At 40.9% G+C, this 110,000-nt stretch overlaps 1 protein-coding gene and 1 long non-coding RNA gene across 3 annotated transcripts; one reads left to right on the top strand and one right to left on the bottom strand.

Annotated features, from left to right (window-relative positions):
- Positions 1–24,138: 24,138 nt before the first annotated feature.
- tob1a (transducer of ERBB2, 1a) lies at positions 24,139–27,861 on the bottom strand. Its single transcript, XM_076266528.1, has 2 exons — positions 27,626–27,861; positions 24,139–26,313 (listed from the first exon to the last, which is right to left on the bottom strand). The coding sequence occupies exon 2, from the start codon at positions 26,083–26,085 to the stop codon at positions 25,057–25,059; it is 1,029 nt and encodes a 342-aa protein (XP_076122643.1). The 5' UTR covers positions 26,086–26,313; positions 27,626–27,861; the 3' UTR covers positions 24,139–25,056.
- Positions 27,862–28,156: 295 nt separating this feature from the next.
- LOC143101628 (uncharacterized) lies at positions 28,157–70,927 on the top strand. 2 transcript variants are annotated; one of them, XR_012982496.1, is made up of 3 exons: positions 28,157–28,259; positions 70,210–70,269; positions 70,489–70,927. It is a non-coding gene; the product is annotated as an uncharacterized LOC143101628 (long non-coding RNA). The 2 variants fall into 2 exon arrangements; XR_012982495.1 differs by having other exon boundaries at positions 70,207–70,269.
- Positions 70,928–110,000: the final 39,073 nt, after the last annotated feature.

Here is a 110,000-nt window from a genome sequence, read left to right as displayed (position 1 = left end):
TTGCCAATACACAGCCCTAGTGTCTTCTCTAGCTCTCTATTCTTCACATGTGCGTGTGTGTCTTCACTTCTCTCTCTCTGTCTCTCTCTCTTTGCCATGTTCATTCATGTTTTTGTCTTTTTCCTTCCTGGGAGGTGACCCCTGGGATGTCTCCTCAGCACAAACAAAATAAATAAAACACACACACACACCCAGGGGCCGTGGCCCTGTGGTGCGGCTCTGCGCCGCGCGGCAAGGCGTGTGTGTGTGTGTGTGTGTGTGTGGCGCAGCATAATCAGAGTGCCGAGCTAAGCAGAGTGAAAGCTCAGGAAACACAGACGCGCCGGGCCAGTCCATTCAGCGGGCGGAGTGGGGGGGCGGGTGGGGGCGTCCCGGGGCCCGTGGGCCCAAAAGCTCAGATTACAGGTCACATAAAGGGAGGCCTGTATCAGCAAGGGGTGCCGCCGTGCGCGCCTGCCCATTATTCCACAGGCCCCCCAGGTTTTGTGCACAGGAGCCAGCGGGGACAAATGCTAGCACAGCTGCTTTCCAGTCACCAGCTACAGAGAGACAGAGAGGGAGAAAGAGAGGGGGATGGGGTAGATAGGGAGAGAGATAGATTGGGTGAGAGAAGGAGAGAGAGAGAGGGTGAACAAGAGAGAGAGATGGTGAGCAATAGAGAGAGAGAAAGAGAGAGACAGGGTGTAGCAGGACAATATGTCCCAGTGGGTGTTGCTACTGATGTATGTATGAAAAGGAGGTGGTAGAAATGTGTGACTGAATCTATGTGTGTGTGTAATGTGTGATCATGTGTGTGTGTGTGTGTGTGTGTGTGAAGGCGAGTGTGGTTATGCATGTATTTGTATGTGTCTTTGTGTGTGTTGACGTGTGTTGGATACGGTATGTGTGTGTGCATGTATGTGTGTGTGTGTCTGTCCATACATGTCAGTGTGTTTGTGCTTATGTATGTGGGTGTGTGGGTGTGTGTATCTCTCTCCCTCTCTTTCTTGTATGTTTATGTTTGTGTGTGTGTTTGCGTGTGTGTGTATGAGCGTGTGTGTGCGTGTGTGTGTGTGTAGATGCTGAGGAGCAGTCAGGAGTGAGGGGGAGCAGTTTTTGGCTTGGACGGGAGCTTGTGAGTCAGCTGAATTACGCACACTATGCAGAGGGGAGAGAGAAATTGATGGAAGGAGAGAAGGAGGGAGGGAGGGGTAGAGAGAGAGACAGAAATTAGATATATCCATTTGTTTATGCAGTTGTTTTATAACATTTCATTCAATGCATAGGAAGTATTGAGAGAAAGAAAGAGAGAGAAAGAATGAGTAAGAGAAGCACAGAGAGTGAGAGAGAGAGAGAGAGGGAGGGAGAGAGAGACGGCGGGATAGGCGGGAAGAGGAGTAAAAATGAAGGCAAACAGGTATGGATGATATAACCAGGCACCAGAGCAGGTGGCTGCCTCTAGCCTGTGCCAACGCATTTGCAGGGCATTATGGTATGGATGTAATCTATGAACAAGCACTAAAGCCATCAGCCCTTGGGCTGAGAGTGCCTTTAGGAGTCTTGCTCTCCGAGCCACTGCGTCTCTTTATGACCCACTCTCTGTTTAGCTCCACCAGTTTAACTGTATTAATCATAATACCACTCTGTTCTACTCGTTCCACTGCTGGGCTGGGCTAGCAGACGGGTTTATTCCACAGACGAGGCCTGAACTCAGGCGTCTGGAGTTTGACATGCAGCCTGGGTTTGAACTGTGCTCTTAGCTGTCCCGAAATGACAAGTGGGTGCCTGTCCAAAGTCTCTCCAAAGATTGTGGGCTGCTCAATGCTTTCTGTGCTGCAATACATCTACCTGTCACAGGTAAAGGATGGATTTTCAATGTCCTGCCCTAGGACAGCTAATCGTCTTCCATCATATTCACCATGTTTACAAGACTGCTTCCTTTCCAATTCCCCTCTAATTCACCATATTACCAAATTCATCCAACTATTAACATGAACTCCTAACAGCATCTGGACTGGTGTTCTATGAGGTAATGCCTCCTCTTGCCATGTCTACAGCCCTTCCTGTAACTGAGCCCCCATGCCAACTGATGGCGAGGGAGGCTAGAGTAGGGTGGGGTGGGGCAGGGTGAGATGGGATGGGAGGAAGAGCAACAAATTCAGCGTTTGTGTGCAGCATGAAGCGGACGCCTGTAATCCGCTTTCTGTTTCTAAGACCTGTAAATATAGGCTTAGCATTAAACAGCTGGCGTGTTTCCGCTCCGTCCTGCACCATGGCCACAAGCTCAGGGGCAACAGGGACAACAGCATACAGATGCAGATCTCTGTTCTGCCCACTCACCGGCAGGCCAGGGGGCAGGAGGATCCTATTCTGACCATTGTAACAAATTGCTTCAGATGCCACAAGCTCTAGTCTTGTTGTTTTTCAGACAAGTGGACTTCTGAGAGACTGCTATAGTCTGAGCGAATTAGCCTAGAAAAGGGTCAAAGGTGGAAGTAAATACAGCAAAAGCATATTTGGTATCATTTGAATCATAATTTTCTGTAGATTAAGAATTTGTGGTGCCTACAGCGCAGATTTGTACCGAAAAAAATATATAGGGCTTTGAATGGAGCATGGCACAATGATTTTTGGGCCAAAAACGTATGTTAGTACATCTTGATAATAGCTGATATCTCTTAAGCCAATTGAAAGATATTCATCAAACTTGGTCTACTTTCCCACTATAAGTTGTCAAAGAACTGGCAAGACAATTTAGGTCTTGAGGTCAAAGGTCAAGGTTACAAGGGGTCACACAAATAACTCACATGCAGTATTTGGTTCATATCTCCAAAGCAGACTGTTGGATCTTCATTAACTCTAGTACATTTATTGTCTATACAAGTTAGATGAACTTAGGGACTCAGGGCCATGGGGTCAAAGGTTAAGGTCAGTTTTATCCCCTGACATACAAGGTTATAGACGGTGGAGACATGCTAATCAACATGCCATGTTCAATTCAATTACTGTAAATATAGTGATTTCTTTTTTTTATGTTGCACAGCATAGACTTGGTTGTTTTTGACATGGGGAGTCCCTATCTACAGCACAATGAGTTTAATACCCCTTCTTTGTATATAAGAATCAAGAATCTGATTGCAATTACTAGGCAAATGTGCTTAGCAGTTACATACAGTAACAGTTAAATACGTCCACTAGCATAGTCATGACCTGACCAATATCTCTTTCAATATTGCCCTTGCAGTCCTTTCCACAGTACAAGCAGTGCTACTTCCAGCTGTAAATTATAGCTTTCTGTGCTGTTGTGACTTTCCATACGTTAGTATGACTGTTAACTGTGGCCCTTGCTATTTTTCCCTTCGTGGACAAGGTGTTGTCCACTTTCTCCTGGTAATTTCTGTGACCCTGAAGACAGCATTGTCTTCCAGTTTTGATGTTAGTAATGTGGCATGTCTGTTATTTGCAATGGATGATGAGACAGCACTTGAAGAGGAACCTGGCATATGCGCAGATCTTTGTGCCAGATCTGCCAATGTGGAGGTGAGCTGTCATCTTGTAGCACTGGCTTGCAAAAGCTGATTTACTAAAGCATTGCTATAGGCAACAACACATTTTTAAAGGGGTGGTTCAGGATTTTGGACATAGGACCTCATTTCCAAGTTAGCATGTGTGATATTTATCAGTGGAGACCGTTTTCAACACGTTTGATCCAGTCCTTATAGTTGCAGAGTTCATCAGTATGTGTCAGCCTGCCACTAAAAACAGTCTTACCCACTCCACAGTACACCCAGGCAAATACATTATAACGGCAGACAAATAAATTATAACGGCAGACTCAATGTAAATGTCTGTATTGATCATTTTATTTCTAACATTATTCTATGCATTTCAATGATCGCATAACATTTTAAGGGACTAGTTTTTTAGCAGCGGTTAGTAGTACTGCGTCGAAAAGTAAACAGACAAGCGCACTCCAATCAGGATACTGTCGTGGAAAATGTCTACCCTGGAAATCCAGAGTTCTCGCGAGAGCACAATGGAATGAGCAATGATGCACGTTACTTCTACCCCTTGCATCCCGGGGAGCCAATCAAATCGGCGTATCTGATATATGCGGGCCAGAGGCGAGCTAAATTGATGACGACAACGCTGCAACGTTGGAGGTCAGTAAACATTGGTCATAGTGTTATCCAATTGTGTCGAAGTCCGGAATCATTCAGAGTAAACATTGGTCTAGTGTTATCCAATTGCTTGCAGTGAGATTTTCAAATGCATGCTTGGTGCCGCCGCTCGAGTTGGGCCATTACATTGTTCGTGGCCAGACCCTTAATCTTTTGAGATTACCAGGGTCTGGATTTTCCAGGCTAGAAAATGTCCACTTCCAAACCAATTGTCCAATTAACAATTACCACATGACTATTTAGTAATTTAGCACTCTGGAACAAGGCGTCCGAAGGAGACAATGTAGATAGAAGATTTTCCGAAGACTGTTGATCTTTATTCACCGTATTGCAATGATAGTACAGCCCAACCAAAGTCCAGACCAACCATCAAAGCAATAGGGAGGAGATGTCATCAGCTGGGGCCCCCGACAAGATCTCCCCTACGGATGGCTATACACTATATTTTATACTCCTCAGCCCTTGAGAAGTGCCACCCTCTCACGCCATCTCCATCAACACCCTTCACCCATTAGTATCAAGCAGGGTCGCTTACATTGGTGGAAACCATCTTCCAATCATGCATCCTATGTAATGCATAGATAACATATGTAAAATAGTGTAACCCTAAGTTTTTCTGGTTCCTTCCAGTTTGGTGAAATAAGGCTTTCTTATCTTATTCTCTTCCTAGCTGGACAGGCCCTAACTCATAAGGCACAGTGGCCTCCTCATCCCTGTCCTGCCCAGTCCTCACCAGCTTGATAACACCCCCTCTCCCTCAACACCCTTCACCAATCAGTACCAAGCAGGGTCGCTTACATTGGTGGAAACCATCTTCCCATCATGCATAAAACTATATGCAAACCTATGTAATGCATAGGTAACATATGTAAAATAGTGTAACCGTAAGTTTTTCTGTTTCCTTCCAGTTTGGTGAAATAAGGCCTTCTTATCTTATTCTTTTCCTAGCTAGACAGGCACAGTGGCCTCCTCATCCCTGTCCTGTCCAGTCCTCACCAGCTTGATAACACCCCCTCTCCCTTAACCATATAAGGAGGAGATCCTCTCATCCTGGTACCCCCAGTACTTTTCCACTCACCCCACTCCGCTGACAGTCGGTCTGGCCTACACAAGATACAATGACCTCACACTGCTCACAGCAAATGCAGTGGCATTAAGACTTATGACACTCATGACTACATTCTTCTAAAACATGAAAACCCATGCAATAGTATAAACCCTTATGAAACCCATGATTACATCCCTTCACATCCTGAAAACCCACCATAATAGTACAATCCTAGGTAATATCAGTCCACTGCTGCCGTTGCTTATATGCCTACTACCAACTTCAGGGAACAAAGTATAACTATTGCAATGCGATGCAAGGGTAGTTTTTATTTCTAACACTATTCTATCAAGATAGACATTTACATCGATTGTCTGGCGTTTTGACTCTGAAGAACACGCATGGGCGTCGAAACGTTAGTCAGTTTGCACAAATAAAAACACGTTAAAGCATTGAGTGCTCCGTTCCTGCTCCTTGGCTCCTGTTAGACCTTGGATCTCCCTTTTTGACTTCTGCGTCCTGTTCCGTGAGCACCAACCAGGCTGAAGCGCAAGTGACCCCCTTCTACTGTCTGGCGTTATAATTTAAGTTGAAGGAAATAGCTCTAGATGACAATGTTTATCAGAAGTTTGACAGAAATGGTTTGGATTTAATCTACAACTTCTGCTATTCAGCTTGTCTAAATGAACTACAATGTTGTTATTGATGTACTGAATGTTATGTAATAGTACTTTGTTTTTACTCCAATATCATTTATGAACTAAAACAGTTATTTTAAAACAGGTATTCACACAGATGTTTGCATTTTTAAAACAGCAAATTATTTAGATTTCCCCTGATTTCAGAGAGGCTATTACTACAATACTAAAATAAGATGTGGAGGTTGAAACAACTGTTTTTATACAGAAAATATAGTTTGTTTTGCTTTAATGAATGTCTTAATCTTTTTTAATGTCAATTCAGATAGTTGATTCTATGCCTCAGCCAGCTATAGCCTCATGACCTTTAACCTCTACCTGTGACCCCATGATCTTTAATGCCTTATCAGTTAATTTAGGCTTAATTAACTGTGTTGGGTTTAATGAGGATCCTTCAATCTGCTTGAGAGGTATAAAACAAACATTGCATGTCAAGTATGACCTCACGTGACCTTGACCTTTGACCCCAAGACATTAAACACCTACTAATTTTAATAAAGAACTTATGGTGAGTAAGTACACCAAGTTTGGTAAAGATCCTTTTACCAGTATGGGAGATATCAGCTAATATCTATATGTTATAATATATACGCTTTTGGCCCAATAATCATTATACCATGGTCCATTCAAAGCTGTATATCTTTTTTCTGGTACAAATCTGCGCTGTAGGCACCTGAAATTCTTAATCTACATGAAATTACGGTTCGATTGATACCAAATATCCTTTTGCTGTATTTACTTCCACCTTCAACCCTATTTCGCTCAGACTACTAGGGTTATTAAAAAAAACAGTGCATGATAGGGTGATCTGATCACAACATTCATTTTTTACACCTCTCTTTTTGAGGCAAACACTTATGCATCTAGTCTCTCTTACTGATATCTCATATTCACATACGCAGGGCAAATATTGTGGTTACCATATTTGGTCCTTAGTTTAAAATAAATTCCAGAGATTTGGTTGCCTCTGTTTTAGGTATGAGGGTTGTGTTCTGCTTTGGTCGACCAGTAAGAGCTAAAAGCCAGAAACCCTCCCTATGTTGGGTTAGCTATTCTTGCTAACTTCCACCAAACCTGCCACATTGGGAGTGCACCCTGGAAATGCACACACATTATGATTGGGAGGCACATATATATGCCTCATTACCCATTATAAGACTCTTGATTGTTTGGTACCACCAGAATGGGTGGAAATGTACCTGCAGATGACAAGGCCCAAGAGAGTTCAGGAGACATTTTTTAGAGACATCTATTTTAGTGTTAGCAATCAGAACGTAAAGACAGCTAGCTTACATTCTAAAAAAAGTATAGCCTACAGCAGCCTTGAGGGTATAGTCTCTCTTAGACACTCTAGCCTCCCAGCCAAGTTTGAATTAGGGCAGAGAGAAAGTGAACACTGCATCCTTGGCTTCCAGAGTAGTGGCAGTTTTAGCACTTTTCCTTATATTCTACCAACGGTGAGAGCATTTTTAGAAAGTAACAGCGAAGCCTCTGAGAGATTTGTCTCTTACCCTATCCCAGAAATAATGTGATACTGAAATAGCATATTAATGGCAACATAGCTTCATCCAAGTCCTGTTCCTGAATAGCCAATGTCTATTTTAAACTGACTGTACACCTACTCCTAATTAATGAGTAACTTTTAATTAAATAAAGTAATAAGTGGCCAATGGCTCACTTTTTTAATACCAGAAAGTGGTACTTCAACCACTTTGCCTGCATGAGCAGTTTGGAAGCTATTTCTTCATTACAAGGCTTCTGTATAACACTGAGTAGTTGTCTGATAAAGATAAATTCTGTAGCATAATGCTTGGTAAGGGGTCGGTAATATAGCCTATCATATCATTATATTATCATATAATTAGTATATTATATTTCACCTTTATATTGTAATTCACATCAGAGATCAGTTCAGAGCTCAATATATTCTTTGATATATCATTCTTTGATATGGCCCATTAAATCGGTCCTAGATGACTAAGCTCTGTAAATAAGCTTCTAGATAGATAGATAGATAGATAGATACTTTATTGATCCCCAGGGGAAATTCAAGTACTTCTGAACCAGGTGTGGCATGAGTAGCAGTGGCTGTCCAGAAAGGGTGTGTTGACTAATGTAATACATGTAAGCTAATCGAAACACTCTCTCTGCACTGTGTGGGTGAGCCGTGGCATGTGAAATAGTATAACAGACGGCACTAGACACTAGCAAGCTAGATACACAGCTATGCTAGTCACTTGTCCTTCAGAACTGTCCTTCCGTTAAAGAGTGCTACACACTGTTGTTTTTAGTGTTTTTAGCAAGTTAAATAATGAAACCATCAAAGATCTGATCAATCTGATTGGCCGATGCGGACAACATTAACTCGTTCGATTCACTCATCTACATCTCTGTGGCCTACCTCCAATACAAAATGAATGGAACGCAAAACTTCACTTGCATGTAATTTAGTAATAAAGAGTGTAGTGTAAGTAGTAAAGAGGATCATTCCATGTCCAAATGAGAGAGACAGCAACATCCGTATGGGGGGGGGGGGCTCCTATTTATAGGGGACCTGGCATGGCCAGCCTCCAAGCACCAGAACCGGACACTGCCACTGATGGAGGCCGTCCAGAGCAGCTCTAGCAGGACACAGCAGGTGGGTGGGGGTGATGGTGGTGGTATTGATAGTAATGGGGGGGGGGGGGGTGGCCTTGTTAAAAGCAGCAGCAGCAGTAGCACCTTTTCTGCCAGGAAGAGAAGGGGGGGGTTAGAAACCAAGCTAACCGGAACCTTTCAAAACCCAGCATGCAGAACACGGTTAAGTTCAACCTCATCCACATAAATGCATGGCTGCCTCGCCACCTTATCATATCAGAGATCCAGTAAATGAGGCTAGATAGCTACTCTCTTGCCTTGCTATCTACCTCATGCCTTCTGTAATCTCCTTCAAGAGTAAATATGGCATTAGAATTCTTATTCCCGGCAGATATAAAATATGGTGGATGGATATTCTCTCGCTGGCTAAAAATAGCAGGAGGCTGCGGGGCAGCAATATCTGGTGTCATTATGTTCTCTTTCCCTCCCTCTCTTTCTCTCTCTCACTCTCTCTCTCCAGGGAAGGTGTCACTGTACCAGAGCATATGGAATGCATTACTCAGGTCCCTGCGTTACACACACCAAATGGCCCTGGTGTCAGTGGACGGGCCTTGGCGCTGTTTGACTTGTAATTCTGTTCCCAAAAGTGTCGTTGTGAAGTCAGCTCATTCAGGTGTCCCGAGGCTGTGTTTGGTTCTGTCCTGGGCGAATCAGGTGCCAGCGTGTCATCCCCTCAAGGGTGTGTGAGGGGTGACTGGACCCTGACACACTAGTTTCAGTACCACATCTGAAATATTTACTATGCAGGGCAGGCTGCTAAATACTGAAGTCAATGTTTATTTGTTTGTTTACTATAGATCTGAACACCACCGTACAAACAAAACGGACAGACCAACCTTGGGATGCTCTCTACCTCACCTGACTCCACTCTAAGAATGGCTTCAGTCGTGCCTGCGGTGATTGGAGTTATCAGTGCAAAGGACAGTTTGTTTACTCCGCAAAATGACAATTGAAATATACAATGTCTCCAGCGTCTCTGAACTGTGTGGAAAAAATCAATTAAAGGAAACAGTTCTGAGCTTGTTAAGCCTGACAGAAAAAAAAACACTGCAGCTGGTTTTTAATGTTCAAAATAGAAACACAATGCGAGAGAATCAGTCCTGTTTAGAATATAGAATATAGACTATATCTTTATTGTCATTGTACAAGTACAACGGAATTTGAAAGTGCATGTCTTTCATCTGTGCAAAAGAGAGTTCAATAAAATAACTATTGAAATAAAATAATAACCCTTTAAAATGAATATACATTATAAACTAAAAACTAAAATCAACTAAAAGGGAAAAAAGGAAAACGTGCAACCACACACACACACACACACACACACACACACATATACACACACACACACACACACAGACAGTACATTCCAAATTTTGCGGCATTCTCATTTCATATGTAAAATCAACTTTTAGCAGCATTTAGTGCTGTACTGCACAGGGGTACTGGTTCTGGGAAACAATTTTTTTTTGTTTGTTTGTCCGTGTTTTTATTGCTCTGTAATGTCCGCCTGAGGGCATTAGTTCAAACAGGTAGTGACCAGGGTATGCAAGAACCCAAGCAGGAGTGAGATGAGTGTCCAGGAGCCTGGAAGGTGCATTACAAATACAGTAGTGTTTTGGGGTCCAAAATGGACACGAACAAGCAAAAAACAAAAGAGTTAACTTTTTGTGTAGCTCCGTAAAGAAAAACAGTAATATGATCACTCCGGGCGGCAGTGATGCAGCACATCTAATGGGTGTTTTTAAGTGTCTCTTTCACCTCTCAAGTCAAAGCACTTGGGAGCCACAACACACTGTATGTGACACAAGAGCACAAGTATTCTTCTCCATGCTTGTGCGTTGCCTGGAAACTAAGTGTCTGTGTGTGTCTGTGTGTGTGTGTGTGTGTGTGTGTGTGTGTGTGTGTGTGAGAGAGAGAAAGAGAGAGAGAGAGAGCGTGCATACTTTTCTGTATATGTCTGTGTGTGTATGTGTGCATATAACAGACCTCTGTATAAAGAATGGAAACTGTATACAGTCCCTTTCTCAGGCAGCTGTTATATCAGCCGGGGAGAGAAAGTCACCTGACTCTGCTTTCTCTGTGGGGATCTGGGCTGCTAACCAAAGGACAAGGCTGTGTCTGACCAGCACCGTTTCCCTCTTATTTACACTGCCCACACCTCACCATTACAGCTGGCCTGGAGACAGACTCCATACTAAAGACGAGAACCTTTTATTCATCATTACTTGTGTTTGTCTACTGCTTTATATTAGATTCGCTTTGGTTCCGTATCTTCTTTCAGTACAGTTAAGGCGTGTTTTTGTTCCGTTCAGCACGATTAGAAGAGATCACTTTTCACCAGTACTTGGGTAAATTTGATTGTTCACCAAGTAAAGCTTCAAGGGGAAAAACAAAATAGCTAGAGGTCTTCTCAGAGGTCCTCTCAAAAGAGCAGGCGTTTGAATACAGCTGCACAGAGTCAGAATCTCCAAATTTCACAGTGTAGTGTCACCACAGGGAGGATCTCCAGTGGAACTGTGTGAATAACCTTGCAGTGATGGCAGACATGTTTGGGGCTCTGAAGAATAGTGGCCTCCTAGTCCACTATGGGGTTCGGGCAGTTTGTATTACACTCCAATGGAAAATAGAAAATAGACGTTTGTGAGAGAAAGAGATGGCCAAACGAAGAAGAGAAAAGTGAGTGAGTGAGTAAGAGAGCGAGTGAGAGAGAGAGAGAGTGAGAGTCCTCTCTGAGCAAGCGTGCATGTGATGTGAATAAATCACAGTGGTCGCTATGTGCTGATTATGTGTGTTGCACAGTGCAGGCCACTCTCTCTCTCTCTCCCTCCTTCTCTCACTCCCTCTCCCTCTGTCTCATTCCCTTCCTCTCTCTCTCTCCCTCTCTTCCTCCACCTCCCTGCTCAAAAAAGCTGTAATCAGTGTCACTGGTTTCCTGCGCCTGGGGAGAAAATGGTGATTTCCACCATGTTGGCTCTCCACAACCCCGGGCTTTTGTCTGTGAACCCGGCTATTAGCGTGCCTACTGTGGCCGGCCGCCCCGCTCGCCAGCAGCCAGGGGCTGGGAACGGCCGCCGCGCATGCAGAGGGAACAAACCAAGACTGTACTCATGCAGATGAGATGGGGAGACAGCGACAAAGACAAAGGTGGAGAGAGAGAAGAGGGGAGGCCAAGAGGAGAGAAGGGGGGATGGAAAACAACTAAAAAGAGTGAGAGAGAGACGGTTAAGACGGTTAAAGCAAGAGAGAGAGAGAGAATAAGCCAGATGAGGAGAATCAACAAAACATATAATAATATATTATATATATATATAATATATAATAATAAACAAGGAGAATCAACAAAACTGAGACAGCAGGATGCAAAGAGAAGACATAAGGGAAGCGACAGCAGGAGAAAAAGATAGATATAGAGAGAATGAAAGAGGAAGAGAGAGAAAGATAGAAGGGAAACAGGAGGAGGGTAATAATGGAGCAGGCTGAAATTGCGCACGTCTCTTGTGCAGGCCACAGTTGTGGGCGAGCAGCCAGGTGTTGGGGACAATGAGAGTTGTGTCCCAGTCAAAGCCACTCTCCAACTCGCCTCTCCGCTCTGCTGTTCCACTGCCCAGTCAGAGCACTCACACACACTCACACTTGCACACACACACACACACACACTCTCTAACATGCTGTTTCTCAAAGTCGAGCATGCTTCCTTGATAGAATGATTCCATGCGAGTCTACTTTGGAACAGACTAGCTAGTGTGGACGTGCACGTCACCACGGTTACACCAGAGTGCTTCCGCTTTAAACTGCACACTTCTGTTTCAGTAGGTGCGCTGCACCAATGCATGTCAACGCAGAGGATTGTGGGTATTTTTGTTCACCTGAGGATCCACAGATGCATCCTTGAAAATTCTCAGAATGAACGGAGTATTCTTGACATTGGAACCGTGCTCGGCGGAGTTCCATGACGTGGCGTCCTTGAAAAGGCGGCCGTTGAGTATGCTTCCTTGCCTATGGGAAACGGCTACACACACACGCACACTGACACAGACTCTCACACAGTGCAGAAAGTCCATCTCTACACACATTCCCTCTGCAGCACAGGCTTGGTGCTCTCCTTCCTTCCTGTTTGGAGGAGCTAGCTGGCTCCAGATGTCCAGAGCTGCTCTGAAATCTTCTGGCCTACTTCTGCCCTCCCCCATGAGCTCTGCTCGTACTCCTGTTCCACAGTTTGGTATTCTACCGGCCTCGACCTGTTGCTGAGATATTTTTCTCTTCTGCTGGAGGGTGATTTTTTCCCCCCTTGAGAATTTCTATTTGGTATAATTCTTTTTTTTCTTTATAAATCACATACCTTCTGTGGCACAGGTGGAGAAGTGGAGAGGGAGGTTGTTGAGATTCTGTATCTAACGCACATACTGTGAGACAGTTTCCACACTAAAAATATTTACTGATAGAGTGAGAAACAGTCCCGTGGTGGTGGTGTGTGTGTTTGTGTGTGTGTGTGTGTGTGTGGGGGGGCAGCTCCTTTTCTCTCCTCCTGGGAGAGTGTGAAAGTGGTTTAGGGTCAGAAAGTAGTTCAGAATTGTGGTTTGGTGTTCCTCCGCCTCCTCCTTCTCCTCCTCCTCTGGTTCTTTTCTCTCGTGCTCAAGCTGTGTAGGTTGTGTTTACTCCCTCCCTCCCTCTCTCTCTATCGCTCCCTCTCTCCCTCCTGGTCGGAGCTGGCGGGCACTGGTGCTGACGTCGGCAGCGGCGGCCGTGCAGCGGGACCCTAAATCACACGAGCTCTTAATGAAAAACCCACCAGCACCCAAGATGGACATGTCGTGCAATCCCCCCCCCCCCCCCCCCCCCCCACACACACACACTCACTCACTCGCTCAAAGCCTCTCACACGGATACACAGAGAGATGCACACACACACACACACATATGCACACACAGGGTAGACACGTGCACCTTTATACCCACACACATTCACACGTACACACGCTCTCTCACACACACGCATATGCAGTAGCCTATTAGCACACACTCACCCACCAACTGACAAATAATTTCCCCCTGAACCATCTAAAATAATCTCTACCTCGAGCATGTAAACATTCAAACCGACACAGACACAAACACATGCACATCTAGAGCTGTGACACAGTCAGTCACGAAAGTACACACACACACGCGCACAGCCGCACACCCGTAAACACAAACAAACAGCCAGATGTAAACACACGCAGGCAGCCAACAGTAGCACTTCTCTGTCATGGCAGATGAATCCCAGGCTTGCACCTCCGTTTGGGTCGATTGAGAGGCAGGGCAGAAAAGTCACATCGTTTATTTGTCGAGTGCTGTGTGTGGCAGCAGGAGGAGAACTACAGTAGTCACAAAGACACACAATCACTCACAAAAACACTCACAAACCCAAACACACGCAAACAAACTCATATCCTCGCAAACCACCACCACCACCTCAATGATGAGCTGTTCCATATACACTCAAACACATTAAACAACAAAAGGTAACAGTCTAGGACTGTGGAAGCACTGCCCAGTGTTTTTATGCTATCTCTTTACAGGGTTTATTGAGCTAAGAGGGATCACAGCCTCTGTGCTCTTCCTTAGCCGTAACAGAAGACCTGACGCACACTTCCCCACTCTCACACCACTCTGGAGGCCGCCCTGGGAAATAAAAACCTTCTAATGAATAACCCCCCTGCAGTGGATGGGGGAGGCTGTCTTTCCACCAGAAGCTGTAGGTTGGTGTGTGTGCGTGAGACAGCTTAGATTGGCCTGACCGCAAGGAAGTACTGAGAGTCCTTGGAGAGTTGACCCTCGTCCTGAGACTGGTCAGCCATAATGAGAGTCCCACTGGGGAGCACACAGGGAAGATGGTGGGGCGCCTGAGAGTGCTGACTAGCCTCTGGTGAATATACATTTACATTTATTAATTCGCTTCTATCCAAAGCGACTCATGTCAATTCTATTACAAGGGCCATTGTCCCTGGAGCAACTTGGGGTTAAGTGCCTTGCTCAAGGGCACAACAGTGGAATTGAACCCAAAACTTTTTAGGCTGTTACATGCTAACCCCGTACCTTAACTACACTACCACCACCCCCATATACACAAAGAATAAAAGCATCTTGTAAGTGTAACAGGTTAAATCTTATATTTATTTAATAATAATATAATTGCACAAGAGATCTAGTTAATGTAGTTAATGTCATATATGTGTACTCTTATTCTTTTATTTCAATGGTACACTGGTGAGAGTCTCTGGTAGCCACTCCTCTCCCCCCTTGTCTTAGCCCCCTGCCCCCCTCCTCTTTCCTGTTTAATATCTGTATGGAGAGGTAGCTTGTGCTTGCAGCCTCATAAGCAATCTAATAAATATTCATATTAAATATTGTCATCGATAAGATTGCTTTACCTTATATGGTCTGTATTCAGTTTATGCACATTATTTTTGGGTTATTCCGTTTAGCCACATGCCAGAATTAGCCTTGCACTACACAGTAGCTTAATGTTATTTACATAGCTGAATTAGCATAACTAGCACTAACAGTAGCCTATAGTTTGCTATGTGAACTGTTTCAGGAGTTGGCAGGAGGCTACTAGTAAACTCACCCTGTTTGTACTGGTGAGCTTGTGTGCAGGTGTGTTATGTTTTTATTCTTTACTTTAAATGCATTTTTGCATTCTTCACCTGTTTAATATCTGAATGGAGAGAGGAACTGACAGAAGGCTATAGTGAACTCACCCTGGCTGTACTGGTCAGCTGCACTGATGGTGAGTTCAGAGTCATTGAGAGCAGAGAGAATTCACTGGCAGACATTATGCGTAGCCAGAGACAGACCTAAGGAACTGCATGAAGACTTTAGGAGCCTTTTTTTAATGAGCTTTTTGCGACTGTCGTTCAATTTAACTGCACATTTTTATCTGCTTCACTCCCACTAATTGTTTTTGGATAGCTTTGTCTCCATTCCTCTCTCTCTCTCTCTCTTACTATGTGAATAGTTTGTGAATAGCTTCTCGGTACAAAACAGCCCCTCCACCCTTCTGTGAGGGGGGGGGGGGCATCTTTTAACCCTCCTCAAAACCACACACTTAGCTGTGAGACACGAGTGCAATCCCTTCTGATGGAGTTATGCAACGCCACACACCCACATTTACGCGGCTACTTCTCTGGCCTTCCTCTCCCACTCAAATCTGCCTCGGGAGTAGCCAGTGGCTCCCTCCCTCTCTGTCTCTCTCCCTCCTCTCACACACACTTGACACGGCCCAGCAGTCAAGCCCGACCGGGCCCCAAACACATGGAACACCTCCAGACATGGAGCGTCAGCGGGGTGGTGAAACCACACCTGAGACCACACAGGAAACTTTTTTTTTTATTACCATGAGCTATATGCTAAGTGAAGACGTCTGGCTAGCTATATATTAGCATACATGGATAGCACTGGTTTGTTTGAAGAGTGTAGGTATATTTGCTGTGATCAATCTAGCTCTAATTTTTGATTGATTTAACAGGAGTGCCAACGTTCCTGGTTGGCTTGGCAGCAGTATGACTGTAGGGTAGAACAGAGTGGAGCAGCAAGCACCAAATCACCTAAAAAAAAATCATTATTGTCGCTACATGGCTGGTCTTGTTTTATTGCTTTATTGTGTTGTCAGCTCTGGCAACATCTACACATTTCACCAGTGATTTGGTGTCGTTTCTTAAACGCAACCTGTCAGTTGACATGCTACTCTGTTGTCCACTGGAATAAGGTAACATTAAGCAGAAATTTGGTTAAATCTGGCAGAAAACTCACCCACTAACTGAACTTGGTGGTTAGTTTTAGTTACAAATAAAAAAGCTCCCAAATACACATTTCAATTTTTCCATTATTGTCTGAACAAATCTTTCACAATATAACTTTTAAACTCAACAAGGTGATATTTTGAGTCCTTGTCCCTGAACCCCTGAACAACCTATGTAACATGTCTGATTTTGGTACTTAAACCAAGATTTTACAGACACTAACTAACAGCACTGTAAGTCTCAAAACAGATGTTTATGTTATCATCTGTCACATTGTTTCATAATGACGGCCATGTTAGCAAGATCCTCCAGTGGTACCTTCATTAAAATTCTTTCCAGTTCCAGGTCGCGAGTCAACAAGTACACCATCATCGCCCAGCATGCCTCTTTCACAGGCAAACTTGAAATTCTGCAGAGCCATGTGGTCGTGGGTTGGGCTCCGGATCCAGGCCAAACAGAGCAATATTGGCCTAATATGGCAGAGTGCTTGACCCCTTTCTTCTCACCAAAGTTACTGGTTAGTTATATGAACAGGGTAAGTAAATCTTCCAAAAACTCCTGAAGACCCAGCTCTTTAGAGAGTACCTCCTCTCCTAGTACTACAAACAACTGGACATGCTTAACCTAGCACTTAGCACTAGACTATCCCCCTTTAGAACTGTCACTTGGTTCTATGTGCGTATACTTATTACTGCACTAACATGTCATTCTCACCAGGCCCGTATTAAGACAATGTGGTGCCCCTGGGCACTATACCACATATCATTATTTATCTAGCTTTTATGATTAGCTTTGTTGAGAATTTATGGAATTTATGGATATTGGCTTTATGGTCTTGTGGGGTGCATACGGCACCCTACTGCCAGTGGTTGGTTGTGTGAGAGTTTGCGCTCCTCTTCTTCCACTTCATCCTTATTGGATACCTTTGTGGTTGGCTGTCCTGTAATTGGTGACTCTCTGTCTAGTCTTTGAAAGTAGTGTACTCTTTGCCTTTGGAAGTACTATTTGGTTGCTGCTTGGATTTGGTGAAATTCAGGGGAGGGGTGTAATAGAGTTAGAAATGTAGTTTAGTGTTTGTATGTGATTTTCGCTGAGCAGCTTTATTGATATTGGTGTTTTGGAGCCCCCTTTGGAGAAACGCTATACTGCAGTTCTGCTGCGTTTTGTCCTTGTATTGTTGCCATAGCCGATCAGAAGCGGTATGCTTTGCATTGGGTAGGTTGACTGTATAAAGCACTCCCCACTTTTGTAACTTTGAAATTTTGTTTAAGTTGAAAACTTTGATATACCACCTGTATTATGTTACTTTACATGTATTTTTAAGATTTGGGTGCAATTCTAGCGACTTAGAGAACGTTTATTAATGTTTTCATTATGACCACGAGTTCATACACTGAGTCTAACGTGACTAGCTAGCTGTAAACTCCGCTAGCAACTTTCCATGCATTCAGTGTAGTTAAGCAGTTTAGCTTAGTGTGCATGGAAAGTGCAATTCAGTCTAGCAGGAAATTAATGTACATTTAGTTTAGCATTATGTTTATGCATTACCTCCGTATGGTCTACGTCTGTGAGTGTTTAGTGAGTCTCAGAATATTAATAAACTGTCGTTCTGTGCACCTGAACATTCCATGTCTCCCTTGCTAGTAGGGCTGACAGTGATGGTATAGGAATGATGCATGTAATATAGCCCATTCAACTACTTGTTGTTTTGTTTTAACTTTTCCTAAAAGAATAAATGTGATAAGCCAGTTTTGGTCTCAGTCCCTTCACCGTCTGACTATAGGTATATATTACTAATATATTAATAAAGCTTAACCAACTTTATTATAAGGGTCCCCCATACTGATAGTTATATATTACTAATATATTAATTAAGCTTAACCAACTTTATTATAAGGGGCTCCACACTGATAGCTATATACTACTAATATATTAATTAAGCTTAACCAACTTTATTATAAGGGTCCCCCATACTGATAGTAATATATTACTAATATATTAATTAAGCTTAGCCAACTTTATTGCAAGCGGTTCCGGCGCTGACAACAGTGGCAACATGTCAAGGTAGCTCCATGTTTTTTTCTTGAATTTCCCCTTGGGGATCAATAAAGTATCTATCTATCTATTGTAAGGGTCTTATGGGGAGTGGTTCATATTGGGATAGGCAGAAGCACAGTTTAATAACAATTAGTTAAATAATAATATGTCATTAACTTTTCTACAGTAGTTTGCAATTAAACATTTAAATGATGTAAGATATAACTGTTCATTAGTAATCACATATTAATGCAATATTAGTTAATAGATTTGCTAAAGCATTAACATACAGTTTTTATGCAAACAACTAATATTTAATTAATGATGAAAAAACTATTAACTTGTACCAAATAAGATATGTTAGTAACAATTAACAAAGGGTTAGGTAATTACTATGCTATTTATTATGGAGTGTTACCCAGCACTCAATACAAAATGTCAAAATCAATAGGCCTACACATCAGTACATCAGCCCAGCATTTTCATTATGCAAACTTATCCAACTACATACATGTAGGCTAGGCATAGCAGTGAGCACTATATCAAAATGTCTCAATTTAAAATGTCTGTCAATTCAAAAAGCCCAAATCAATACACATCAGTGTAGGCCTACACATCAGGCCAGCAGCCCAAAAAAAAAAAAAAAACACAAGACATTCCCATTATGCAGAATAGGGGAACTTCATCAGCACAGCTGATCAGCCATCTCCCCCGCTAGCGTTACCGTCTCCAAGGTTAGCTTCAGCTTCAGCTTCATCAGCACAGAAGCGCTGCTAGTGACCGCAATTCCTTCTGATGTTCTCACAAAAAAACTTTCTATCCCTGCAACATTTTGAATCGTGGCTAAACGTCTAGAATCCTTGTTTTTCTTCAACTTTCTTTTAGCACATCCACTCAATTGATGTCGGTTAATTTTGGATGAATTTTCTGTAGCAGTTAAAAGACGACACATTTGCACGTAGGCCTACTTGTGGACCAGCTCAACCATGACAGATTGGGGAGGGGGAGTGATAGTGTAGCCTAATCATGTAGCCTAATCTTGATTTATTTATCATTTATCATCATTGTGACATCAGTGTTCACAAAACGAATAATGTATGGTCTTTCAACAATTTCAAGTGAATAATATAACAATTTATGAAAAATATTTTTAAAGCATGTGTCATGTGGTGCCCCCCCCCATGGTTGGGGCCCCTGGGCACAGGCCCACTGGCCCTTATGGATAATCCGGCCCTGATTCTCACACAGTACCTTGATTGTTTTTTACTTTTTTTTTTGTAAATGATTTTGGATAAAAACGTCAGCTAATGTAAATGTGTAAATAGAGACTTCACCAGGGGGCCTAACATTGGACAGGGGCTCTGGAACATACTACGGAGTATTGAGATGTGGTGTATAGACCTTTACACTTGAAATGTGGTGTATAATATCCAATGTTTAACACTCTGTAAAGCGCCATGAGACATGTGCAATGTTTTGGCGCTCTATAAGTGATATTAAATTGAAATTGAAATTCAATGTCTATTTCTAGCATCCTCAATTTCTAGCATCTACACACAAGTGTAGCAATTAAGATATATTGTATTGTGCTGCCTGGACCAAAACATGTGTTTATTTTTCACATCATCACCACCAGAGTAAACACATCAGCGCTGGGCGGACAGGCTCTTCATGAGAGTAAAGTGGAGGCTTGAAATGCTGTTTTGTGCTTTATGCAAATGTTAAACAGTGAGTCATCCTGCAATCTGGACCCAAGCCTGACTTGCGTGGGATTCTGGGTACTCGAGCCACCTTCGTTCACTTGCTGCCTTATTACAGTGAAGGCCCTGGGGGAGGCGAAGCGGACACTTCTGTCCAATGCGTGTGCACACACACACACACACACAAACACACACACACACACACACACACACACACACTCTTTTAAATTATTGAAATGGTCTGCATCTTAAAGGATTCACAGTTTTTTCTTTCTTATTGCTCAGGTTTTTGATGTAATATATCCAGTGCACTGAGGCGCGACCCACAATATGAATCCTCTCGGGTTTGTAATAGAGAGGATCAGGGGTAAGAGGAGGTGAGACGTGTGGAGTGAGGTGGAGAAGTGTGGGGTGGGGAGTGTTTTCACAGCCAGCCTTCCAGGAATGAAGCCGCAATGGAGGCTGGTGTTTAGCCAGCAAGGCTTTAAAGGTTCTGAAAACTACAGTGCTACATTTTGGGGGCTTGATTTTAAAGACGGTGAGATGTGTGGCTCAAGATGGGGAGATGGGGGGGGGGGGAGTGTCTTCACAACCTGCCTTGCAGGAATGAAGTAGTGATGTAGTGAGAGAGGCTGTTTTTTAGCCAGCAAGTGGTTTAGCCACCGAAGTGGTGGGTCTGAGAAGAAGCCTGGTTGTCTTCCCATTCCCAGACCTGACCGGTTTTTCAAGAGTTTGTTGGAGAAGGTCTCTTACAACCAGAGGGCATCTCTCCACAGCCTTGTCTAATCATGTTCTAAGCTGAAAAGTTAGTGCATGAAAAGCACCTCCAAGAGCCTCCAAGAGCCTCTAAATCTAAAAACAAAATGATAAATCACAGGGAACAGGCTGTTTAAAGGGCCACCAGGCAATGTTTTTGTGTTAATTAGTCATCTTCGTAAGTCGGTATATGGTTAAATGACTCATTACCGGGAGAAGACTCTCTCGCCCGCCCCTACTGCCTGTAGGAAGAATATCCCGCTTGCAAGTTCGGTGTATCCTACATCTCTCGAGGTCTGGCCATCTCTATTTTCTGCACTAGCTTATGTGGCATTAGAAGGATATAAGCAGAACAGGACTCTTTTGAAATAGATCAAGGCCTATGTTTATGAAGCATCAGGCTGGTTATAATGATTTAGGATCAGGCCCCTCAGTGATAACACCCAAATAATTTACACAGGGCTGTTACCAGTTCAGCTCTCCTGGTCTAAGGACAATAACTCAACGCTCATGACAAACGATTTCATCCCGTACACTGACTTCCTTGCACAACATCATAACAGCCTGAAATGTCAGAGTAGCTCTTGAAAGGCATGCAGATATTTCCTTGAGGTGGAAAAATAATACAGCAGGCCAATTCAAACAGTCCAACCCCCTCAACACTTCCCTGCCTCTCCGAAGCACCAATAGCGGTTACTATGGCGCTGGCAGGGGAACTTGCCGTGAGAAACAAGTAAGTGTCACCCTCCTCCTGTTCCGTGGTCCCTCCGTTGCAGATCGGCCATTGTGCTGGGGGCTGACAGGCGAGTGAGCGTGGCATGGCGTGACGTGACGTGACATTTGCTTATTCACTTCAGTGAGATGCAGGAGCAGCGATGATGATGATGATGAGACTGTCTTGCTGGCCCACTGCCTACTCGCCTAGCGAGGGTGGATGGCTGTGAGGAGCCGGGGGGTTAGTTGGGATTCCAGGGGTGTCCAGCTCTGTAGAGAATCTCTGGAGAATGGCTCTGATAGAGTTCACTATAGAGAGCCTACAATTCTACATGCCTACCCTGCTGTCGTATCATGAGCCAGCGTGCTACTGTATATCTATGGAGGGGGGGGGGGGGGGGGGGTGTTGGTTGGTGAGAGAGTGCATGCTTCAGACGGCTTCTGATATGGCTGACCACCCACTTCAACAACCCCCCCCCCCAAACATAAAGCTCCATAAAGTCATTAATCAAATCATAGTGAGAGAGAGAGAATTTGCCATCTTGGGTGGTACCTCTTAGTGGATTAGCTAGAGAGGCATGTGTACTGTGGGTTGATCCCATTGGTGAGGAGTGGAGGAGGGGATGAGAGCCTGGAGCCAGGCTAGCGTAACAACACTGCAGCTCACACTGCTGTCTTCCTGTTTTTGGCACGCTTTCAGCTCTTCTCTAGGTGCACGTGAGAATGTGTGTGTGTGTGTGCGTGTGTGTGTTAAGGAGAGAGAGAGAGAGAGAGAGATAAGAGGAGCAAAAATACAAAGCAACCATGAATAATGGTAGTAGGTTGAACAGTACACCCCCTCGCTGTTTCCAAAACACAGTCTATCCTCCTATCCTCCTGACAAGCACAGAGAGAGAGTCCTTCCTAAAACATGTTTCTGTTGTCTGCTGGTTTGACCTCAGTGTTGAATGCCTCAGGCCAAGCGTTGAATTACAGTGGACAGGACATTCTACATGCACAGCTTTGCCCTTAAAAAGGCTCCACTGAGGTTACCAAGGTGTGACACCTTCACCACTAACCCACTCGCACTTGAATATGAAAAAGAACATCAACAGATGGAAACACTCAGACGAAGCAGAGCTTATATATTTCAGCTGCTTGTGGGCAAAACAAGTGTCTCTGTGCATTGCACTGACACTTCATGTCATATGGCTCACTGCAGACATATAGGGCTTAAATCTGGTTGTGGCATGAGATATTGGATTCTAGTTAAGTACCCTTTTAAGGACATCTCACTGGATCAGTCCTCTCATTTCCTTTGGCCCCAGCAGCCAAAATCATCAGCTAGTTAATAAAACATGCACAGACCCCAGTGATTTTGACCATGATGAAGACTGATGAAATAAAGACGTATTGTAGGCACAGAAATTAGCCGTTTAAAAATAGAGGCTGTTGCACAGAACTGACATCATCGCACGACTTGTCCTGTGAAGGACACTGCGAACAGACGCCAACAGTCTATCAAAAAACACAAATATTACTCTGACTGTCTAGCACTGGACGAGTGTTCCTTGTTTGGTGCTAAAACACATTGTTTTCCCTCTCAAAGCAGACAGAAGCTTTTAGCCATGTCTAATTAAGACACCCCAAGGGGCGGTGGGCCACTCTGCTTGGCACAAACACAACGTGGATGCAAAAGGAAGTGTGTTGGCGAGTTAACTCATCTGTGAAGTCACTTCTCCCCCAGATGTCATTGCTCAATCAACTTAATCAGAGGCTAAAAATATCCTGCTTGAATGCTGCCATTAAATGCTTTTTGCCAAGATGCTTGACATTTACCAAACACCTTGTCTGCTCATTTACACAGCCAACTCCACCTGTTTTAGCAGCCAAGAGAAAAGGGGGAAAAGAGCCCAGAAGGCTGTATCACTCACTAAGGGCCATGACCAGTGCACAGCGACACTCACTCACTCACCTCACCCCTCACCCCTCCCCCCCCCCCCCCAGCCCACTCATCAAATCCCAGGCCTCGTCGTGACATCCCAACTGAAACCAGAACCGCTCGAGTGAATCCAAAACAGATTAGGCAGCAGAGAACGGCGTTAATCCCTGAAAGACATCCCCATGACCATTTGCTCCCACATCCTCACTGCTGAGCCCTGCACAAGGACACCTCCACCATTAGCCAGAGACAAATGAGCCCTAGCAGGCAGTCACAATGTGCCACTCCAGATCAGCCACTTGCTTTTACTCCTGCATTATGAGGAGTGCATGAGTGCTTTACTATAGCGAGGGGAAAAAACACTCAATCAAATAAAGTAAACATATAGACATTACTTATGTTTCCCCTTTAGACAAAAACAAAAAAACAAATGAATGAGAGGCCAGTGTGTTCACTGTGTCATTTGTAAACACTAATGGGAGCTTCATGAACAAGTACCCATTACTGGGCTTTAGCTCTTCCCACGATTTTGCATTTTGTATCATTTTTCCTAGAAGTTTGGTTTAAAAAGGTAATTTTTGAGAAAAATGGCACATCACTGCAGAGAGGTGAAGAGCAGCTGCTATGCTGCTCATACCACTCAAGTAGCAATGTAAAAAAATGAGAAGATTAAGACAACATATTTTCAAGCATTTTAATACAAACTTAATAAACTATCAGTCCCTCTCAACATGTAAGACACCGACTCCAAATACTTTGTTATACTGTTTGTTTTTATCAAGTATTGCACAATGTAGGTACAAAATTAATATACGATTACATTTTGTCCATAATATAGCAAAAATCTTTAAACTCTTAAACAGAAAATACAACTCTTATGTTTTCTTCTTTTTTTCAAAAAAAGCAAATATTCTTAAATTTTTCACCACTACGGAATATTCTGTACACAATCTTCGATGTTTTTAAAGATGGATTCATTTTACAATTTCAATAAAAAAAGAGAGAACGTAAAGCTGAGGCAGCCGTCACAGATCACTGGAGTAGTAAAAAGATATAAATGCAATACCATGTCGTAGAAACAATATATATACTCTGATATTTTACAAACTCTGTACTAAATTAAATTATACAATTAGAAAAAAGACCAGGAAATCCCACTTATTGATGCCAATCCTTTGACAAAAAAAATTGGCTGTCCAGCTATGTCTTAAATACTGTAAGAGGCCATGACAAGTGTTTTTTTTTTCTTCTTTATAGATACCGTAAAACAGTCCATAAAAATAATTTTGTGCTTGGTTGGCAAAAGAAAGAAATAAAAATGTATTGAGTTTAGGTAACCAAGCTTGAACATGTTGTACTACAAGCTTTTTCCATCGTAAAAAAATAAAAATAAAAATAACAAAAACAGAAAATAAACTCAAGGGGGCAAATAGTACATCACCCTTGGGCTCATGCGCTTGGACTGGTACACTGGGACTTTACAGTTGACATGTAGCTTTATCCATTTTCCCACATTTTTGTTTCTCTTTTTCTTCCCCAAATGTGCGTTTTCCAACTCACATTTCTGGTCGTTCACAATTTTTCCCATTTTTATTTTCCTAGTTGGCCATAACTGGCTGGAATTGCTGGTTAGAATACTGCATGTTGTTCAAGCTGAAATTCAAGCCATCCATGAGGGACTTCTCGTTGAGGCCCCCATAGGCCGCGAAAACGTCAAAGGCATTGCTGTACGGGAGAGGACCCAGGCCGAGTGGGCCGTCCCCGGGGAACACGGCGCCCGGGCTGCCCTGGCCCTGCAGGCTGGGGAACACAAACTCCTTGGCGTTGGGGGAGAGGGCGGAGGGCTTGGGGTGCTGCTGCTGTGGAGGCTGCGGCGCGCCCAGGCCGAGGCCGTAGAGCGAGTGCATGGACGTGGAGATGGCTTTCTGCTTCAGGAGGCTGTTCACATTCAGGCCCAGGTTGGTGGGGGAGGTACGGGCCACCTTCCCGCTACCGCCGGCACCACCGCCACTGCCATTGTTGTTGTTGCGGCCACTGCTCTTCATTTTGGTGGAGCCGAACTTGGTGGCGGCAAAGGTGGCAGTGGTGAAGGTTAAAGGCTGCGTGGAGCGTGGCATGAAGGTGGGGCTGACCGAGGCCGACTGGCCGAAGGGAGGGGAGGGGGAGCTGGATGTGGGGGAAGCCCCAGATGGAGGCTCGCTAATGGGCATGAACACCTGGGCCTCAGGGTTGAAACTGTTCTTGATCTCCTTGTCCAACTCGAGCCCGTTGTCATTGCTATCGTCCACGTAGAGCACCTTGACGGGCCCCTTCTCCCCGATCTGATAGGATACCTCGAAGGGGTCGATCCACACACTGAGGTCCTGAGGCAGGTTGTTGCGGACGTCCTCAATGTCCAACCCGCTCTCTTTGGCAGCTTGCTCCACCACAGGGTCCACCTTCTCCCCGACGTGTATGCATCGGAAGCCGGACCCTTTGTATGGCTTGTCTGGATACCAGTGTCCCTCGTACTTCTGCTTCAACTGACGTTCAAGCTCCTCGCCGAAGATATTCACACGTCGTCTTGGCAGCTTGTTGTATAGATAAGAAATTATAAAATTGAGTGCTACTTGGATTTCAAGCTGCATAGCTGCTGAATTGCCCAAGTGTAAATTATTCTTTTCCTTGGAAAAAAAAAGTACTTCCGTTGATTTTGAGGTTGGCAGGTCAGCAGTATTGTCAAAGTCTCCCAAGGTTGCACGGTCTCCTGAAAGCTGGCAGCGTAACAAAAAGGGAAACAAAAACTTTGCAAAATTTCAAAACAAAGTGCTGATTGCAGAGGAAATGTCTTCGTTCACAGATGAGTGATTCTGGCCCTTTAAGAGAGAGAGAGAGAGGAAAAGTAAATTAGTGAGATGCCATAAAGTGTGAATTATGGGTCCTAGAGGTAGCGACAAGAACAAACGTGGTTTTATGCAATTGCCATAAACACAACCGTGGTTTTATGCAAGTAGGCTAAGTCTACTCTTGCTATACAACGTCACCATTTGGTCACACACCAGTCCTTACTCTGACGCTTGAAATGGCTGAAGAGTTCGAGTGAACTGACATTTTAAATTGTAGATCAATGGAGAAAAAAACAGAATAAAAGTACAAAAATCTGATTGCATTCTGTCATACAACGGATAAAGGACGTCCACCTGCTGACACCACTTGCTCTGAATAACGTTAGATAGCTCAACCTCCTTGCAAGACAAAAAGGCTACAGAAAACAATCAACGCATCCTAAACGTTAAAGTTACCAATGTGTTTTTCACAGGGCAAACAGATGCAAAACGTGTATTTTGTTTTTAGATATATGTAAAAAGCCCTACGAGTCTGTGTGCGGTTCATCGTCTGAGGTAGGCAGCAGAGGGACTCGCAGAGCTGATCTCGTGTTACATAATAACTAGCCTTCCTCGCTCTAAACCCTTACAATGCAATGCATAACCTATTCGAAGTGGTGGCACCACACGGACTTGGTTGTTCCGATCGAATGAAGTTATCTGTTCACAAAGTAGAACCCGCTTTATGCTACATGGAGACGTATGAATTCACAGTAAACAACTAATGTAATTGGGCAAAGAAATTCTTCTCGGCAAGTAACACATTGTTTGTATGCATGCAACGATTTGGGTGTAACTACAAGACAAAACAGGGTTTATTCCTACAGAGCTCCAACACAAATCCAGTTAATTCACACAAGAAAAAACACTGACAGAAGCAAACATGCTGAGTTAGATAACCTTCCTTCGACAGATGATTTAAACGCGTTATTTAAAGAACATCTAACTCCTGCGATTTTAAATGGGATAGCCTATTGCAACGATAAGGACATGTCATGTCATAATATCAAACAAGAACTTAAAAGCCTCAACAATCAACATTATAGGGCTCAAATGACCAGGCTGCAAACCAGCCTTCATATAGATTGCCTTCATATAGATATATATTGTCACGCTTACCCCTCCCTATTATAATACAGTCTAACAATGACTGACGCAGTAACTTGGCTGGGATTTAATATGGCAAGATGATTAACGACTGGAACTATTGCGTTTCTAATCAAAATGGTGATCAATTATCAAATGCAAGAACTCAGCATTTCACTTAGCTATTAAAGACGAAGAAATAGAAGGACATACTTACTTTCACGATAAAAAAAAGATGCTCAGTAGTTCTAAAGTACCGTTAGTGCAAATAGGAGAGTGGATATAAATATTTTCTTCACATGTATCATAAAAAATGTTCCAGTAGCCTATGTGTAGCTGTTTATAGCTAGATTATCTTGCTTAAGTTTCTTTTTTAAGCAATTTTTCGTTTTCACCTTTCGACAGGCAAGGTCTTGCTTCTCTACACCTGGCTGTTTTTACAACTTCAGTCTGTACCATGAAGCTTACCCTGTATTTATAGGTTTCCTCCGCCACGGACACGAGGTAGGCGGTGATGCGGTTTCAGAGGTCAAAACAATACGAAGACAGCGTCTAGGTTTTTTATTGGTGATTTAAACTAACTAAACCCGCCCATGTGGCAAAGACGTCCACGTCCGATTGGTCTCTTGGCACTATCTGTCAATGGCATACGATTATGTGAGACGAAGTCACGCCTATACAGAACATTTGCGTCACACATTACCTAGTTCCATCACCATATCTCCCAAAACAGAATCCACTACAGGAGACCTAGCTTTTAATGTAATTATTTCAGCCATCTCTGGTCATAAAAACCTAATTTGTTTGCTCTCTGTTCCGAACAGACTGTTCATGCGTAAAAGCGATTCAAGGTATTTAAACCCATCAACTCTTTCCATACAGTCAGTGATCTATTCATAGATCTGGCAAAGTTAGACTTTGCATTCAACCTAGGGGTTTGCTTATGAATAGGACCGAGACATGCTGTTTTATTTTATTTGACTATCTATAGCCTTAAGCAGCCTAATTGCAATAGGGCAGTTTATAACGCTTCTAATCGAGCGTCGATCTCTTAAATACAGTCAGCGATCCACAGTTCTGCTCAAAGCAACCAAACATATTTGCATTCAGAAAAGACCAGAACGCTTAGAAAAGCCAGGCAAGTAAACATTTCGGTGCTTAACGAAGCAGTTTGGTAGGTGTGTCAGAGCAACCAACGGGAACTCGGGATTCGTTTCCTTGAGAAGCAGGGTAGGCAGAGGGAACCTAGGTGGAGTTACATCTTGTCAGTGGTCGTGTGAGGAAAAAACCCGAATGCTGATTGGCTCGGAACAGGGCAGGAGCTCTCCCTGAATGGTTTGTCCGTATCCAGGGTGCTGATGTCATATTATATGTCATATTTCAGTTGAATGGGTTTTGAATTTTAAAGAGATACATTAGGTCACATAGGCCTACCCTCAAGCCAGAAACGTCCAAGTCTGACATATTTTCCATATGCTTTGTTAAGCAGGTTTGTGGACCACTTATCATGCGGCCATCATGTAGACTGGTTAAACAGATTTATAATTTTACATCAGGGGTCTTCAACCAAATGAGAGAAGAAAAAAAACTTGACTAGCTTTGGAGCAGTGTTGAGTTGAACATCATTCACAAGCCATTTGAATCACATGTTACAGTGAATTGTGAACGCACAAAGGAATCCACTGAGTGGGATGTTTTCTAGTCAGGGCCTAAAACAGTGTGGAGGACACAATTGGACTTGCATGGAGTTCAAGCATGACTCACAATAGCACTGATCTAAACAGTGCTGGCCAGGCATTCTGAGTTATTTAGACAGCAAACAACCCAAAAGAATCTGTCCATGCACATTCCTGGACAGTGTTCTGTCTATGGAATTGGTCCATTACATCTTGGGTGTCTGCTCTTTCAGGTGGATCAAGGGGCGGGGGTGTGTGTACAGCACGACCCTGCACATTTTGTCTGTGAAAGTATTTAATTCCCACTATAGGCAGCTGATGAACACTGATTAGCTGATCAGTGGTGATGATCAAAAAAAGCCAAATGTCTCTCTGGGTCTTACACCATTTTTTTTTTTTTATCGTGAATCCTCACCTTGTTTTGATGGTGCTGTGAATGTTGCAGGTGACCGTAATGACATTAAAAGAGGTATATTGTTTTACCTTTAATCTTAATATCTTTCACTCTTTGCTATGGCCTCTTCTCGTGATGGGATGCAATTTAAGACGTTTAATCCTTATTAGCTCTCAAGGCAATTGTGCTTTCATGTTATATGATTGCGAGAGGTTAAGACGGCCTTCTACGTGAGTGTTTATGCCTCCTCTGTATCCCATAATACCTCACACTGTCTTTGCCACTCGCTGTGTAGCAACAATGGCCCTACCTCAGCATGGTACGCAATGAAAATGTAGGTTTCGTATTCTTATTGCCAAGGTATACCTCTGTACTCTTGCTGACTGGTGAAGGATTCTTGTCTGCTTACTGCAGTTCTTATCAGGGGACAAGGATAAATGTGCTTATACATGTCCTTGCCTATAATGATCTGTGATATTTCTGTTTCTGCCAGTAGCAAGAGAAAGAAGGGAAAAGCAAAGGGTGGAGAAAGGTCAGCTAATTTATTGGAAAACATTACCGAGCACCAGGCTTTTCTCTGATTGAGGTGTCTCCTTATAGTGCCACTCACACACAAACCTTACAGGGCAGGAGTTAGTAAACCCCGTAGTTTATCTCTGCCCTGCTGCCAAGTCTCCTCTCTCTCTCTCTCTCTCTCTCTCTCTCTCTCCCTCTCTCTTTCTCTCTCTCTCTCTCCCTCTCTCTCTCTCTCTGTCCCTCTCCCTTTGGCTCCCTCCCTCTCATCGAGATCAGACCGGAGGCTTTTGACGTCACTGATTGTTATTACTTAACATGGAGGCTGGAGTCGAGTTTGCACAATAAACAAATGCTCTGTTCCTCTGATGTTCTGCAGAGAGGAACGTGTGAAGGGGATGAGACCAAAGCTGGGATAGTGGGGTGGTGGATGAGAATATAGATAGAGAGAAAGTGATTTCAAATGAGACAATGCCTGAAAGCTCTGCTTGTAATTTCATTTTGATTTTATTTATATGAACTTTACATCACAACCTATACTTTTGACTGTTACTGTCAAAGTGATGTACATTGTCTTAGCCTATATGTTGTCTATACAAAGTGATGTACATTGTCTTACATATGTTGTCTATACAAAGTGATGTACATTGTCTTACATATTGCCTATACAAAGTGATGTACCGTAAAACTCCAAATAATAGCCCAGGCTTTTATTTTCCCAAATCGCCAAACTGCACAGGCGTCTATATGAGACAGGCCTTTAATTCCCTTTACACAAAACTTTTCCTCTGCAAAGATGGAAAATATTATCAAATTAATTGTTTCATCTTATGTCTACCTATATGACTAGGCTATCTGATGACAATTACGGATCATCATTCATTTAGTGTTGAGATTTTGTTCATTTTGAGATACAGTAAGATCCAAATAGCGGGATAGCCAGAACAGATGAAACACGTTTTAATTAAATGTAATCTACAAAGAGATCTTATCACACTGAAAGCTCATATTTTGTCACTAGCAAATAGCCTATATCGTTGCTTTGTCAAATACAGTTGCATTATCAGCCCTGACCAAAACTGTTCAGGAATTATTTATGCAAAAGTGGAACGTGCTTAATGTTTCATTCTCCCTCCTTTTCAGAACGAATGAAACAGCATGAGAGAGCATGAACCATATTGTTTGTCCCGTTTTGTATTTGCCAAATTTGACAACAGTCTACATTCAAATCATAGCCTAGCCTACTTCCAGGCTCGCAGGAACATATTTTTGACCAGGGGTGCTGAATAACAAAATAATCATGGATGTCATGGATGTCCGACGATTTCTCCCCCAGATTCGAATGTAGACAGCTAAATACGCCATTTCACCGCCGTATATGAGTAGGTCTAAGAGTGAGAATTTTTATAATGCCCTGGGCAGCCACATTCCACTGCAACTATGCGCAGCACTTGCCACTCCGACTTAATAAAAACTGCGCGCACACTTAACCTATTTCAGTAGGTTATATAGCCAGAGAATGTCAGTAGACGGGCTCTGGTATAGCCTAGTCTAAGGTAAATTCCTTTTCTGACTTCTTTCTCTTTATCGCCATGGCATTTAGAATAAAGAATAACGTTCGCGAACCGTTCTGGTTTTGTTGCCAGCATAAAAACAAGCTTACCATCGGCCTATCCGCAAATTTTAAACACAAGGGATGAATTGAACGATGACGAAGTCGGACATATAGGCATAGTTCATATTGGAAAAAAAGTTATACAATTTGGAACTCTAGCTTTTCCCCACCGCAGTCTTTTAATGCCATCTAATCATAACGTGCGCAGTCTGCGCCATACTTGAGCCCAAATCACACCCAAGATTCGCAACGAGATGAGCAGCAACTTCATGCAACATTCTAAAACCTTGCAACTGTGACCAGACATGTGAATGCTTTGCGACGGCTTGTAACGACGTGCAACATCTAATTCACACTGCTGTAACCTCCTTTCTGTAACGGTTTCGTGTCATTGCGAATCTTTAAACAGACGATCTGACGGGAAGAATATTTAGAAGATTAAATACAACCCGAAACTAAAAAACAGACCAGGCCTCTACTGGAGACCGGCCTTTAACCCAAACCTGTAGCCATGCCAGGCGTTTAAAAGAGACAGGCGTCTCTTAGGGACTCAGCGATTATTTGTAAGTTTTACGGTACATTGTCTTATACAGTATATGTTATTTATACAAAGTCTGTATACTGGCTTGAGGGTTACCACTGACTCGAGACTAATTTTTTTGTATGTGTCAGCATACTTGTCCAATAAAACTAATTCTGACTGTGAACAAAACACTTTGCTTGATGACATGCCATGTAAATTAAATGTAAGAGGGGGTCACTAGCTTATAAGATCATGACCACTGAAATACTTCATGTGTATATCTTAGCTGGCTGGCTGACTGACTGACCCAGGGAGACCTTTAAATTAGCTTTAATCCAAGTCAGTGCAACCTGCTCTTCAGCAGGGCAAGTTTACATGTAAATACTTCCAAAGCCCAGTTTGCATCACATGGTCAGTCCATACCAGACCTTTGTAATAACTTCACAAATTGTTAACTCTTTAACTTTCTGTGAGTGATTTTTATGAGATATTTGTGCATGTGTGTTTGTTGTGTTATGGTTGTCTACGCTGGATGCCTAAAATTTCCCTCGGGATGAAAAAAGTATCTATCTATCTATCTGTATATCTGTCTATCTGTCTATCTATCTATCTATCTATCTATTTATCTATCTATCTATCTATCTTTGTACAGGAGCCTAGCTTACATAGTGTGCTAACATTTCTGCCAAGCAACACAAACATGCTTATTTGCTACAGTGACCACACCATATCTATTTACGTAAAGTTTACTGTAAGATTATGAGTTGGCTCCCTTTTGAGTTGTTATCTGCTTGTGTTAGTCTCCATCCATGCAGCCTGATGTGAAATTAAGCAATATTTCCAGAGGACACACATCAGACACTGTTAAAGTCTGGTAAATATAACTGCAGTAACACGAGTCTTGGTCTGGATCATGGGTACTTTCGATGCTGGTTGCATTCTTAACCCAGTGTGTTACATAATTCATGCAGAGTACAGTCAGGCGAGGTCAATACTTCAGTGTTCATATTTTGACCACCTCCAAAACATAGAGGTTCGCATTGTCCTTGGATTAATTAACAGAATTTTAGCATTATTATTAATTTAACTAGAAAATGTAATTTTGAGGAAATTACCAGTGCATGAAAATATAAACATACTGTATATTAACATAAAATGCCAAACAAACTTTTATTTGGAAACAGTTGGCAGGAGTCATAGTTGATAACAACTGACAGTTGAAATGGCTGAACAGTTAAATAGTTGAGTAGTTTAAATAGTTAAATTATTTAATAGTGAATTATTGTAGTGAGGACATTTATTTTGAAACAGTTGGGCAGAGGAAATAGTAGTCTTAAGAGAGCCAGATTGTATGCTTAAAGCCTGAGACAGAGTATATAGTTTAAAAGTTGAATGTAGATAGTGTAATGGATGTTGATAGACAGAAAGTAGAATGGATGTTGCTAGGCAGATTGTTTAATGGATGTTGATGGATAGTTTAATGGGTGGATGAGTGAATGGTTTGAAGAGGATGAATGGATAGAAAGTTGGATGGAATGTGCCTTATATCCTTGTAGAATGGAGAGACACAGAGAGTTGGCCTAGTTAAGCAGAAAGCAGTTGATACAGGTGCAATCAGTTTAACTGGCCCTTTGATGGGTCCTAGTTGAGCAGCTGGAAGTTTATACAGGTGCAAATCAAGTTAATTAGTCCATTGTGATGTCATAGTGCTAATATAAAGTCTATGGGGAAAAATAAGCTTGTTTTTTGTTAATATCTCAAGTTTACAAAAGTGAAAAATACATTCCCCACATGTCCTTTTCAAGACCTACGTTACAAAGTTTGAACGGAGTTTCTACGTTAAATGGTTAAAGTTGAATTAGACGCAGAAATTTGGTGGGAATAATAATAATAACTAGAAAAGCATTTCCTGAAGGAAATACAGTGCATGAAAATGCAAAAAATATGATGTAAAATATCATAGAGTAAAAACAAACTATATTGGTTGCTAGGTAGATGAGGTTTAATATAGTTGGAGTGACCGAACAGTTAAATAGGTGGATAGTTTATATGGTTAAATGATTTGCTTGGTAGATAAGGTTTAATATAGTTGGAATGATTGAACGGTTAAATAGGTGGATAATGCTTAACTTAGTTAACTTAGCTAATTTTTTCATTTTTAGTAGTTATGCTAACTAGCATGTTAGCAATGTGAACTATGTTAACCATGTGACTTAGCTAACCTAGCTAATCATTTTTAGCAGTTTTGCTAACTATGCTAACTAGCATGCTAACATGCTAGCATATTAACTATGCTAACCATTTTACTTAGCTAACTTAGCTAATCATTTTTAGCAGTTTTGCTAAAATGCTAATTAGCATGCTAACATGCTAGCATGCTAACTATGCTAACCATGTGACTTAGCTAACTTAGCTAATCATTTTTAGCAGTTTTGCTAAAAATGGTAACTAGCATGCTTACATGCTAACTATGCTAACCATGTGACTTAGCTAACTTAGCTAATCATTTTAGCAGTTTTGCTAAAATGCTAACTAGCATACTAACATGCTAGCATGCTAATTATGCTAACCATGTGACTTAGCTAACTTAGCTAATCGTTTTTAGTAGTTTTGCAAAAAATGCTAACTAGCATGATAACATGCTAGCATGCTAACTATGCTAACCATGTGACTTAGCTAACTTAGCTAATCATTTTTAGCAGTTTTGCTAAAAATGCTAACTAGCATGCTAACATGCTAGCATGCTAACTATGCTAACCATGTGACTTAGCTAACTTAGCTAATCATTTTTAGCAGTTTTGCAAAAAATGCTAACTAGCATGCTAACATGCTAGCATGCTAACTATGCTAACCATGTTACTTAGCTAACTTAGCTAATCATTTTTAACAGTTTTGCTAAAAATGCTAACTAGCATGCTAACATGCTAACATGTTAGCATGCTAACTATGTTAACCATGCTAACTAGCTACAGTGGGTAGGAGTCATAGTTGATGACAAGTAACAGTTACAATGGCTGAACAGTTAAAAAGTTCAGTCGTTTAAAGGGTTAAATTGTTTAACAGTGAAATATTGTAGTGAGGACTTTTATTTTGAAACAGTTTTTGGTAGAGGAAGCAGTTGAACAGGATGTGTAGTCTTAATAGGGCCAGTTTGTATGCTTAAAGCCTGAGACTGGCAGTTGATGCAGGTGGCCTGGCCACCTGGCCTAGGATTCTAATTGCTTAACGGCAGTCTTAATAGAGCCATATTGTATGCTTAAAGCCTGAGACAGAGTATATAGTTTAAAAGTTAAATGTAGATAGTGTAATGGATGTTGATAGACAGAAAGTTGAATGGATGTTGATAGGCAGATTGTTTAATGGATGTTGATGGATAGTTTAATGGGTGGATGAGTGAATGGTTTGAAGAGGATGAATGGATAGAAAGTTGGATGAAATGTGTCTGATATCCTTGTAGAATGGAGAGACAGAGAGAGTTGGTCTAGTTCAGTAGAATGCAGTTGATACAGGTGCAATCAGTTGAACTGATTCTTTGATGGGGCCTAGATGAGCAGCTGGAAGATGATACCAGGTGCAAATCAAGTTAATTAGTCCATTGTGATGTCATCAGCCCATGTTAAGTCTATGGGGAAATTTTGAGTAGTTTTTAATTAATAGTTTAAAAAGTATAAAAGTTACAAAGATGAAAAATACATAGCCCACATGTCATAAGTAAGACCTACACAACGCAGTTTGAATGAAGTTTCTATGTTAAACGGTTGAAGCTGCATTAACTGCGTTAGAAGAAGAAAAATAATAAGAACTAGAAAAGCATTTCCTGAAGGAAATACAGTGCATGAAAATGCAAAAAATATGATGTAAAATATCATAGAGTAAAAATAAACTATATTGGTTGCTAGGTAGATGAGGTTTAATATAGTTGGAGTGACTGAACAGTTAAATAGGTGGATAGTTTATATGGTTAAATGATTTGCTTGGTAGATAAGGTTTAATATAGTTGGAATGATTGAACGGTTAAATAGGTGGATAATACTTAACTTAGTTAACTTAGCTAATGTTTTCATTTTTAGTAGTTATGCTAACTAGCATGTTAGCAATGCTAACATGCTAACTATGTTAACCATGTTACTTAGCTAATCATTTTTACTTAACTTAGTTAACTTACTTAACTTAGCTAATAATTTTTAATAGTTTTGCTAAAAATGCTAACTAGCATGTTAACGTGTTAGCATGCTAACTATGCTAACCATGTGACTTAGCTAACTTAGCTAATCATTTTTAGCAGTTTTGCTTAAAATACTAACTAGCATGCTAACATGCTAGCATGCTAACCATGTGACTTAGTGAACTTAGCTGATCATTTTTAGCAGTTTTGCTAAAAATGCTAACTAGCATGCTAACATGTTAGCATGCTAACTATGCTAACCATGTGACTTAGCTAACTTAGCTAATCATTTTTAGCAGTTTTGCTAAAAATGCTAATTAGCATGCTAACTAGCATGCTAACATGCTAGCATGCTAACTATGCTAACCATGTGACTTAGCTAACTTAGCTAATCATTTTTAGCAGTTTTGCTAAAAATGCTAACTAGCATGTAAACATGCTAGCATGCTAACTATGCTAACCAAGTTACTTAGCTAACTTAGCTAACTAGCTACAGTGGGTAGGAGTCATAGTTGATGACAAGTAACAGTTACAATGGCTGAACAGTTAAAAAGTTCAGTAGTTTAAAGGGTTAAATTGTTTAACAGTGAAATATTGTAGTGAGGACTTTTATTTTAAAAACAGTTTTTGGCAGAGGAAGCAGTTGAACAGGATGTGTAGTCTTAATAGGGCCAGTTTGTATGCTTAAAGCCTGAGACTGGCAGTTGATGCTGGTGGCCTGGCCACCTGGCCTAGGATTCTAATTGCTTAACGGCAGTCTTAATAGAGCCATATTGTATGCTTAAAGCCTGAGACAGAGTATATAGTTTAAAAGTTAAATGTAGATAGTGTAATGGATGTTGATAGACAGAAAGTTGAATGGATGTTGATAGGCAGATTGTTTAATGGATGTTGATGGATAGTTTAACCCTTAGAACCCTAAGCTGTTTTTAGGGCATTTTCACTACCTTTATTCATAAGGATTTATTCTGGTCATTGTAAGTGCCACACACATATATTATATATTGTTTTTTTCAGGAGAGTCTAGGCTATTCAGATCTGCCATCATTTCATGTATTAATACTAGCATTGATTTTATTTTGATTTTTAAAGAATTAAAATATAAAAAGTGTATTATAAAAATTCTTATATTTTGACATGTATCTCACCACAGCAAGCTCACAGCTCTACATGCATTTCATGTGGTTGTAGGGCAGACTGTCCTGAATCGGGCAATATAATTGCCATGTTGGAGGGATACTCTGGGGCTGCGCAATTTACAGAAATATTTGCTGTGTGATTTACGGAAATAAATGCCATTTTTTATAGTGACCTTTCTGAGCTCCATATCTGTGACACGAACTGATCTGACCTGACTTGACCCGAGGTTATGTGTTAGCCTGCGTGCCTGTGTGTATGCTGTCATAATAATTCTCAACTTTTTACTGCATTGCCTTGAACAAAGTAAAGGCAAAAAAGGTGTTTATTTGTTGAACAAATTGGGATGCAATGTGAGCCTTGAATTGGATGCCATGCAGGAATTTGCTAGGATCTCAAAACCGGAATATGAACATGCTTTGCCATAGAGAAACACATGATAGCATTGGATTATAAACATGCTTTGCCAAAAGAACAGACAAAAACGTGGGGTAAGTCCAGCTATATGAAGTTATTATTTTGCTGTCACTTCGTCTGTTTTATAACCCAGAAGGATGTACTTGGTATCAAATGATAGATCTGAGTCTCCTCTTTCATCTGACATGCGTGGCATATCTATGCGATCACAGGTCCGCGAGTAATTCAAACGAGAGTAATGAGTGTGCAGCGTTGGTTTGTGTACATGACGTTATTATTTTGCAGTCACTTCGTCTGGTTTTATAAGCCCGAAGGATCGATAAACATGGTACCAATGGATAGCCCTGTGCCTCCTCTTTCATCTGATATGCTTGCCATATCGATGCGATCACGGGTTCGCGAGTAATTTAAACTAGAGTAATGTGTGTGCAGGTGAACGCAGAGAAGTATAGACTGTAAATATGATGCAATTTGATTTAATTTCATGATTTTTTTAAATTTTCATACTTGATCGTACAGACAAGTGTGTAGTCTCGTTGGAAAGCCCCACTTCTGCTCTGTCGTGCAATAAAGGTTTCATCTCGCTGCGATGAACCGTTCCGGAGCAATGTAACAGAGAAGAAGGGGTGTGTTTTTTGACGCACTTTGCGTCAATCGGGTTCTAAGGGTTAATGGGTGGATGAGTGAATGGTTTGAAGAGGATGAATGGATAGAAAGTTGGAGGAAATGTGTCTTATATCCTTGTAGAATGGAGAGACAGAGAGAGTTGGTCTAGTTCAGTAGAAAGCAGTTGATACAGGTGCAATCAGTTGAACTGATTCTTTGATGGGGCCTAGATGAGCAGCTGGAAGATGATACCAGGTGCAAATCAAGTTAATTAGTCCATTGTGATGTCATCAGCCCATGTTAAGTCTATGGGGAAATTTTGAGCAGTTTTTAATTAATAGTTTAAAAAGTATAAAAGTTACAAAGATGAAAAATACAAAGCCCACATGTCATAAGTAAGACCTACGCAACACAGTTTGAATGAAGTTTCTACGTTAAACGGTTGAAGCTGCATTAACTGCGTTAGAAGAAGACGAATAATAAGAATAAGAAGAAGAAGAAGAAGCCTAGGAAGAACAGTACAGTGCATTTTCATGCACTGTAACTAGAAAAGCATTTCCTGAAGGAAATATAGTGCATGAAAATGCAAAAATATGATGAGTTCATATGGTTAAATTATTTGCTTGGTAGATAAGGTTTACTATAGTTGGAATGACTGAACAGTTAAATAGGTTGATAATTGAAATGGTTAAATTTTTAGGCAGATAGTTGACGATAACTAACAGTTGGAATGGCTCCAATGTTTGCTAGTAGTTATGCTAACTATGTTAATAAAGATAATAATGTTAACCAAGTAACTATGCTAACTAGCATGATAACAATGTTAAAATGTTAACTATGCTAACCATATGACTTAGCTAACCTAGCTAATCATTTTTATTAGTTATGCTAACCATGCTAATGAACATGTTAACATGCTAATTATGTGAACCACGTGACTTAGCTAACTTAGCTAATCATTATTAGCAGTTATGCTAACTATGCTAACTAGCATGTTAACATGCTAGCATGCTAACTATATTAACCATGTGACTTAGCTAACTTAGCTAACTTAGCTAATCATTTTTAGCAGTTTTGTTAAAAATGCTAACTAGTATGCTAACATGCTAGCATGCTAACTATGCTAACCATGTGACTTAGCTAACTTAGCTAATCATTTTTAGCAATTTTGCTAAAAATGCTAACTAGCATGCTAACATGCTAGCATGCTAACTATGTTAACCATGCTAACTAGCTACAGTGGGTAGGAGTCATAGTTGATGACAAGTAACAGTTACAATGGCTGAACAGTTAAAAAGTTCAGTAGTTTAAAGGGTTAAATTGTTTAACAGTGAAATATTGTAGTGAGGACTTTTATTTTGAAACAGTTTTTGGCAGAGGAAGCAGTTGGACAGGATGTGTAGTCTTAATAGGGCCAGTTTGTATGCTTAAAGCCTGAGACTGGCAGTTGATCCAGGTGGCCCGAACACCTGCCATAGGATTCTAATTGCTTAACGGCTCTATTGTGATGTCATAATCATAATGTTAAGTCAATGGGGAAATTTTGATAGTTTTTAATTAATAGTTTAAAAAGTATAAAAGTTACAAAGTTGAAAAATACATAGCCCAATTGTCCTAACTAAGACCTACGTAACAAAGTTTGAATGAAGTTTCTACGTTTAACGGTTGAAGCTGCATTAAACGCGTTAGAAGAAGAAAAATAAGAATAAGAAATTTTGGAAGAACAGTATAGTGCATTTTCATGCACTATAATAATAATAAAATGCCTTGGAATAACAGTACAGTGCATTTTCATGCACTGTAATAATATTAACCAAGTTACTATGCTAACTAGCATGCTAACATGCTAGCATGCTAACTATGTTAACCATGTTACTTAGCTAACTTAGCTAATCATTTTTAACAGTTTTGCAAAAAATGCTAACTAACATGCTAACGTGTTAGCATGCTAACTATGCTAACCATGTGACTTAGCTAACTTAGCTAATCATTTTTAGCAGTTTTGCTAAAAAATGCTAACTAGCATGCTAACATGCTAGCATGCTAACTATGCTAACCACGTGACTTAGCTAACTTAGCTAATCATTTTTAGCAGTTTTGCTAAAAATGCTAACTAGCATGCTAACATGCTAGCATGCTAACTATGCTAACCATGTGACTTAGCTAACTTAGCTAATCATTTTTAGTAGTTTTGCTAAAAATGCTAACTAGCATGCTAACATGCTAGCATGCTAACTATGCTAACCATGTGACTTAGCTAACTTAGCTAATCATTTTTAGCAGTTTTACCAAAAATGCTAACTAGCATGTTAACATGCTAGCATGCTAACTATGTTAACCATGTGACTTAGCTAACTTAGCTAATCATTTTTAGCAGTTTTGCTAAAAATGCTAACTAGCATGCTAACTAGCATGCTAACATGCTAGCATGCTAACTATGCTAACCAAGTTACTTAGCTAACTTAGCTAACTAGCTACAGTGGGTAGGAGTCATAGTTGATGACAAGTAACAGTTACAATGGCTGAACAGTTAAAAAGTTCAGTAGTTTAAAGGGTTAAATTGTTTAACAGTGAAATATTGTAGTGAGGACTTTTATTTTGAAACAGTTTTTGGCAGAGGAAGCAGTTGAACAGGATGTGTAGTCTTAATAGGGCCAGTTTGTATGCTTAAAGCCTGAGAATGGCAGTTGGGCCAGCTGGCCTGAACACCTGCCATAGGATTCTAATTGCTGTGATGTCATAAAGGGCAATGTTAAGTCAATGGGAAAATTTTGATAGTTTTTAATTAATAGTTTAAAAAGTATAAAAGTTACAAAGTTGAAAAATACAAAGCCCACATGTCCTAATTAAGACCTACGCGTCAATGTTTGAATGAAGTTTCTACGTTAAACGGTTGAAGCTGCATTAACTGCGTTAGAAGAAGAGGAATAATAAGAACTAGAAAAGCATTTCCTGAAGGAAATACAGTGCATGAAAATGCAAAAAATATGATGTAAAATATCATACAGAGTAAAAACAAACTATATTGGTTGCTAGGTAGATGAGGTTTAATATAGTTGGAGTGACTGAACAGTTAAATAGGTGGATAGTTTATATGGTTAAATGATTTGCTTGGAAGATAAGGTTTAATATAGTTGGAATGATTGAACGGTTAAATAGGTGGACAATACTTAACTTAGTTAACTTAGCTAATGTATTTTTAGTAGTTAGCAATGCTAACTATGTTAACCATGTGACTTAGCTAATCTAGCTAATCATTTTTAGCAGTTTTGCTAACTATGCTAACTAGCATGCTAACATGCTAGCATGCTAACTATGCTAACCATATGACTTAGCTAACTTAGCTAATCATTTTTAGCAGTTTTGTAAAAAATGCTAACTAGCATGCTAACATGCTAGCATGCTAACTATGCTAACCATATGACTTAGCTAACTTAGCTAATCATTTTTAGCAGTTTTGTAAAAAATGCTAACTAGCATGCTAACATGTTAGCATGCTAACTATGCTAACCATGTGACTTAGCTAACTTAGCTAATCATTTTTAGCAGTTTTGTAAAAAATGCTAACTAGCATGCTAACATGTTAGCATGCTAACTATGCTAACCATGTGACTTAGCTAACTTAGCTAATCATTTTTAGCAGTTTTGTAAAAAATGCTAACTAGCATGCTAACATGCTAACATGCTAGCATGCTAACTATGCTAACCATGCTAACCATGCTAACTAGCTACAGTGGGTAGGAGTCATAGTTGATGACAAGTAACAGTTACAATGGCTGAACAGTTAAAAAGTTCAGTAGTTTAAAGGGTTAAATTGTTTAACAGTGAAATATTGTAGTGAGGACTTTTATTTTGAAACAGTTTTTGGCAGAGGAAGCAGTTGGACAGGATGTGTAGTCTTAATAGGGCCAGTTTGTATGCTTAAAGCCTGAGACTGGCAGTTGAAACAGGTGGCCCGAACACCTGCCGTAGGATTCTAATTGCTTAACGGCCGTATTGTGATGTCATAATCATAATGTTAAGTCAATGGGGAAATTTTGATTCGTTTTTAATTAATAGTTTAAAAAGTATAAAAGTTACAAAGTTGAAAAATACAAAGCTCACATGTCCTAAGTAAGACCTACGTAACATAGTTTGAATGAAGTTTCTACGTTAAACGGTTGAAGCTGCATTAAGTGCGTTAGAAGAAGAATAATAATAATAATAATAACTAGAAAAGCATTTCCTGAAGGAAATACAGTGCATGAAAATGCAAAAATATGATGCGTTCATATGGTTAAATTATTTGCTTGGTAGATAAGGTTTAATATAGTTAGAATGACTGAACAGTTAAATAGGTTGATAATTGAAATGGTTAAATTATTTAGGCAGATAGTTGACGATAACTAACAGTTGGAATGGCTCTAATGTTTGCTAGTAGTTATGCTAACTATGTTAATAAAGATAATAATGTTAACCAAGTTACTATGCTAACTAGCATGCTAACAATGTTAAAATGTTAACTATGCTAACCATATGACTTAGCTAACCTAGCTAATCATTTTTATTAGTTATGATAACGATGCTAATTAACATGCTAACATGCTAACTATGCTAACCATGTGACTTAGCTAACTTAGCTAATCATTTTTTGCAGTTTTACTAAAAATGCTAACTAGCATGCTAACATGCTAGCATGTTAACTATGCTAACCATGTGACTTAGCTAACTTATCTAATCATTTTTAGCAGTTTTGCAAAAAATGCTAACTAGCATGCTAACATGCTAGCATGCTAACTATGCTAACCATGTGACTTAGCTAACTTAGCTAATCATTTTTAGCAGTTTTGTAAAAAATGCTAACTAGCATGCTAACATGCTAGCATGCTAACTATGCTAACCATGTGACTTAGCTAACTTAGCTAATCATTTTTAGCAGTTTTATAAAAAATGCTAACTAGCATGCTAACATGCTAGCATGCTAACTATGCTAACCATGTGACTTAGCTAACTTAGCTAATCATTTTTAGCAATTTTGTAAAAAATGCTAACTAGCATGCTAACATGCTAGCATGCTAACTATGCTAACCATGTGACTTAGCTAACTTAGCTAATCATTTTTAGCAGTTTTGCAAAAAATGCTAACTAGCATGCTAACATGCTAACATGCTAACTATGTTAACCATGCTAACTAGCTACAGTGGGTAGGAGTCATAGTTGATGACAAGTAACAGTTACAATGGCTGAACAGTTAAAAAGTTCAGTAGTTTAAAGGGTTAAATTGTTTAACAGTGAAATATTGTAGTGAGGACTTTTATTTTGAAACAGTTTTTGGCAGAGGAAGCAGTTGAACAGGATGTGTAGTCTTAATAGGGCCAGTTTGTATGCTTAAAGCCTGAGACTGGCAGTTGAAACAGGTGGCCCGAACACCTGCCATAGGATTCTAATTGCTTAACGGCCGTATTGTGATGTCATAATCATAATGTTAAGTCAATGGGGAAATTTTGATTAGTTTTTAATTAATAGTTTAAAAAGTATAAAAGTTACAAAGTTGAAAAATACAAAGCTCACATGTCCTAAGTAAGACCTACGTAACATAGTTTGAATGAAGTTTCTACGTTAAACGGTTGAAGCTGCATTAAGTGCGTTAGAAGAAGAATAATAATAACTAGAAAAGCATTTCCTGAAGGAAATACAGTGCATGAAAATGCAAAAATATGATGAGTTCATATGGTTAAATTATTTGCTTGGTAGATAAGGTTTACTATAGTTGGAATGACTGAACAGTTAAATAGGTTGATAATTTAAATGGTTAAATTATTTAGGCAGATAGTTGATGATAACTAACAGTTGGAATGGCTCCAATGTTTGCTAGTAGTTATGCTAACTATGTTAAAGATAATAATGCTAACCAAGTAACTACGCTAACTAGCATGCTAACAATATTAAAATGTTAACTATGCTAACCATATGACTTAGCTAACCTAGCTAATAATTTGTATTAGTTATGATAACTATGCTAATTAACATGCTAACATGCTAATTATGTTAACCATGTGACTTAGCTAATCATTTTTAACAGTTTTGCAAAAAATGCTAACTAGCATGCTAACATGTTAGCATGCTAACATGCTAACATGCTAACTATGCTAACCATGCTAACTAGCTACAGTGGGTAAGAGTCATAGTTGATGACAAGTAACAGTTACAATGGCTGAACAGTTAAAAAGTTCAGTAGTTTAAAGGGTTAAATTGTTTAACAGTGAAATATTGTAGTGAGGACTTTTATTTTGAAACAGTTTTCGGCAGAGGAAGCAGTTGAACAGGATGTGTAGTCTTAATAGGGCCAGTTTGTATGCTTAAAGCCTGAGAATGGCAGTTGATGCAGGTGGCCCGAACACCTGCCATAGGATTCTAATTGCTTAACGGCCGTATTGTGATGTCATAATCTAATGTTAAGTCAATGGGGAAATTTTGATAGTTTTTAATTAATAGTTTAAAAAGTATAAAAGTTACAAAGATGAAAAATACAAAGCCCACATGTCCTAATTAAGACCTACGCGGCAATGTTTGAATGAAGTTTCTACGTTAAACGGTTGAAGCTGCATTAACTGCGTTAGAAGAAGAAGAATAATCAGAAGAATAAGAAGAAAAAGCCTTGGAATAACAGTACAGTGCATTTTCATGCACTGTAATAATAATAAAATGCCTTGGAATAACAGTACAGTGCATTTTCATGCACTGTAACTAGAAAAGCATTTCCTGAAGGAAATACAGTGCATGAAAATGCAAAAAATATGATGTAAAATATCATACAGAGTAAAAACAAACTATATTGGTTGCTAGGTAGATGAGGTTTAATATAGTTGGAGTGACTGAACAGTTAAATAGGTGGATAGTTTATATGGTTAAATGATTTGCTTGGAAGATAAGGTTTAATATAGTTGGAATGATTGAACGGTTAAATAGGTGGACAATACTTAACTTAGTTAACTTAGCTAATGCATTTTTAGTAGTTAGCAATGCTAACATGCTAACTATGTTAACCATGTGACTTAGCTAATCTAGCTAATCATTTTTAGCAGTTTTGCTAACTATGCTAATTAGCATGCTAACATGTTAGCATGCTAACTATGCTAACCATGTGACTTAGCTAACTTAGCTAATCATTTTTAGCAGTTTTGTAAAAAATTTTAACTAGCATGCTAACATGCTAGCATGCTAACTATGCTAACCATGTGACTTAGCTAACTTAGCTAATCATTTTTAGCAGTTTTGTAAAAAATGCTAACTAGCATGCTAACATGTTAGCATGCTAACTATGCTAACCATGTGACTTAGCTAACTTAGCTAATCATTTTTAGCAGTTTTGTAAAAATGCTAACTAGCATGCTAACATGCTAGCATGCTAACTATGCTAACCATGTGACTTAGCTAACTTAGCTAATCATTTTTAGCAGTTTTGTAAAAAATGCTAACTAGCATGCTAACATGTTAGCATGCTAACTATGCTAACCATGTGACTTAGCTAACTTAGCTAATCATTTTTAGCAGTTTTGTAAAAAATGCTAACTAGCATGCTAACATGCTAGCATGCTAACATGTTAGCATGCTAACTATGCTAACCATGCTAACTAGCTACAGTGGGTAGGAGTCATAGTTGATGACAAGTAACAGTTACAATGGCTGAACAGTTAAAAAGTTCAGTAGTTTAAAGGGTTAAATTGTTTAACAGTGAAATATTGTAGTGAGGACTTTTATTTTGAAACCGTTTTTGGCAGAGGAAGCAGTTGAACAGGATGTGTAGTCTTAATAGGGCCAGTTTGTATGCTTAAAGCCTGAGACTGGCAGTTGATGCAGCTGGCCCGAACACCTGCCATAGGATTCTAATTGCTTAACGGCCGTATTGTGATGTCATAATCATAATGTTAAGTCAATGGGGAAATTTTGATTAGTTTTTAATTAATAGTTTAAAAAGTATAAAAGTTACAAAGTTGAAAAATACAAAGCTCACATGTCCTAAGTAAGACCTACGTAACATAGTTTGAATGAAGTTTCTACGTTAAACGGTTGAAGCTGCATTAGCTGCGTTAGAAGAAGAATAATAATAACTAGAAAAGCATTTCCTGAAGGAAATACAGTGCATGAAAATGCAAAAAATATGATGTAAAATATCATACAGAGTAAAAACAAACTATATTGGTTGCTAGGTAGATGAGGTTTAATATAGTTGGAGTGACTGAACAGTTAAATAGGTGGATAGTTTATATGGTTAAATGATTTGCTTGGTAGATAAGGTTTAATATAGTTGGAATGATTGAACGGTTAAATAGGTGGATAATACTTAACTTAGTTAACTTAGCTAATGCATTTTTAGTAGTTAGCAATACTAACATGCTAACTATGTTAACCATGTGACTTAGCTAATCTAGCTAATCATTTTTAGCAGTTTTGCTAACTATGCTAACTAGCATGTTAACATGCTAGCATGCTAACTATGCTAACCATTTTACTTAGCTAACTTAGCTAATCATTTTTAATAGTTTTGCTAAAAATGCTAACTAGCATGCTAACATGTTAGCATGCTAACTATGCTAACCATGTGACTTAGCTAACTTAGCTAATCATTTTTAGCAGTTTTGTAAAAAATGCTAACTAGCATGCTAACATGTTAGCATGCTAACTATGCTAACCATGTGACTTAGCTAACTTAGCTAATCATTTTTAGCAGTTTTACAAAAAAATGCTAACTAGCATGCTAACATGCTAGCATGCTAACTATGCTAACCATGTGACTTAGCTAACTTAGCTAATCATTTTTAGCAGTTTTGTAAAAAATGCTAATTAGCATGCTAACATGTTAGCATGCTAACTATGCTAACCATGTGACTTAGCTAACTTAGCTAATCATTTTTAGCAGTTTTGTAAAAAATGCTAACTAGCATGCTAACATGCTAGCATGCTAACTATGCTAACCATGCTAACTAGCTACAGTGGGTAGGAGTCATAGTTGATGACAAGTAACAGTTACAATGGCTGAACAGTTAAAAAGTTCAGTAGTTTAAAGGGTTAAATTGTTTAACAGTCAAATATTGTAGTGAGGACTTTTATTTTGAAACAGTTTCTGGCAGAGGAAGCAGTTGAACAGGATGTGTAGTCTTAATAGGGCCAGTTTGTATGCTTAAAGCCTGAGACTGGCAGTTGAAACAGGTGGCCCGAACACCTGCCATAGGATTCTAATTGCTTAACGGCCGTATTGTGATGTCATAATCATAATGTTAAGTCAATGGGGAAATTTTGATTAGTTTTTAATTAATAGTTTAAAAAGTATAAAAGTTACAAAGTTGAAAAATACAAAGCTCACATGTCCTAAGTAAGACCTACGTAACATAGTTTGAATGAAGTTTCTACGTTAAACGGTTGAAGCTGCATTAAGTGCGTTAGAAGAAGAATAATAATAATAATAATAAAATGCCTTGGAATAACAGTACAGTGCATTTTCATGCACTGTAACTAGAAAAGCATTTCCTGAAGGAAATACAGTGCATGAAAATGCAAAAAATATGATGTAAAATATCATACAGAGTAAAAACAAACTATATTGGTTGCTAGGTAGATGAGGTTTAATATAGTTGGAGTGACTGAACAGTTAAATAGGTGGATAGTTTATATGGTTAAATGATTTGCTTGGAAGATAAGGTTTAATATAGTTGGAATGATTGAACGGTTAAATAGGTGGACAATACTTAACTTAGTTAACTTAGCTAATGCATTTTTAGTAGTTAGCAATGCTAACATGCTAACTATGTTAACCATGTGACTTAGCTAATCTAGCTAATCATTTTTAGCAGTTTTGCTAACTATGCTAATTAGCATGCTAACATGTTAGCATGCTAACTATGCTAACCATGTGACTTAGCTAACTTAGCTAATCATTTTTAGCAGTTTTGTAAAAAAATTTAACTAGCATGCTAACATGCTAGCATGCTAACTATGCTAACCATGTGACTTAGCTAACTTAGCTAATCATTTTTAGCAGTTTTGTAAAAATGCTAACTAGCATGCTAACATGCTAGCATGCTAACTATGCTAACCATGTGACTTAGCTAACTTAGCTAATCATTTTTAGCAGTTTTGTAAAAAATGCTAACTAGCATGCTAACATGTTAGCATGCTAACTATGCTAACCATGTGACTTAGCTAACTTAGCTAATCATTTTTAGCAGTTTTGTAAAAAATGCTAACTAGCATGCTAACATGCTAGCATGCTAACATGTTAGCATGCTAACTATGCTAACCATGCTAACTAGCTACAGTGGGTAGGAGTCATAGTTGATGACAAGTAACAGTTACAATGGCTGAACAGTTAAAAAGTTCAGTAGTTTAAAGGGTTAAATTGTTTAACAGTGAAATATTGTAGTGAGGACTTTTATTTTGAAACAGTTTTTGGCAGAGGAAGCAGTTGAACAGGATGTGTAGTCTTAATAGGGCCAGTTTGTATGCTTAAAGCCTGAGACTGGCAGTTGATGCAGCTGGCCCGAACACCTGCCATAGGATTCTAATTGCTTAACGGCCGTATTGTGATGTCATAATCATAATGTTAAGTCAATGGGGAAATTTTGATTAGTTTTTAATTAATAGTTTAAAAAGTATAAAAGTTACAAAGTTGAAAAATACAAAGCTCACATGTCCTAAGTAAGACCTACGTAACATAGTTTGAATGAAGTTTCTACGTTAAACGGTTGAAGCTGCATTAGCTGCGTTAGAAGAAGAATAATAATAACTAGAAAAGCATTTCCTGAAGGAAATACAGTGCATGAAAATGCAAAAAATATGATGTAAAATATCATACAGAGTAAAAACAAACTATATTGGTTGCTAGGTAGATGAGGTTTAATATAGTTGGAGTGACTGAACAGTTAAATAGGTGGATAGTTTATATGGTTAAATGATTTGCTTGGTAGATAAGGTTTAATATAGTTGGAATGATTGAACGGTTAAATAGGTGGATAATACTTAACTTAGTTAACTTAGCTAATGCATTTTTAGTAGTTAGCAATACTAACATGCTAACTATGTTAACCATGTGACTTAGCTAATCTAGCTAATCATTTTTAGCAGTTTTGCTAACTATGCTAACTAGCATGTTAACATGCTAGCATGCTAACTATGCTAACCATTTTACTTAGCTAACTTAGCTAATCATTTTTAATAGTTTTGCTAAAAATGCTAACTAGCATGCTAACATGTTAGCATGCTAACTATGCTAACCATGTGACTTAGCTAACTTAGCTAATCATTTTTAGCAGTTTTGTAAAAAATGCTAACTAGCATGCTAACATGTTAGCATGCTAACTATGCTAACCATGTGACTTAGCTAACTTAGCTAATCATTTTTAGCAGTTTTACAAAAAAATGCTAACTAGCATGCTAACATGCTAGCATGCTAACTATGCTAACCATGTGACTTAGCTAACTTAGCTAATCATTTTTAGCAGTTTTGTAAAAAATGCTAATTAGCATGCTAACATGTTAGCATGCTAACTATGCTAACCATGTGACTTAGCTAACTTAGCTAATCATTTTTAGCAGTTTTGTAAAAAATGCTAACTAGCATGCTAACATGCTAGCATGCTAACTATGCTAACCATGCTAACTAGCTACAGTGGGTAGGAGTCATAGTTGATGACAAGTAACAGTTACAATGGCTGAACAGTTAAAAAGTTCAGTAGTTTAAAGGGTTAAATTGTTTAACAGTGAAATATTGTAGTGAGGACTTTTATTTTGAAACAGTTTCTGGCAGAGGAAGCAGTTGAACAGGATGTGTAGTCTTAATAGGGCCAGTTTGTATGCTTAAAGCCTGAGACTGGCAGTTGAAACAGGTGGCCCGAACACCTGCCATAGGATTCTAATTGCTTAACGGCCGTATTGTGATGTCATAATCATAATGTTAAGTCAATGGGGAAATTTTGATTAGTTTTTAATTAATAGTTTAAAAAGTATAAAAGTTACAAAGTTGAAAAATACAAAGCTCACATGTCCTAAGTAAGACCTACGTAACATAGTTTGAATGAAGTTTCTACGTTAAACGGTTGAAGCTGCATTAAGTGCGTTAGAAGAAGAATAATAATAAAATGCCTTGGAATAACAGTACAGTGCATTTTCATGCACTGTAATAATAATAATAATAAAATGCCTTGGAATAACAGTACAGTGCATTTTCATGCACTGTAACTAGAAAAGCATTTCCTGAAGGAAATACAGTGCATGAAAATGCAAAAAATATGATGTAAAATATCATACAGAGTAAAAACAAACTATATTGGTTGCTAGGTAGATGAGGTTTAATATAGTTGGAGTGACTGAACAGTTAAATAGGTGGATAGTTTATATGGTTAAATGATTTGCTTGGAAGATAAGGTTTAATAAAGTTGGAATGATTGAACGGTTAAATAGGTGGACAATACTTAACTTAGTTAACTTAGCTAATGCATTTTTAGTAGTTAGCAATGCTAACATGCTAACTATGTTAACCATGTGACTTAGCTAATCTAGCTAATCATTTTTAGCAGTTTTGCTAACTAGCATGCTAACATGTTAGCATGCTAACTATGCTAACCATGTGACTTAGCTAACTTAGCTAATCATTTTTAGCAGTTTTGTAAAAAAATGCTAACTAGCATGCTAACATGCTAGCATGCTAACTATGCTAACCATGTGACTTAGCTAACTTAGCTAATCATGTTTAGCAGTTTTGTAAAAAATGCTAACTAGCATGCTAACATGTTAGCATGCTAACTATGCTAACCATGTGACTTAGCTAACTTAGCTAATCATTTTTAGCAGTTTTGTAAAAAATGCTAACTAGCATGCTAACATGCTAGCATGCTAACTATGCTAACCATATGACTTAGCTAACTTAGCTAATCATTTTTAGCAGTTTTGTAAAAAATGCTAACTAGCATGCTAACATGTTAGCATGCTAACTATGCTAACCATGTGACTTAGCTAACTTAGCTAATCATTTTTAGCAGTTTTGTAAAAAATGCTAACTAGCATGCTAACATGCTAGCATGCTAACATGCTAGCATGCTAACTATGCTAACCATGCTAACTAGCTACAGTGGGTAGGAGTCATAGTTGATGACAAGTAACAGTTACAATGGCTGAACAGTTAAAAAGTTCAGTAGTTTAAAGGGTTAAATTGTTTAACAGTGAAATATTGTAGTGAGGACTTTTATTTTGAAACAGTTTTTGGCAGAGGAAGCAGTTGGACAGGATGTGTAGTCTTAATAGGGCCAGTTTGTATGCTTAAAGCCTGAGACTGGCAGTTGATGCAGCTGGCCCGAACACCTGCCATAGGATTCTAATTGCTTAACGGCCGTATTGTGATGTCATAATCATAATGTTAAGTCAATGGGGAAATTTTGATTAGTTTTTAATTAATAGTTTAAAAAGTATAAAAGTTACAAAGTTGAAAAATACAAAGCTCACATGTCCTAAGTAAGACCTACGTAACATAGTTTGAATGAAGTTTCTACGTTAAACGGTTGAAGCTGCATTAAGTGCGTTAGAAGAAGAATAATAATAAAATGCCTTGGAATAACAGTACAGTGCATTTTCATGCACTGTAATAATAATAATAATAAAATGCCTTGGAATAACAGTACAGTGCATTTTCATGCACTGTAACTAGAAAAGCATTTCCTGAAGGAAATACAGTGCATGAAAATGCAAAAAATATGATGTAAAATATCATACAGAGTAAAAACAAACTATATTGGTTGCTAGGTAGATGAGGTTTAATATAGTTGGAGTGACTGAACAGTTAAATAGGTGGATAGTTTATATGGTTAAATGATTTGCTTGGAAGATAAGGTTTAATAAAGTTGGAATGATTGAACGGTTAAATAGGTGGACAATACTTAACTTAGTTAACTTAGCTAATGCATTTTTAGTAGTTAGCAATGCTAACATGCTAACTATGTTAACCATGTGACTTAGCTAATCTAGCTAATCATTTTTAGCAGTTTTGCTAACTAGCATGCTAACATGTTAGCATGCTAACTATGCTAACCATGTGACTTAGCTAACTTAGCTAATCATTTTTAGCAGTTTTGTAAAAAAATGCTAACTAGCATGCTAACATGCTAGCATGCTAACTATGCTAACCATGTGACTTAGCTAACTTAGCTAATCATGTTTAGCAGTTTTGTAAAAAATGCTAACTAGCATGCTAACATGTTAGCATGCTAACTATGCTAACCATGTGACTTAGCTAACTTAGCTAATCATTTTTAGCAGTTTTGTAAAAAATGCTAACTAGCATGCTAACATGCTAGCATGCTAACTATGCTAACCATATGACTTAGCTAACTTAGCTAATCATTTTTAGCAGTTTTGTAAAAAATGCTAACTAGCATGCTAACATGTTAGCATGCTAACTATGCTAACCATGTGACTTAGCTAACTTAGCTAATCATTTTTAGCAGTTTTGTAAAAAATGCTAACTAGCATGCTAACATGCTAGCATGCTAACATGCTAGCATGCTAACTATGCTAACCATGCTAACTAGCTACAGTGGGTAGGAGTCATAGTTGATGACAAGTAACAGTTACAATGGCTGAACAGTTAAAAAGTTCAGTAGTTTAAAGGGTTAAATTGTTTAACAGTGAAATATTGTAGTGAGGACTTTTATTTTGAAACAGTTTTTGGCAGAGGAAGCAGTTGGACAGGATGTGTAGTCTTAATAGGGCCAGTTTGTATGCTTAAAGCCTGAGACTGGCAGTTGATGCAGCTGGCCCGAACACCTGCCATAGGATTCTAATTGCTTAACGGCCGTATTGTGATGTCATAATCATAATGTTAAGTCAATGGGGAAATTTTGATTAGTTTTTAATTAATAGTTTAAAAAGTATAAAAGTTACAAAGTTGAAAAATACAAAGCTCACATGTCCTAAGTAAGACCTACGTAACATAGTTTGAATGAAGTTTCTACGTTAAACGGTTGAAGCTGCATTAGCTGCGTTAGAAGAATAATAATAATAATAATAATAACTAGAAAAGCATTTCCTGAAGGAAATATAGTGCATGAAAATGCAAAAAATATGATGTAAAATATCATACAGAGTAAAAACAAACTATATTGGTTGCTAGGTAGATGAGGTTTAATATAGTTGGAGTGACTGAACAGTTAAATAGGTGGATAGTTTATATGGTTAAATGATTTGCTTGGAAGATGAGGTTTAATATAGTTGGAATGATTGAACGGTTAAATAGGTGGACAATACTTAACTTAGTTAACTTAGCTAATGCATTTTTAGTAGTTAGCAATGCTAACATGCTAACTATGTTAACCATGTGACTTAGCTAATCTAGCTAATCATTTTTAGCAGTTTTGCTAACTAGCATGCTAACATGTTAGCATGCTAACTATGCTAACCATGTGACTTAGCTAACTTAGCTAATCATTTTTAGCAGTTTTGTAAAAAAATGCTAACTAGCATGCTAACATGCTAGCATGCTAACTATGCTAACCATGTGACTTAGCTAACTTAGCTAATCATTTTTAGCAGTTTTGTAAAAAATGCTAACTAGCATGCTAACATGCTAGCATGCTAACTATGCTAACCATGTGACTTAGCTAACTTAGCTAATCATTTTTAGCAGTTTTGTAAAAAATGCTAACTAGCATGCTAACATGCTAGCATGCTAACTATGCTAACCATGTGACTTAGCTAACTTAGCTAATCATTTTTAGCAGTTTTGTAAAAAATGCTAACTAGCATGCTAACATGCTAGCATGCTAACTATGCTAACCATGTGACTTAGCTAACTTAGCTAATCATTTTTAGCAGTTTTGTAAAAAATGCTAACTAGCATGCTAACATGCTAACTATGCTAACCATGTGACTTAGCTAACTTAGCTAATCATTTTTAGCAGTTTTGTAAAAAATGCTAACTAGCATGCTAACATGCTAGCATGCTAACTATGCTAACCATGTGACTTAGCTAACTTAGCTAATCATTTTTAGCAGTTTTGCAAAAAATGCTAACTAGCATGCTAACAAGCTAGCATGCTAACATGCTAACTATGTTAACCATGCTAACTAGCTACAGTGGGTAAGAGTCATAGTTGATGACAAGTAACAGTTACAATGGCTGAACAGTTAAAAAGTTCAGTAGTTTAAAGGCTTAAATTGTTTAACAGTGAAATATTGTAGTGAGGACTTTTATTTTGAAACAGTTTTTGGCAGAGGAAGCAGTTGAACAGGATGTGTAGTCTTAATAGGGCCAGTTTGTATGCTTAAAGCCTGAAAGTGGCAGTTGATCCAGGTGGCCCGAACACCTGCCACAGGATTCTAATTGCTGTGATGTCATAAAGGGCAATGTTAAGTCAATGGGGAAATTTTGATAGTTTTTAATTAATAGTTTAAAAAGTATAAAAGTTACAAAGATGAAAAATACATAGCACTCTTATCCCAAGTAAGACCTACGTAACAAAGTTTGAATGAAGTTTCTACGTTAAACGGTTGAAGCTGCATTAAATGCGTTAGAAGAAGAAGAAGAATAAGAAGAAGCCTAGGAAGAACAGTACAGTGCATTTTCATGCACTGTAATAATAAAATGCCTTGGAATAACAGTACAGTGCATTTTCATGCACTGTAACTAGAAAAGCATTTCCTGAAGGAAATACAGTGCATGAAAATGCAAAAAATATGATGTAAAATATCATACAGAGTAAAAACAAACTATATTGGTTGCTAGGTAGATGAGGTTTAATATAGTTGGAGTGACTGAACAGTTAAATAGGTGGATAGTTTATATGGTTAAATGATTTGCTTGGAAGATAAGGTTTAATAAAGTTGGAATGATTGAACGGTTAAATAGGTGGACAATACTTAACTTAGTTAACTTAGCTAATGCATTTTTAGTAGTTAGCAATGCTAACATGCTAACTATGTTAACCATGTGACTTAGCTAATCTAGCTAATCATTTTTAGCAGTTTTGCTAACTATGCTAACTAGCATGCTAACATGTTAGCATGCTAACTATGCTAGCATGCTAACTATGCTAACCATGTGACTTAGCTAACTTAGCTAATCATTTTTAGCAGTTTTGTAAAAAATGCTAACTAGCATGCTAACATGTTAGCATGCTAACTATGCTAACCATGTGACTTAGCTAACTTAGCTAATCATTTTTAGCAGTTTTGTAAAAAATGCTAACTAGCATGCTAACATGCTAGCATGCTAACTATGCTAACCATGCTAACTAGCTACAGTGGGTAGGAGTCATAGTTGATGACAAGTAACAGTTACAATAGCTGAACAGTTAAAAAGTTCAGTAGTTTAAAGGGTTAAATTGTTTAACAGTGAAATATTGTAGTGAGGACTTTTATTTTGAAACAGTTTTTGGCAGAGGAAGCAGTTGAACAGGATGTGTAGTCTTAATAGGGCCAGTTTGTATGCTTAAAGCCTGAGACTGGCAGTTGAAACAGGTGGCCCGAACACCTGCCATAGGATTCTAATTGCTTAACGGCCGTATTGTGATGTCATAATCATAATGTTAAGTCAATGGGGAAATTTTGATTAGTTTTTAATTAATAGTTTAAAAAGTATAAAAGTTACAAAGTTGAAAAATACAAAGCTCACATGTCCTAATTAAGACCTACGTAACATAGTTTGAATGAAGTTTCTACGTTAAACGGTTGAAGCTGCATTAAGTGCGTTAGAAGAAGAATAATAATAATAATAATAATAATAATAAAATGCCTTGGAATAACAGTACAGTGCATTTTCATGCACTGTAACTAGAAAAGCATTTCCTGAAGGAAATACAGTGCATGAAAATGCAAAAAATATGATGTAAAATATCATACAGAATAAAAACAAACTATATTGGTTGCTAGGTAGATGAGGTTTAATATAGTTGGAGTGACTGAACAGTTAAATAGGTGGATAGTTTATATGGTTAAATGATTTGCTTGGTAGATAAGGTTTAATATAGTTGGAATGATTGAACGGTTAAATAGGTGGATAATACTTAACTTAGTTAACTTAGCTAATGCATTTTTAGTAGTTAGCAATACTAACATTCTAACTATGTTAACCATGTGACTTAGCTAATCTAGCTAATCATTTTTAGCAGTTTTGCTAACTATGCTAACTAGCATGTTAACATGCTAGCATGCTAACTATGCTAACCATTTTACTTAGCTAACTTAGCTAATCATTTTTAACAGTTTTGCTAAAAATGCTAACTAGCATGCTAACATGTTAGCATGCTAACTATGCTAACCATGTGACTTAGCTAACTTAGCTAATCATTTGTAGCAGTTTTGTAAAAAATGCTAACTAGCATGCTAACATGCTAGCATGCTAACTATGCTAACCATGTGACTTAGCTAACTTAGCTAATCATTTTTAGCAGTTTTGCAAAAAATGCTAACTAGCATGCTAACATGTTAGCATGCTAACTATGCTAACCATGTTACTTAGCTAACTTAGCTAATCATTTTTAGCAGTTTTGTAAAAAATGCTAACTAGCATGCTAACATGTTAGCATGCTAACTATGCTAACCATGTGACTTAGCTAACTTAACTAATCATTTTTAGCAGTTTTGATAAAAATGCTAACTAGCATGCTAACATACTAGCATGCTAACTATGCTAACCATGTGACTTAGCTAACTTAGCTAATCATTTTTAGCAGTTTTGTAAAAAATGCTAACTAGCATGCTAACATGCTAGCATGCTAACTATGCTAACATGCTAACATGCTAGCATGCTAACTATGCTAACCATGCTAACTAGCTACAGTGGGTAGGAGTCATAGTTGATGACAAGTAACAGTTACAATGGCTGAACAGTTAAAAAGTTCAGTAGTTTAAAGGGTTAAATTGTTTAACAGTGAAATATTGTAGTGAGGACTTTTATTTTGAAACAGTTTTTGGCAGAGGAAGCAGTTGAACAGGATGTGTAGTCTTAATAGGGCCAGTTTGTATGCTTAAAGCCTGAGAATGGCAGTTGGGCCAGCTGGCCTGAACACCTGCCATAAGATTCTAATTGCTGTGATGTCATAAAGGGCAATGTTAAGTCAATGGGAAAATTTTGATAGTTTTTAATTAATAGTTTAAAAAGTATAAAAGTTACAAAGTTGAAAAATACAAAGCCCACATGTCCTAATTAAGACCTACGCGTCAATGTTTGAATGAAGTTTCTACGTTAAACGGTTGAAGCTGCATTAACTGCGTTAGAAGAAGAGGAATAATAAGAATAAGAAGCCTAGGAAGAACAGTACAGTGCATTTTCATGCACTGTAATAAAATGCCTTGGAATAACAGTACAGTGCATTTTCATGCACTGTAACTAGAAAAGCATTTCCTGAAGGAAATACAGTGCATGAAAATGCAAAAAATATATACTATATAAACTATATTGGTTGCTAGGTAGATGAGGTTTAATATAGTTGGAATGACTGAACAGTTAAATAGGTGGATAGTTTATACAGTTAAATGATTTGCTTGGTAGATAAGGTTTAATATAGTTGGAATGATTGAACGGTTAAATAGGTGGATAATACTTAACTTAGTTAACTTAGCTAATGTTTTCATTTTTAGTAGTTATGCTAACTAGCATGTTAGCAATGCTAACATGCTAACTATGTTAACCATGTTACTTAGCTAACTTAGCTAATCATTTTTAGCAGTTTTGCTAAAAATGCTAACTAGCATGCTAACATGCTAGCATGCTAACTATGCTAACCATGTGACTTAGCTAACTTAGCTAATCATTTTTAGCAGTTTTGAAAAAAATGCTAACTAGCATGCTAACATGCTAGCATGCTAACTATGCTAACCATGTGACTTAGCTAACTGAGCTAATCATTTTTAGCAGTTTTGTAAAAAATGCTAACTAGCATGCTAACATGCTAGCATGCTAACTATGCTAACCATATTACTTAGCTAACATAGCTAATCATTTTTAGCAGTTTTGCTAAAAATGCTAACTAGCATGCTAACATGTTAGCATGCTAACTATGCTAACCATGTGACTAAGCTAACTTAGCTAATCATTTTTAGCAGTTTTGTTAAAAATGCTAACTAGCATGCTAACATGCTAGCATGCTAACTATGCTAACCATGTGACTTAGCTAACTTAGCTAATCATTTTTAGCAGTTTTGCTAAAAATGCTAACTAGCATGCTAACATGCTAGCATGCTAACTATGCTAACCAAGTTACTTAGCTAACTTAGCTAACTAGCTACAGTGGGTAGGAGTCATAGTTGATGACAAGTAACAGTTACAATGGCTGAACAGTTAAAAAGTTCAGTAGTTTAAAGGGTTAAATTGTTTAACAGTGAAATATTGTAGTGAGGACTTTTATTTTGAAACAGTTTTTGGCAGAGGAAGCAGTTGAACAGGATGTGTAGTCTTAATAGGGCCAGTTTGTATGCTTAAAGCCTGAGAATGGCAGTTGGGCCAGCTGGCCTGAACACCTGCCATAAGATTCTAATTGCTGTGATGTCATAAAGGGAAATGTTAAGTCAATGGGAAAATTTTGATAGTTTTTAATTAATAGTTTAAAAAGTATAAAAGTTACAAAGTTGAAAAATACAAAGCCCACATGTCCTAATTAAGACCTACGCGTCAATGTTTGAATGAAGTTTCTACGTTAAACGGTTGAAGCTGCATTAACTGCGTTAGAAGAAGAGGAATAATAAGAACTAGAAAAGCATTTCCTGAAGGAAATACAGTGCATGAAAATGCAAAAAATATGATGTAAAATATCATACAGAGTAAAAACAAACTATATTGGTTGCTAGGTATATGAGGTTTAATATAGTTGGAGGGACTGAACAGTTAAATAGGTGGATAGTTTATATGGTTAAATGATTTGCTTGGTAGATAAGGTTTAATATAGTTGGAATGATTGAACGGTTAAATAGGTGGATAATACTTAACCTAGTTAACTTAGCTAATGTTTTCATTTTTAGTATGTTAACCATGTGACTTAGCTAACCTAGCTAATCATTTTTAGCAGTTTTGCTAACTATGCTAACTAGCATGGTAACATGCTAGCATGCTAACTATGTTAACCATGTGACTTAGCTAACTTAGCTAATCATTTTTAGCAGTTTTGCTAAAATGCTAACTAGCATGCTAATTATGCTAACCATGTGACTTAGCTAACTTAGCTAATCATTTTTAGCAGTTTTGCTAAAAATGCTAACTAGCATGTTAACATGCTAGCATGCTAACTATGCTAACCATATGACTTAGCTAACTTAGCTAATCATTTTTAGCAGTTTTGCTAAAAATGCTAACTAGCATGCTAACATGCTACCTATGCTAACCATGTGACTTAGCTAACTTAGCTAATCGTTTTTAACAGTTTTGCTAAAAATGCTAACTAACATGCTAACATGCTAACTATGCTAACAATGTTACTTAGCTAACTTAGCTAACTAACTACAGTGGGTAGGAGTCATAGTTGATGACAAGTAACAGTTACAATGGCTGAACAGTTGAAAAGTTCAGTAGTTTAAAGGGTTAAATTGTTTAACAGTGAAATATTGTAGTGAGGACTTTTATTTTAAAACAGGTTTTGGCAGAGGAAGCAGTTGAACAGGATGTGTAGTCTTAATAGGGCCAGTTTGTATGCTTAAAGCCTGAGACTGGCAGTTGATGCAGCTGGCCCGAACACCTGCCATAGGATTCTAATTGCTTAACGGCAGTCTTAATAGAGCCATATTGTATGCTTAAAGCATGAGACAGAGTATATAGTTTAAAAGTTAAATGTAGATAGTGTAATGGATGTTGATAGACAGAAAGTTGAATGGATGTTGATAGGCAGATTGTTTAATGGATGTTGATGGATAGTTTAATGGGTGGATGAGTGAATGGTTTGAAGAGGATGAATGGATAGAAAGTTGGAGGAAATGTGTCTTATATCCTTGTAGAATGGAGAGACAGAGAGAGTTGGTCTAGTTCAGTAGAAAGCAGTTGATACAGGTGCAATCAGTTGAACTGATTCTTTGATGGGGCCTAGATGAGCAGCTGGAAGATAATACCAGGTGCAAATCAAGTTAATTAGTCCATTGTGATGTCATCAGCCCATGTTAAGTCTATGGGGAAATTTTGAGCAGTTTTTAATTAATAGTTTAAAAAGTATAAAAGTTACAAAGATGAAAAATACAAAGCCCACATGTCATAAGTAAGACCTACGCAACGCAGTTTGAATGAAGTTTCTACGTTAAACGGTTGAAGCTGCATTAACTGCGTTAGAAGAAGAAGAATAATAAGAAAAGCATTTCCTGAAGGAAATACAGTGCATGAAAATGCAAAAAATATGATGTAAAATATCATACAGAGTAATAACAAACTATATTGGTTGCTAGGTAGATGAGGTTTAATATAGTTGGAATGACTGAACAGTTAAATAGGTGGATAGTTTATATAGTTAAATGATTTGCTTGGTAGATAAGGTTTAATATACTTGGAATGATTGAACGGTTAAATAGATGGATAATTTAAATGGTTAAATTATTTAGGTAGATAATTGACGATAACTGACAGTTGGAATGGCTCTAATGTTTGCTAGCAGTTATGCTAACTATGTTATCAAAGATAATAATGTTAACCAAGTTACTTAACTTAGTTTTTAACTTAGCTAATGTTTTCATATTTAGTAGTTATGTTAACTAGCATGCTAACATGCTAGCATGCTAACTAAGTAACATTGTTAGCATAGTTAACTTAGCTAATCATTTTTAGCAGTTTTGCTAAAAATGCTAACTAGCATGTTCTACATGCTAGCATGCTAACTATGTTAACCATGTTACTTAGCTAACTTAGCTAATCATTTTTAATAGTTATGCTAACTATGCTAACTAGCATGCTAACATGCTAGCATGCTAATTATGCTAACCATATTACTTAGCTAACTCAGCTAATCGTTTTTAGCAGTTTTGTTAAAAATGCTAACTAACATGCTAACATGCTAACTATGCTAACCATGTTACTTAGCTAACTTAGCTAACTAGCTACAGTGGGTAGGAGTCATAGTTGATGACAAGTAACAGTTACAATGGCTGAACAGTTGAAAAGTTCAGTAGTTTAAAGGGTTAAATTGTTTAACAGTGAAATATTGTAGTGAGGACTTTTATTTTGAAACAGTTTTTGGCAGAGGAAGCAGTTGAACAGGATGTGTAGTCTTAATAGGGCCAGTTTGTATGCTTAAAGCCTGAGACTGGCAGTTGATGCAGCTGGCCCAAACACCTGCCATAGGATTCTAATTGCTTAACGGCAGTCTTAATAGAGCCATATTGTATGCTTAAAGCCTGAGACAGAGTATATAGTTTAAAAGTTAAATGTAGATAGTGTAATGGATGTTGATAGACAAAAAGTTGAATGGATGTTGATAGGCAGATTGTTTAATGGATGTTGATGGATAGTTTAATGGGTGGATGAGTGAATGGTTTGAACAGGATGAATGGATAGAAAGTTGGAGGAAATGTGTCTTATATCCTTGTAGAATGGAGAGACAGAGAGAGTTGGTCTAGTTCAGTAGAAAGCAGTTGATACAGGTGCAATCAGTTGAACTGATTCTTTGATGGGGCCTAGATGAGCAGCTGGAAGATGATACCAGGTGCAAATCAAGTTAATTAGTCCATTGTGATGTCATCAGCCCATGTTAAGTCTATGGGGAAATTTTGAGCAGTTTTTAATTAATAGTTTAAAAAGTATAAAAGTTACAAAGATGAAAAATACAAAGCCCACATGTCATAAGTAAGACCTACGCAACGCAGTTTGAATGAAGTTTCTACGTTAAACGGTTGAAGCTGCATTAACTGCGTTAGAAGAAGAAGAATAATAACTAGAAAAGCATTTCCTGAAGGAAATACAGTGCATGAAAATGCAAAAATATGATGAGTTCATATGGTTAAATGATCTGCTTGGTAGATAAGGTTTACTATAGTTGGAATGACTGAACAGTTAAATAGGTTGATAACTGAAATGGTTAAATTATTTAGGCAGATAGTTGAAGATAACTAACAGTTGGAATGGCTCCAATGTTTGCTAGTAGTTATGCTAACTATGTTAAAGATAATAATGGTAACCAAGTAACTATGCTAACTAGCATGCTAACAATATTAAAATGTTAACTATGCTAACCATATGATTAGCTAACCTAGCTAATAATTTTTATTAGTTATGATAACTATGCTAATTATGTTAACCATGTGACTTAGCTAACTTCGCTAATCATTTTTAACAGTAATGCTAACTAGCATGCTAACATGCTAGCATGCTAACTATGCTAACCATGTGACTTAGCTAACTTAGCTAATCATTTTTAACAGTTTTGCTAAAAAATGCTAGCTAACATGCTAGCATGCTAACTATGCTAACCATATGACTTAGCTAACTTAGCTAATCATTTTTAGCAGTTTTGCAAAAAATGCTAACTAGCATGCTAACATGCTAGCATGCTAACTATGCTAACCATATGACTTAGCTAACTTAGCTAATCATTTTTAGCAGTTTTGTAAAAAATGCTAACTAGCATGCTAACATGCTAGCATGCTAACTATGATAACCATGTGACTTAGCTAACTTAGCTAATCATTTTTAGCAGTTTTGCAAAAAATGCTAACTAGCATGCTAACATGCTAACATGCTAACTAAGCTAACCATGTGACTTAGCTAACTTAGCTAATCATTTTTAGCAGTTTTGCAAAAAATGCTAACTAGCATGCTAACATGCTAGCATGCTAACATGCTAACTATGTTAACCATGCTAACTAGCTACAGTGGGTAGGAGTCATAGTTGATGACAAGTAACAGTTACAATGGCTGAACAGTTAAAAAGTTCAGTAGTTTAAAGGGTTAAATTGTTTAACAGTGAAATATTGTAGTGAGGACTTTTATTTTGAAACAGTTTTTGGCAGAGGAAGCAGTTGAACAGGATGTGTAGTCTTAATAGGGCCAGTTTGTATGCTTAAAGCCTGAGACTGGCAGTTGATGCAGCTGGCCCGAACACCTGCCATAGGATTCTAATTGCTTAACGGCCGTATTGTGATGTCATAATCATAATGTTAAGTCAATGGGGAAATTTTGATTAGTTTTTAATTAATAGTTTAAAAAGTATAAAAGTTACAAAGTTGAAAAATACAAAGCTCACATGTCCTAAGTAAGACCTACGTAACATAGTTTGAATGAAGTTTCTACGTTAAACGGTTGAAGCTGCATTAGCTGCGTTAGAAGAAGAATAATAACTAGAAAAGCATTTCCTGAAGGAAATACAGTGCATGAAAATGCAAAAAATATGATGTAAAATATCATACAGAGTAAAAACAAACTATATTGGTTGCTAGGTAGATGAGGTTTAATATAGTTGGAGTGACTGAACAGTTAAATAGGTGGATAGTTTATATGGTTAAATGATTTGCTTGGAAGATAAGGTTTAATAAAGTTGGAATGATTGAACGGTTAAATAGGTGGACAATACTTAACTTAGTTAACTTAGCTAATGCATTTTTAGTAGTTAGCAATGCTAACATGCTAACTATGTTAACCATGTGACTTAGCTAATCTAGCTAATCATTTTTAGCAGTTTTGCTAACTATGCTAACTATGCTAGCATGCTAACTATGCTAACCATGTGACTTAGCTAACTTAGCTAATCATTTTTAGCAGTTTTGTAAAAAATGCTAACTAGCATGCTAACATGCTAGCATGCTAACTATGCTAACCATATGACTTAGCTAACTTAGCTAATCATTTTTAGCAGTTTTGTAAAAAATGCTAACTAGCATGCTAACATGTTAGCATGCTAACTATGCTAACCATGTGACTTAGCTAACTTAGCTAATCATTTTTAGCAGTTTTGTAAAAAATGCTAACTAGCATGCTAACATGCTAGCATGCTAACATGCTAGCATGCTAACTATGCTAACCATGCTAACTAGCTACAGTGGGTAGGAGTCATAGTTGATGACAAGTAACAGTTACAATGGCTGAACAGTTAAAAAGTTCAGTAGTTTAAAGGGTTAAATTGTTTAACAGTGAAATATTGTAGTGAGGACTTTTATTTTGAAACAGTTTTTGGCAGAGGAAGCAGTTGAACAGGATGTGTAGTCTTAATAGGGCCAGTTTGTATGCTTAAAGCCTGAGACTGGCAGTTGAAACAGGTGGCCCGAACACCTGCCATAGGATTCTAATTGCTTAACGGCCGTATTGTGATGTCATAATCATAATGTTAAGTCAATGGGGAAATTTTGATTAGTTTTTAATTAATAGTTTAAAAAGTATAAAAGTTACAAAGTTGAAAAATACAAAGCTCACATGTCCTAATTAAGACCTACGTAACATAGTTTGAATGAAGTTTCTACGTTAAACGGTTGAAGCTGCATTAAGTGCGTTAGAAGAAGAATAATAATAATAATAATAACTAGAAAAGCATTTCCTGAAGGAAATACAGTGCATGAAAATGCAAAAATATGATGAGTTCATATGGTTAAATTATTTGCTTGGTAGATAAGGTTTAATATAGTTGGAATGACTGAACAGTTAAATAGGTTAATAATTGAAATGGTTAAATTATTTAGGCAGATAGTTGACGATAACTAACAGTTAGAATGGCTCCAATGTTTGCTAGTAGTTATGCTAACTATGTTAATAAAGATAATAATGTTAACCAAGTTACTATGCTAACTAGCATGTTAACAATGTTAAAATGTTAACTATGCTAACCATATGACTTAGCTAACCTAGCTAATAATTTTTATTAGTTATGATAACTATGCTAATTAGCATGCTAACATGTTAATTATATTAACCATGTGACTTAGCTAACTTCGCTAATCATTTTTAGCAGTTTTGCAAAAAATGCTAACTAGCATGTTAACATGCTAGCATGCTAACTATGCTAACCATGTGACTTAGCTAACTTAGCTAATCATTTTTAGCAGTTTTATAAAAAATGCTAACTAGCATGCTAACATGTTAGCATGCTAACATGTTAGCATGCTAACTATGCTAACCATGTGACTTAGCTAACTTAGCTAATCATTTTTAGCAGTTTTATAAAAAATGCTAACTAGCATGCTAACATGCTAGCATGCTAACTATGCTAACCATGTGACTTAGCTAACTTAGCTAATCATTTTTAGCAGTTTTGCTAAAAATGCTAACTAGCATGCTAACATGCTAGCATGCTAACATGCTAACTATACTAACCATGCTAACTAGCTACAGTGGGTAGGAGTCATAGTTGATGACAAGTAACAGTTACAATGGCTGAACAGTTAAAAAGTTCTGTAGTTTAAAGGGTTAAATTGTTTAACAGTGAAATATTGTAGTGAGGACTTTTATTTTGAAACAGTTTTTGGCAGAGGAAGCAGTTGAACAGGATGTGTAGTCTTAATAGGGCCAGTTTGTATGCTTAAAGCCTGAAACTGGCAGTTGATCCAGGTGGCCCGAACACCTGCCATAGGATTCTAATTGCTTAACGGCTGTATTGTGATGTCATAATCATAATGTTAAGTCAATGGGGAAATTTTGATTAGTTTTTAATTAATAGTTTAAAAAGTATAAAAGTTACAAAGATGAAAAATACATAGCACCCATGTCATAAGTAAGACCTACGCAACGCAGTTTGAATGAAGTTTCTACGTTAAACGGTTGAAGCTGTATTAAGCGCGTTAGAAGAAGAAGAAGAATAAGAACTAGAAAAGCATTTCCTGAAGGAAATACAGTGCATGAAAATGCAAAAATATGATGCGTTCATATGGTTAAATTATTTGCTTGGTAGATAAGGTTTAATATAGTTAGAATGACTGAACAGTTAAATAGGTTGATAATTGAAATGGTTAAATTATTTAGGCAGATAGTTGACGATAACTAACAGTTGGAATGGCTCCAATGTTTGCTAGTAGTTATGCTAACTATGTTAATAAAGATAATAATATTAACCAAGTTACTATGCTAACTAGCATGCTAACAATGTTAAAATGTTAACTATGCTAACCATATGACTTAGCTAACCTAGCTAATCATTTTTATTAGTAATGATAACTATGCTAATTAACATGTTAACTATGCTAACCATGTGACTTAGCTAACTTAGTTAATCATTTTTTGCAGTTTTAATCAAAATGCTAACTAGCATGGTAACATGCTAGCACACTAACTATGCTAACCATGTGACTTAGCTAACTTAGCTAATCATTTTTAGCAGTTTTGCAAAAAATGCTAACTAGCATGCTAACATGCTAGCATGCTAACTATGCTAACCATGAGACTTAGCTAATCATTTTTAGCAGTTTTGCAAAAAATGCTAACTAGCATGCTAACATGCTAGCATGCTAACTATGCTAACCCTGTGACTTAGCTAACTTAGCTAATCATTTTTAGTAGTTTTGTAAAAAATGCTAACTAGCATGCTAACATGTTAGCATGCTAACTATGCTAACCATGTGACTTAGCTAACTTAGCTAATCATTTTTAGCAGTTTTGTAAAAAATGCTAACTAGCATGCTAACATGCTAGCATGCTAACATGCTAACTATGCTAACCATGCTAACTAGCTACAGTGGGTAGGAGTAGTCATAGTTGATGACAAGTAACAGTTACAATGGCTGAACAGTTAAAAAGTTCAGTAGTTTAAAGGCTTAAATTGTTTAACAGTGAAATATTGTAGTGAGGACTTTTATTTTGAAACAGTTTTTGGCAGAGGAAGCAGTTGAACAGGATGTGTAGTCTTAATAGGGCCAGTTTGTATGCTTAAAGCCTGAAAGTGGCAGTTGATCCAGGTGGCCCGAACACCTGCCACAGGATTCTAATTGCTGTGATGTCATAAAGGGCAATGTTAAGTCAATGGGGAAATTTTGATAGTTTTTAATTAATAGTTTAAAAAGTATAAAAGTTACAAAGATGAAAAATACATAGCACTCTTATCCCAAGTAAGACCTACGTAACAAAGTTTGAATGAAGTTTCTACGTTAAATGGTTGAAGCTGCATTAAATGCGTTAGAAGAAGAAGAAGAATAAGAAGAAGCCTAGGAAGAACAGTACAGTGCATTTTCATGCACTGTAATAAGAAGAAGCCTAGGAAGAACAGTACAGTGCATTTTCATGCACTGTAATAATAATAAAATGCCTTGGAATAACAGTACAGTGCATTTTCATGCACTGTAATAATAAAATGCCTTGGAATAACAGTACAGTGCATTTTCATGCACTGTAATAATAATAATAAAATGCCTTGGAATAACAGTACAGTGCATTTTCATGCACTGTAATAAGAAGAAGAAGAAGCCTAGGAAGAACAGTAGAGTGCATTTTCATGCACTCTAATAAGAAGCCTAGGAAGAACAGTACAGTGCATTTTCATGCACTGTAATAAGAAGAAGAAGAAGAAGAAGACTTCGGATAACAGAACAGTGCATTTTCATGCACTGTAAATATATGCGCCGCTAAGTTAGGAAGAGACAAAACTCTAGATAGATAGATAGATAGATAGATAGATATATAGATAGATAAATAGATACTTTATTCATCCCGAGGGAAATTGTAGGATTTATTACACTCACACACACTCACTCATTTGTAAGGCTTATGTAGAACACAAAAAAAAAACATTCTATGATGAAGGCATAACATCTTTAGCCTCGAGAAACTTTTTTGATTTCTTTGAATGCAGCAGTTTTCTACCCAGACCCTTGTGAATCAGGCATGCTGTTTCGCTTTCTCCATGGCAAAGACATGCTCTTGGGCTACTGAATGAATTAGAAGGGTGTGGGTGGGGGAAGGGAGGGGGGCGGGAGTCAAAAGGTCAGGTGGCCCTGCTCTCAGCTGACTCCAAGAGTGCACTCTCAGGACATCTGAGGCGTAAAATGAACCTTGCTGAAATGATGGGGAAAAAATGCCCCTCTCAGCGAGTAGGAGCGACTCTATTTGCTAATGAGAAAGCATGAGGATGGTGGGGAAGTGCTGTGGGGCTTTACAGTTACCCGGAATCACGCATTAAGACATCATTTTTTTAGATCCCACTGATGAAATGCCATTCGGCTGCTTTTTAAAATGGATGGAGATGAAATGAATTCAGCCTCGGTGCACCTACCCAGCAATATTTTCCCGGCAACTGTCCTTGTGTTCTCTTTGGGACATTCACCACAAATATGGAGGCACAGTTTCTACCATGACACCTTTTTGTCTGAAATATTGGTGCTTTTTACGTAATCCTCCCCCCCCCCACATTTAAATGTAAAACGGTACATCTGTAGAGACAGTTGCATTTAGAAGTGTGAATGCACCGTTTCTGTGCGTAGTGCATTAACAGTGATTCATCCCTTCATATTTGTGATTAAATGGAATCCCTGCCATAAAGTTCTGAAATGAATCGCGGCTATTTTTCACTCCCTCTCTCTGACAGGCCTAATGTACTCCCCTTTATTTATGTCACACACTGGAGCTGTTGAATTTTAATGCCAAAGATTCATGAGGCAGTTTTTTTTTTATCATCAAATCAAGCGATTACTTATATTTTGTTCCCACCAAAGCCTACTGTGCTTTTCGTCAGATGAGAGATGCAACCAAGCCTACTTGAAAAGAGTTTTTAGAAAACCAACACTCATTAGTTAGACAATATTGAGTAGACCAGTATATTACATTTAGTCCTCAGCTCTGATTACATTTTCCCAGTGGAAACCGATGCTGAACTGAACTTAGGGAGGGTGTGTGGGGGGGGGGGGGGGGGGGGGCATGGTACTGACAGACGAGGATCAAACAGGACCATGTTCAACGAGTGCCAGGGGGGCAACTGGAAGCTCAAAGCCTCGGAGGTGTTTCAAGTTTTAGGAGTGCCTGTGTTAATGAGGGGCTCAGAGAATAGGGGGGTGGGGGGGGGGCAGATGAAGGAAGCCAGGGGTGCGAGGTGAGGGGAAGTGGCTGAGGAGGTGTCCCACTTGGCGAGGAGGTGTCCTACCCTTCGAGTCAAAAGGGGCAGGCGTTTTATAGACCTGCAGCCTCAGGCAGTGGACTGGCTCGTAAAAGCATAAAGGAGGTGGCTCGCCCCGGAGCTCAGATCAATGCAGAGCATCGACACTGAATATTTATGGGCAACACAATATTTGTCATTCATTTCCATTTCTCTTTGTCATGGCAGTATTGAATGAAGGCAGATTAGTTTCTGAAGGACATATAGGAGAGAGCAGCTGTTGGGAAGGTGGAAACACACAGACTAGCATAGGTGAGGGAGAAACAGAGGAGACTGAGCATGTGTGTATGTCTCTCTCTCTCTCTCTCTCTTGTCAGTTTTCTAAAGGAAACAACAAAGCATGACAAAAGGGTGAAAAATAAAGCAACAAGGAGGTTGTTAGCAATTATAAACGCAAGAGGAATTAGAAGTACCAAAGAATCTGGAGCGCCTAGTGAGGGCTATGGAGGGTGTGTGTGTGTATGTCTGTGTGTGTGTGTGTATGTGTGTGTGTGTGTGTGTGTAGGGGGGGATGGTGCCTGATAAATGAGGGTTGGAATCATATTAGACAGGAAGAAGATGAAGAGATGAGGGGAGCAAATGTCCCTCTGCCGCGTCCGCCGATGCTTCAGGGCTGCTCTGCATTCTCCACTGAGGAGTAATGGGTGGCCAGCTAATGCATTCCAAAGTTCAAATATCCACCTCATTCATTATGGATCTCTCTCTCTCTCTTTCTCTCTCTCTCTGCATGCCTGGCTGTTCCCACCCGGCAACATAAACGGCGTAGCAGAACCTGGAAGAGACACTGACACTGACACTGCACGTGTGAATGGAAGCAGTTGGACAGCAGGTGAGATTGAACATGTGCACCTATGTGATTTGATCCATCCTCAAAACCAAATTCCACATTTTTAATCACTTCACTTCGATGTGAATCGCAGCTGTAGAGACCTTGAAAGACATATTAAGACTGTGAGTGTGTGAGGACACTGCTGTGTTGGTCAACAGACGCACCCCCGTTCTGGTTTTTCATGTTTGTTTGTTTGTGTTTGTGACATTTCCACTGAAGAAAACACAGGTCTTACAGGGGAAAGGTCAGCATGCAGAAAGAGGGAAGTGCCAGGAAATCCATGCTGTGAGACTTCTAAAAGAGACCAGACAAGATAGCAAGGTCCTGATGTTCCTTATAACTTCCTTAATCTCTACTTGTGAAAGAGCTCAAGTAACTTTCTCTTTTCTGTTTTTTTATGTATTTTTCTCTCTCTCTCATCTCTCATGTCTCCTTTGGGAATCTGCGAAAACCCCAAACCAAATAAAATACAGCACACAGACATGCATTGACATTAGATGTAGTTAGTTATACTAGATTTGCAACTAGAAATCTGTTTCCATATTCCAACTGTTCCTTCTAATTAGGCTAGCAGTCATCTCATACTGCTTGGGGATCGCTCTGCGTTGTGCACAGATCCTTTCCATACTCTGCTCAGGGATAACACCACTACTGCTTCTTAAAGGTGGGGGTTTTTGAACATTCTACGATTCCGTTCCGCAACAATTCAAGGTTCTAAAATTCTATGAACCCAGATATTCTTTAAAACGTTCATTTTCCAACATTCCCGTCACACCTTTAAGGGTAAAACACATCCTGCCTTTTGTGAGCTTTATCTGATTTGAGAAGCCTTTGTGTTCAGACTCTCGGAGTTCATGGCATTTCCTTTTCCATGAACTGGCTTCTGCACACTGGCTTCACACTTTCCCCTGTGTGTCTATAATCATGTCAGAACACTCACATTACACCCTATCCCACCCCAGGCTAATCATGCTCGCTTGGGGTCCCTGTTGGCTGTTTCAGGTCAATTAGAAGACCGTTGACTCCAGAGGGCCTTCATAGGGTTCCACCAGGATCTCACACACATGCATAAACATGATGTGCATTTGACATGTTGCCTGAGGACGTGAGAAGACTGAATTTAACATGATCAATCAGCAGGTCACGGTGGCTCTGTGAATATATCCCCAACAGCCAATAGGCACACAGTCTTTTGTGCTCAGCTGGGCTTATAGCTTCCATCTTGTGTAACATTATACAGTATTTACTGCAAAGTCCTGCAGTCAAACAACAAGTACAGATGTGGTTGGTCTGCAGAGTTGAGAGGAGGGACAGAGAGAAAGAGAGAGAGAGAGAAATACAGAGAGATAGAAAGAAAGAGAGAAAGAGAGAGATCATCTCCATATTTATGAACCAAAATGAAAACTGTGATGCTGATAAACATCTACCTTGGCGGGGAGGGTGTGTGTGTGTGTGTGCGGGGGGGGGGGGGGGGGGGGTAGTAGGGGGCAAAGGTTAAAAGGGAAGAAATGGCACGAGAGGGCTGTGCAAACACTCCCAGAATATCTCGATTTGGAGGCACATCCTGTGCAGATGTTTGCAGATGGGCCGGTTTGAAGATGGCGCCTTGCCCAGTTACACACACACGCGCAGCGGCAGCCAGGGCAGGAACAAACACTCACATATTTCTCGGGCATATGCTCACACTTGCCTCTCTATGAATACCCCCCCCCATCCCTACGCCCCCCTCCACTACCTGAAGAATGTAGACATTACATTTACAGTGACTGAAAACACATTTGAGTTTTAGATTGCTGAGGAGTTGAGGTTTTTCCACTCAAGCAGAGATATGGAATCTACATTACTACCTAAAATATCAAACTGGGGACACGTTTATGGATCAGTACTAGTGACAGCCTCTTGGAGAGCCTGTATCCTACCAGATCATTAAAGCAACACCAAAGAACCTCTGTCGCACGCACGCTATTTGTTTATTCAGCACCGCCTTAGCAAATAACGATGTCAGACAAGATAGAATATGTTGCATGATTTTATGAAAGTACGATGTATTGCGACATCAGATCAGGAATAAGATCAGTCTCATTCCATAGAACTACAGATCCGCTACCCGATCTGGCAAACTTACATAGTGCGGTTATAGCCGATAGAGGGCCGCGAAGCGAATGCAGACGTGCCGTTCACCCTGTTACGAGTTGATTAACCACTGAAACGATTTTGGAAACATTATTTTAAGGAACAAAAAACTCTTTGGTGTTGCTTTAAAGTTGCCTTGAAAATGCTAGGCTATGGTATACCACATCTAACCTTTCGGGCACTGACTGGCGCATAATGGAAAGGCACAGCTGTGGCAATGACCTCACAGCTGATGACAGCAAACAAATGTGACTTTAAAATGCTGTCACAAGAGCATCTTTACTGTTGACCTTTCTCTTGTTTATTATTGTCTTAATTATTAACTGTACTCACTCAGTCTATTTGTTTATTTGTCTATTTCTCCATGCTGTCTGTCTGTCAATCTATCTGTTGACCCACTGACCTGGCATCATATGCAAACAGTATTTTTATTTGGCAACAATGTCACCCATGTTAGTAGGACATGGTATCGTCTTCCTCGTCTATTGACGCACCAAGCAGACGTTAGTCTTGATTTTTAACGAAGGAATTCTGCTGATTGTGAGACACAACTGTCAGAGCAGCTGTTGCTGAGGTGCACCCCTTGGTGTGTGGGTGCATACACACACACACACACACACACACACACACACACACACACACACACACACACACACACACACTTACACACAAACACACATGCACACACGCAGCATGTGACATAAGGCTTTACATATAGTAGGCAGCTGTGTGATGTATCATTGCAGTTGTTAGCGTTTGGCACATATGGTGTAGTCATGTAAAATGAGGACAAGTGAAGAGCGCACACTAACAAAAACATACATAATATGATGCAGGGGTGCTACCATGCTGTATCCTCCTTCTCTCTTCTCTTTCCTTTTATCCACCATGTTCTATCTCTCCATCCAGCCAGCCCAAGCTCATTGGTCCCCTCTTTCAGCTGAGGTTCTGCTCAAGGTCTGTCTACGTCTAAGTTAAGAGGGACCTTTTCCCTTTCTCTCAGTCACTATATACATAAAATAGGATTAAATTGAATTAAACATGACTCATATACAGTAACCATTCATTGAGCAGTATATCACAAATATATTTCTGGGTCTGGGGGGATTGTGGTGGGTTAATAAAAAAAAAAGATGCAAAAACCTCATACAGATGTAACTGTTTTTGTCTATGAAACACTTCTGTGACAAGCTCTTAACGTTGCATAATCATGCCACATCTCTGCTGTTGCACCTCGGCCTCTGATTCATACCAGGGGGAAAAAAGGCTTCCAACTGGGACAGAAAATGTCTGTCAGCTGGACGTTCAGAAGTAACTGGAGCATTGCCCCTGACACAACAATGTGTTAGACCTCCTCTCCTCTAATCCAGAGACATGCTCAATTCAATTTGACTTAACTCTTACTTTAACCATTCATTAGCTTGGTTCATTTGTACCCTTTTTGACTTCATTGAATACAGCTGTTTCACATATTTATAAATAATGTTGATGTTGTGAAAGTCAAAGGGTTTATTATGTTTATTCATTGGTCAGGCAATTTTGTCCAAAACAAATACACTCACCAAAGGTTTGTAGGACTGTATCTTTAATTTCTCTATTACAGTAATGTGTGTATAGAATTCAATTACATCATATGTCTGTCACTGAATAGATGTTCTCAAGGTGAGCTTTTGTCAAAATGGTCTCATTGATTTCTCTAAGATTGCTTTGTCCATAAAATCACTTCCAGGCTGATTTTGGGTCAGAGGATGGGCGAGTGAATATTGACCTCTATGGTACTAATTACTTCAGAATGACACACCACTAGCTTGACAACCTATTAAGACAGGCGCAAGACCTTCAGAGACCTGTAGTGTTCTGGGTTCTCCGGAGTTCAAACTCCACGCCAAGAGCTAGTTATCTCCCCATCAGGCTACATCACAAACATCAACAATAAAAGAAACTCTTCTGGAAAAAGAGGTCTTGCTGGTATGAGCAGTGATGTCAGAGTGGTAGCAAAGCCTCGCTCAGACTGGCCGCTGCTCCTGTATTCAATGTGCAGGTGACATTTAAGTGCAGCAGTGCATCCAGCCACCATGAGCGGGGCATTAATGAGATGGAGGGGGTTGGACACATGGTGAAGGTAACGTGATGTGTTGGAGAGAAAGAGAAGGGGGGGAGTGGGGAGAGTGAGAGAGAGTGTGTATGTGTGTGTGTGAGCGAGAGAGAGACAGAGGAAGAGAGAGAGTGTGTGTATGTGTGTGTGTGAGAGAGAGAGACAGAGGGAGAGAGACTGTGTGTGTGTGTGTGTATAAGAGAGAGACAGAGAGCGAGAGAGAGTGTGTGTGTGTGTGAGAGAGACAGAGAGAGAGAGGGAGAGTAATTCTGGGGACAATGCAAAGGTCAGAGGGGCGGTGTAGCAGTTGTGCGTGTCATCATCTGTCTGAGCCCTCACGTGTGCACTTTGAGGAGGTGTTTTCTTTAAATAGAGGATCGATGCTCCAGGGTCGGCTGAGAGAACCAGCGTCCTCTTCATTTTTCCTTCATTCAGTGATTTATGAGGAAGCAGAGAGGAGGCGACAAATGTCCCCTTTTGGATGCGATGGATTGCCACCATGATCGATGACTGCTCAGACAGACGGGAGTGCTGCATAAAAGCAAAACTCCAAAGAGAGAGAGAGAGAGAAAGGCAAAGAGAGAGAGAGAGAGGGTGAAAGAGGATAGATAGTGAGAGGGAGAGAAGGAGAGAGAGGGTGATAAAGGGTAAATAGAGGGAGAGAGGGTGATAGAGGGTAAATAGAGGGAGGGAGAGAAGGAGAGGCAAAGAGAGAGAGAGAAGTTCCACATGTTCAACATCAGTAAGTTGATCCTCCCGCTGGGCCAGAGAGGCACAATGACAGTGCACTGTGCCAGCGAGCGTGCTGGCCTCCCCACACACGGCCAGGGGCCAGGGCTGAGAGTGCAGGCTATTTATACGGAGTAGTGGGCTCCCGCTCACAGAGCAGGACAGACATGTGGCCAGCAGACACTTTCACTGTCTTGCACAACCTGTGGTTTCGTGCTGTGCTTGTGTGTGTGTGTGTCGCTGCTTTTAGACACATCCTCCACAGTATATGCGGATCTTTGTCTTCGGCTGATTCAGATATGATGCTAACATGCGGACATTATGTGTGAACGACACCGACGCACATGAACATAATCTCCATGTGGTTGAACAGGTTGAATGTGGTTGAACACGCACATGAACAGAATCTCTGCATGTTCTTCGCTTCATTCAGACACGAGCTCATCTACATAATGTCTGTCGGAAATACTAGGAGGGGAGTAGTGTAAAAGCCGGCTAAGTTTGGAGTTCCAAATGTCCAGTTATGTTGTTCAGACCGCTTGACATCCGCAGAACATGCAAACTTACACCTAGGTCTGAAAGCAGCTAGTTTCTTTGCGTGCCTGTTTTCAGATGTAAGCATTTGATGAGACTGAACATGTATTTGTATGTATTTGGTGAGTTTGAAAGTTTGGCCCTTGAACTTGCATTTTCCCATTTATCCGTTCCAAGAGTTTTTTTTTTTTAATTTTATTTGTTTTATCCCAGCAGATCAAATCGATCCACTTTCCCTCATTTGTAGTACATGCGCAATAACAACTGTAACGTCAGACACAACACACATTTATCTACGCACTGCTGTCTTAAAAAAAAGGTGGCTTTTGCAGGCCATGAGGACAACATGAGGGGAAAACGCTCAGACAACAGGCGTTCTCAACTCCATTTGAGCATTTCAAACCTAATCTATTTTCTCTCTCTTTCTCTATCTCTCTGTGACAAGTAAGGGCCTGATAGATTGCTGGGTGGAACTGAAATTGATTTGCCACAGACACACAGATTACATAAGCATTGCTCTATTAATAGGCAGGTGTTGGAAGAATGGAAAATGCCCTTAAAGACTCCGGGAGTTGTAGATGTTTTTGTCCCATTTGGCATTTCGTTCCCCCCTTATAAAAAATCAGCATTATGTTGTCAGCTCTTCATTGTCAGCTAATATTTATGTTCAGGCTGCTGGTGCATGTTTGCAACAACACAGCTTTTACTGCTGCCACTGTTGATGACACATGCCCATTTTCTTTGTTGACTATTAGACATCAACTGGGGGTGATCCTGACTGGTTGTGGTGGCCTAGACTCAGTCTCTGGCAGTGACCATTTGGTCACCATGCCCCGCATTTCACCTGCGCAGTTGGCCGTGGTCAAACCTTCCTGTGCGTCATCCGGAAAGAATCGATCCAGTGACCTCATTTAACACTCTCGTGATATGTTCACCAGGTGCCTCTTTTTCCCCTATAAAATTACATTTCATGGTCATGCCTGACAACCAATAAACAAGTCAAGCCATGCATGACTAATCGTACTTGTCCAATTGAATAAACAGTGGAACATAAGTGACGTTGCCATATTATATACACGTGTTTAAGACAACTCGTAGACTGACATCTAACAGCACTGTACAAGCAGCCTAGATTATTTCTTTAAATTGAATTCTGTGCTGCGGGATATTCCGACCCATCAGTTTCCCATGAGACTGGGTTACCAGAGCCAGAAGAGGAGAAGATAGGAGACAGGAGAGGAAGAGAAGGAAGAAAAGAGAAGAGAAGAGAGAGAGTAAGAGAAGAAACACAGGGAGGAGAGGATAGGAGACAAGAGCAGGGAAAAGAACTTTGAAAGAAGAAACTAGACAACTAGACAACTAGACAACAATCCATTAGACACCAAGTAAAAACTATCCCTGATGACAGACTTTTGGCAGTTGATCAGTTCCAGGCAAGGGTCAGATCTCTGCCAGACTTGGTCTGGATCTGGCCCGGTGCTGGTCTGAATTGATTTGAAAAGAGCCATATTCCCGACGGGCGTGCCGCAGTTCCGGCTGAGTCAGTGGCTCGGCCTAATATAGGACATTAGGGAGTGGCCCGTTGGGGTTTGATCAAATTGTGTGACCTTTAAGTGCACTGGAGATGAGTCGGCGGTGGATGCCTCCGGTGGTAGTAGCAGCAGCAGCAGAGACTGAGAGGCGCATGCAGACTACAGCAGCTCTGGAGCCACTACTGCGTCTCCTCCTCCACCACCACCACCGCCGCCGCGGGACAGCCCGCTCCCCCACAGCGCATAGCATGCTAATACAGGGTTCAGAGCAGCGCATAGCATGCTAATACAGGGTTCAGAGCAGCGAATAGCATGCTCATACAGGGTTCAGAGGGTAGCGAGGCGGAATACGAGACAACGCCCATGCCAGCTCCTGCCTTGATAGCGGTCCAAATCCTATTCTGCCCACTCACAGATTCACTTTCAACCGTTTTTGGATTTTTGGAATTACAGGGCGAGCCAGATCTCCGGGCGGACTCTCTAGGGTTGTTTCTCTCTCTCTCATCAGGCCTGGCCGGCTGAGCCCAGAGTAGACCCCCCCTGGTAGCCAACCGTACCCTGGCAGTGAGTGTCCACGGAGGGACAGCACCTCACGTCTTTGGGGTTTCATGTGGAGTGGAATGGAAGGCTGAGTCAAGGTAAACAAACCGTGTCAGTGTCACCTCTTCACCCCCTCATGTAGTGCTATTATGGACACACACACACACAATCACGTATTTTCTTTTCATTGATTCTAGAGGGTGTGCGTCTAAGCTCATCTTGGTGAGTTGTAATGTGTACACAGATGAGGCTGTCCATAGACTTCATGGGTGCTTTCGGCCTATGGTAGTTTATTCCTTGTCCTTCAGGATGAGGGAAATCAATAACATACTTTATTACTTGACAAATAAAAATTGCCTCTGCAGTTTTACTAAAAAGAGAGAAAACATAACACTTGCCAGTTTACCATTTAAGATTGGCAGTTCATTATGTGACAACACTGAATTGATTTATTTTGCCCTTTACAAGTCAGACTTCACATCCACATAGGCCTTCACTTTATTGTGCCACTGGTGAGTGAGGGATTGGTGTTTGAAGAAAAGCCTGTGTTAGCATGCGTGAACCTTGTCCTCTCTGCAGGACCTGTGAAGGCATCGTTTGGGGGAGAGTGAGGCAGAGAGGGCATTTAATCTCAAGGACACCGAGCACTACGGCTTCAGCCTCCAGCCTCTATAGCCCCCAGCTGCAGTCTCCACGATAAGCAAACTGAAGCTATCGATAGGAGGGCCGGCCGACGCTAAAAATATGTGGAGCCCAGCACCAAAGTGAAATATGAGGCCCAAAGACTAGAAAACTACACGGTAGCACTTACTGATCCGACAGTCCCCAGGCTCCAGTTACTCATGTAGGCGCGATCCTTTTTACCAGCAGACAGATCTGTGCATATATAGTCTGATGTAATCCAATGAAACGGGAAGTGATTTCCTGTAAACAGCTATTCACATGCAGGGGATTGAAAAACGATATAAGAATGAGATGTGGGTGTAAGGTATGTGAGAGGTGTGGGGAAATGTATCAGACACTCTGACATACAATTACCGTCCGGGGACTAAACATGCTCCAGTCATTTTCATCAGGCATTTTTAAAGGCAGTTATATAATCAGACCTCTCTCATGGTCAAAACCCTCATTACAGACTAGGTGCCTGGTTGGTTGATGGATGGCTCGGATAGATGGATAGTCCTCACGATGAGAGAGAGAAATAGCAGGAAGAGAGAGAGAGAGAGAAAGAGAGGGAGACAGAGAGAAAGTGATAAAGAGAGAAAAAACAGATAGAGAGAGAAAGAGAGAAAGTGATAAAGAGAGAGAGAGAAAGAGGGAGCGGGGAGAGAAATGTCCTGGATGACGAGGAGGGCACAGGAGTTTAACCCACGATAAGGGATCTCTGAGCCAGCATTGCTGTGCCCCCACCCGCATGCTGATGACCTGGGTCCTGCCGCTGATACAAGAGGACAGCTATTTACAACTGGGGTGGCAATATGAGGGGAACATGGCTTAAAAGATACTGCACATGTCTTAGGTAAATTTGTAATGTACAGTATAATGGTCATAATGAAATTATTTACAAATTAAAAAAAATTTAGTCACCTTTTGCATAGGTCATTTTACAAAAGTAATTTTGCATATTGGGAAATTTTACATTTTACTCTGACATTTCCTCACAAGATTGACATAGAACATATGTCAGGATGGAGTTTCCTATTACAAATGGTTGATGGCAACATGATATCATATCAGACATTATCACGATCAACTGTCATGATCACTAAAAATGACTTTCTATGGCATTTCTATAGCAAGTCTTATGACGGACGGTCACCAAAGTGTTGCGGCATTCTGTGCGTCCCTGGTACAGAGGGACAGAGGGATAAGGGGGAGACCTGAGGAGGAGAACGAAACGGAGGACAAGGAGGAAGAGGACAGGAGGATCCCCATGGAGAGCACACGGGCCTTTGTTCCATCAGCAATTCAGATGGGTTGGACGTCACCGGCCATTGTTCCTTTCATGTGGGACAAGAACAAAAGGCACATTATGAATGTCTAATGCAGCCACATTGACTGGGATTGGGTTTCGTTTGCTGAAGGTCACACCCCTCTGGTTTGTCATTATCCTAGAATGCAAGGGATTGTTTTTCATCTGCTAAGGGCCTGGATTAATATCATGCTTTTTCTCCCTTCGGATTGAAAGTAAGACCCAATATCTGCTGCCATTTTGCAACTGAACTGAAATGAAATACAAACTTCCGGATCTTGAAACCACAGAGTAGAAGATATCTGCCCATTTCATTTGATTTTAACATTTCGTCATATTGCTGAAACCAAATTAAATATGGAAGTGCAAAGTAGCCTACTAAAAGACTTAAAACTTGAAGGATCAACTTTTTGGGATGTCTAACCAAAGATGTTATAGATAAAAAGATACATATCCTTCTCTTTATGTGCATGCAGTAACCCAGTCTGACACTATTAACCTAAGCATAACTCACTGGAAGTGGATTACACCAGTTATCTTATCCTCATAGCTCACTGGAAGTGGATTACTCCAGTTATCTTAGTCTATTTTAGCATAACTCACTGGAGGTGAGTTATACTAGTTATCTTAGCTATAGGCAAACTGCTATAAGTAACCCACTTCCAGTGAATTATGCTAAGCTGGGCTAACATTTCTGAAACACTATGGAAATAATCTAGGGCTCTTTTAGATACTATACAAATAAAATACAGAGAATGTTTCATCCATAGTCTTCTAGCCCAAAACCTCTTCTCTTATCAAAAGCTGTCTACTCCATCCTACCCTCAGAATTCTCTTTCTCTCTTTGTCCCTGTCTGCATTTGTAAGCCTATCCAGCCATTCATTTGTGCATTCAAAGTAACAGCATTAAAAGTTACTTTTTCTTGGTTTTATGATTAAGTTGCAGACCACGCCAACAGTGTTCAAAGCACAGGAGGTGTTCAGTGCAAGGCAATGCCATTTATGTGCATGATTATTCAATCCAACACAGGCCACTGTGAGTTGTTTCAATACAAACCCTTTCCTCAAAGGACTGGACAGCAACGTTCATTAATTGAAATGAGGAAACCTTGAATCTGCTTTGACTGGGTGTCTGGTGAATGCAGCTGCAAATTGTTTTTGTCTCTGAAAGTTTACTTGATAAGTATATTTCATTTTAGGACAGGGAATCGGACACAAATGGCATTTTCAAGAAACATGTAGGCCGATTTTAAATGTAAGGGATATTAGTATGTGAACTTACCAAAACCACATAACCAAAGACTACAAATATGATCATGTTTTAGAACACGTGTCCTTAGGCACCTCACACTTAATAATTTATTAACAAGTACAATGTCTAATTATTATGTTGTCACACAATGTTATGGTTACAAGTACATAGTTGAGAAGCATGTAGGTATTATTTATTACTTATGTAAGAACTCAATGGAAATAAGCACTAGGGTTTTTATTATGTTTATCCTTTTGACATATACCATACAGGGCCATTTTATTTATCTATTTATGAGAAATGTCTTTTGAACAGCATCAATAAAGAATTTCAATCAATCAATATCAACCAATCACTGTAATAAGACAATTTGGTATTAAGTGGGGCATATATCTGCACCAACATGCCCTAACATGCCCCAACATGATCATTTCTCTCTTTCAGAAAGAGTAGCTCTATTTAACTGCCATTTACTTAAGCCCTGTTCCGAGAAAAACTATGGGCCACTTACTATGCCAAAGTAGTAGTTTATCTTGCAAAACAGAGAGAGTTTGTGAAAGGAGAAAGGGACAGGTCAGAGGAGTACATCAACATGCACTCCATACTTGCTGAGTCACTCTCATCCTTCATGTTGCCCTGTCCCCACTTTGGCAGCGTTTCTTGCGCAAAGATCCTCTGAAATAATCCGGTCGGCTGTGGGCCACTGATGAACGCCGTGGGCAAACACACCTGATGCAACATATTTAATGGCCTAACTGCATGTCTGGCTGATTTTTGAAATTTTGCCCCATAGTTTCCAGATGGTTTCTCAGAAACTGTGCTGCGCCTCTGCAAGCGTAATGAGAGCTGCAGCTTTTGAGATAGCATGTGTTATAACGAGCTAAGACAACTCCACGGCTTTCTGCGCTTCGGGCAGAATGTACATGGACGACAAACAAGAAGCGAGTTTGTCCCAAGAGCTTTTTGGATCGAAAGTCCCAGCGACAGTCCCTTGTGCTTGTTTTGAAGATGTCACAGATGGTACTCTCTAGACATGTTCATTTATATTTATTCATTTAGCAGACGCTTTTATCCAAAGCGACGCACAGAATGAGGAATAACTTTTAAGCTACAGTGCAGAGACCTTAGGTAGGAATTACTACTGCATCAGTCAGTACTATTGCTAGAGGATAAGAGTGCAGACATTATAAGTCTGCACCAAAATAATCGCAAAGAATGGACTGAAATATTCACTTAGAATGGAAACCTTTAATGCTGTTCTCTCTGATTTGCACAGCTAGGCAAAATCCTGAAGCATGTCATTATTCAGCTCTGCCTCCCAACATAGGCCTACTTGAGGCTTTCTGGTTATTGATTCAGATAGCCATTTTCCACCGACAAAGAACCGGTTCCATTCCCTTTCAGGAACAAAGATTTTAACCTTTCGGAGCATTTCAACCCAACAAAAAACGGTTCAGAACGCGTTCTGTGTTGGTGAAAAAAACCCTAGAGAGGTGGCATGCTGGCTACAGCAAGCCTATAGGAAAGGAGGCGAGGGCTGGATCCCTCTACGCTGACCTTTGCGTGCAGAGACAGAAAGGGAACGACTGCCTGCCCCTGCGCCTGTAGGCTCTGCTGAGGTCAGCCTGGACTACGAGCCATGAGGGTCCCTGTGTGACGACCGCTGCCTGAAGATCTCTTAGTATCTGTTTTTGACGGAGCCTGCAGAGTTGTTAGTTCCCGTCTGTCACATCTGAGTAAAGATGTCAGGCCGAGCTCTCTCACGGACATCGAGATGGAGACGGTGACAGCGTCAGAGTGATCGCACGCTCCGCACCTCTGCTCTAGCTTAGCTCAGCTCCATCCAGCCCACCTCATCATCTCATGTAAACAATACAAACAATGACCTGCTTGTACAAGCACGTTTCAGCCACACGGATGACAAAAAAAATCCCAGAATGCATCTGCTTCTCTCAACTCCCCCTCCTCCTCCACTACCTCCTCCGACCCATAGATATTAATGAACTTCCTCTTGGGGATCAATAAAGTATCTATCTATCTATAAGCGCTTTCAGATATAACCTCCGGAGTATTTGCGGAGGTTTGTCAAACGGAGGTCCTAACCTTCGGATGATTCAGATATGATGCTAACCTGCGGTAGCCTGACAAGCCAGACCTACATTAAAATGTAGGGTCTGGGCACTCACCGTTCGCAGTGCTCAGTCCGAGGGGCGAGTCGTGTCACACTGTTAGCCAAAAGCAACATCCATCTTCTTTGTTTTCAAGTAGCAGGGAATTCAAGCCAAACCGTTGCAACTCTGCCATCAATCATTATGTTAAGCCCGCCTAACGACTCTATACATGATTTGATTGGCCTGATAGAAGTTTATTTTTCGAACTCACAAGCCAACGGAGAGTTGCTAGACTAGCCCTGGAAGCAAATGTAATTTGCTGCCGCTAGGGTGCGTCTAGATTTCTAGGCTAAACCTGCAGACCTTATACGGACCTATGTGTGAACGACATACACGCACATTACAGAATCTCTGTGTGGTTGTCGAGTGAGGGGTGGGGGCTTGTAGAGTTCACAATGCGAGATATGACGCAGAATATATGCGGCCACTGCCTGTCACAGCTGCTGTTTGTTTACAAAGTGTATGCATTATGTAGGCTAAAGAAGAAAAATCTTATTTTGCGTAGGCTAATACTTGAAGTAGTCACGTAAGTGCGCACTTGAAATTGACCTACAGTATTTGTATGTGTGCTTCGAATAAACACATTTATCTGTTTTCAACGTTATGTAGCAGAATTGCTATGGAACCCCAAATCTGGTTTGCGTTGGAGAGAGAGCATGCACGAACTTTATGGTACCAGCCAATTCAGTAGGCTAACTCAAGACTTCAAGGCCATCATATAGGCTACAACGTTTTTAAGCAACAAACAAAATACTAACATAACAGTGAAGTGGTTCGTTTTTTCATGGTTTATTTTTTCCAAAAGCATCCTCTCCCCATGTGTCTATTGCATTTACGTAAGGAGCTTGGAACAAAGTTGGGTTTTCTTCGTTTTCATTTTCTCTAGGCATATTTATGCTCAACAAAAATCAGCGAGCTCAGCAGTGAGGTCATGAGAAGGCTATCAATGAACAGAAAACAGAAAACTGAAAAATTTATCAAATACTCCTGTTATTGTTGTCAACGACGTCGCTGTAGGCTACTGCCTTTTCAGCGCCTTCTGCTTATGATAATTCAGTCTTTCAGTCAGAATTCGTTTGGCCTTGCCATGCAGTTGTAGGCTACAACGTGTCTCTTGCCGTTCCCTTCATGTGTTCTATCAAAATGTTGTATGCCCTCATGGACAGTTAGCTCCGTGATGTCTGCATCTTTCCAGGTCGGAGATTTTCTGGACAGCACTATATGCCACTCCATCATAACACTGGCATTTAAGTCAGATCTAACCACATGGACGCACGAAAGAAACGTCACCGACACGCCCTCTCACTAGGTGTGAATTTTAACCGCATGTTCTACACTTCATTAAGACACAGCACATTTACATAATGTCCGGAGGAAATACCTGGGGGGGGAGTTGTAGAACAACCGGCTAAATTCGGACTTCCATATGACCGGTCATATTAACATCCGCAGAACCTCCGGTCTTACACGTATGTCTGAAAGCGTTTATCATTAGAAAGCTAGATACCGCATTGGGCTCCACAACGTACGTAAATAGCGTCGCCATCTTGGTGGGGGCAACAATCACTGGAGGCCAATGGAGAAACAGGTGTGTCTGACTGGAAATCAAAAAGGTGTCTCTGATTGCAGTGTTGCTGTCACTCCCCCATAGACAGTGAACGTGCTGCCCCCAGCGGTATGCCACCTAATAGAACTCGTGCCCAATGCGGTATCTAGCTTTCTAATATCTATGCTCCGACCCCTCATCTCGTGCATGACATGCCTGTCCAAAAGCGCAGATCAAATTCACTCATTCACTCATTTTCCGCATGGCTCGACCAGCCGATGAAACCCCCCCCCCCCCCCAAAAAAAAAAAAACACACACAGAAACACACACACACACTCTCCCAGATACACACCCACACATGTGTGACATGTAGATGAAGTATCCCCCTACTCCCTATTCATTACAGTGTAGGCCGGCCCGGGAGGAGCGCTGTGTTTGGATAAAGGGTAAGGCGTTAGCTGCCTAACACACCCATGTGTCAATAGACCACTGTAAGCAACACCTGCAGATTTCAGAAGGCGTTTTTTGTGTGTGTGTGTTTGTGTTGCTACTGGGCCTGGTGTGAACCTGAGTAGTTCTGCACCTCATAGGAGGCGTTCAGGCTGTGAGGTGCTTTGTGTCCGGCGACTCAGTGAATGGATTCCGGAAGGTGCCGCCACCACGGCTGGCATGTGCTCTCGTTGAGTCTGTGGCAGAGTTTATGTGTATGGAGCAACCAAGGTGAAGTGGAACAAGACTGGAGAGCACGGGCATATTTGGGCTCTGTTGCTTAGGTGAGGCAGTGTGTTGCTATTGCGTAGATATCACTGATGCCCCGAGCCCCAACCTTGGGGTCGCCTGAAATTCAAATGGGGTCGCCTAAGATACTGGGTATCTTACAATTGACCAGTACATTGCATTCAAATATACATACATTAAATAAAACATATTAAAAACCCCATGTAATCAGATCTTTTATTACAATCTGGCTACATAAACTTAGACAGACAACATTAGATGCTTGATCAACATTCCAAAAAAAGTAGTAAAACAACCACACATGCAAAGATAGCCAAACAAATTAGCTTCCTAGGACATTTGAGGAAAACCAAAGTCCCACTCTCGACTGGGTGTTACAACATAGATGTTGTGAAAGATTCGGGTCGCCAACATTTTGTGACATCAAAATAGGGTCAAAAAGGCCAAAGCCAGCAGTGGCAAGAGGAGCTTTCTGTTCCAAAATGATAACATGAAATACCACCAATGAGGAAGTTTTTACTAAATCAATTTATACAAAAATTAATGATTGATTGAATGAGCGAGTGAATAAATGAATGAATTAACGGATGGATGAATGAATGAATAAATTAAGTCTGAAAGTTCAATGACAAGTTCATGTGTTCATGGATTTTTCTTTGGAAGACCATATTTGACATGAAGAGTCACATAATAAGATAACAAGAGGAGCACTCATCAACAGCCACACTTTTTTTTGTATTTGTTATTTTTTAAATGTATTTGTCTTGTCTTGATGTCATGGGTACACTGGCGACTACGCCGCTCCATCCGGCATCTTTTGTCTTGTTGTTATGTGTCTTGTTTGTGGAGCGCTTTGGATTGCAGTATGTGCATGTTAAATGCGCTTTATAAATAAATCTGACTTGAAATCTGACTTAAGACAACACAACACACCCCCTCGTGTGTGTGTGTGTGTGTGTGTGTGTTTTGAAGGCTGTTTGCGATTGATTCGGTCCAGCATAGTGAAACAGCTCACAGCCAACCGAAGTCTAACCGACCCAAGCTCATGACTTTAAAGCAACACTAAAGCACTTTTCCTCTGTTCAACGCATGCTATTTGTTTATTTAGCACTGGCTTTGCAATTAACATGTCCACAGACAGTATGATGTATTGCGACATCAGATGCAAGTCAAATTTGTAGTTTCTTATGTCTCATTCCATCGAACTACAGATCCGCTACCCGATCTGGCGAACTTACATAGTGCGGTTATAGCCGATAGAGGGCCGCGAAGCGAATGCAGAAGTGCCATTCACCCTGTTACGAGTTGATGAACCACTGAAACGATTTTGGAAACATTATATTAAGGTACAAAATACTCTTTGGTGTTGCTTTAAGATGATGACGAATATGTTGTTTTGAATTGGAATTTTCTGTCACTTTTTAAGAAGAAAGTTCATTGCTATAATGGATTCTCCCCTACATGCTAGCACGTGTGGGCACGCAAACAGACACACACACACACACACACACACACAAACACACACACACACACACACACGCACACACACAAACACGCACACACACAAACACGCACACACACACACACACACACACACACACACACACACACACACACACACACACACACACACACACACACAGAGTGAGAAACACACACAATGACACACTAAAGTGTTTTAGAGTCCCACTAAAACACTGCAGTATATTATTCACTTTAAACTACTGACCATGCTCTCATGCTCTCTCAACTGCACAGATCTTAAATGAAACAATTCTAACATTTCTACAATTCTAACATCAACTGCTGACTGCAAATAACCTCTACCAACTTCTATCAATGGAAGCTCTAGTACATAAGTTCTGCCTCCCGGCAACTAAACAAACACAGATTCGGGCATGTGTACACACACACACACACAGACCTCCAGCCCAAAGTTGTGACACTCACTCAGAATTATTAGCCATTCATCAAGATATGTGGGAGCAGTGAATACTACATAGCCTGTCAGGCTTAAGGGGGAGGGTGCTGCCGGTGTGTGTGTGTGTGTGTGTGTGTGTGTGTGTGCGTGTGCGTGTGCGTGCGCATTCACAAGTGTTTGTGTATGTCAGGGGGCTAGGAAGCACACGCTGAAACCACCTGTGAGCAGCGAAGCAATGACAGACACTTTTCAGCTGTTGCCGGGTAAGGGCTCCTCCACCCCTCCGTCTGATTGGCTGTCACAGGCTCCACAGGCCCGCCTCTCTGCCCTTCCAGCCTGTGACAGGAGGGGGACTCTCACTCATGACGTTGGCCGGCGTGTCTCTGGCGGGGATAAACGATAAAAAAAGTTCATCTCTCATTCAGCTAATGCTAATACGTTGGCCAGGTCCCAGGGCTCCTTTGCCCAAAGGGCAGCAAGTCCCAGCAGGCTTCTGGTGATGGGGATACAGATGGGGGAAACAGATACACACACACACACACACACACACACAGAGACACATGCACACACACACACACACACACACAGAGACACATGCACACATGCACAGACACATGCACACTCACACACACACACACACACAGATACACAAGCACATATATACACAGAGGATATTCATGTCTTGAAACAATAACATGATAAGATAAGTTAACCATAATGAAAGGGCATGATAATTTCTCTTTCTCTCTCTGTCTTCTGTCTCTCTTGTTCCCTCTTTCTCTCACTTTATCAGCCTTTTTTATCTCTCTCTTACTGTCCTCTGCCTCTTCCCCCCTTCTTTCTCTATCTCTACTCCTCTCTCCTCACACACATATACACACACATACAGACACACATACACACACACACATATACACACACATACATACACACACACACACACACACACACACACACATACACACACACACACACACACCCTCTTGCTCGTTCATCGTGTCTCAGCCGGTACCCACACTGCCCACACACAATAAAGAATATTCTGACATGTAATCTCATCCTGTTCACTTGAACTGAGCTGATTTATTTACCCCCCCCCCCTCAACCCATCCTGCATCCTCCCTGTAATCACATTACATCACTAAGCGAGTAGGATCAGTATTCCATCACAGATTGGACCCTTTTTTCCACCAATGAAAAAAATAAACAACTAAAATGGGGAAGCTGCCACTGGCAGCCAGATTGGTGAAGCTCACGAAAGACACTGACTATGGAATCTGTGGAACGGTAAACATCTCGTTTTCAAAACAAGCGTCTTCGACGACAGGCGTGACATAGACGAGCACTGAACAACTGCTCCGCGCTTGTACGCAGATGATCTCACAGGCTGCTTGAAGGCTAACGGGCCACGCGAGACGCCTGATGAGAATAATGCTCGCTGTGGCCTTCCGTTATTCCACGGGCCGCATCCCATGAAAACATCCCATCTGCGCTTTCACTCAAGAGGAGCGAGAGAGAGGAAAGTAAGCGCTCTATGGAAACGACTTTTTTCCACATAACAAACAGATTTACTCTGACCTGCAATCTGGCTGATAAAAAAATAGCTGACATTTTGTTTCTGAGTATGACCTTACAGAGGATCTCTGAGAGTCTCCTGCACTGACCAGCACTGGGCCAATGTCATAAAATTCTCCCGTGGAATTCTGGGATAGGGTTAAAAAGTGCCTCGCTGGACAGCCCTCAGAGTGTAGCACAGGGAATGTGTGACGAGGTGTGTACACACTCCCCCAGTAGGAACTACATGTCAAAGGGCACTAGTCCTTCCTGTACACAAACACACACACACACACACACACACACAGGAGATGGCAGGCCTGACTTTCTGCAAAGAAGTTGAAAGTACAGACAGAAGAGGGAGGAGCTATGGGCCGCTGTCACACTTGATTGGTGGACTTGCTGCACGCAGCTGTGCCACCCTTGATTCAGGTTTGCACGGGAACATGATAAACTGAACTAAACTGAACGTGACCTTCTCTCACCCTAGTGTGTGACAAAAGGCTCAAGCCAACAAGTAAAGTAGTTCAACCAGCTTCAGTGATATGGCTGGCAAGGGTACACACACTTGTACACACACATTCACCAAACACACACACACACACACACACACACATACACATACACATAGACACGCAGACACTTGTATACACACACACACACACATACAAGGGGGTTAAAAATTCATCTCCAGGGCTTGGGCAAGGGAGCTGTGACAACACTAATGTGGGCAGGGGGTTAAACAGGCTAGGTGTGACACGCTGTCTTCCATCCCACTCACACAACAGTGCTTCAGTACATAAAATCACAACCTGTCAGCACATCACAGGGCTCCGGAAGACACAGTTCAGCTGGCAATCAGTGAAGCAGACCCCAGTTATGCTCACCACAGGACACTGTTTTGGTCAGCCATGAGATGCCCAGGCCAATTCAGTGAGAGTAATACACCAAAAACAGCTCAGCTCCGGCATCATGGAACTTGCTAGAATCAATATTACCCTCAGCTCCTACAGCTGTGGTTATACAACTACTTGTTTTTTTCCCCCTTCTGTGGTTGTTTTCCACTTTTTGTGGGCTAGCCGGTTGAGACTGGACTGAAGAATGTGAAAGGTCACAGGGGTGGACAGAAGCGTTCTGTACAGATTAGTATCTTATCACCTGTGTTTGTGTTTATGTACGTACAGTATGCAGCTTATACAGTATATGTATGTGTGTGTTCATGTGTGTGTGTGTGCGTGTATGTATGTGCGCTATATAAAGTGTGACTGTGATTGTGTATGTGTGTGTGTGTGTGTGTGTAAATGTGTCGATGTGTATGTACTGTATGTCTGATGTCTGCAAGCAAGAGTGCATAATTGTTTACTTGTGTGTGTTCTTGTGTGTGTTTTTATGTGTATTTGGTTGTGTGTGTGTGTGTATGTGTGTGTGTGTGTGTGTGTGTTGGGGGTGGGTGTCTGGTGGGAAGGGTCATTGTAAAACAGCCGGTGGAAGCCCTGTGTGTGTCTCCCACCTGCCGGCACAATCGTCTCTCTGCTCCTCCATCTGTTTTCTCTTTCAGGCAAGGGATGGATGCACACACACAAACACACAAACACACAAACACATACACACCCAAACACACACACAGACACACACACACACACATAAGAGGAGGAGAACGGATCTCGGCGGAAAAGTACAGCAGGAGGAAAGACAAACACGAGCCCCATTGGATAAAGCCTATCAATTATTTGCGTTTGCTAAAAGCTTTGCTAAGCACAAAGTCAGTGGGCCGAGCACGTAGACACCAGGCCACCAGCAATCATTAACCACGCAGTGACGAGAGCGCAGGAGGGTGGATCAGTGTGTGTGTGTGTATCTGTATGTGTGTGTTTCTATATGTATGTGTTTCTCTCTCGTGTGTGAGTGTGTGTGTGTGTGTTGGTGGGTGTGGGAGGGGGTCTTCTCCAAAAGCTCTCTGACGCAGGTATGCCAAATGTATGCGCCATATCAAAGATCCGTGTGTTCTCTGGGGAGGAAGGGTCGAATTACTGGAGGAGCAGATGGATCATCAGTAAGTTTCCATGTGTCCTATCGCCCACTCCTACTGCCATTTAAACAGGAGCCCAAAACAGTACACACAAGAGGCGAAGAGGGGTCTGAATAATATCAACCCAGCACAACACAAGACCACAAAACACAACACAGCTCAATACAGCACAGCACAACAGCACACAAACAGAATAGCTCAGCGGAGCACATGACAGGACAGCACAAATAGAACATAGCATAGCATAGCATAGCATAGAGCAGCATATTATAGCACAGCACAAATAGAACATAGCATAGCATAGCATAGAGCAGCATATTATAGCACAGCACAAATAGAACATAGCATAATATAGCATACAGCAGCATGTCAGCACAAATAGATATGCACAAATGGAACAGCATAGAATAACATAGGACAGCATGTCATGGCACAAGAAATTATAGCACAGTACAAAAAGCTTAGCACAGCTCAACACAGATTAGTTGCTAGCCTTCCATTGCACAGCAGCACATAGGACTAGGTAACCCTTAGCATAGCATAGGTAGGTATACCACAACATAGCATAGGTAACCCTTTGCTGCTCCACAAATGCTTATGCAGTAGGCCTTCCTCCTGGGCAGTGGACCTGGCCTGCCAGTACTTAAACGGAGCCGTAGACCAAGAGGCTGTGGATTATAGTGGTGGTGGGGCTTTGGAGTAGTAGTGGTGGTGGTGATGGTGTGTGTGTGTGTGTGTGTGTGTGTTTGGTGGTAGTGGTGGTGGTGATGGTGTGTGTTTGGTGGTAGTGGTGGTGGTGGTGGGTCGGAATCTAATTTAGGGTTCAGTGTAAATACATTCTGGTGAAGACACAGGGGCAAATGTAATTTCTCTGGCAGAGTCTTTCAATCAAAGAGTCCATTTGCCAGAGTGGAAAGGAGCTCTGTGTTCACTGTCTGGGGAGAAGAATACAGGGAGCAATGTGTGGGATGAGGTCGCCAAGGTCTTAGAGGAGGCATATCATGTGTATTATAAGCCCTGACTCACAAATCCTCAAAGAGCAGGCTTTGTGTGCCATGCATGTTACCCCACAGACTACACTCTTAAACGAATGTGTTGTCCCTATCTGGACACAGAGATGTGTTAAAAAGCACAGAAGTTGTGAAGAAAACAGAAGTTGTGTTGTTTTCAACATTGAGTGTGTATATACATAAACGTATAGCATAATGTTTAAAACAAGAATCCCAGTATATTGGGGGAGGGAAGAAGGAGGGAAAGTGATAATAAAGTGATAATAAGGCACACACACACACACACACACACACACACACACAACATACTCTCACACACACACTCACACACCCCAGTTATAGAGCTGCTGCACGGCCTGTGGTCTGTGCCTGCATGCGTATGCGTGTGTGTGTGTATGTGTGTGTACACGTCTATATGCATGTGCTTGTGGCATGTGTTTATGTGTCTGTATTTGTGTGTGTGTATGGGGTGGACAGTTTTAGGTGTTTCAGGATCTGGGACAGCAGCTGGAGGTCAGCAGACAGGAGGCTGGTGGCATCAGTCAACCAGCAGGGTGGTACAACGTGACACATCAGACAACAAAACACACAAATCAGCGCACACATTAGCTGACTGCTGTGGCCCTGAATACAGCCGTACACCCCTGCATGGACAAACAAAACAACAAACAAACAAGTAAAAAAATAAACAAACAGCATTTTCAGTGATGTCCTCACCAGGGAGCTGCCCACCCATCTCTCTCTCTCTCTCTTTCTCTCTCTCTCTTTCACTCTCCATCTCTCTCTCTCTCTCTCTGTCTCTCACGCTCTCTCTCTCTGTCACTCTCTCTGTCTGTTTATTGCACAGCAGCAGCCTGGCACTCGTGAAAGAAAAGGCCAAAAAAGAACAAAAAAAATGATGAAAAAGGACTTTCTATGTCACAATGCTCTCTCCAGCTCCCCCGCTGTCCCTGAGGGCAAAGCCAGACTGCCTCACATCCAAGCGCCTCTTCTTTCCTAGCCAGGCCCCAAAACAAGCCTCAAAGCCTCAGAGAACAGCCACACACATCAAGCAGTCACTCACGCCTCAAATAGGTGCTCTGAGTGTTGGCAAAAAAAAGTATTGTGTACTTCTGTTTGTCCAGCCACAGAGAGAGAGGGGGGGGGGAGAGAGAGAGAGAGAAAGGGGTAAGAGAGAGAAGAGAGAGACGTACAGAGCTGCATCACGGTGACCATGCAGATACCCCCTAGGTGGCCCACTCGCGGAGCCGAGCACACGATGCGAAGGGAGACCAGTTCTCGACCCAGTTTTAGACATCCGCACGGAGCCGTGCCAATCACGCAAAATGGGGTTGGCGGGCGGGCGGGCGGGCTGCTGGGGGTTGGCCCAGAATAGATGAGCAGCAGGCAGAGGTGTGCTGGAGCTGGAGCTGCCGAACACGGTGCCTCCTGGCTGCTTGGCGCCCACCCAGCCAGCAGTGACTCAGACACAGGCCCTTGCGCCTGTCAACCCACTGCCTCCACCCCTCCGCCCCCTCAGCCTAGCCACCACAAACCTCCCAATCCACCCGCCCCCACCCTCCCGTATGGCAGAAGTACACAGGTGGACGTCTATATTTGGAGCTCCTGTGATAATCACTTACTAGGACAGGGTCCGTTGGAACAAACAGACTCACAACTCACCAGCGTGCCAGCAGAAGTTGCTGACCGGCGAGCTTGGCGCAGTCTGAGCTCTGAGCTGGGAAACACAATACGGCTGGCTAATATTAACGAGGAGTCGTGACAATGATACAGTAATATAAGAAGAGCTGTCGTCATACTTGCAGCGAGCCTGCAGGATTAATGAGGAAGACGTGTCTGTCGAGGTCTTCCGCAAAAGTGCCAATGGATCCCAGCCGCCCAGCCCGACATGCTTCCCATCTTCCCCCTCTCTCTGAGTCGCTGACAGGACCCATCAGTGGCTGAGCAGACCTGATTCTGATAAAGAGTTGCATTTTCAGGACATTGATTGCAATCAGGTGTGCTTAGAGAGCCTGGAGGTGAAAAGAAGGTATGAAGGACAGAAGGGGCATCAGGAGGAGGTCTGACAACCCCCATCCCCCCTGGCCCCAGATACACTACCCCACCCCCCACCCCACACACACACACACAAGGTAATAACCCCCATCCCCCCGGCCCCAGATACCCCCCCCCCCCCCATCTGATATGAATTGAAGAGCTCTTGGTTTCTGTCGTTAAGTAAGCACTCCACGGGGAGAGACAGAGACAGAGGTCTCAGAAGCTGAGAAGTTGAGTATCAGCCCCCCCCACACACACACCCCTCGCCGCAGGCCAAATGTGGCTGTTTTTTAACGATGCAGGATCCCCGCCGCTCCACACCTCCTCTCCTTAGAGCTGAGCACTGAAGAGGCTTTTGAAATGCGCGCACGCACACACACACACACACACACACACACACACACACACACACACACACACACACACACACACACACACACACACACACACACACACACACAGCTCTTGGTCATCACTCAAAATCACAGCGCTCAAAGCCAAATTCCGCATTCTCTTGTTTTTCAACAAATCAGTAAATACATTAAAAAAAAATCAGTCAAGTAGGGGACCCAGTGGATGGATTTATGACAGGTGGTCCTTAAGTGCCTGTAGAGAGGCCTGCCAGGGACACATGAGCAGGAGAGCATCTGGTGACTTATGTGATGTCGGTCAGATACACTAGCGCTGGTCACGCTGCTCTCGCCTGTGCAGCTCCACATGGCCCGGTCATTTTCCTCTGACTGAGAGTACTCCAATACAGCCAATGTCCTCTAGTCCCAGCTGCCAGATTTATTACCTTGTGTGTGTGTGTCTGTGTGTGTGTGTGTGTGTGTGTGTCTGTGTGTGTGTGATTTAAAAGGTTCTCTGCAACTTTGAGAGAGAAACAAACATCCATCCCCAGCAGATGCTCAACACAGCCTTGTCCAAGCCAGAGAGGAATAACATGGCCGGCCAGGAGGTGCACTTTACACAACCCCTCTCTGTTCAGGGTGCAACACACCTGCTCAGATATCACCGTTACACATACCTCAGTCTTGTTGGCCATGGAGAAGACAAACTCAGCTTTCGCACTTGTGACCATAAGAAATTTGAGGTGTGCGCGGTTGCCAATGTATGAATGTGGGATATTGATACACACACATGCAGGCCTGAAAATAAGCCAAGAGACAAAAGTCAGGACACAAGTCTTTGCTGCTTATCCACAACACACTTGCACATAAGCACTACACCCATTTCGATGTTGATAGGAAGAACCCTGATGCAGTAGGAAGAACCCTGATGCAGTAGGAAGAACCCTGATGCAGTAAGGCGAAGGACGAAAGATGCAGACTGCAGACACCCACTGGCCACCAGTGAGATCCTCACTTCAGCCTATGGAGGTGACACACCTGTGTGCATGGCAACTGACATCTGTGTGCACACAAGTGTGTGTGTGTGTGTGTGCCGGGGGGGTGCATTATAAGTGTGAGAGTGTGTGTGTGGGGTGGAGTAGGGCGGTGAGTGAGTGTGTGTGTGTGTGTGTGGGGGGGGTGTCGTGGGTTGCTGAGATGTAAACGTGAGTGGTCATAACAACAACAACACATCACATTTACTGTGTATAGCGCTTTCTTCGACACTCAAAGCGCTTCACGGTGAAGGGGGAACCTCACTAAACACCACCAATGTGTCACATCCACCTGGGTGATGCACGGCAGCCATTACACAGTCACACTCACAGCAGCAGCAGTAGTATCTGTGTGCATGGGGGCTGGGTGCTCAGGAGTGGTCAACCTCGTCAGGTAACGCACCCACTCTGGCCGGCTGGCAGAACATAAAACGGGGAACGCAATGTGACTGGACAGGCTGCATAAATCAAGAGGAGCCACAGCCGCCCACTGAAGGGGATCAAATCAAAACGAACAGGCACAGGGCTGCAAGGAATGACCTTCATGACCGAGCCCTAGAGTGTGTGTGTGTGTGGGGGGGGCTACTTCAGGCTTTCACAGTCAAATCTGCAGAGATGTGAAGCGCGAATCTCATGACATGCACTTCACAAAGTGTTCTCTGTGATGTAGGAGAGTAGATTAGATATTGGGCAATTAGGCATGGTTAATGTGCAGTCATTGAGAAATCACAGGGCTATCACTGTGTGTCATGCGTAGGCATCTTTATGTATTTGTGTGTGTGTGTGTGTGTGTGTGTGTATGTGTGTTTGCATAGAGCTAAGTAAGTGAGAGTTTGAATGTGTTAGCATGTGTAATCACATACATGGTGCTCTATGAACACACACACAGACACACACACACTATCAAAATAGTGCTTGTCCTTGTCTAGCCAAGGTCATTGTGTGAACAGGATGAGGTGGATTTGCGTCCAGTTGGGCGGCCCTAAGTAAAGCTCTGCTAAGGGGCATGAATAGTGCTGCTAATCGTCGGAGGAGCCGGCCTCTAAGAATAGGTGAGTAGGTGCCTCATGCAGCGAAGGAGGAGACTGTCTCTTGCTCTCCTCTTCCCTGTTCGACAATGCGGTCCCTCCGACCTGACCCATCGGCACACTGGCCAGGGGATTGAGGTCAGGTTTACTCCGTCACTAAACCGCAGCCAATGGGACGGACGTGTAGATTTAGAGTTTTGTAAGGTCCTCCCCATCTCTGGATATTCAGGGAACAGCAATTCTATTAGCTTTGACTTCAATTAGCCCTGATGCTAAACTGATCAGCTTGAGTTTTGTAACAATGGCAAGCTGTACCTGCGGCAGAGTCAGACACTGGCACTGCTGCGTACAAAAAGGGGTGGTTTTCGTCATCAGGCATTTAGATAGATAGAAAGATAGAAAGATATTATAAATATTTAAAAACAAACATTGAACAATAAAGACAGTAGAAGATAAAAAATACTAAAATACTATACTTAATATACTAAATCAAATATCCACATAGTGTGCTTAAAGATGAATAAGCATGATGCGCTTGCAGTGATAGGGCAGGGACTGAGTCTGTGATTCTGTATGCATGGTAAGGTGTTCTATGAGAGTGAGTGTCATGGTGATGGTGCAAATAAGTAAGTCCAACAGTGCAACAGTGCAAGAATAAAGTCAAAAGTTGCGAAGTAAAAGTAAACAAAAGACGGAGCTCGACAGTCCCCGTTGTAGCCGCGCACTCCCCATATCAACAGACGGCAGTAGCTGCTGCTGCTGGGTGATAAGGAGGGTTGTCGGTCACACGGTAGGGATGAGAGTCTTTAGCCCTCGCCCAGATAGAAAGAGAGAAGGGCTTCACCTTCGGCAGATTACAGGGGGTTTAGTTCAGTTCCTAGGACTCACTTTCTCAGACAGCCACAACCGACAGTTGTAACACAGAGAGGGGAAATATGTCATCATGTGACCATCAACAATGCCATGTTATTATATAAACAAACATAAAAACTAGGGCTGTCAAAATAACTGATTAATTTTGATTAATTAATTTGAGAAAAAATAACTGATTAAAAAAATTAGTGCAAATTAATCGATTCCGTATGACCTTTGACCCCGAGCCGTTCTAGTCAGTAAAAATTAGACTGTAAAATGAAGGAGAGAGAAGAAAACGTGCTGCCTGGATCATTGATTGGAACATTTACTTTTAAAAAATGGCCTGATGGTGTTGATAAAAAATAGAGTGTTGAAAATAAAGTCCTCTGCAATGTCTGCAGCAAGGAATTTGCATATCACCGGAGTTCATCAACTCTATAGTCGCACATCAATGCAAAGAAATAAGTGTTGACATTGAGGGGAGTGTTAATTAATTTTCATTGTGTCCCCTAGGTTATATCTGTGGCCTGAAATGCCTTGTATGTAAAAAAAAAACTTCCCGAAGCACATTTGAATTTATTTCCTCAGCATATTAGGTCATATCATAGATTATTATGGCAATTATTTGAACAGTGAAAATAATAATAAAAGAGTTTTTGAATTTTAATGTCACTAATGCTGATTATACCATGATTCATTTGAATTGAAATATTTAAAATACCTTCACAGCAAAAATTATATATATGCGATTAATTTAGATTAATTAATCACAGAGTATGTAATTAATTAGATTAATTTTTTTAATCGATTGACAGCCCTAATAAAAACAAACAACAAGATGCTGAATATGATATAGTAATATAATATAATATATTATATATGTCTTCCACATAGGCTACATCCTCTGGGCCTCTTTTGGGATGCGTAAACCAGTGTGGATACAGTCTGAAGATTCATTCTTCTCACATTCATCATAACAGCATTCCTGTGTGGTCAAGGGCCATAAATATTTCAGCTCATATTGACTTTTACTGCCAATAATTCAGATATGAAGTCGACTCGTAAAAAAATGCATGAAGCTTCTGGTCAAAGTCTTGGAGAGGCAGGAAAAACGAGGAGAGGTGGCTGTCTATAGAGAGGGTGAAACTGATGTCTCTGGGCCTTTTAAAAAAGAAATTGAAAGAAATATGACAATGTGTTGAGGTCTTGGGATGTGGTGTGAGTGTGGGTGTGTGTGTGGGGGAGGGGGGGGGGGGCTCTGTTCTTTGCATGAGGGACTGTGTGCAGCAAAATGAACAAGAATTCAACACAATTTATTTTATTTTATTCACATGCCAGCCTAGTTTACTACTTTTGTCATGATGTACTGTTTTCTCCGTGGCCTTTGCATTCCTGTTTCTGCATGCATGTTTTATCTCCCCTCAAGAATGCTAAAAATGCTAGCTGCAAGCACTCTATAACTGCCAGTGCTCTCACTAAGTAGTTCCCCTGTTTGCCTGCATCAAGTAATTACGCATGTTCAGCACAGAAGGGCTGCAAACCTCCTCCACCCAGCCACCACAGGTTATGAAACGACTGCTGTGTTTTATTTACTGTGCCCATTTAAAGAACTCCCCCATAATCTGTGTCCCTGGGTGGGTGACCTGTGGAGCCAGTGTGCAGCCATTCCCAGAAGGCATCAGCAAGGCTATTACCGACCAACTAAGCCACGCCGTGCTCCGATTAGCCGCTTGGGGTTTGCAACATAATCACCTTGGGAGAAAGCTCCCTTTCTTTCTTTCTTTCTCTCACATCTCTACATCTCTCCCTCACTCACTCTCCCTCCTGTGCTTTCTCTCTCTCTCTCTCTCCCACTCTCCCTAGGTGCAAACTCTCTCTCTCTCTCTCTCCCCCTGACACTTTTCTTCACCTCACCGTGTCTGACTCACACCTCCATTCAGATTCAAATTTATGCCATTCAAATTTAAGTGCTACACTTTAAAATCAGCCAGTCACCCACCAGACATGCTTCTCCTGTGAGCAAACCTGAGGCAACACAGCTGGGGAGTGCAACTCCAATGCAGGTAAGAAAGACAAAAGCCCCCACCCTCCCAGTTCAAGCACCTTGTAGCTGTAAACACTGGAGAGAAGCCCAGCAGTCTGATAAAAAAAATCAGGGGTTCTGAGACTGGTCTCTGGGGCACTCCACCCTGCTGCCTTCTGAAGAGCATGATTAATCCTGACAGCGGCGTTCTGACGTATGCGGTCCAGAATGGGTTGTTTTCACCCCCCTGCTCCCTCCCTGTGGCAATGCTTTTGACAACGGGAGCCAATGGCACGGAATACCATGACCAGGCCGCGCCCCTAATTCCCTCTCATTAGCAGTAATTAAGCCCTGTCTTAGAAGCTGGGTTTGGATCCAAACAGCCTTAACACCCTCTGCTGCTCACAGAGGAGCAGAGCCCTCTCTGAGGAAACGGTCGGCTGAAAACAGGAACCTGACGCACTTGTTTAGACCACAGACAGAGAGGAAGAGCGAGACTAAGAGAGAACGGAGAGAGAGAGAGACAGAGAGAGAGAGAGAGATGAGAAATGAACATACGTCGGTTATTTTTATGACAACCCAGGTCTCTCTCCACAGGTAGCATCTGAGCGGTTCCAGCAGGCTGCTCCGCTACCTGGCGCTAAGCTTTGTAATGTTTCGCTGTACCAGGGGAGGTAATTAGACGTGAGTAGCGGGAACAGCGGCAGTCTAATGAGATGATCCAGAACGACAAGAAGAGCTGGAGGTATAGCGCTCGCAACAGAAGGAGACCCCAGAGCCGCCATCGGCTCCCCGCCCCAAAGCTCAGGTGCACTGGCCTCCTTCTCCAACACCACAGCGGGAATGCTAGAGATCCCTTAAGGCCTTGAGTGCGGCACACTATGCTGTCCGACATTCGGTTGCATTAGATTCCATTGTTTTCAATACAACAACCTCCACACTCTACCCCTGAACCCTTCCGTCTCCACTGTGGAGCTTAGGCTACGATTCAGTTCTATTTTTGTCACTACTGTTTACTTCACCAAGGTCCAACTACTCTTATAAATCTGTGTTTGTACTACCTCTGTATGAACTGAAGTTGTAAAAGAAGTTTCAGTGCCACAATATCAATGTGAAGTCATGTCAAATATCAGATGAATGTTTTTCTTCAGCTCTGTGAGGCAAATCTATATCTACTTACAGCGAAATCTACTAACATATTAGACACTCCAGAGAGGGACTGCTGCGTACTGAGATAGGTAACATTGTACATCCAATCCTGCACACAAGCTGGTTGCTGAAGAAACCTTATCTGTAGAATTGGATTTAGCTTCACTTGTATTTATTGCTAAGATAGAAAATCATAGGATCGATGTGAGTCCATAGAAGATTTCGACAAGCCAGGAAAATAAAATTCCTTGTCAATCGTTAAGTGCATTGCAGCAACATCCTGTGGTTTATGTCTACTAGCACACGTGCCAGGAATCTAGGTAATATTCTTTTGATTGTGGAAAAATCCAAGTATATCCTCTCAGTGCGAGCCGTGAGCCAAAGCAGGCTTGGCAACACACACTCAGGTGTATTTCAAGTGTGTAATCACTTCAAATATTGCTCGTCCCCTGGGGAGATGCCAGAAAGGAAACCAAAACACATTACATGTGCCAAATTCCCCTTATAACATTTTAAATGAAACTTTATTTGTTTTGAGCAAGTACTTCAAACATATTACCAAACCAGTTGTGAGTTAGGCTAAATGAGGATTTACATGCACTGCGCAGGCACACACACACACAGAGAGAGAGAGAGAGAGAAAGAAGGAAAGAAAGAAGAAAAGGAAGAAAGAGAAAATGCTCCCTCTGTACTTCTTCGCTCTCTATAACAGAGGCATGATGGGAAATGTCTATCAGGAAACACTGGTCTGCCGCCATGGTGAGAGGGACATGAAGGATGATGTTCCAGAAGTGGGCCGTAACCAGGCAACTGTGGCGGGGAGAGGAGGCCAGGCCGGGGCCTGACGTTGGGCACTCTTTGGCTCCCCCTCTCCAGCGTCCCTGTCTGCTGGGCACCGTCACTGGCATTTTCACGCTCTACCAGCTCTGCCATGTGCCAGAGAGAGTGGGCAGCCGGGGCTTATGGGAATACTCGCACAGGGACTCAACTGAAGCGGTGGACAATCGGCTGATACTATTGCTTCGTCTCTTGCACCAGTATGAGTCCTGCTGTGTTTCTCTGTAGCAAAGCGGGTTTAGCAAGGTGCTCACAACAGCAATGCCATGGATTTGCTATAATTGTTATTGTGCACTGGAAGTCACTTTTGGACACATCTGCTTAATGTATAAATAAATGTGAAATGTAAATGTTTTTATGTATGTCAGGGGTGGGCAAACTTTTTGGCTCAAGGGCCACACTGGGTTTTGAAAATTGGCCGGCGGGCCGCACAACAACAAAATATTTCTTTTAAAATATTAATTGCTTAAAAATACTGCTAATTTTATGCTGTTTAACAAATGTATAAATTGTGCACTGTCGCTTTAAGACAGTCGCTTTAATTCACGTTTATTTCTCAATGATCTTCTGCCTGCTACGGTATGGCCCTCTCACACTTTTTAAATGGTCAGTAGTGGGAACTACTGCTGCCTTCATGATTTCCTTTTAAAAGTTTCTTATAAGGAGATATCAATTATCAACAGTGTTGGGAGTAATGCGTTACAAAAGTAATGTAATTACTGTAATATATTGCTGTTTGCGGTAACGCGGTAATGTAAGGCATTACAAAAAAAAAATTGGGTAATATTTACTCGGTACAAACTTCAGTAACGCGCGTTACAATGCAGTTTAACCCAAAATTAAGCGCTTGTTTTGTTTTGATACATATTCGCAAACACCACGCGAGAACAACAGAGGAGAAAAAATCCGCGCAAAATAGTAGAACGTTATCTCCTGATACTGGTTGAACATGACTGTGGCTGCAGCAGACTCGCAGGCGGACTCTATTTGCAGGATGGACATAAGCCTACGCTCATTATTTTCAGCTTGTCAGAGACAAGGCTATGAAGAACATAATAGTTAGTGCACTTTGTGTGCGAAACCGAAAGATCTCACAGCTCGCGAAATAGCACAAGTAAATTAATGAAACATCTAAAGTAGTGCCACGCTAATCTTTTAAATTCTTGATAAAACAGAAACTATGGTGTTGTGCATGTCAGCTTTGTGCTGTGAACTTGAATTGAAGAGAATAAAGGGATAGAAATGCAGAAAAAGATTGTGTAGCCTGGCAGTGCCACCGCTCCCACCACGCGCATCACGCACTTTGCGTTGGGCACCAAAGGACAGAGGGGGCACCCAAATGTAACCAATGAATAGTAGCTTTACTGCAAACTGCGTTTCACTCTTCATCAATAACGTTTACAATGTCAAAATGCACTAACACGATGTTACATGCAAGTTTGATACCTTTTGGGTTCTCTCAATCACCACGTAGTACTAGAATTGGTGGGTCTTCAATCATTCGTTTTCCAAGCATTTAGGCTACATGAAGCACAGGATATGCTGAGTCGACTGAAACGCATTCCATTCAGATAGCTAGGTGGATACCAGGCTCATTCACTTGTGAATGTGAAGCAACATGTCATTGCATACTTCCATTTCCAAAGCAATGAAGGTTGCTTAAAACAACTTAACATTGTGCATATTATTGTTAATATTGTGCTATCAATGTAACTCAAACAAATAAGGCCTGTAAACAAGAGCTGGCAAAAGGGCATTATGACAACGTAAAGATCAATGCTCTTAAAGTGACAGTGCACCATTTATAAGTAAAACAGCATTTCTTCAGAAATTAATGTTTAAAAATACACAGTAATGGTCTGTAAATAATAGGCCTTTTATTTTACTTTAGGTGTTTGAGTTATCATTTAAATGTCACTCACTCAAAGCCACTCACTTAGGGCACCGAAATGGCCAGCAGGCCACCATCTTGACATGTTTTTATTAAAGGAACCGTATGTAAAAAATGTATTTAAAATTAATCATAAATTGCCCTGATATGTCACTAGACATTAAGAAATCATGTTCATTTCAAATACTTATATCACTGACAACAGTAGTCTGGCCAGGATATTGTCATTTAAAAAGTGAAGTTGCAGCCCTCAACTGATGTTGATGTTGTCATGTTGTGTTTTGGCCTAATGCGCCACCCTCCATCTATCTACTAATCACAAAGTCAGTAGTGTTTCGTCATCCGGTTGCCAACTCTGCCAGGCAATCTTACATACGGTTCCTTTAAGCTTTGATTTACAATATAGTAGGCTCTCTATTGATTTGAATGAGTAGGCCTAGGCCTTAAAGTTACAGTATTTCTATCACAATTTACCAGACTTTGACCTTTTGTCGGTTTTTAACAAAATTCTGACTATGATTGTTCCTTGTATTGCATTATGAGCACTGCGCCTATTGCATTCTACTGTTGCCTTAAGCCTAGCTCAGTCATTATGCTATACCACATCTCCCTCCATTGGAAGAGCAAGCTGCATTGAGCGTAATAAACTGCATTTAGAATGGCAAATCCATATTTCTAGATATTTTGGTGAAAGTAACTTAAAAGTAATGCAATAGTAGTGTAATGCCTTACAATTCAGAGACAGTAATATTATAATGTAACAAATTACTTTGAAATGACAGTAATAAGTAATGCATAGTACATTACGATTTTGAAGTAACTTGCCCAACACTGATTATCAACAATGACAAGCCAGCTGGAACCTGCGGCTCTCTCTCCCTCTCGTGAGTGCAGACGCATTACCCAATTAAATGGATCGCAGGTTCACGTTAGATCTGCTGCAAAGGAGATAACTAAGAGTTAACTTAGTTTAACATGATGTTATCTCTATTTAACATGATGTTTTGACATTGACATTGTAAACTTTCTCTAAGGAGAGTGAAAAGCAGTTTGCAGTAAAGCTAACCAACGTCGTCTCTATCGCAGGAAAAAAATAGCGAGCAGCCTGATAACCAAATGAAATGCTCAGCGGGCCGGATGAAAGTGCTTGGCGGGCCGGATCCGGCCCGCGGGCCGCAGTTTGCCCACCCCTGATGTATGTGAACAATTTGCATGTGTGTGTGTGTGTGTGTGTGTGTTTGTGTGTGTGTGTGTGTGGAGGGGTCTTCTCTGTGTCTCTGAATATCCACATGACTCTGACGCAGGCATGCCAAACGTATGCGCCATATCAGAGATCTGTGTGTTCTCTGGGGACGAAGGGTCGAATTACTGGAGGAGCGGATGGATGAAAGAACATAAAAATATTCTCTTCATGTGCCCAACAATGTAAAATAAACAAATGCACACTTTGATCTGGTAACCTCTGAAAAGCGGAGGCTGCTGGATGGTTTTGTTTGTGTGGATTGATTTCCTCTGGCTCTGGCGGCGCTCCCAGTGCCCCCTCAATGACACGTAGCATCGTCCACATGCTTTACGGGTTCTCGGCTCTCACAGGCAGGCGGGGCCGCTATCAAGTGCGTTAGACTGGATAATTGCATTCCAGTTCTTTTTACTGTGAAGCTGACATCATTACTGCTTCATGATGGTTTCATTCGACGTGATCTTTAAATAAAACAACTCTTTTAACTCAGCACTAGTCTGTTTAATTATTTGTGCTGTTGTTTTAAATTAGTCATCCAAATAAATCAGCTAGCATTGAGATCAGACTAGGGGTAATTAGCCCTGATAAACCTGAGAGGTTATCCCATGGCTGAAGGTACATAGCAGCCATGGCAGCTTCACTCCTTATTCATACTGTTTGTCCTAGTATGACACATACAACAGTGGGTCCTTGTGCTGGTAAAAGGTTAACCCTGTTAGCCATGTTACAGTAATCGTGAGGGTGTCTGAGTAAAACGTTCTCTTTTGACCCCCTGGCTACAGGTCACATTATCAGGCCTAGCGAACAGCAGAAAGCAGAAAGCTGTGTTGAGCAGTTTGTGCTGAAGTGTTGATGTCACTTAGCTGAGAGTGGTGAGGTGTATGTGTTTGTGTGTGTGTGTGAGTGTGCGTTTGTGTGAGTGTGTGTGTGTGCTGCTGAGGGAGAAAGATGGCTGTGTGTGTGTGTGTTTGAGGGCTGACTTGGGGGGGGGGGATTCATCTGGCACAGTATTTCAGAGGTGCCAGAACCCAGCCATCCACCCCCTCCCCTCCAGACAGAGAGGATGCTTATTTTGCCCTTCTATTTATGGGGGCTGAGACACGGGTGTCCCTGGGCAGCCTCATAAATTCAGATGTGCAGATAGATTGTATTTCAAGGGCCGCCTGTAGTTGCGGGAAACAAACCAATGGAACAACCCCCCCCCCCCCCCCCCCCCCCTTCATACACCCCCTAAAATCAAAACTTCCATCTCTGTGTGTCCTGGACAGCAACTCACCTCTGCCACGCACAAGTAGGTGAATGGTGGTGGTGGTGGTGGGGTGGTTTAATACCAGGAATCATCTGTTTGGTGGAAGCAGGGCGGTGACCATGACGACAGACAGGAACAGTTGAATATGTGAACGGTCCCTGACTGGGTGATGACGAGGGGACCTTGGCCAGACCTGACGAGCCGATGGCTGATCTGAGCTGAGGCAGGAAGGAAGGCAGGGAGGGAGGGGGGAGTGTTTTTGTTCTCATGGCTGCGGCTCAGGTTAATATTGACAGGCGATGAGAAACACAGGTGTGTATGGAAACCTAAGCACCTTGTGGAAAGACAGAGACACCAATCGCCTGACAAGTAGAGTAGGGATGAATTAACACGGAACTGACATACAGTTGGGTCAAATTAACATTCATTTTATCAAATGCTTTCAATCACTGTCATGTAAAGGACAGTACAGACATGTACTAGGTGGTGGTAGCATAGTGGCTAAGAGCTAAGCTATAATGCAATTACCTGAAAAGTTGTGGGTTCAATTCCTGGCTTCCAGCGTTGTACCCCTGAGCAAGTTACTTAATCCCGAATTGCTCTGGCTCAATGGCCCATGTAGGCCTAATATTGACATGTAAGTGGCTTTGGATAAAAGTGTCTGCTAAATAAATGTAAATGTATTTTCATCAGTATACAGTATGTGCCTGGATATGAAAGCTATGGTACTGCTAGCTCTACCAGCTGCCCTTTAAAAGAACAGATCTCTGTTTCAGACTCTTTATTAGATCAAATCCAGAGGCGTGATCTGTACAGGACAAATAAGACTGAGAGCTTATTGTATCTACACGCTTCTCTCAGAAAACACAAACCCGTCTTTCAAACCAGGTTTACACAAACTGACACAGGGTCCCCATGTGTCTTTGACAAAAACTAGCAGGGTTGCCACACTCTTTAAACCGCAGTTGCATTTCAGCAGTCTGTTGAAAGCCCCCTAGTTGATTGTCAGACACATGTAAGGTCATCTTGCACCTGTAGTTTTCCTTTCATGAGATGTTCTTGCCACAGCAACTGTGGATGTTTTGAAAATGAACGAGAATAAGAAAAAAAACCTGCCTCAGCTGACAGTGAATGGCGTGTGATCTAAAGCTTTCTAAGGCGGTCTCTCGTTTCTTAGACTAAAAAAAAACGTCCCATGAGAACTACTTACGCATGTAATACTTTTCTGTGGAAGTGGCAGCTTACAAGTGATCCTTGACATCCACTTCACACACACACACACACACACACACACACACACACACACACACGCATTCAGATTACTCCATTTCTATACCCCCACAGTTACATATATGGGATATTTGTTGTGTTTATGTTTGCGTTTGGGTGCGTGACTATGATGTGACATGACGTAACATAATGCAACGGTCAATGCTCATGTGACATTATCTCTAGCACACAACAGCAACACACACACACACACACACACAACTTTTAGTCCCGTGACCGTGAGGAGAAGGTGACCTCATGAGGCCTCAGCTCACTGGTGTTTTCGAGGGACTTACTGGGTCATTGGTTTTGTTTAAAGCCTCCTTGAGAAAGTTCCAGAAGTTTTGCACAGTTTTGCTCCCTGATCCACTGAACCTGAAACGAAAGCAGGGGATCTGGGATCTGATCCTACAGAAGTGGACCAGCCCTACCAAGTCCACTGAGCTTACCTTGCTCAACCACTGCATAAGCATGACAAAGGTCAAATGTTTCAATCGCTCTTAGTGCGTGCACGCACACACACACACACACACACACACACACACCCACACACACATAATAATGTTCGTAAATACAAAATACAAGTAAAGTTTATAAATTTATAATGTCTGTATAAAGGCATATACCCATAATCAGAACGTCACTAATATCCGCCTATGCCCTATTTCCGCCCTTTTACGTGTATGTGTCACTTAATATTAATTTCTGTACAAACCAAGACGGCGGATTCCTAAAGAAATGCAAGCCCCCACCCCATAAGTGTATCTAAATTAGCTATGTACCAAAAAATTACATCTTACATTGACTAGAAGAGCTGTAAACAGTGTTGTAAGGCTGCTTGTACAAATCCACTTGGAGCTCCAGTGGAATTTCGATTTCGCGACGAGAATTCTCGGTCTCACTGTTGATGTGCCGAGTGAGTGGGCAGAAATAGGGCACCCACCAGCCCAGCCACAAACTCAGAGCACAGTAAACAAAATCAGATTTTGTTCAAATCTACACACCTATGACTACTGGAAAATGTAAAGTTAATTTATCAAATGTTAATTAGAAGTATTAAAAAATATCTTTGTCTTAGTATTTTTAAATGAAAGGGTCAAAAATGTGTGCTTTTACGATACATGCTGTTTGTGCCAAGATAAACATACGTATGTACTGTAATGGCAGTAGCGTGTGAGGAGGCAGTGCTCTTGCTGGGCCGCTTGCTGAAACAATATGGCTCCTCATGGCCAGCCTCTGGGGAGAAAGTGAATAAGGTAAGGTACGTAAAAACACCTCAGTGGCGGAGTGGAGGATGTCTCTTACCGTAAATTATTCTCGCTCTTTCTCTCTCTCTCGCTCTCTGTCTCTCTTTTACCTTGGTTCTCGGTGGACTGTCTCCTGTCTCCCAGCCTGTCAATGAGAGTTTGCATTCTTTGAGCACCTTCTGTGGGTTGTCATGGGAACACGTCTCTCTCTGTCTTGTTTTGCTTTAAAAAAACAGAACCCAGGCGTCCGACTGAAGAGGTTCCAGCTCTCCCTTAATGGATGGGTCTTGAGCACACAGTAGAAGTTTACATGGACACAGTGAACAGTAGACCCACACAGGCACAGCACACATACTCCCATACACACTCACACATACACACACCCACGGACCTACACACTACAAACCACACACACACACACGGACCTACACACTACACACACACCACACATACACACGGACCTACACACTACACACACTACACACACACACGGACCTACACACCACACACACACGCACGCACTTACACAATACACACTCACACGCACGCACTTAAACACACCACACACACACAAACACACATGCACATGCACATACTTACACACCACACACACACACACACACACACACACACACACACACACACACACACACACACACACACACACACACACACACACACACACACACACACACACATAACACTCACACACACACACACACAGACAGCCACACAAAGGCTCAGAAGGACTTTGTGTGTAATGTGTATAGCTTCTGGATATTGATTTTGAAACACTATATCTTTTGAAGATGCCTTGTGTGCTGGATTGGAATTAGGCCACTTTAACCTTTCTTTTAATACCTTAATACACACCAGTAACTGCCTGCCTATTCCTACCAAGCAGATACAGTCAATACAGTATTTCTTGCAAAGGGGTGAAAAAGATATCATAGCACAGATACAAACACAGCAGGGGTCCATTGGGTCCAATACAAGGAGACTTACACACACACAATCAAATGAAAATGTGCAGAGTACGCACAACGTTTCTGCCCCATCTGCACGGATGAGATGGCCGTCCTCGGGTAAGGCTGACATTTGGGAGGATAAGCCCATTTTTATTTCTTCTTGGCTTGGGCTTGGAAGCTTTCATGCCACTGTTGAAGAAGCTCCCCGCTTTCCAGATGCATCAGCTGCACGGATGGACGAAGAGAGAGTGGAGAGAAGAGGGGAGGGGAGGAGAGGCATGGGGGAGGGGAGGAGAAGGGGGGGAGGGAGGCAGATATGAGAGGAGGATAAAGAGGATCTGAGAGCAGATGGGTGATAAACACAGCCTCTACTCTATCTCCACAGCTCCAGCAAGGCCCAGATGCTCTCGGCACTCCACAGCCTCAGAGCTCAGCGGGAGTGGCTCTTTGGAGTGGCCGTGTTAGGTGGGGTCATGGTCAACGCATATACTCTCTTATTGGTGGCTTTGAGTTTGACATGTCTTTGAGTGCTCTGTGTGGCGTGTGTGGAGGCCACTGTAGCACTTAGTGGTTCAGGATGGATCCAGAATGACCTTCAGACAGTTACTAAATTACGGTCTGATATGTAATAATGCACGCATGGCAAAAATCTATATCGATTCTGCCATGCCTCTGCGAGCTGAATGTGCAATGAATAACTTGACAAAACACAATAATAACTACTGACTTACAATATAAGTGCAGTAGAATAACCATGAACTTGATGGTATAACTTGATCCCAATCTCAATCTTGTAG

This window comes from Alosa pseudoharengus, unplaced genomic scaffold, assembly GCF_046254945.1.
Source record: "Alosa pseudoharengus isolate Yale_2024_CS ecotype anadromous, Long Island Sound unplaced genomic scaffold, YU_APseudo_1.1 YU_APseudo_1.1_scf_4, whole genome shotgun sequence".
NCBI classification, from domain to species: domain Eukaryota; kingdom Metazoa; phylum Chordata; class Actinopteri; order Clupeiformes; family Clupeidae; genus Alosa; species Alosa pseudoharengus.
The sequence above is the reverse complement of the archived record's forward strand: the minus strand, read 5'-3'. Positions and strand labels throughout refer to the sequence as shown.

Bases quoted from the DNA above. Each gene is read 5' to 3' on its own strand.
- tob1a (XM_076266528.1), bottom strand. From the start codon at position 26,085: ATGCAGCTTGAAATCCAAGTAGCACTCAATTTTATAATTTCTTATCTA.